Raw genomic sequence first — 104119 nt, 5'->3', positions numbered from 1 at the left:
GTTCCAAGCAGCACTGTGCTGCTGAAGGCTGCAGTGTTTGAACTCTGCAGCAGACAACCTGGAGGCGAGCCAGTGAGAGAAAGGGTGGAAGGGAGAAGGGCAGAGTTAGACAGAGTCAAGGAAAGAGTTTGTGTTGGGGCGGGCGGGTGGGGGAATTGCAGGAGGGAAAATAAAAAGCCAGCGAGTAAAGATAAACTGTAGTGACTGTAGTGACAGCCAGTAAGTGGTTTTGTCCTTCAGATCCTATCAAATAAAACTACTAGCATGTGCAGGTTTTGTTTTTTGGTGGAGGGGGGTGCATTCCACTTGATTTAGTGCCAGGCTTTACAAACAGTAACACATTTCGGGAGGAGGGGGTAGGAAACTAAGTGCATGCTTAACACTATATCCTCTTATACGATTTGAAGCCATTAATCATTTCTGCCTCATGATGTAATTTTGAAAAACAAGTCTTTTCTCAGTAACAGGTAGGCCAGGGTGCCCTATGGGATTGACTCATGAGCGGCTAGCCCATTGTTAGACCTTATATGGCTAATACCCTTATTGAATGGCTATAAAGCCATTCTTGCTGACAGGGAGTGGTTTCCAGCGTTACTGAATGGACCAGATGTCTGGCCACTGTGTGCTGGGAACTATTGCTAGTAATCAGGAATTATTTGCAGAGGCTGGTCAGATGTACAGACAGGTGACAGATTAAAGGAAAAACCCAAACCTTTGTTCCTAACAAGGGGTCAAAGTACAGTGACATGTACCTATGGCATGGGAGGGTTTTAATTAGAGGGAAATGCTGTAAATCAATAGAGAGATATTCCAAGTAGTCACCTTTTTTCTCTTTCTATCCTGCTAACAGCGGTCCCTTCCATGTGTCATGATCTTTGCAGGAAACCGATCTCAACCCGCTTGAACACCCAGTGATGCAGTTCAGTTCAGTTTTAGTTGTATGGCACCAAATCACAGCAGTGACTTCAAATTACTTTATATTATAAGATAAAGACCCTACAATAATAGAGAGAAAACTCCAACAATCAGCTCCCTGTGAACAAGCACTTGGCAATAGTGGGAGGGAAAAACTCCCCTTTAACAGGAAGAAACCTCCAGCACAACAAGGCTTTGGGAGGGGCGGCCATCTGCCACAACTGGTTGGGGGTGAGGCGAGGAAGACGGGACAAAAGATACGCTGTGAAAAAGAGACAGAGTAATAGTAACTAATGATTAAGTGCAAAGTGATGTATATGCATAGTGAGCAATAAGAGGTGAGTGAAGAAGAACCACTCGTTATATCAGCATATAAGCCTAGACTTAACTTACTGAGGGTTCGGAGTCATTGATCCAGCGCTAACTACTTGTTTTATCAAAAAGGAAAGTTTAAGCCTAAAGTTAAAGAAGCTGGCTCCACAGAAGAGAGGCCTGAAAGGTGAAGGCTCTGCCTCCCATTCTGGGAGAGAATTCACCAAAACACTATAGAAAAATGGTGCTCCATCCCTCCAGCAGAGAGCCACATACTGTGAGAATCAGTGCTAAGGAACAGTGAAGCTATTTCAGACACCTTGTTGAGATACTTGTTTTTCCCTTGAATTTTCTCCTCATAAGAAGATAAAATAAAATACATACATGCACAAAACGCACCCTTCCCCCCTGCTGTTTGACCATCCCTGCATGTCAACATACACAGTTGCATTCAGATGTTCTAACACGCTCTCCAAAGCAAACAGGTGCAGCGCCCGATGTGTACGTTGCTGACACGATGCAAAAACTCTTTTCACTACTGGCTTGACACACGGCTAACAGCCATTCTCTGCCATGAAAGGCAATCCTCTCACTTGGCACTGAAACAGCAGGTGCATTACAAATCCTCATCCATTAAAAATGGCGCCCGCGTCTTTCGGTTACACAGGTAAACATCGTCTCATATTTGTCACCCGCGGTTCACATCCCTCAAAGTCCTCGCACAACTTGCTTGAAAGCTGTTTTGTTTGAGAGCCTATGCCAGCTACCATAGGGCGAGACGCGGAGTACAGCTCGGAGAGATCACCAGTCTGTCGCAGGGCTAGCACATAGGATGTAAATGGCTGTCTCTTAAAGCGCTTTGGGTCCGCTTCTGTTGTTTAAACATGCTATAGGCTATAAATAGCATTTCCAATAAGGTAGTTTATTTAACACAATTCAGTGGGCTGCATACTGAACCTAGAGGATAGAACAAAGTATCCCTCCTATTGTACTGGTATCATTCCAGTACCAGTAGCAGCATTGGTATCCATACCATCAATATCTGGATCGATCCACCCACCTCTAAAGCTAACTGCTGTCAGTGGGAAGGAGCATTAACGTGTTGGGGGAAGCAATGTATTAATGAAGATGGAGGGCTGACTTGAGCTGATTTCCACTGAACTAAAGCGAACTTTGACCCCTGCAGTACAGTAATGAAAACTGCAGTATTATAAAAAGAAAACAAGCTCTGGGCTGGGCAGCGTTTGATAAGAAAGCAATACGTGAGGTAGTTACATATTCACAGAGCTGATAAGAAGAGGGGAGACGTAATATGTGCTAGTGCCCTGCAGTGGTTTGAGCATTGTGATTAATCTGAGCAACTAAATAAATAATAAAAAAAAATAATACCCCGGAGTTAACACGATACCCAACATCCATAATGCCAAAACATGCCTGCAACAAATACTGTATAGTGTTCCATGTTAAGCCTAGTGTTCATTTTAAAGCCTGCTTGGCTTACATCATGGAGCCTGGTTTCAAGTTTTATAGACCATTAAGTAACACCTCTTTAGTTCCAGTATGCCCAATCCTTATTAAAATCCAGCCCGTACATACCTTTGACCCGGAACGAGGCGCTCTGAGACCTGGGGGGCATTGAAAGTCACTTTATCAACCAATCAAACAGCTGATACTGCACATTAGATAAAGTGTAGCTATAGAAACCGGGGCAGGAGGCCAAAGTGGAAAGCTATTATGTTTTTGAAATATTTATGGCCCAACAGTGTACCATTGTGTCTAAAAAGGTCTTATTAGAGCAATTCCCCATTGACGTTCCTTAATAACGTGAGAGCTGAAAGCAGTTAAATGTCTGCGGCATTGACAAAAGTGCATAAAAGTCCACATTGTCCTGTTTGCCAAGTGTTTTTAAGGAGACGCAAAGTGAATTCGTACACCTCAGTGTACAGTCATCGCACATGGATCAGCTTAACTGGTTCTTGTGACCGATTCAGGCTTCTGTGCCGTCACCTCTGGCATTGCCTAATCTGCACAGTGACAAAAACCTCAATAGGGGAAAATAACAAAACAGAGTTCAATGAAAAGAATCCAGTACGATTCAGATTAGTTACTTTTTGTTTCGCAATTGTAGAGTGGGCTTGGCCGGCTCATTCTGAGGCTGCTCAGCGGCTCACAGGGCACGATCAACAGCACTTCTGTAAACAGCCCAGATGGAATCGGAAAGCACTCTGGGTCATCATTTCTTCCATATAAATGTGACAAATTCTGCTTATGCTTATAGTGTGACATTCGTCTCTAATAATAAGAAGAACTGGGAGAAAGGCAGGGGGTTGAGGCTGTTTAGGCACATTGGAGATTCTAGTACATTCCAGAGTTGTTCTTCAAATCTTTCTCCTCACACATCTCTGTCCACCCTCCTCCACCTTCTTCCCCGCCGTCTCCCACAGGGCCAGGGTAGAGACAGGTGGTCACTGGGAGACAGGAGAGCAGTCAGGCATAAGCAATCAGGCTATCAGATACTCCAATCCACACCAGCAGCAGCACAATGAGACCCGAGCATCATCTGACAGCAACAGACCCACTTACATATTACACATCTAAATGTGCACAGTGCACACACTCGCACACATGCATGAGCTGTAACACCTAACTATTAGACCCAAACACTCCATCCCTGACGCTGCATCTACTTATGCATAAAATTCGAAGTGATGAACACTTGCACAGCAGAAAGGAGGAACGCAGGATCAGTCTGGGGTAACCTTGTAACAGCCATTTAAAACAGCATGGCTATCAGCACACTAATAAAATATAAGTAATGCAATCAGAAATGAGAAAACTGCAGTAATAGAATAAATAGAAGCACAAACTGGGTCAGTGCTAGCTCATTTACAAGTAATCATTTTTCTTACTGGTAGCTAATTACTTATCAGAATTGTGTTATTGTGCTTCTCTGAAGACGTTGCCCATATGTATACACACTATGCAACAAGCTTGTCTGCTGTGCCTGTGGCACTGACTGAGATGTCTATGGATAAGATGCAGCGGCAGCGCAGACCATGGGAGTGACGCATTGCAGGTACAAACAAACCAATCAGAAAGCGCGATTTCTTTCGGCTACAGCTTGTGCCCCATCACGTAGTAGCAGAAAGTATTAATCCGCCGTTATGTAGACCGCAGGGGATACGCGGTGTGATTATAAATATCAGAGCCGAAACCTTCACAGCATTCATAGATGAATGTTTAACTTGTTTCTTGTTCTTACTGTATAGATATCGATTACGATTTTTAAAATAATAATAATTAGGGACCTGTAGAAGAGGCGAGTTGGCGGATTGATATTAAAAAAGAGGAGGAGTTTCGAATAGCCGTTAAAGGCGAGTCCAGTTGCCTCTGTGTCAGTGTGTTCATAGAGAGTGTTGAAAGCTTATTCGGCTTAGGGTTATTACGAATTTGTCGTGAACCAGCCACTACATCTACATCGAAATGGTAAGGGAAATAAGACTGGCTTTCATTTGCGGGTTGGATCCGTTCGTAAACCTCTAACCCGTTATTTTTTTTTCCGGTCGGAATGAACGGAAATAAAACGTAACTCAAAAATGCCTGCTGTAACTACCGCATTGCTAGCCGAGTAAACGTCTTCTTTACAGTAGATAGGCAAAACTAACCCGTCCGAGGAAGCTTCTGTTTAGTCTGAATGAGAGTATAACGTCTGTTGAGCACCGTTTACGCATTTACACTTAAAATGGTGCATGTGCGTCGAGTGTCCCAATAACGTTGCTTTTTATGGCAGTTCAGCTGCGTCCTAGCTAGTGTCCCGCCTAGTATCCTTTAACCGAGTAAGCTGTATTGTGACTATTTGCTAAACGCGGTATTACTTGCTGTATTAGTCACTCATTGTGCTGAACGTGTGTGGCGTTGTCTTGAGTTGATGAACCGGCATGTAATGGTAGCTAGCTAAGTGCGGCTCTGCCTAGCTAACGTTTACCGCCAAATTGTACAACATTAATTTTATACCGCAAATTTGGGGTCTTCGAAGATCGCTCCAATATTTCGCGCAATTGCCAATGGCGTGGCGATCTTTTTTTTTTTTTTTTTTTTCTTTCCTTCTTCTGTAGGACAAAGTGTTGGCTTACAGTCAAGAAAATGCCTTTGTGCAAATTTACTGGTAGTACTAAATATTGCTGTTGTAATAACATAATTTTCGTCAGCTGTAGCAGCTGTGCCAAAACGCGGCTGTAGATTTGAGAGAATCCACGTAAACCAGCATGGGGGGGTTAAGTGTAACGCGAGGCGTGTGTATATTTTTTATTTTTCTTGTCTGGCATACTAAAAGCTGTTTTTTGTTCGTGTATATTGCAGGCTGATCAACTTACAGAAGAGCAGATTGCTGGTAAGACATGGCTGCATTGATCTTCTACTTTTCCTCATAACTGCAAGTGGCCTACCTTATGGATCTTTGCATCCCATTGCAGTGGATTTATACTTTTGCCTTTTAAGGCGTTCCACAGAGCAGCCTGCTGGTCATAAAACTGGAATGAAAGAAACCGCTGTTGCTTACTGGCACTGGAGCGCTTAAGGACTCCCTCATGGAAAACTTTGCATTTTCATGGTTGCCATGTAATAAATGATGTAATCTGAAAGAGCTGTGCGTTCTGGCGAGCTGTTGGTGCTCACCTTTATATGCTTGCGTATGGTGTGAGGTACTTGCTCATGAAATGGGAGTGCTACAAGAACATTTGTGGTAGTATACTGGGCTTGGTGCGCTGGTATGCTACAATAAGGTGTTATGTAAATAATGCAGGCCTGTAAAGTCTATAAAGATGATTCATACGATTTAGTGGCTTCCTTATACCTTCCCGCATGACCTGCGGCTTGTCCCACGGAAATCGGTCCCTGTTGATATTCCCGCTGTGCACAGCAGGCCCTCTCTGTCAGAACAAAAAAGGGGTGTTGCCCTATGTGTTTGACCCTGGAAATGGCAGGGCAGGTTCATAGTTTTCCTGACACTGACAAGCTGCTGCACGCCACTACACATTTCCCGTTGGCCTCATCACGCTTGATGAGTGTGTCATTGTTCGTCATCCCTCAGGGCTCCACCAAAGCTGCATGGGGCTGTCATTTGTCGTTGATGTAGCACAACTTTGCCCTCTGCTGCTCCACCTCGCGGTCGGTGCTCTTGTTTAGCCAGAAACTTGTAGTTGGAACTCAAGAGGGTCTCATCAGTATCTCGGAGTTGATTTATATGGACATTTAATGATACAATTATGAGCTTGGTCTTAAAAGTGGGCTTTGACATGATGTTGTGGTGTCTTGCCAGTTGTTGCCAATTGCTTTACAGGTGTGGTTTTTGTTTTGTTTTTTCCCCTCACTAAAAAGCCAACTCTCTTTGTTGCAACTAGAATTCAAGGAGGCCTTCTCACTCTTTGACAAGGATGGAGATGGCACCATCACAACCAAAGAGCTGGGCACAGTCATGCGCTCTCTGGGCCAGAATCCCACAGAGGCAGAACTGCAGGACATGATCAATGAAGTGGATGCTGATGGTGAGAACTCGATCAAACCTCAAAGGCTTCCAGCAGTTTACAGTCACTGTGCTAGATGTCAGTAGCTCAAATGTGCTGCTTCTTAAAAACTTCTTTTCTTCAGGAAATGGAACGATAGACTTCCCAGAATTTCTTACCATGATGGCCAGGAAGATGAAGGACACAGACAGCGAGGAGGAGATCAGAGAAGCATTCCGTGTCTTTGACAAGGTAAATGCATCCAGCTGCTCTAGTGTACATATGCACTGTAGTTTGTAAGAAGGGGAGCTCACTGACTGACCTGATTTCTCAGGATGGGAATGGCTACATCAGTGCTGCTGAGCTGCGCCATGTGATGACAAACCTTGGTGAGAAGTTGACTGATGAAGAGGTGGATGAAATGATCAGAGAAGCAGACATTGATGGGGATGGACAGGTCAACTATGAAGGTTGGTATATAGTTCTCTATTAGTTGGGGGGGGGGGTTGTTGTTTTTGTTTGTGTGGGTTTTTTTTTTGGGAAAAATTTTGGGCTGACATTAAATGTATAATTTTTTTTTTTTTTTTTTTTTTCCCCCTCTTCAACCCTGCAGAGTTCGTACAAATGATGACGGCGAAGTGAAGGCCTTGTACAGATTTCGTATATAAATAATTTGCCTTTTTTCTTTGTGTAATTTATCTGTAAAATCTTAATAGCCCCTATTCATCCCTGCCCCTTCTGCTGTCCAAAGGAACTGCATGTAAACTGCATAGGCTCTTGTCCCCATGTCCCTTTCTTTTGCTGTCATGGTGTTTTGGAGTGACAGAACGGTCATACAACCAGATGCCGTGGAGGCCCCTGGAAGCTGGAGAACTTGGAATTTTCCTGTTATGTGCTCGGGGCCCCCTCCACGCATGGTGACATTGGAAACCTGTCAGCTGGTTGTCACTTGGCAACACTGTTGGCATGGAAACGATGTAGAGAAGTTGAAACTCTGCATGGACTACGGACAAAGTATATATGGAAATCTCAGCATTGCACTACTGCAAAAAAATGACACGGGTGTATCTCCTAGGTACTCGTACAAACTCTTTTTGTATCTGCTGTTCTATATACCAGAAAAATGACAAATTTTACCATGCTTTTTAATGTTTTACTCACTTTTTTTTTCTTTTCTTTTCTTTTCTTTTCTTTTTTTTTTTTTTTTTTTTTTAAATGACCACAGGTCAAATAATCCATTCCAAGTTGTATATTTTTTTTTTTTCCAATAAAATTTACAATCTACCCATATTTGAAAATTGTCTTGTTTTCGGTTATGGATTGTTGAGTTTGTATACCCTGTAATAATTCCCATTTTGTATTGAAGACAGGATGCTCCAGTTTTGATAGGTTTGGTTTTTTCTTTTTCTCTTCTTGTTGCTTGGAATACATGAGATGTTTACCAATTAAGTCCCCCTGTTAACCCCCCTCCCCACAGCACTGAGGAGCATCAGCCAATGCCTCTTAATGTTCAGAAAAGCTCACGTCAGATGTGCATTGTCATTAAAATAAAAGCACTGAGTGGGATCAAAGGCTTCTATTTTGAAGTACACACAATGGTACTCGAAATTAGATTAGCCTTGTACTGTCCAGCTCGCCCATCTGACTGCATAGGCCGTGTGTTAGAGCCAGCACAGCACCATGTAGGACCTGACTGCCTCATGTCTTGCGTGGCATTTGCCCCCAATCATAAGATGTGGGTGACTGAACATGTATCAGAAACCATGGTGTAAATAGGTGTACCTGTGTGGGACTCTTATTTTCTGTTTTATTTCTGATGAGTTTGTTACAGTAGCTTGCAGAGATACTAAGTTTGTTATTTTGATGAATGACAAAATAAAGCTCTATTGTGGACCTCTGTGCTGCCTCCCGTGTGAAATTTGTTTGCTGTTTTTTGCAGCCCATTTTGGGAGGGGGGATGCAATCACCGCACTTTGAAGATGTGCATCTGGCTTTTGCAGCGTTGCAGTAAATGTGATGTTGCATACAGCTAAGTTTATTGTTGTTGAATCCACTGGTGGTAGGGATCAAGGAATCACCTTGTAATTTGCATTTCTAATACAAATATCTGCACAAATCAAAATATGCAAATACATTTTAAAACAGTTTGCATACCTTAATGAGCTGCTGCAACTGGGTGACTGAAAGGAAACCTGTTCCAAACAGGAGCGCTGACAGGTTAAATGATAGGATGATCAGACGACCTATTCAAGTAGGGAATCCAAAGACTGACAGAAGATGCTGGGTGTTCTCAGCTGTCTAAAATTTGGATCAGGTCCCAATCTTTTATAATGAAGGTTATAAAAGTAACACATACAGGTAGATGGGAAAGTGTCAGGTCAGAAAACTAAGCTAAAAAACCCAAACGTACAATTTAATTTTTCATTACTAGGGATGATCTTGTTCTTGATTTTATTCCAACCATATCTATGACGAATCAAAATAATTTAACTGAGTTTGCTGGATGCATGTACCTGAAAGCCTGAATATTTAGTACAAGTATTTTTGTGTCATATGGTACTGAACAAATGTCTGGAACCGCTCCTTATATATTTGTATTTTACGTCCAATGATCCAGACTTGTACTTTTAATCTATGAAAAATGTCAAAGATATGTTTGACAGGCATAAAGTAGCTATTTTGCACCAACAAGCTGAAAACTTGTTGACAGTGTGAAGTGTGTCCTTGAAAAACTGAGAAACCTAGACAAGTCGGGGACGGAAGAAGTGGCAGCTTTCAAAATCAATAGCATGTGGAGAGGATCTGAAAGTCACTTCCTTAGGAAATAGAAACCCGGCAAAGACTTGACACAGACCTGAGACCTGTGTCTGGTGCTTTGGTTGATCCATCTATGTTTCACTGAGGCCTCATCAGAAATACCCTCAGTGGAGTGGGTGGCTGTCGGAAGATCATTCTCAAGGAAAGGTAACGGGGAAAAGGCTGCATCACCAAATTACACAATAACTAGACTGAAAATCAGAAGCAACAGGTCTCATGGAGTGATGAATCCAAATGTAGAATCTCTGGTTCAAATCATCATCAACATGTGTGGAAGATGTCAGGAGGAAGGTACAGCACTGAGTGTCTACAGTTAAACAACAAAGGTGGTCATATTGAATTTCAAGCTAATTAGAATTGTACAAAGTCTTTTTTTTTGCCTCATACATTGAATTTCTATTTAAATTTGCACCTATTTCTCATTTTCTCAGCAAAATATTAAGACTCGAGACTTTTGCACAGCACTGTACTGGTGATTTGTTCATTTGCTGTAAAAGTTGAATGAACATCCACCAAGTGTGGTGTTGTAGCTTTTATCATAATGCTGAACCGGATGAAACTTGTCTTATGTGTGAAGTTATGTGAAGGGTCTGACCTCCACCCCCCCGGGAGCAGTGCAGGCTGCAGTTGTTTGTGGCTTGGCCAATCATGCATACTCAGAGCTCCCTTGTGGAAGCACATTTAAACATTTAGAGCATTACAAAATGCACCGAGGTAACAGCTAGCACACAGAAAAGGTAACTGCACTACCCCCCGATCTGACTCTGCTTCGTCTCGTGTCATGTGCAGTGACACAAATGAGTGGGTTCTTGCTTTCACGCGGCACCAGCTGCAGTTCCAAGGCACAGAACGAAAAGGAACACCACGGCGATTTCAGGTGTGAATCGATCACACAAGAAACTCTGATCGTGTTAAAACCAATTATCACAAGACTTTTTTTTAAAAAAGAAAAAAAATTACCCTCACAGATGAAGTGTCATCGCAGCCTGCTTATAAAAAAAGTTGTTAATTACGCTGCACATGCGACACTAGGCTGAAGCTGTCTCCTGCATTCATGCCTTGTCCGAACTGGAGATGACTGTACATGAGGGAGTCAGGGTGAAGATGTGTGTATGTCTCCTAGTGCGCTGTGGTGTCACATGAGACTTCCTTGACAAGCAGCGGAAGCATGAATTCTTGGCTCCTTCCAGCCATGTGCTGCATGTAGCCTGGCAACCGGGCCGAGTGTAGCGCTTTCTGTTCCCAGAGTGAGATTTTCGCTTCAGCTGGCGGTCTTGAATTTTGCTGTACTGAAATAAAGAGGGAAGAAGAGTTCATCCTGGAGTACGATCTCAGGTGTGAGCGTTTGCACACACACACACACACACACACACACACACACACACACACACACACACACACACACAGTTTTCCTGCAGACAGTGATGAAGAAGAGATGCAGTCTTGCTTTGTTTTCTGTGTATTCTTATTAAATTGACAGTATTCCTCCATATATCACATGTTGAATATTGCCATCCCTATGATTATGGAAACTGGACAATGAAAGATGATGGATGGATGGATGGATGGGATGCAGACAGTGACAACCACATAACCACCTGCAGCACCTACAGCAACTCGGTGCTGACTCACCGATGTGTCTTACTCTCAGCCAAACTAGCCAATCTAAATTTAGCTCCCCTTGCGAGGCCAGCTTGTTGAAAAATTGATCGATAGTGGAGTTGCTGCTATAGTAACGATCCCTGTTTTAATGGTGGTCAGGTGTCACTGGATCTCCCACTAAGCAGATAGTGAACGACAGCGAGCGCGGCGCAGGACGATGAAACAAAGTCGCCTCTGAAGCCGGTGACATGTCCCGGAGTGGTCACAGGACAGATAAGGTGAGGCTTTATCTTTAAAACCCTCATAACTCTGTGTGTGGTTTCATGAGGACAAGGTGGGAGACGAATCAACACATCGTTGGCATAGCGATGTCATCATAGCAGAAGCAGTCTGGTGTGACCTGTGCCTCGTCCCTATCTGCAGGGTGATGACACGGTGGAGCTGTGTGGCCGGGGGAGCTGGTGGCTGGGAGCACTGAGAGTAGGTGTCGCACTGCTGTTTGGTTTCACGGACTCTCTGAAACCAAGTGTGTGCTTCAGCACAGCCCAAAACCCACATGCCACTTACATGCATGAGTAAAATGACACATCACAACGACAGGCATTAGAAAATAATGACATTAATATTAACCTTCAACTAATCAATGATTTCGATCATTCTGGTTGCTGGAAATTGAGTGAAATTGGCATCTTCAGTGGAATTCAACAGCTGTCTCTCATGAGGTCACCCATCCATGAACTTACTGCAGCATTGCTCTTGCATTGTTCCAAAATGTCAGACTTTGAACTGTTGTAAAATAGTTATGAAATTAAGAAACGTGGGTCAGAGATTCCCCATGCTCCCACTCTTCCAGGACACACCCATCCCGGGAACCTACCACGTCCGAGACTTCGTTGAGGAGGCTGACCTGAACCCTGTGAAAAAAACTTACGGCTTCAAAGGTGTGGGCAGAAAAACTCAGACCCTGGGTGTGCGTAAGGGGGATCTGCTGCTGCCTGGAGCGTATGAATATACAGACTCCACCCAGGAAGTCCTGATGCACCAGGCTTCCTACTCTTTCAAGAACTGCCCCCGACCCGACATTTTCACCCTTGGAATTAGAGACAAGGTAGCACTGAGACTCATTTACTGATCCTTTTTGAAAGTTTTCATAGTTTTTGCTTTCTAGTTTTGCTTTCACTTGAGACAGAAGCCATGTGTAACCAACCAGTTGCTGCTGAGTATGAAGCTTCTTTTCTTGAGTTAACAAAGGTTTACATTGTGGGTCAGGTACAGCCCAGTTCAATATTAGGTGGCTCCAGTAACTACCTACTAACCGGTAAAACAAGGTGCACCTCTAAATTGTTCCCCTTTCTTTTAGCGTGAAGAAGTTATACTTAACATTTAATCACTGAGATAGCTTAAATAACCCAGTATGATGTCAACAAATCAAGGTGGGGAGCTTCTTTACGACTATCAGTTTCTTAAAGGCATTAGTTTATACACAGCTTTCTAAAGGTCCTGCCACAGCATTTCAGTTTAGACTCTGAGACATTTTAACGCATCCTGTTGCGGATTTGCTGCTGTGTTTAGGATCATTGTCCTGTTGCATGACTCAGTTTGGGCCAATGTTGAGCTGTTGGACAGAGGGCCTCACATTTGACTGCAGAACACTCTACAGAGGAGTTCATGGCTGACTCAATGAGTACAAGGTTCCCAGGTCCCGTGGCTGCAAAACAAGCCCAAATAACCAGCCCTCCACCATTGTCCTTGACACTTGGTATCAGGTGTTTGTGCTGATATGTTCTGTGTGGATTTGCCAAACACAGCGCTGTCCACTACACTACAAAAACTCAAAATCTTACCAAATATATTTGTCTTATTTTCTAGTCAAAATTATCTCATTACACTTAAAAGAAGACACAATCAGCTACAGGGCAACATTTCAGTGAGTCGAAGGAACTTGTTTCAAACAGTGAATTTTGAAACTAGAGAAAAACTGGAGAAGTTTCACTGGTTTCATTGGCATTTTTTTTTTTACTTAAAACAAGACATATTAGCTTGACAACCCTTTGTTTTTTGCAGTTTCTCTGTGCATTGTACGGTCTGACCCTGAATTTGCAGTTAACACACACATGAATGCTCCAGACGAGCAAACTAGAAATGCTTGCGTTTGCTAATAATCAATCAATCAAATGCATCTGATTAGACATTAGACCACATTACCAGCCCCATTAAATCCAATAGAAACAGCAAGGCTTTACTTAGCTTTCCATAGCACTGCATGTAGTCCAGTGGAAACGTTTTCCTTCACATAGCTGAATTCACTTCGTGCCACACAGCACAAGAAAATATGATCAAACTAATCTGGCTCTTATGCAACTAAAAATAAATACAGCAAGTCAAGGTTATTGATGCGTGGAAGAGTAAATGGTTATTTGTTAAAACAATAAAAAAGAGAAAAATCTTTTATTTTACAGCCACATATACTAACAGTAAAGTTTAGCAGGTATAGATTTCAGGCCCTGGAGTCAAACCTGGGAACCTCCCCATAGAGACTGAAGTCATTATGAGCAGAAACTTTTGAATGATAGACTTCTGCTTTCACTAGCCTAGGGGTGTAATTTACTTCAGCAATATTTATTCACTGCTCCGTTGTGGAAGTCTGTTTGGATGTAACCAGCTATCATCCATACTTTACTTAAAGCACAATAGGTGCCCCCCTCAAAAAACAAAAACAAACTCAGGGTGATACTTTGGTGTATATATTAAAAAAAACATCTTTATCTTCTTATTCTCCTTCTGCCAGCACATAAACACTTCGCCATGTGACTACAATGTGACAGCGAGACCAGTGGAGAAGATTCCCTGCAAGTAAGCGCTCGACAAACAGCCACTCTTTAACTTTCAGATCACAGCGGCGCAGACAAGCCATGAATCATCCCTTGATCGCGAAATCCTTCCTCCTCATCCGGCTTTCTGGTTCCCTCTCTCACCTCCATGCAGCTCAAAGATGGAGGAGCAATCACCAGGTTGCTCTCTCCTTTCCTCTGCCGTCGATCACAAACTTCCTTATCCATTTCTTCTCTCACTTTTTCTCCTTATTGTTATTTGCTCTTTTGCCCCCTTCCTTCTCTTATCTCCTGTTCTCGCAGGCATGTGATGTTTCGCTCGACTGTGCAGCGGATCAGCTTTCTGCCTGTAAGTAGGATCTGATCGCCAGGACCAATTATTAACACCATTCAGTCTTTCCATTGTCCACAAAAAGTTTCCTTACAATACACTTTCAATAGGTTTTGATTACAAGCTATGACCTAATGTGCACAAGGCAGTTATGACAACCGCAAGGGTTGAAGAAAACCGATCCCAGGGCGCTCTGACTGTATCGTTTTCCCCCATTTGAAGGCCTGTTATGGCACTGCTCTGGTTGACCAGTCAGCTTTAGTTCAAATTGCAGCGTCGGTGCTGGTAGCCGATGGATATTTGAGCTGCGCTGGCAGCTGCTGAGTGTTGACAGAGAAGGAAAGGCGCTAAGAAATCCCGAGGGTGTTATTACTACAGAGCTGGGAGCAGTTTTCTGCCATCGCTGGTGTCAAAGCAACTCAGAGACAAGATTTTTTTGTCAAAGGTTAAGCAGCTGCATGTGGGAAACATTAGAATATCAAAGCTGAGGAGTCTTAATGGTATGTGATGAAGAAGTCGGTGTGAAATTTCTTTCCACTTGTAACTCAGAAAAACACGAATCTGACTTTCTTACATGGAGTATATTTATTTAATTTACTTATTTAGCTTGTTTTGACTTAATTTCTCCTTTCTGGTGAAATTTTGCGTCTCAGATTTATATGTTGTTCTTTTGATTTAACTGCACTACCTGAGATTTAAGCCTTGAGATTTAAACTCACCTGAATTCATTTAAAAATTGCACATATTCTGATGTGGATGTTCTCTATTGTTATCTGTTAATGTGGCCTATTGTACAGCTGGCAGTGGCATTCATTTAGGACCCCCAGAGGAAGAAATCTCATGTCTTTTCTAATCGGCTGAACATATTTGAGATCTACCCAGTGGATGGAGTTATTATTATTTTCCATTTGTACTTTTCCCATAAAGTAGTGATACCTTCAACTACACAACTGAAAACTGCAAAGTTCTATAAAACTTTCCTTAAGAAAATCTTTTAGAGATATTTCTTTCTTTTTTTGATTTCACCTAATCTTAGAAAGGTTTAAAACTTTAATGAATATCAAGGCACCGGTGGAAAAAGACGTCAAAGTTGAAAAGTTTCACAGACATTTGCAGAATATGCCAGGTACCTACGTCGCCCAGGAGAGCCTTTCTTACACACTGTACCGCAGCAGGAAAGTATGCCAAGTGCTTTGGCCCAAACACACATGCACAAGAGTTTCACAGCTGCCTGATGACTCCCATGAAATACACCTGCATTAGCACCTCTGTTAGCATGAGGCAGGCGTGCCGAGGTGCTGGCAGGCAGGGTACCGAGGATCAAGTGAGCTGGCAACTGGAATCAAATGGCATGTAATGGTAGTAGCCACTGCTGCAAGGAGAAGGGTAGAGGGGAAAAAAGCACTATCCTGTCTTCTTCTGTCAGAATCAAGGAGGGATGGAAAATAAAAGGCCCGTCCTGTGTTCAGGGACAGGACGACAGTCTTATGTCTGGGGAGGAGAGCGGAGGAGGGGTGATGCTATTTCTGCATGGCACGCCGCTGGTGATGACCAGTATGTGTGTTAGTGGGTAACGGGAAAGGAGAAGTGAAAGGCACAGAGAGGAAGAAGGACTGACCGAGTTCTGACAGAAACTAGCCTTGAATGTACCTGTGATGAAATGCGCTGATATTTATATAAGTGCTTGTCTTGTTGTAGCGACCACTCAAAGCTCTTTAGCCAAGACACGTGTGACTAATGCCATAAGTTCATACTGTGCTTTATTCCATACACTTTATCTCATATACACTCACCAGTTAACCTAACATGTCTTTAGAATGTGGGAAGAAGAGGAAACCCACACAAGTACAGGTAGGACATCCAAACGCCACGCAGAGAGGCTCCAGTCAGGGCTTGAACCAGTGACCGCGCTGCTAATCTGTGTACCACACATCTGCTGGCAAAGGTTAAAAAGTCAGGACTGAATTGATATATTGTATGTCTTAAATGTAAGACCTCGAAATAGAAGTGGTGTACATGGTTAGCACATCCTTCAGATCACTGAGTATCAGACTGGGACAACAACAGGTTTTCATGAGCAAACATCAAAGAGCCAAGGAATTAAAAATGATAGAGGACATGGTGTGCAATAGTAGTGCACCATGAACCTGTGAACTGTATATAAAAGATAGAAATGGCTGATATCAACCTTTAGTTGGTGAAGCTTCTTGTTCTGGAACATTTTGGCCATCTTGGTGCTACATCTTCATCTTCTATTTAGTCTTCGACAATTTTGCTCTAAGCTTGGTGGGTAAGCACCCTGGAGGTTAATCACAGAGCTAGACACATCAATATTTTCTTGCTATTTCCTTCAGAAAGATGGCCCTGCTCCATGCCACTACAACCCACAGACCAAACCAGCTAAAGCCATCACTTCCTGTTTCAAATCCACGTTGCCGCGGCTACACGGTGTGCACTCAGTGAGTCTTATTTACATTTCTTGTGTTTTTCTACATGCCGTAATTACTAATTTAAGACTTCGTATTTTACATTAGCTGCATTAGAACATTTTTATGTTATTAGGTGCTTTTTCAATTTGTTTCAATGATGATCATATTTTTACATGCTTTTAATGGAAATTCATCTGATTTTAAAGGGATTAGTTATTAAACGGGATTTAGATAACTCCTGTAAATAAAATATAACATCACAAGATTATGTAACAGATAAAGAAATCAAACACACACCGAATTTATTTAATGGGGCACGGATAACACGGACTGGAGACAGATTAAAAGAGAAAGCAGATGCAAAGCAAAACAATGAGTCTAGCAGGCGCGGACGATTCTAATTTTGCATAAGACTGCAGGAGGAAAAGTCCTAAATGACTTCAATAGAGGGTTGAGGCACAGATGGCAGGATATTTAGTCAATAGTGATCAACTGGTTAGTGTTTCAGTAAGGAAAGTGCCTAAAATAACAGCTGCATTTAGGAAATATGGCCGACAATTTAATGCATTGCACAGTTTTGGCTCGCAGGTATTCTCATTATTTGAAACATTGACCATATTTATTTATTGCATATAAGTATGGACCATTGTAACAGTATGCATAGAGCAGAATATAGAATAAAAGAGCAACTATTTCTATCAGATTGTTTCAGCAGAGTAGATGTAGTCTATAAATTATTACAGATACATTAGGGTTCAACCTGTAGTAACATCCATACATTACGATTCTCACAGACATGCCTTTTGTATTGCGGATCAATACAAAGTTGTTCTAATTTATAATCTATATACTGTGAACATTTCCATTCCGATGGAGTGCTCTCTTTCAGGAAGACAATGCCTCCGTCCATGGGCCGTAGAGTCTCACTGAACGATCTTATAAGAAAGCTAATGGTGTGAATTGTATGATTAGGCTTTCAGCTGAACACTCATGGGTAATTTTTAAATGGATGTGATAGAAACCGCTCTGCACCAAACACCAACTGAGGGGATATCTTCTGAATGAATGGCGTTCCCTTCTTCCTGTAGTGTTTGGAGTACTTGGATATTAAATACTGAGATGTGTTGAAGCTTAGACCCCATATTGCTTACACTTTGTTTGTTTCTTTGGTTGCAGTCTCCTGTTTGTTAGCAATCAAAGGTTACAGCATTTAGAATTATTTGAATTCATACTAGAAAGCTACAAACTGACAATATATTATAAATTGAAAAGTAATTACAGTTACTTGTGTATTTCACAGAACACTCCAGGACCGGGGGCCTATGATCCTTTCAGGAAGTCGTTTGCACAAAGATGTTAAGGAGCCGTCTTAATTTTCCATGATACAAGCATCCCTGCATTTAGTCATTGTTTCAACTTACAGAGTGAAGTCACATAATCCAGTGTTTTAAATATAAGATAAAAGTAAAATCATGGCTGCATGAAAGAGGGGAAACCTTTGGTCTTTTATTACTTGGAGCAACGTTTATCTGCATGTCAGTGAGGGATTTTGTGGTCTGCCAACAACATAATCAGCTACATTCGTCGTGCTCAAATTGCTTTAGTGACGCCGGCCAGGGAAGCAGAATGATCTTATCTACAACAAAGGGTACTTCATTCCACTTAACTACATGTTCCCGGTATTGCGCCCTCCCTTCATCTCTCTTCCCTCTCTCGCTCCTCTTTCCCTCTCTGTTGGCAGTCAGGCTGCCTTTGCCTTCCTACTATCTCTGCCCTGCGATGCACTCAGGAGGAGGAATGCTGCTCAGCCATGCGTCACATGCACATAGCTTAGTGTGGCATGCTGCACCCTCAGATAACACATTCGGTATTAGAGGCCAAGGCAGTGGCACACAATAAAACAGCTATTCTTATCGCTACCTACTCCACATACTCGCTCTTTCTTTCAACGAAACAAACAAGCTTGGGACACGGAGAGCGGCGCAGATAGGAATCGCCTCTAAGTGAACATAATGCTGTTGTAGATTACAATGCAATATGGGATAGGCACAGATATAACAAACAAGCTGTTACTGTTAGGAATCTGGACACTGTTATTTACCCAGACAGGACTTTTGCTGAGCATGCATGCACTGCTTTATTGTAGAGTTGTTGAGGGAACTGAGGTGTACTCAGCTCTTCGTCCCAGCCAGACTCTGTTAATGAGATCCCAGGGATTAAAGCCCACTTTATTAAGTATTTGAGTGTTGTGTTAAGTACAACCAGAGATGGGCAGTAACGCGTAATCTGATTACTTTTTTCAAGTAACGAGTAATGTAAGGGATTACTATTGCAAGAACGGTAATTAGATTACCGTTACTTTCCCGTAGGAACGCTGCGTTACTGCGTTACTAAAACCGTGATTTTTTTTGCGAGAATGTCTCATGACAGTGACGTAACCGAGTGCGACGTTTGTGACAACAGCTGTGTGCAGATCAACAGTGGATCATATATCAAGTGTGGGAGAGAGTATGAGCGTGCAGCGTTTAAAGCGTGGAAGTACTGACCTTACTTTGAGTTTGATTCCATAAAAAGTGACAAAAACATTAGCGTCCGTTGTGCGTGGGAAGAAAACTTCTTTTACAGCGAAAAGGACCCCTAAACTTCCAAGCAAGCACCGAGTGCGCAACGACGTAATGGGAAATTCACAGAGAGACTCGCGGATTCTTCAACTGACCGCCGCGGCACACCTGCATCAGGGTAAACCTCTGCCTACCCTACTCCTGCTTTACAGGTGAAAATAGAGCAACAGGACCGCTGAGTCTTTGATTTTATTTATTTTCTGCTGTGTTTCACTTACATCTATTTGAAAGAGTGAGTGTAAACACAAAAAAAATATTTTCTTTTATGTGCTGGAATGTGCAGAAAATAGGTTTAAACAAATTTCTTCCAGTCAGACAATGTTGCATATAATTAAATTTTTGCTTGATACATAAATTTAACGGATTTAAAGTTTTAAAAAGAGATGTTTCCATTTGATTACATTTTGACAGCTGGGATAGGCTCCAGCGCCCCCCGCGACCCTGAAAAGGATAAGCGGAAGCGAATGGATGGATGGATGGGGTTATGCAGAAAAAGTAGAATTGGGCTGAAAGATCTATTTCTTTATTACCTATTCAGTTTGTAAATCGTGTTTTTAAAAAGTAACCAAGTAACTAAGTAATTAATTACTTTTGAAAATAAGTAATCAGTAAAGTAACGGGATTACAGTAATTAGTTACTGATTAGTTTTTTCAAGTAACTTGACCAACACTGAGTCCAACGCATACAGTAATATTGTAAGGACGAAGAACAGTTACAGTGGGGCAAAAAAGTATTTAGTCAGCCACCGATTGTGCAAGTTCCCCCACTTAAAATGATGACAGAGATCAGTAATTTGTACCAGAGGTACACTTCAACTGTGAGAGACAGAATGTGAAAAAAAAATCCATGAATTCACATGGTAGGATTTGTAAAGAATTTATTCGTAAATCAGGGTGGAAAATAAGTATTTGGTCACCTCAAACAAGGAAAATCTCTGACTCTCACAGACCTGTAACGTCTTCTGTAAGAAGCTTTTCTGTCCCCCACTCGTTACCTGTATGAATGGCACCTGTTTGAACTCATCATCTGTATAAAAGACACCTGTCCACAGCCTCAAACAGTCAGACTCCAAACTCCGCCATGGCCAAGACCAAAGAGCTTTCGAAGGACACCAGGAAAAGTATTGTAGACCTGCACCAGACTGGGAAGAGTGAATCTACAATAGGCAAGCAGCTTGGTGTGAAAAAATCAACTGTGGGAGCAATCATCAGAAAATGGAAGACATACAAGACCACTGATAATCTCCCTCGATCTAGGGCTCCACGCAAGATCTCATCCCGTGGGGTCAAAATGATCATGAGAACGGTGAGCAAAGATCCCAGAACCACACGGGGGGACCTGGTGAATGACCTGCAGAGAGCTGGGACCAAAGTAACAAAGGTCACCATCAGTAACACACTACAACGGCAGGGAATCAAATCCCACAGTGCCAGACGTGTTCCGCTGCTGAAGCCAGTGCATGTCCAGGCCCGTCTGAAGTTTGCCAGAGAGCACATGGATGATACAGCAGAGGATTGGGAGAATGTCATGTGGTCAGATGAAACCAAAGTAGAACTTTTTGGTATAAACTCAACTCGTCGTGTTTGGAGGAAGAAGAATACTGAGTTGCATCCCAAGAACACCATACCTACTGTGAAGCATGGGGGTGGAAACATCATGCTATGGGGCTGTTTTTCTGCCGAGGGGACAGGACGACTGATCCGTGTTAAGGACAGAATGAATGGGGCCATGTATCGTGAGATTTTGAGCCAAAACCTCCTTCCATCAGTGAGGACTTTGAAGATGAAACGAGGCTGGGTCTTCCAACATGACAATGATCCAAAACACACCGCCCGGGCAACAAAGGAGTGGCTCCGTAAGAAGCATTTGAAAGTCCTGGAGTGGCCTTGCCAGTCTCCAGACCTCAACCCCATAGAAAATCTGTGGCGGGAGTTGAAAGTCCGTGTTGCTCGGCGACAGCCCCAAAACATCACTGCTCTCGAGAAGATCTGCATGGAGGAATGGGCCAAAATACCAGCTACTGTGTGTGCAAACCTGGTAAAGACCTATAGTAAACGTTTGACCTCTGTTATTGCCAACAAAGGTTATGTTACAAAGTATTGAGTTGTATTTTTGTTATTGACCAAATACTTATTTTCCACCCTGATTTACGAATAAATTCTTTACAAATCCTACCATGTGGATTCATGGATTATTTTTTCACATTCTGTCTCTCACAGTTGAAGTGTACCTCTGGTGCAAATTACTGACCTCTGTCATCATTTTAAGTGGGGGAACTTGCACAATCGGTGGCTGACTAAATACTTTTTTGCCCCACTGTATGTTAAAGCTGATTCACAGAAAAGAAAATCGGCCAGAATCTGTAAATTTCCCATCAAGTGTTTGAGCACCAGTAGCTACCTCACTTTAAAAAAAGCATACCCTAATCTCTTTGCTAGTTGAACACTGAAGCTGCACTCACCTATACTCTTCATATTCATGGGGGATCAAATGGATTTTTGTAATCACGCAATCGCATCTTCCTTCATCTGTGTGAAATATTTTAGGGCTTTTCAGCCCTTTGCTTCGTTCTTATGTGTAGGCCCAAACAGCAGACTTACAAGCTATTTATCTGGCTGATGTATTCACAGGGAAACTTTCAGCAGGTAAAAAGAGACTACGGAGAGTCATTGGAGACCAACTATACCAGCGGTCTCCAACCCCCGGGCCACGGACTGGTACCAGTGCATGAACCGTTTGGTACCGGGCCACGAGAGTTGAGGCTCGGGTGTGAAATGTATGGTTTTCAGGGTTTTTATTGTTTTTTTAAAAATAGTTTTTATCATTAACTCGGTTTCCCTGTGTCTTTTCCCGTGTATTATGAACAAATCTTTTTTTTTTTTTTGGGGGGGGGGGGTACCGGTACTGTTTTTATTTTGTTGTATTTATCCACAACACCTTATAGGCCAGTCCAAAATATTATCGGACATAAACGGGTCCGTAGCGCAAAAAAGGTTGGGGACCGCTGGTCCAGACAACTAGAGTTTCATAGGTATCCCTGTTTTTACCAACTGGTCACGGCAGATGGCTGATGCTGCCTGAGCCTCGATCTGCTGGAGGTTTCTTCCTGTTAAAAGGAAGTTTTTCCTTCCCACTGTCACTAAGTGCTTGCTCATAAGTGGTCGTGTACTTGTTGGGATTTCCTCTCTAATATTGTAGAGTCTTTATTTTACAATACAGAGCTCATTCAGGGAATTTGCTCTTTGCAAATAAAACTGAATTGAATTGAACTTACAATTTCAATTTAGTACAGCTGATTGTATCTAAGCGTTGCATTTACAGCTTATTGTTTTACCGAACGACCGAATGATTCTAGAAAAACACCCATTTAAATGCATCTTTCACTGCTGTAATCCATGAAGTGGGACTAATTCACTAGGTCTGGTTCAGTATGTTAAAATGGAGGATTTCCACAGTGATTTTTCACATTATCATTCCAAGCAGACAATAAACATCTGCGAGGTAACAAAAAACACCACTGACAATTCAGCCAGCTGCTGTGGAAGAGGTTACAAACTACTTCTGAGGCATCCGGCTGAATCTTTTATAATAATAATAATGGATTGGATTTATATAGCGCTTTTCTAGGCACCCAAAGCGCTTTACAATACCACTATTCACTCTCACATTCATACACTGGTGGAGGCAGCTACAGTTGTAGCCACAGCTGACCTGGGGCAGACTGACAGAAGCGAGGCTGCCATATCGCGCCATCGGCCCCTCTGGCCAACACCAGTAGGCAAGTAGGGTAAAGTGTCTTGCCCAAGGACACAATGACCAGGACAGAGAGCCCAGGGATCGAACCGGCAACCTTCCGGTTACAGATGCGATTCCCAACCCCCTGAGCCACGGTCTTGACATGACTATTTGGGACGGTGGTCATGGAAGTCTTGTGCAGCACTATCATAGCACATCTACTTAGATTAACAGTTAAAGCCCTCCCACACACACACACACACACACACACACACACACACTCTGTTTTCCTTCAGTTGCTGACACTTAAAAGCTTGATGAGGTTGAAGGGCCAGTCTCTTATTCCCCCTGTCATTATTCCAGAGACAAAAGAGGATACACTACCACTCAGAGTGGAAGGCAATCTTATTAACACGGGGCTTTGCATACACTCTCTGGAGAGCTGGATCTCCACAGTCAGCACTTGCAAGGAAGATACAGTAGGAGAGATATGTGTGCGTGTTTGTGTGTAACAAACAGCCAGAATGGCCTGCGGTCAAGGCACCAAGCCGCCAGTAATCTCTGACTCCGTCAACCCCTGGTGCCCTTCCTCCCTTCTCATCTAAATGATCTCCGCAGTACAGCACTGATCTCTGACATATGCCTCATACTGATGACTTAACACCCTCCACCTCCCACAGCCTGCCTTGACCACAGGCACGGCCAGGCACCCGCTCCTCTGTTGTCAATCAAGCTCACCCTCGTAGATGCACGGTGCATTAAAATAAACACTTGCACATCCATGCAATGCAGCGAATGCACACGCGCTTGTGATCTTTTGCTTTTTAAAAATGCGCTTTGCAAACTGATGCGCAAACCTGCGAGCACGTGCACACACACTCATTTCTTAAAGGCTCCGTGGGGAATCAACATAATCCAACATATCAATTTTTCTTAATCTATGATGAGTACAAACATCAAAGTAACACATTGTCCTTCTTTTTGTTTCTTACCTCTGCTAGTTTTTCATGTGGCGGCAAAGGTGTTTTAAGCATGATTTCAGTTGCGCTGGCACAGTGGAATTCTCTCATTTAATGGGTACAAGAACATCTGGTGCCAGGGTAAGTCGTACAAGCAGCCCAAACATTGACTCCTCTTTCTGGGAACAGCTTAATGAGATCCGGTCGCCATTCAGGAAGCAATGCAGCGCATCACTGAACGTCTGGAATAAATCTGTGTTTTTGGCAGCTTACAGCAAGATTTGACCGTGCTACTCAGCTCCACCGTTGGGCCAGAGTTGAGGATGTCAAATTAACAGCTAACACTAAACAACATGCTGAGAAAATGTGACCCAGCTTCGGAGCGATGACGAAGGCAGACCACTGGAATTTTCAAAGAATGTGAGGTTACTTAAAAATACTCTAATCCAGCACTGGTGTGGGACTTCTTATTGGTTTGTTAAGTCCCAGCTAAAGTTCTCCAAACAAATAAACCCTTGAACAGTGCAGCCATTGTTTTCACTGACATTGCGTTGAGTTAAAATGGCCCTGCAGTACTAGCTCCATCTTGCTCCATCTGTATAACACATCACCTTGAAACACCAGGAGTGGGGATAGACAAAGAGATTTGCAGGTTTATGTTCAGAGGGCTTCAGGCTCATTCACTTTCAACACTACAGCCCTACACTAAGGGTGACGACCAAGGAATTTAGCAGGCGGTCCGACACACTGGGAGGTTAACTAGGTATCCTTTCACCGCCCATCTCAAGCTGCTGACAGACACAAAGGAGGTACATTACACTTCTATTAAATGACATTTAAAAATTTAATCAGCTCCAATGAGCAACTGTTAGTGAACAAGGGGGTCATTGTATAAGTGGGTAATGGTGCTGGCGCTGGCGCACAGTGTGTGGAACGTGGACCAACAGCGCTGGAGGGCTATCAAGTTTTGGATCTGGCGATTGATGGAAGACAACAAACTGCTGGCCAGGCTGCTGTTTACTGTGGCGTTATTGGGCCTGCTTGCTTGAAAATTTCAGCCTCATAAAAATGAGTGCCAGAGCATGTCCAAAATATTAGGCTGGCAGCAGGGTGGCAACAATGTGAGAGTAATATAACACCTATTTTATATCAATAAGCAGGTATATCAGATATTCTAGTGTCTGGCAAAGGATTTTAGATGGTGCATGTAGATTCTTTCAGAGCTACAACTGACCTTATTCACACAGGAAGGTGGAGGGCTAAGTTAATAATACTAGAAAGGTTAGCAACTTGTATCCATAGCTAGCTAACAGTGTTGGCATCCGTCTATCAGCAGTGGCAAAAATGTCTTGTATACCAACCTGTAAACACTTTTTGTCAGGCTGTAACACTGGGAATTGTAACATAAGAGTCAGAATTGTGGAATGGCACTAAAGTAAATATAGCTCTGATATCTGTTTGTTAAATGTAAATTTAAGACTAGCATAGCTTAGTACAAAAATCTATTTTGCATTATTAAAAAAAATGGCATAAATTCCACAACTTTGGACTTTACACATTGTGTTAAATATCGACCTTTTGAAGTTACAGTAAACAGATTTACTTACCTTTAGAAAAAAAAATCCTTTTCCTCTATTAGCTTAAACTTTATGCTAGGTCAAGCTAACTGCCTACTAGCTAGTACAGTAAGTCTGCAGAAAGCACGCAGTCATGAGAAAAAATGTTAGATATGTTAGATGTCTTTTAAGACCTCACTAAGTCCAAAAAAGTGGACCACATCAGTCCAGCTCTGAGGTCTTTACACTGGCTGCCTGTCCGTCAGAGGATAGACTTTAAAGTTCTGATGCTGGCCTATAAAGCTCTGAATGGTTTAGGACCAAAATACATCAATGACCTCCTGACCCAGTATGAACCTTCCAGATCCCTCAGGTCATCTGGATCCGGTCTTTTATCAGTTCCCAGAGTCAGAACCAGACACGGAGAAGCTGCATTCAGCTTTTATGCTCCTTATATCTGGAACAAACTCCCAGAAAGCCTCAGATCAGCTGAAACACTCAGTTTATTTAAATCCAGGTTGAAGACTCACCTGTTCTCAGCTGCATTTGAATAAAGCACCAAATCCACACTTTAAGCTTAAATTTCAAAACTTACATTTAACTACTGATTTTATCTACTGTTCTGATTTTATCTGTTTTGATTTTATATACTGTTGTTTGTTTGTTTGTTAATTAGTTAGTTAGTTTGTTTGCTTGTTTTAATCAATTTTAAATCATGATTTTTATTTGTTTGTGTTTCTAATGTCTCTGTAAAGCACTTTGAATCACCTTGTTGTTGAATTGTGCTATACAAATAAACTTGCCTTGCCTTTTAGCCAACCTTTGAAAATGACACTTGTGGATTTTATGATGATACATTTTCATTATAGCCAAAAGTATATTGATTCAGGCAGATGCTAATTTGAAGCTATTAACAGCACCATAGTGTAACTCATAGTAAAACTACAGGCAAACATTTATTGAGGTTTTTTGTTAGTGTTTTTTAACTGAAAATTCATCTCAATCATCAAAACATTTTCATTTTTATTTTACAAATGATTTTTACAGCATTTTGAATACATTCTTATGTCAACGCGTGAACACTGAAAATGCTCGAACACATTTTCCCCTTGGGGATCAACTCCGACGCATCTGTCATTTTATTAATAAATGAGATTATGAAACCACATCTGATCCTTATAACCTCCATCACACCCCTCACCCATCCATGACTCCCCAGCCTTGTTTGGTCATCACAGTGATGGTTTACAGTTTCCTTGTTGGCGCCCCGCAGCAGCAGCACCGCCCAGCCCGTGCCCTCTATGTGCCCCTGCCGGGTTGGCATCCACGTTGATGACCTGAATACCACGCTTGCATAGAAACCTCCCCCAAAACGGTCACCGCGGTTCATGTACGTTTGTTTATCATGAGGTGTGGAGGGTGTGTTGCTCAGGTATGAAAGTGACACCAGAGTGATGTGCATGGGTGGCATCACAGTGACAGTGTAAGTATGAATGTGTGTACATGTGTGTGTATACTATATGTTTAAGCATATATACTTGTGCTGTACCTCAAAATGACTTCATCGCATGTCTCTCATTGTCAGAGTATGTGTGTATCTTTGTGCACCATGTAATACTTCACTCCTTCCCCTTGAGGATTAGACCATTCATCTCCCGAAGCCCCTGTGTAGGTGTCTCACACGGTGCTAATGAGGAGAGGACGGAACAAGGGAGAGTCGGTGAGTGAGGAGGGAGAGAGAGTAAAAATAGACTATTCCGATGGCAGAAAAGAGGCGATAGTGATAGATAATCTCCATGTCCAAAAATCGAAGTATTGATGAATGAGGGATTTTCATGCCAAGAGCGATCGGGGCGTGGGCGGTTCTTTTAAAAAAAAAAAAGAATACAGGGAAGGTAGAGATTGGTGCTTGCAACGCTGCAGGGAGGGAGAAGAACAGACGGCTTTTTTTTTCTCTAAAAGGAAAGCCAGGGACTCTTCCCATAACACAAATCAATTTACACCAGCCCGAGACATTGATTATAGCTGGTTCATTCCTCACATGGTAGCAGCAGACATCAAACAGACACTGTCAAACTTGTAAAACCACACGTCGTGCATCTGTGTGTATGTGTGTGTGTAGTGACTGTTTGTGTCTTCCCACTGTATATGTATGCTGTTCAGAGGACCAGATCTCTCTCCACTTCCCCAGTTACTCAAACAAGGGGATGGCTGCTAGGCAACGAAGCCACATCACATCACATCAGCCAAGCTGGGAGAGGGCAAGAGACATAGAGGGTTAGCGGGAGCGAGAGAGAGCAAGAGAGAGCAATAGAAAGAGGGAGGGAAAGGAGGAGGGAGTTTGGAGGCAGAAAACTGTGCTGGCAGTATTACATAAGCCAGCAGCCCAGTCCCACTGCTCACATTTATGTGGTTAGGCACTCGGAAGTGATGCCCATTAGTCACAAGTGACAAGGCAGGTGAAGATACAAAATCCAGCAGTGATTTTTAAAAGCCATTGTTGTTTATAATGGACGGCATTATGAACAGATGAGTCAAGCACCCCCCCACCCCCACCCCCCAAAACACACACACACACACCCATGCATATGTGCATGGATGAGGGCCTACTGTACCGTACAAACAGAAGATTGCTAACATCCCAGAGGGATCATTCAGAGGGAGCAGATACACATGTATTAAAATACATCATGTACACACATATAATGATGCCATATGGAATGACGTGTTCATGCTGGTTCTTTTGAAGATGAGCAGGAGGGAGTGTTTGTGCCTGCATAAAAAGCTACACCAGTCAAGGCCATCATCAAAAATACATCAAAGGTCCAAATAATAATGAAGTGGAGCTGCTGCTGTGATAAACAGCATGTACAATATCCACCTATCTGCACTGCCACATGTATCAGAACACAACAACATGCTTTTTATGTCAAGATGTAACTGGCACATCTCTGAATTTATGAACCCGGTGATTGCGATCATTAAAAATATCCCTCCATAGACTCCATAGGCGATTTACAACAGAACGCTACTTATGCTAAAATATTAACTTTCTATACAGCCGTTTTTTATATGCAAAGACCTAAAGCCCTCTCTTTCTTTATCCGCACAAACTGCATTAATACAATTGGTGGTGTTAGAAGCTAGCAATGTTCACATTGCTAGCTTCTAACACTATGGAGCTATTAAACTGATAATCCGGTTGTTCAGTGATGATGCGACGAATCCTACTTCCGGGCCTAAAGTAGTCTGCGTTTAATATGGCTTTTGTGTTGTTAACATGTTTAATGTTATGTATTTTCTTCTATTTGATCTCAAAAAGCTCCTAAAACAGTCAGTGATCCCTGTTGACCTCCCTCGGCTTTTATTACCACTAATCATTTATTTAAGCTCAGTTTTTAAACCTTAGGATGTAACTACAGCACAGCCCATGCAGCAGTATATGAATGACTAACCTCGTATTGTGGATGGATTATCTCAGTTGTTCTCCTGGCTGAAGTTTGGTCCTTTTACAGCATCCTGCCATGCGATTACATTTGTTCCTGACCACCGAGAACACTCACGTTAACTTTTATCGAGTGGGAAAAAAAGTTAGCTTGTTTATATTATGCTAACCTAGCTAAGTCGCTAGTGGTCACGTAGCACATCATTATATACCAGCTAGCCCAACTTCAGTAACCCTACAAACGTCACTGCTGTTTAGTTTTCTGTCTTCATTTATGCTGGAAGTGATAGCAGAGCTGTACGTTTTAATTTGTTTCCAAAACCCCGCAGTCAGGACATGCTATATTGTATTTAGATAGAAGCTAGCGAGCTAACTCCCTGCTAACTTCTAACTCCGTTAAATGTCATAAATTCCGTTTTCATGGATGCCTGGATGTTAAACTCAATTGTTACACCTGGTAGAGCAGAACGCTGATCATTTTATTAAAGATGAAAGACTTTAGACAGTTTTTCAACTCTCAGTAATGCCACAGTGATCGTTTGATATATGGACCTGCAGCGGAGTTTAGGCCCAGACACGGCTAGTGACGTCAGACTGAACAATTGGATTATCAAAGAAACAAAGAAAGTTGCTGAGATTAATTACTTTTTCAAGTTGAGGTAAAAGTGATTTGTTAAACGGTTTGTTCTTTAAAATATACTTGATGAAGGAATGGCTAAAATTTTGGAAAACAAACTTAGAGTTAGATGAGTAAATAAATACCACTCAAACCTCTGTCCCTTAAACCTGAAGTCACGCTTAAGAAAAATATGAAACACGAGGAGACAGCTCACCTAGTTCAGTCCAAAACAGCAAAATAAATAAAAATAAATATTTTTCAGAAAATGAAAACTTATATCTTCAATTTAGTGACCTGCAGCACACTGCAGCACACAGGGATGGAAGCACCCTTCCTGAGACTGGTTATGCTGGAGGTCTTTCTTTTTTTTTTTTTTTTTTGGTTAACTGGGAATTCTCCAGACCAAGTGCACTTACTTGGTCAACTTGGTTTTTTCTTTTGGTTGAAAAAAGTCTTACTTTTCCCACAATTGATAATTAACATAGTCCTGCAAAGCCCCAGTTGGCAAGTGGCTGCTGGAGGCTGCTGCACCAAAAACCTGATTGTCATCATTATCTTGTCCGGGTTGTTTGTAATTTGCATGAAAGACACAACTTTTACTTCGACTTCGGGCAGTCTCGATCTTCTGTTTGTGTTGAACTTTTCAGTTTCACTTCCACTCGGCAAGTGTTTGCAGACAAGTTTTCAAACTACAAACCTGACTGTGGCAACCTGGTAGCAACCAAATCAGTCAAATCAAGGTCTTCCATGCTGCATAATTTACCTCTTTGAAACAAATTAGATGCTTGCAACCACCAGCCACTTACAGCAACCACTTGCCAACTAGTTGGGGAAATAGATACTATTTTATTTTATTTTGTCTTCAAATATTGTAAATACATGAGTGATACCAGTCTGTTCTCCCCAACAGCAAGAAAACAGACCCAATACCCAAAACTAACTTTTGATTTAAAGCTCATGTTTCCATTGTCTTTTCGTCAGCTCATCATTAGATTTTAGCCAAAATCTTCACCCCAACCCAAACCTCCATGCTACTGCAAGGCCGTCATCTCAGAGCTCTCTGGGGATGACAGTGAAGGGACGGACGGGACTGGAGGCCTCCAACTCCAGGGCTGTCAAGAAGCAGTCGGGGGCCTGGTTGCAATCCCGAGACTGAAGAGCTTCACCCAGTCCACTCCACGCTTTGTGGGAGGTGCTGTGGATCTGAACCGCATCACGCAGAACCTTCTCGCCTAGGTGGACACGCCCAGTTTTCACCAGCAGACGGCCCTAAATGAACAGAATGATGGAGAGGTGCAGGAAAAAATTGTTTTACATTTACGTGCATTAATGTCACACTTCATAAGTTGTTTTCAAAACCTTAAAACTCTCTATGCACAGAAAGAAGTGTCCTGCTTAGAAAACAAAAACTGGATTTTTCTAAAACCTTTGGGGAAAAAAGTAACTAACGAGCAATGTTCCCTCTAATTTTTCACGTGTCTGAGCGAACACACAAACTCCCTGAGCGATCCCTTTGACCAATGTGAGCGACATCAGACGTGTGCACTTACATTTATGTTAGACTACTTTTAATTAACTGCTTTAGCCCACTTACAATAAAAATTAATAAATAAATCTTGTTCATGAACTGTGTAGTATGTTAACACTATTGGAAGTAAAAACACAACTTACTTTTTTTTTATAATTTTTTTTTTATAAAGCTCTGACTTGTATTATGAGTATGAGTCTGTGGTCTGGGAGAGAGTCTGTAACTCTCTGTCTGCAAAATACAGTATATGATGACCAATGTTGGGCAATTAATTATATAGTTACTTCTTCAAAAAAGTAACTCAGTTTGGCAAACAACAAAGTTTTTGCAGCTATTTTTCTAAATGCAGCCAAGGCGGTTTTTTAAAATAAACATTTCAAACTATTTACAGAACAATCAGCTGTTCTGCATCAAATCTGATGCCACACAAATTATTTGTGCCACTCCAAAACATAATTTCTGTCCACTATGAGATAAAGGAGAACAACAGCCTGATACCTGCAGGCCTGACAGCAGGAGATGTATCACTGCTGTAACACCTGTAACATTCAGCAGTCGCCTCGTTGTTCTGACACACACAACAAAACTATTGACTACACTACACACTGACTACACAAGATTTGTGCTAAACGTCTCAAATCTCTCACATCTCAAAACACCGCCGTCACTCCTAAAACTTCCCCCCGTTTCTTAACAACAAGATGCCACGTTGCCATACCATTTTTTGATTGGTCGACATGGTACTTTTTTGGACCAATAGGAAAGGCGGGGACGGGGGGGGGGGGGGGTGTTTTTGCTCACAGGCCTTTTTGCTTATAAAACGCCGTTTTTACCGTTTCTTCCCGCAGTAAATATAAACAACGACAGTATTCAGGAAGAAAACCAAACATTGCATATTTTTATCACAACTCTGGTTTTACGTGGCCTATCAACACAATTTAAAAACTGGTATAAAGTCCACACTTTTTCCGTCAGTTGTTCCGTCTGTCCTGCTCACATCTCCAATGGTTGTACACGTTGTCATTAACGTGGCTTCACTCCACATCAGCCACGCCGCTTTGCTAACTAAAACACCGGTGTCGGCACATAAGGACGCTGTCATAGCCTGTCAATGACGTTGATTGGCTGCGTATATACGCGTCGGCTGAACTATGGGATAAGGTGGCATTGTTCTAATCCCATATGGGAGCAGCCAGTCACTTACTGACTAACACTGCAAAACATGATTGTTGAAGTATTAATTTTAATTTCATTTCAGGTTAGTTTTTTTTTGTGCACAACGCAGATTTTCTGTGCGCAGAGACCGTGCCAACAGTGCGCAATTGCGCACGTGAGCAGCTTAGAGGGAACATTGCTAACGAGTAAACTTATTTACATTTTTATTTTAAGATAGCTGGGTTTGACACATTAAAACTGAATAATAATCACTTTCAAAAAGTTGGAGGATAAAAGATGACCTTTGGCATACTCTTCACAGAATGGAGATTTTACATTTAATTTTAGTACCTAGTTGCTCATATTATGTTTTTACTCAAAATGTCTACCATCAAAACGCTTTATGGCATGATAAGATCAAGCTAGCAGATGGTGGCTTTTTGCTAAAAACCCAAATCTTGGATTAGAATGCCTGCTGTCCTGCAGACGAGTCAGGATGACAAAAAACAAAAACGGAAACAAGAGTTGTATTCAGCTGGGATTGTACAGCTGAAGGGAGAAAATCCACAAATGATGAGATTAGGAGCGACCTTCTGCAGAAAGATGATGCAGTATGTTAGTGTGCACACAGTAACACGTGCACAAGCGCACACATACGCTGATGAAAACTGATAGTGGGCTTAGGGTTAGCGAGAGAGACGGCCTGAAGGGATCCTTTAAGTAGATGCGAGTTACTTGCTCTTCCTGCAGATGATTTGCCAACGCAGACTGTCACTTTTTGAATGACTTAACTGTGTTTTACTGGGTTTGGGTTTGTCATAACATAATTATCAATTAAAATATTTTCAGACGGAAATAATAAAAACTGTATTGTTTAGCATCTGTGTACCTTTTTTTTTTTTAGCACAAATGCATGCCCAACACCGATAATCGAAGTCCGTGAGAAATCTCAGAATTATTGCGGACTCATTTGAACCTCTTTATTATTATAACAACAGTCACATGTTCCCAGAATGCTGTGTAACTCTATCCAGCCATACTCTACAGCTTATCTCCATTTGGACGCAGACATTTTATTCACCCCAGCTACCTCTTCCAATTAATCCAGGGGAATACTGAGTCGTTCCCAAGCCAGTTGAGAGGTATATTTTCTCCAGCAAGTCATGGGTCTGCCTTGGGGCTTCCTCCTGGTAGGACATGCTCAGAACACCTCGCCTAGGAGGCATCCAGTAGACATCCTACTCATCCAAGTCGGCTGGCTCCTTTTGATGTGGAGGTGCAGCGGCTCTTAAAGGACCGAGCTCCTCACCCTATCTCTAAGAGATAGCCCAGCCACCCTTTGAAGGACACTCATCTCCACCACTACAATAACTATTAGACAAAAAATTTAAGTTTTTCCCCTTAAGCAGCATTAAAAAAAAAGGATCCTCACTGATGTGAAAGTTACCTGAAAAGGTTTAATTCATGAGTTATTAAGTATTACCGCTATAATGACATTGCTCTACCAAGTATGATTTTGCTAATCATCTCCCACGCTAAATGGTGCCTTATAAAAACTGCAAATTGTCTGAATGCATATGTGATAGATTTTGTAGGTAAAAGGTTACAGGGAAAGATAAAGGTTTACAATGCAGCTAGCATGTCACACTAGGAGTATTTGCTTACCACCACTGTTAGCCAGTGGCATCCCACGAGAGCTCATAACAGACCATTAAAATTTGCCATTGTAAAAGGAATCTTTCTCCTTTCATGTTAAAGAGTGGTCTGCATCAATCCTTGAAATAACTACTATCTTGTTGCCTATTGTCTCTGGAAGCAAAATTTAACTCCGTTTCACAATGGTCTCACCCACAGGCCGTATCCAGGTCCCAATAAAAGGAGACCGGCAGCCTTTTCTGGTTGTTTGCACATGCACAACGTGGATAAACGTCTGGTTTTTGGCAGGAAACTGATGCGAGACGAGCATGCTAGACAAGCTGCTGTTAGCTCTGCTTTCACTGTCGAGATCAGTTACCGTCTGGCCATTGTGTGGAAACCTCTGTGATTTATGAATCTAACAGATAAGTTTGTTCTTACTATCTACCTAGGCCAAAAGACTCCACCAACACTTTAACATTAACATAAATCACTTGCTTGACTGAATGTACAAGATCAAACCAGCTGTTTTGTTAATATACCACTTTCATTTTTCAGTAATCGTTTTAATCCACCTGTACACACTGATGGTTAACCATGTCACACAGTTTTCAAGTCTTTCAATTCAGCTGTAGTTTTTATTTTGTAAATATATTTAACATACTTTTTAAAAATCGAGGTCAAGCCACATACCACTGATGTTAGTCATGCTTACGTCTCACTACACACAAGAAGCTGTGCACTCCAAGTGAAACCACTGGTAAATGCATCCTCCACTGGTCTCTTGTAAGTTTTACTCATTACTAATATTATCAAAGCCTCAACAAAAGACTTTTTACCAAAAACACAGAGACCAGCTTATATCAGATTCACTGTTTCATGTATTCAGAACAATGTTATGGCCATTACTGGCAATCGCTGTCATTATCATCTTAAATGTCCCTTTTTTGCTTATTTACAGCTCCACGATTTTTGGACTCTACTACAGTAGCTTTGCATGATTCACTGTTGTGAATAATCCCTATTATTTAATACTGGGCGGTCATGTCGTTATGTAAAAATAAGGAAATATAACAATAATAAGGAAAAACTCTTTAAGCTTCACAAGTTCCAAACTTTGGCAAATTTTTAAGTTTACACAGATGGTACTAAATTGTCCAGAACATTCAAAGACATTGGTATGGTCCTGTACAGAACGTTATTTTCCCAAAAAGCTCATTTGCAGTGGGGGGTGACTATTACCTGAGGCTAGACCAGGAACTGTGGTAGGTATGCATGCACCCACTGGTTTTGCACTTCATGAACATACTCTATATACTATGTATACAGTATGTTCATAAACAATCCACGGTTTTCCTTTACAAAAAGCTGAGGAGAGGAAAGAATGAGCTATAGCTGGCACTTTTGGTAATCTGTAAGATCATTACCACTGATGTGCATATATTTAAAAAATGTATGTGCAAAAGAGAAGAACATTGTGGATGATAACTGTTGTCACCATGTTAAAGATCATACCACTGCTTAGGTTTTGTCGTTTTGTAGCACAGCTCCATGGGGAGTCTGACACAACACAACCTCATGCAACTGACCAACTGCCCAGAGTCAAATCTGCCTCACATATAAGCATCGTCTAAAGGCGCGCACACAAGCTCCAGTGTCACATGCATACTCAAGGTGACAACAGGGAACGAGTCTTGCACAATCATCCCTTGACTTACTCTATCTGTTACACACACACACAGGCACACACACAAACACACACACAAACACACATACTCTGAGATGGCCTGAGGTCAGACAGACGAGTCTTGTTATGCAGTCTCTGCTCACAAGCTTGAGATTAATTGGGCTGAAATTCACAAAGCTGTCTAGGGGCTCTGATCCAACTTTCAATAAGAGTGCACACTCTGCCTTCCTTCTTTCCTCTGCTCTCCTTTTTCTCACTTCTGCTGGGTGGAATACATGGAAAAACAACAAAACTGTTGGTACGGAGAAATGCAGGATGTGCACACAGGTCTCCAAGCTTGTAAAAGTGTGTACAAACGTGTGCATCAGTGCACACATGTGCAGGGATGTATGATACAGTCCTTGCTGCTGGTTTGGTCACTAGCTTCCACATCTCACTATCTGTGCCCTTGTCTCCAAACTCACATTGGCTACATTGTTCCAACATGTTTTTGGTATTAACAGTTGACTACTGGACTAACACACACACCAACAGTCTTAGCCTTCCACTGTAACCTATATCTTTTAGGCTGTTAACTATGGAAAAGTTGATGTTTATAGGTCAGTCAGCTTAACCGTACTGTACTTAATATACAGTACTGTGTTTTACAGGAAGCCATTTCCGTATTTAACTGACAGACATTGGGTTCCAGTAAATTTCAGTGTTTCTTGTAAAACACTGAAAAACTGTTTTTTCTTCTTTAAGTAAGATAAAAGGGCAGCTTGTGGAATGTGGTAAGCTCAGAATAACAGATGGGAAATGTCTAACTTAGGGGTATGAGGCGATTTAGAGGAAGTATGTTTCTAAGCTGCTTGTTGACAGTTTATCTGTGAAACCAAGGACACTCCTGTGTGGCGACTCTGGCTGCAGCAGGGAACAGTAGTTAGGGTGAATAGTCAATATGATTAATAAATATAGTGACAACATTAAGATCCAGACACAACATAATGCTGGATTTGCTTGTAAAAACCAGAAGCTGAATTTCCACTTTTGAGCAAATTGACCAATTGCATCCCATCGCTGTTGTTTTTTGAGGAAAATCATAACGATTATGAGCCCCATCCACTCAACATTTAGGACATATTATGCTGATGGTTTATAGTGCATTCATGGAGTAAATGAAATATGAACTTCAATTCCCCTCAAGTCAGAATAACAATATATAGGAAGAACGTAAGCCCAGTTAAATTCATGTATTGTCAGTAAAAAATGAACATGCAATCATTTAACTAAGGCTGTAGTAAGTAGTGTTCTCACTGCTGTAGCGAAACAGGCCTAGAAACAATGCAATCAGCTGGAAACCTCCGGTCTCTGGGGTAAAATGTATATTTACTGCAGCGGTAGTTCTGATAACAAGTCTGGTAAAGCCTTTATCTTCAAAACAGACGAGCACAGAAGGGGAAAGAACAACATTCACACTTAGGATACTGAGCCATCCAAAAAAGCACATGGATGTGATTCCAGGACCAGAAGGCCAAATCAAAACTAGAGCTTGCTAATTGACAGTTATTAGCAATTAGTTGGCTCCCCTCTTTTTCTAGTGAAGGAAACGATAACGTTTCTTGAGAACAAAACAGAATGTGACTGGCACAAACTCAAGAGATGATTAGCACCAGCATCTGGCTCACAACAGTGTTAGTTATGTCTCAGTCACAGTAGAATAAAAACAACAACCACCTGTGACAAGTAAGAAAATCAGTGTCTGAAATGTTTTCTTTCTGTGACTGATTGTAAACAGTTACAGTGACAAACTTACTGCACAGAGGTTGACCAGCAATGGAATAAATGACAAATGGTGACCACTGTGGATTAATAAGGTAATTGAACAGGTATTTTGATGGGAGGTAACTTGTTGCCAAATAATTGCAGTCTGACTCAGACTGACTGGAAACACATTTTTGAAATAATTGCTATTTCATTCATACATTTAGACAAATTGTCAACGCATTGGCATCAATCTGAGTTAATTGGAGACAATGAGTGCAACTCAGCTGTCATGCATCTCTTTGCTGGTTTCTGACTTTTTGCAAATCTCATATTTCACCCTGAAGTTAAATCACTGTCATTTTTCTTTTTTAAGTTTTAAAATTACGTTTAAATTCTGAATTTAAGTTTTAAATCTCTGAAGTCATAACCTATTAGATATGCAATTTCTGCCAATTTATCACAGTGAATCACTGTTTTATCCTAAACAGGTAACAGCTCTCATTTGATTGCAGACCGGTAGCAGACTGATAGTAGACTGGCATCATATTTTATCTTCATCTTGACACACCAAACATGCTTTGAAGATGCCAACTGGCTGCAATTATTTACAAACCTGGTCCCCATCTTTGAAGCAAGCATTACAAAGCCAACAAGATCACATGGCCATTGTACTTGCTCGCAGGGGTTTTGGTTGCACCGTAGTCTCCAACAACTATATTCCCCAGTGTGACTGTTCACTACTGACCAGACAAGATTTTAAGAAAGCATTTTGCAACATCTTCTTTGGCAATGAATGCACAGATATGAGACTGAAATTAATGTCCTTGGAAGGAAAGCAAATGCATGTTTATGAAACTACTAAACTGAGAAATAATTTTAGAGAAAGAAGAAGAGGACAGATTCTTGCTGAATTATTACAAGAAGAGAAATCCAGACACAGGACATCCACTAATCAAAGGGCCGACACTCCTGCTGTCCACTTGTCTGAGGAAAACACAGTGAAAAATGCTGACGGTTAAGCCATTGTTGCCCAGTGTCATTGGTGTGCATGTGTGTGTGTGTCTGTCTTTGGATCAAATTTGATTAGAAATTCAGCCAGTACAAATAATATATTGTGAGTGAGTGGGAGAGAGAACAAACAAATTCAAAAGCATTTCAATTGCCATCAAATGTTTCTGGCATTACGTGGAGAAAACTGGTATCTAATAGTTGGTCTTTAATTACTCCCAGCCATCTGTCTCCAGTTTTACCTAAAGCTGATCTCAGTGAGCTTGGCAGCACAGGTTTGTTTCTTTTCATGCCGTTTAAGCACAACCGAACTGAGCTGAGCCAAACTCTACGAGTGGGCACTGGTGTTTTCATCAGTCTTTCAAGCCAATTTTTTTAAGCAAACTTTTGAAATGCTTCAAACTACAAACAACATTTAATTAAGTGAACGTCCTTCGACTAGACTGCAGAGAAGGGGGAAAAAAAAGGCTTCCTGGATGTCGCAAACAAGCACAACCAACAGAGATTTGATTATAGAATTGATTAGCATTGGGGAAATGAGTTCTTGTTCTTTGGTGTCAGCATTATTATATTATTCATATTCCATACAGTACAAAGACAAAAAGAGGTTTTTGTAATACTCTAGCATATCAACTGCAGCTAAGCAGGCTCCCCGGAGATTTATTAAGAATAATATTCATTCGATAACTTCTTCATTACCAAAAACTTTTTCTGCCTCAATTGTCCGTAGTCATCGTAGTTTGCATACAAAGTACTTGGATACAACGCAGCCTAACTCTTAAGCCAAACATTGATTAAAAAGGTTTGTGAAGGCAGAATAATGGTCACATACTTAAAGGGCATAAACACAAAATCATTTTGGGATAAGATGATCATATGAATATTTTCACAGTTTTAAAAAAAGGAATAAAAAAATTAACGTCTTTGAGACAGCGGAGAGACAGATGAACTCTAAATTTGGATTTTCAATCTGCTGTTGTCAGCCGTGCCGCCTACAGAGCTGTGACTGTCCAGACAATCCAGGAAATTAGAAGTTAAGGTACAAGTGGCTATATAGACCTGATCTAGAGAGAATTAAATGATCCTACAGTTTGGTATAGCACTCAAAACCATCTGCTGATCTATACACATCAACTACACACGAACAAGTCATGGCATAATACCCTCGCATTCAACCAAGACGAGAGACTTTACTTGAACTTTTAATCAGTCAAGTCTGGACGGGCAGGTATGGGCACAGTGAGCCAAGATTATTGTATTTACTAGAGATGGCACGATACCACTTTTTTATGTCCGATACCGATATCATAAATTTGGATATCTGCCGATACCGATATGAATCCGATATAATGTTTTTTAATCAACAAAACTGTTTTTTTTAATATCTTGCTGCATTTTGTATAAGTTCATACTCAAGTTTAAAACAACAACTACACTAAAGCTATTCTGTTATACCTGTATGCAAAAAAAAATATTTCATAGTTCAGCAATACTGATCAATCTAATAAACTTAAACCTACACCATCCTCCCTATTCTGGTATTTTAAAGAGTACTTAGTGTAAATATTAAGCAACCTAACTAATAGGGTTCCAACTCCCAGCAACAACAAAAATAAATAAATAAAAAATAGGGAACCACCCCTCACGCTCCACCTCATGATGCTTAATCAACGTAATCAACCTTAATTTGATGCAGTGTGAAAAAAAATGCACAGAAATCAATTATTTTTCAAGAAATATTAAATAGATTCAACATCTTTCTTCAACAAAATTGCAGACTGCACAGATGGTACCTTCCCAAAGGAAAAAGTACTATAGCTTACTAGAGTATATATATTAGACTTAGTAGTCACTATATACAGTAATTGACTTCTATTCATTTTACATCAAATTAAAACTTTGGGTGTCAGATAATTATTTATTAAAAGCTAGACATTTTAAATGAGAATAAGAAAGAAAAGTATGTCTTTGTGCCCCCTTTTCCCTGTTAATGCCCTATCGGCCCCCCTGGCTAAACTTTGCTAGATCCGCCCCTGCACAGTTACCAGCCGTCAGCTACGTAGAAAAAGATCCTCGAGTAGAAAGTAAGATTAAATACATTCTAACAACAGCTGATCAAGCTTAAACGTGCTGCTGTTGTTCAGCCGCTGGTTTCCTCTTTCTGGTGCAAAGTGGGCCAAAAACAAACAAGAGAAACGGACTCGCGACAGAAAAGCCGATCAGCTGATCATTAAGCAGTTTCATGATTGAAGTAGCAGCAAGAAGAGGCAGTCGCTCCATATATCGCTTGTTAAGCTTAATGCAGGAATGCTTTACATTCAGAGATGGACTTACACACTTGCTTTACTTCTCTCGGGGATAACTTTGTCGGAGATGAAATGCCGGGTTGCTAGCGAAGCTCCAAATGCTATCCAGACCACCGACAGGTCCCGCATGCCACAGCCGCTCTATCACGTGATGCATACTGCTCCGACGTGCTAACGTTCTGAGGCGAGTTATGGCGTGTTGCAAGTTTTGTGAGGTGCTTTCGTGATATTTAATGGATCGGATTACATTTTTTATTTTTCTCCGATATCCAATCCAGTAATTTAGGTCAGTATCGGACCGATACCGATACGTAATATCGGATCAGTCCATCTCTAGTATTTACCTCTGCTATGTTGGCTTGACCTGTCTTTGACTGCTATTGGATTAATATTAAGTAGTGCTGTCAGCATTAATCTTGTTGAAATGACGTTAACGCCATAACTGCATCAACGCGGATAATCTCTGTTAGCGAGTTAACGCGTATCGCCCCGTGCATGGGGCTGCATGGCGCTAACGCGTTAACGAGCTAACTGCGTTAACGAGCTAACCGCGCTAAAGCGTTGACGCCGTGCAGCCCTCGCACGCGGCAATCCGCGTTAACGAGCTAACGGAGATTTGCCGCGATAATGCGGTTATGGCGTTAATATCATTTTAACTAGATTAACGCTGACAGCAGTAATATTAAGTTTACTGTTTCTTCCATTGACAGCTCAGTATTTTGGGAGGCAAGTTGAAGCAGCTTTTCGAGGTTGTTAGACGTACCGCCATTCTTCAGTGTTTATTTCATAGAGCAAAAGTAAAGCAGAAGAGGAGCTTTGAGTTGTGGAAACGTATGTTGATTGATGAGATGGTGAATGTAGTGTGTGCACCTATCATTAGAAAATATATTAATGCTGGTATGCAAGAGCTCTTAATGTTACCCTTAAAAAAACCAAACAAACAAACAGTAAATAAACACCAAGAACAATACGTGGAGAAATGAACCGAAGGCAGAGTCCAGATGTGTGGAGAACTATGACTTCAGTGAAATATGAAACTCTTTATACAGATCCCATCAGCTTGCTCAGAGTCATCCACCACTTGGCAAACCAACGTAGAATGAACATGTACAGCTTCAAACGTCCAAAACAGGGGGTGACATTGTGTTGCCAACTGCTGGCCAGCCATTATATCTCTTTATATTTTGAAGGCATTGGGTACTAAAGGGTTAGAAGGTATCTAGTCCCACTAGGACCTCCACAGTGGGTTCTTAACCCCCGGCTGTCTCGAGATACTTTAACCTTTAATACAACATACAGTGCGATAATTAGGGAACTTTTCAACGGCGATACCTGACAGAGGTGCAAATGTCTAGTTGGATCGGACGCAAGATGGTCTTTAACTTCCCAGCTCACTACAGTCTATTCGATGTGAGATTGTGCTGTTGTGCAAAAAGTGCGCCAATACTCTCCTAGAGGTGCTTCCTGCACCCTCTATCCAGGCACCTTCCTGTAGTGCAAAATCTGAGCTGGACTATTTTCTGTTGTGCTTTGAGTGTCTGACAGGACACTCAAGAAACTGTCAAAAGGCCCGATGCTCTTGTCAAAACCTAACAGTATAACTTATTTCACACAAGTATTCCTTGAACTGAGAACTGTAGAAAATATTCTGACTCAAGGTTGCCAAAAGGTTCATGTGTGTCATGATAATCTACATACCGACTGGCTGTGATTTTATATTCAGCATTCAAGTAGTTGAGCGGTAATATTCCTGTTCCTAGCTCTCAAACAGAAAGGGAATAAGCAAGTTTTGGTAGAGGTGTTCCTCAAAGTGTACAAAAGGCCTGCTGTCCCATCCTGATCTGTTTGGCATTGCTGGTTAATTTGGATGTCCAGGAGAATTTAGTACATAACACACACTCCTACCGAGATTAAAACATTTTAATTAATTACTTTCACTTTTGTTGGGGTGATATGACCACACAAATCTTCACGCACCTGGATGGCATGTTTGTGTGTGTTTGTTTGGGGAAAAAGCAGCACATACAGTGTGGCTACGGTTGACTCCTTCAAGTACATTCTCACCTTACAGCACATTACATCGCCTATATAAATATATACTGGAACAAAGACCGACGCACAAACTTGCACGAACACACGTACCGACTTGGAAAGAGGAAAAGAATGAAGGACAGAGTTGATACTGGAGTCTCAGAAGTAAGGAAAAGAAAGAAAGAGAGGAAGGAAAGAAGTGTGAGTGAGCAAGAACGAGCTAAACTGAGAACAATGAACAGAGAGGGGGGGGGGGGGGAAGGGGAAAAAAAGGAGAGGCGTCAAAGAAAAAGGAAAAAATAAGTGAGCCCAGATGAGCCATACATAGCAACGGAGGCACCAGCCAACTCCCAATCGTCTTTCTTTTTGCACCCCTCCCTGCATCCACCACCACCATCAACTCACCCACCCCATCTTCTCACTCTCTCACATACAGTCAGTCTCTCTCTCTCCCTCTCTCTCCATGGTTATCAGAGGTCGTGCTCAATAGAATAAATTTCCCTGGTTGCTAGGCAATCCCATAAAGCGGCGAGAACGAGCAAAGTGATATAAATAATGTATTTGCATTATCTAATCAGCTGACAACCACCCCCTCCCACACGCAGAGAGGAGAGAGAGTGCGAGCGAGTGAGACAGGCATGGGGGGGGCATTTGATAATTGGAACGCGATTAATTCATTGAGCGCAAAGCCTTCGTCCTTGAGAGTATGCATGCATATGTGAAGCTGTGTACGAATATGGGTTCGTTGGAGAGGGCCGAAAGTAAAGCGTGCGTTTGTGTGCGGCTGACTCAGAGCAGGCTCCACTACAGAGCAGGAGAGATGAGATGTGGAGGATGATGGGAGTGGGTCAGATTCATTGCATACCGCGCCGGAAGCAAGGCTGGGCCATGTTTCAGGATCAGCTAACTGTCAGAACACAAACACACACGCGCACATGCCACACATACGCACAAGTCGACCAAATGCTTACCATAATGAGGTTAACAGCACAAACAGACAAATGTGTAATAGCTACTCCCATGATAGACAAACGTAATGCATGCTCAGTTGTAGCCAGTGGACTGCAGCGATCGAGAAATTAAACTGAAAATCCTGGTCTCACACACACACACACACTTGCACACTTACAAACACCATACTATAGTCATATACTGGTTTCCCTCACTACCGCACCCTCCATCCATCCAAAAATACTCCAAAACCAGCAGCTGACCAGAGCAGTGAGTCACCGTCTGATGGCTTCGTTTCTTTCCCTCTCTTACAGAGAAACCATGTGGACACAGCTGATGCTAACATGAAGTGCAGTGAGTAAAGAAGTGTGCGGGTGAATAAGGGAAGATGGTAGCCACATTGCATGGGTTGGTGAGCTTCTGCATCGATTCCAGTAATGGGTTTCTCTTACTCACATTTCCCTTTCCCCGTCTAACATGGGTAGAGTGGAAAATCTACACGATGCTGTGTTATAAAGGACTCATGTCAAAGAAAATGTCTTAGAACTTTGAAAAACTTTGGTGGCTTTTGGATAATTCGGCTAATCAGACATAATCACCTTTCAATTCTGGTTTAATGCGCAGGCATGTGGATTGGGCCTGACGCTCTTAGCTAAATCTAACAGTATAACTTTTTTTCACAAAAGTATTCCTTGAAGAGGAAATGTGATTTCAAATGGAACATCAGACTCACAAAGCCTTGCTGTAGGATTCAATTAGGCAGGACAAGAACCCACCATGGAAACCTCACAGGCTGTTAGGAGACTTAGACCTTTCTCTGCTCCTGGTTCTGCTGGAGGTTTCTTCCTTTTTAAAAAAAGCTTTTCCTTCCCATTGTCTCCAAAGTGCTCGCTCACAGAGGGTCGTCTGATTATTTTCCCTGTATTATTGTAGGGTCTTTACCTTAAAATGTAAAGGCTCTTGGGGCAACTGTTGTTGTGATTTGGCTTTATATCTATAAAACTGAACTAAACTGAACTGTATCGAAGCTAACAGTTTAATGTCAGTGACTTTTGAAATGAAAATTATTCAGACAACGCCTGCAGCATTTCAAGAAGACTGCTGAATGGTGACACTAGCTTCTGAGCTTTGTCACACTTTTTAACTTAAAAAACAGACTATAGCTTACAAAATTAACATCATGTTGTTTTAAATAAGACGTGAAACTAGCAAGGAAGCATTTACTGAGAGGATAGATCGAGTCAGCAGCCGTTTTTCTGTTGACTTCTAAACATACACTGCTTCTTGCAATCCGATGAGTCTCCCCCAACTGGATGTAAGAAACATTACACGTTTAAGGTAGTTATGCACTGGCTTCACTCCTAAATCTGGAAGCAACGTATCTTTTACAGTTTATATGCAGCTTAAATGACTTTAAGAAAGGCCCCCGATCTTCTAGTGAAAGCAATGTACAGTGCAGTACACACTGAGCACGCATGATAAGCCCACGGAAACCACTTGTAAACAGGCTCCTAATGAAATTGCATTTCCACAATAAATATCAGATCACATTAACTGTTGAGCCACAGAAAGGTGACATCTTTAAAGTATAGTTACCATGAAAACATCTTAAGGACATTCATGGAAAGTACAGTAGGTACTTTTGCAGAATAATAACTGAGGTGTAAGAATATCTACCAAGAATATCTTAAGAATTCCCCTTAAGGCACAGCAGAAAATGGGCCACTGGCACACAAAATGTCCACAGCAGATACTGTGTAAAAATAAATGGATGAACGCAGAGCCGCACAGCACCACAGAGTAACTGTAGGCTCATTTCTGGCCGGCTGATGCAAGTCACAAATATGGGCGAAGCTCCAAATAAAATGTCCCACACATTGTCCCACAGGCTCCATAACAATGCAAGAATGCAGTTATTTACTGCAAGCCTCCATTAGCATGCCTAACATAGTATAGTCCATAAACTTTAGTGTTCTACAAGCAGAATTTTTGTATTTGGGTCAATTTGTGTCTATTACAATGTGTGCCTCTGTCCAAGTGTACACATATAGTTTACTTAAAAAAAGCAAGCCCAAGTAGTCCACATGTGCTCCAAATCCGTGGAGGAAGGCTGGCATACACAAACACAGTCATGCCTAAACACATGCACATGCGTACACGTACTCAAACACTCAGACTGAGAACACATCTGTCCTGTAAGAGACCCAGAGACGGACGCTGCCAGCTGGCTTTGTTTCAACTTCTCACCCCCTGGGATTGGTTCTCCCACAGGCCAAATATGGAAGAGAAGCGTACCTCTGTCTAACCCAGTGGGACTGCACTTCTACGCACACAGACACACGCACATGCATCCAAAAGTGCGCTGCAGGAGCAAAAGCACTAGCCTTATGTGGTCACAAGAAGGCTAAAGTGATATCAGCCAGCACATCTCCGGTCACTATGGAGACCGCAGTCATTGTGTGTGAGTGTGTGTGTGTGAGTGTCGAGTGCTGCGTTTGGATTTGAGGAATATCCCTCTCTGGTTCGTTCACTGTGACAACAGAGTCAGTTCAAAGGTCAGAAGAGCTGTGGTTAATCCTGTGGATCATCTGGAAGACAGACTGAGAGAGCGAGAGAGAAGCGAGGGAGTGGGTGGAAGTGGGCGAGAGAGGATCTTTACAGTGCGGCAGTGAGAGAGAAAGAGGATCTGCTGGGATGAAAGAAATGTGGGGGAGTGATCAGGAAAGAGAGAGTGAGTCTTTAAGCGCTATTTTTCATTTGCTGGTGATGGAGCGAAATTTGTTTGCTTCTATTTTCTGAAATTTCAGGTTTGCCTGCAACAAATTGGCACGTCTCAGAGGACGACAGCAACGCACTGCGATAAACAGGACTGAACCACTCAGAGTTCTGACAATGACACAGTACAGCACGCCACAGAGGAGAGAAAGACTACACGATTACAGTATGAACAGTATGAGGCAGTATAAGTGTACTATACTTATAACAGTGTAAGTACTATTAGAAGCACATGGCAAACTTTAAAAAATGCGCTTAAACAAGAAAATTCCAAATTAACTTGCAGTACAACTAAGTTTCTGAGGCTAATATAATCTACAGCCGTTTGAAACATGAGGGATTTGTTTTGCTTCTAAAAGAGCAAAGAAGCTACCATTGCTAATATTAGCAGCTAATAAGCATCTGTTACAATTATAGCCTTTATGATAAAGGCAACATCACCCACTGGTTTGCTGTCCTGCTGTGAAGCTTCAAGCTGTGCCTATGAGACCATAAACTCGTCAGAAAAGTGTTCTGAGGTCATAGATGAAGCTGAGGGCTGCTTTCACACAGATTCCTTCTTAGGTTTTGCAGACGCATAACCTTTAACCACGTGACGTTACTCTTCCACCATTTCTGACGTGTGACAATCAACTATTTAAGCTCAAATGAAAAGAAAAAGCCAGTCATACTGGCCTACAGACCAGCCCGTTGTCACTCCAGAGGCGAACGCAAAACCTTCTGCGTTTTTATGCTACACGCCTGGTTATGGATGAAATCCAGTAGAATGACTCTACTCGTTCCAGCCATGTATTCCAGCCCTGACCCTAACCTTATCCCTAACGTTAACCAGAACTTTAATGACATTAGATAGTGTTTTACAAAGCGATTTAAGTAAAATGAACAAGCATGTGTAGATTCATTCCAAACGGTTCTCATGTTTCCTCATTTTTCCGATCTCGTAATATAGGGACATGTTGGGTGCCCGGAAGCGTAACATATCGACGATTTGTCACCTAGCGTAAAATGTTACACTTTGGGAGTGAGAACATGTACAGACAGGTCCACGAGTATGTGGCAAGCACCCATCACAAGGGGAAAATTCCTTGAATGATTGCAAGTGGTTGCTGCAGGTTGATGGGAGTCGCTAGGAAGTCACATAATCATAGAGATGGAAAGTGTTCCTCCTGGCAACCATCTGTCACTAGGGAGAAATGTGTGTTCCTGCATGGGTTGGTGAAAACATCCTCGTTATTGCTTTGCTTGCTAACATAATGCAGTGGTTGTAGTTTGAATGGAAGCAAAGTCCTTGTCTACAAACACAGCTACTCTCCGAGCTCTAAGGAAACTGTGAAAAGTGCAAAACAAACAGGAAATGGAGACTGTTCACCAGTCGTGTTTAAGAAGTAAAACTCCTTAAACATGACTGTATCTGTGGAGCAAAACTTTTACTTTGAAAGTGAACCTTCTCCATTTCTGATTTGTGCCACACTTTTTTAAGTTGTACTACCACTCGCCTAGTAGTTTGCAAGATTTTGCAGACAAACGCCAACTGTAGCAATCTGTTAGCAACCAAAGCAATCACTGTAGGGTTTTTTGTTTTGTTTTTTTGGTGGAGCACCTTCTTTAAATCCGATTTCACCCAGTGAGAGCCAGCAACCTCTAGGAACCACTGCCAACCAGTCGGGCAAATGCACATTCTTCTCTATCAGCCAGTGATTGTACCACATCCAGCACGGCAGACAGCTCTCATGCAATGTGCAAATCGCACCCTGTGAGAAACCACAACAGAATCTGTCTTCATTTTTGCATTCAGAGCAGTCGCCGCCTGCTGGTTTGCAGGTTTAAAGTAAATCCGCAGCCGCTTCATTTTATGTACACTATACTGGCAAAAGTATTCACTGGTCTGCATTCACACACATATGAGCTTGAGTGACGTCACATTCATAATCTATAGAGTTTAAAATGATGTCGAAATGTGATATAACAGCTTAATCTGGGAAGGCTTTATTGAAGTTTTTGACCGTTCTCCCAGAAGCACATTGATGAGGTCAGCCAGTGGATGTGACTGGAAAACAAGAATTCAATGATTTGGAAGGGTGAGTGATTACTTTTGTTAATACAGTGTATAGGTTATAGTTTAATACAGTAACTGAATATAAAAGTGCTAAGAGCTCAAATTCATCTGTGTCTTGAGTGCTGTCTTTAGTTGTTTGATCAGATGGATTAAAATCTATATAATAACTCAAAAAATTGTTTAAATATCAAATTAAAAATGTGTGCGCACACTGCCATGTTGCTACTGTGTATATAACAAATTTCCCACGTGTGGGACTAATAAAGGTTATCTTATCTTATCTTATAAGAACATGTGACCACAGTGGGACATGGTTTAGTCTGACTGACAAAAGTCCCCTGAAATGTACTTTTATCTACACGTATTGCTGTTGTTGTTGCGAGGAAAGCCTTTTCCTACTCTCTGGGAGGCGTGTTTATGAAGGCTGAAGGCAGCTGATGCAATTTAATTGTGACGTAATTTAACTTGGTGAATTTGAGAAAACTTTTAACTTCATTAAACAGCCCTACACTGTCTGAGTCAGAGCGTGTGAGCTAATCCACAGCAAGTCCAAATGTAAAAGATCTCGCGTGAAGTACACTTTTATATAACTTTGCTCAGTCAACTAGAAGTACTGCAAATACTTCATTAATATAATATGTGTGTGTGTGTGTGTGTGTGTGTGTGTGTGTGTGTGTGTGTGTGTGTGTGTGTGTGTGTGTGTGTGTGTGTTTTTAGCAGACATCAAATAAGTGTTTGCACATGTTCCGCTTGCATATTACGTCAGTTTTGATTGAATTTTTAATTTACTAAATTATAGCATTTAAACATGTCACTGTAGCCAATCATGTGTTTGTGTGCATGTGTGTGAGAGAGGATACTGAACACCATGTTTGCATGTGTGACACTTGAAAGAGCAGAGCGTTACATAAGTTCTAACTTAATTTTGCAGCCTCTAAAGCATCCGCTATCTCTCACCGTGTGCACCAGTATCCGTTCTCCTGTAGGATGCATGGCCAGGGCCTCGTCATACAGGCCTTTGGCTTCGTCCAGGTGGCCCCGGAGCTCGGCCAGGCGGCCCCGCTGCAGCAGCACAGAGTGAGAGTTGGGGAAGAGCGAACTGGCCTCGGCTATACAGAACTGAGCCTCCTTAAGCCGACTGTCTGCCATGAACAGCTCTCCTGCAGGATGACACGGAGAGAGAAGTAAAGAAAGGAGGTGAAAAGGTCAAGAGAGGAAAAGAGGTGGAGGGGGGAAAGAAAAAGGACAGAATGACAGAGGAGGGAAAACAATAAAAGAAAGGAAGTGATGAAGCAAAGATGGAGAGCCAGAGAAAGAAAAAGAGGAGAATAAGAGTATTAATGCCCTGAGTAACCCTGTGACAGTAACTGTGATGAACTTTGCTGTGAGTTCAGCAGCATCATGTAAAAATAATATCTGTGCAGTGCTCAAATACTACACACAACCACACACACACACACAAACACACACGCAAACCATGAAAGTGAGAGTCGGAGCGATGTAGTGGCTGAAAGTCATGAAGCTGTTGCCTAATATGGCCATCACATATTAAAGCTGCCTGCCTCCTTTCTTTGCTGCTGGGAAGATGAGGACAAACCCCACACACAAATGTTTACACACACACACAAAGTCAGAATCACGCCCACAAGCACTTTACTCTCCAATAAGACCTCAAAAATAAGAGCTGACCACAGGACCTGCCCCCTCAGCTGGAGCAGACCAATGTGCGGACCGGATGCTTCAGCGAGACCTGTCAATCATTTACGTGAGAGGACATTGGGTCAACAGGCAGAGAAACCCTGAGAAGGAAACCCTTCAGCTCTAAAACACTGACAGCATTGTGCGCACGTGTTACAGAGAGGGCTGTTGTGCAAATACATCGAGAGAGCCGTCTGCTCCCGAGTGCAGAGAACCCATGTGTGTGTTTGGTAGCGGATGTTTTGTTTGTTTACCTGTGTCTCAGAGATGCACAGATGGGAAATACTTAGTGCACGCATGCTACCTCTGCGAGATGAGAAAACAAAAAAATGGAAGAAAAAAAACAAAAACCCTTTTCAGCTGCCTCAGGGTTCCTTTTCATGGCTTCATTTTGGGGAAAAAGGTTTCAGTGAGCGATTATGTAAGACTTTCTCCTGCTGCTCATAGGAAAAAACTGTTAGATCAGTGCCTGCATGCACAGAGAATATTTATATGTTTAGAGCTAAGTATGTGAGTCTCGCATACTGCTAAATGTATTCCTTTTAAAGAGCCGTGTGTGTGTGTGCGTTTTTCTGTTAGGCCAAAGAGAATGTAAGATAAGAAGAGGAAGTGACCGATGAGAAGAGGAATGCTATGAAAGAATGAAGGGGGGGGGGGATTGGTGTCCAGCCTTGAGCCAGGGGCCACACCCTTGGTTTCTCTCACACACACACTGCTCTCAGCAGATGAATAGCAGAGGCTCAGAGGTTACACATAGAAAATAACCTTCAGATTACACAAAGCCACGGGGGACGTGACCGCTTGGCTCCATTCAACCCCTCTTGTGTCGTAAAGCATCGAATACAGCAAAGGCATCTTCGCTGTGTGCATTTCCATTCTTGCCTCTCATGGCTCATCCACTCAAGCCAAGTGCAACAGATCCTCGGCCTTCATTTCCTGCTCATGCTCTGCTCTTTTATGTGAACTTCCTCAGGTAGGCTGAAGAAGGGTGGAGGCAACAGCAATGTGGATAACTGAGCATTGTCTCCTTAACAGAGCAGTGGCCAAATGTATTTAAGCACTGAGACACGTCAGTGTCAACTATTCAGCTATTTCATTTTAAACACCAACAAGCCTGCAAATAGATATTCTCTTCCAAAAATCTGCTATACTGTAACGCTGCGTTCTCCAGGGTTTCGCATGTAGCAAAATTAATATTCTCTGAGAATTTCAGTGACTGTTGTGCCCGAAACAAAAACGCACGCTCACAATGAACCGAACGCACAGTGTCTCACTCCCTTGAGCGACTGAAACTCATCTGAGCTGATAAACAGGTCAGCAAGGCGTTGGAAGACAGCGAGGCTGCACAGCTTTCATTCACTGCAACATCGCACATTCATTAAAAGGTGCCAGCGGAGATTGTATTTGTATTTACTGTAGGGTTACCTGGATTTCTTTGGTGAGGGCATCACTGACACATAGTCGAATGTTTCAATAGCTATTGAGGCAATTACTGTAAAGACACATTTGCATCTGGTGTCTGAGTGAGTTAACTCAGTTGCCATTTCCAGTTACTTCCTGTTTTATTTTGAAAAGTATGCCCTGTTGTGGTATCAGGTACTGGTACTGCTCTGTGACATCACCAGAAAGACCTACGCACAGTGCTTAGATAACTTCTTAGACTGCCACACACTGTATGATTTATGCCACAAGCTGCTCTAAATTAACAGAGCATCATGGACAATTATTTATAACACTACATTATGTGAACTACAACTCAAATGCTCCTTTTACAGTGTATAGTAGCATAAAGGAACTAAAATCTCCACACGTTCGACGTGGATGTGATCGCTCTCTGTTGTCAATATCATGTACAGAAAGCGAGGCAGATCTATGACATTGGTCGAAGTTCACTGAAAGGACTACCACAGAATTTTTTATGGTTGCCACAGGATGAAGACTACTTACTTTGAAGGTCCCCTAATATTTGCCTCAGCATGAAGTCAACAATGTAAGTTTTAGGTTTTCAATAACTATCAAACAGTTTACCAGTAATTTGCTTCAGTCATTCATTTTGCTTAAAAGCCCCTTTTCCATTAGTACCCACTCGGATTGACTCGGCACGGTTCACTACGGTTTAAGGGTGTTCCATTAGATAACAGTACCTGGTACCAGATACTAAAATAGTACCTGCTCGGCCGGGGTTATAAGCGATCTGAGCAGGTACTAAAATGTGACATCATCAGACTGCATGCCAACAATTGGCTGGTCGGGGAATCACTCAGTGAGCCATGAGAGCGTCTCCTTCACGAAAATCAAAACCACCAACAACGCCGTGGTCCCCGAGTCTGACGAAAAGCTACAGACCAACCAGCAGGTATACTGTTGCGTCGACATCCACCTTTGTTTAAGCGTTCGTGGATCATGCTAATTACGTCACGGGACGCTCGGACACATTACTATAACAACAACCACTCTCATTGGGTGAGTAGGTACTAATGGAAAAGGGGCTTTAGTGACTCGAGTCACAATCTTTTTGCAATCTTTTTACATGAACTGCAGACTGGCTTTAGTGCTTACTGATAAACATTAGCATGCCAGTATACTGAACCAGCAGTGTGAACAAGGTAATCTATCAGCTAACGTGTTAGCATGGTGTTTTAGCAGACGGGTGCTGCTCATGAAAACACTGTCATGCTTTGCTGAGCTGTGGCCTCGTTGTCTACTTCATAGCTTTTATTTAAAAAAAACTGGATGACTAAAATGGTTTCTTACTGTTGGGCTTCAGATCACTAGGATAAAACATTGAATCTGATTCATTTGTCCAGCAAAGTTAATGCAAGCTTTGTCTTTATTTCATTTTTAGTTCACCAGTAAGTTAAAGCTCATGGACCCCAACATGGTTTCACGATATGGGCTGACCTTGTATCTCGGATGAGGATGAAAAGAGGTTCAAATCCCAAAAGATCCCAACCACAATAATTCCTGAAATATCATTTTCATTCAAGTGTGCGCTCTCATACCAGCCTGCAGCCAAATGCGTTCCAGGATGGTCCAAATATAGGTGGGCCCATGGCGACGGGTAGAGCTGAGGTCTGACACCTCGGACAGAGCCGCTTCAAGACGGGATAGTGCAACTGACGAAGGACTCTGTGAACCTGAAGCAGGATCATAGGTAAGAAATGGGAGCTGTTAGTGCTGCAAATGTTTCCTCATCTTGCACATTAAACCAACTAAACACTAAAGTGGTGATTTACAACCTGAACAATGAATATGCATATGTTAGCATTGATGAGAAGCAGACAGAAACTGTGTTTTCTTCCGTAGAGAAAAAAAAGTAAAATATTTCAAAGCCAGTAACTATAATGTCCTGAATCCCTGAACACTAAATGTGCAGGTTGCAGATCCTGCTCTAAACACAGGTGTGAGTCACATCATTGATATTTAAACAGCACATCTGGTTTCCGGAACTGGGTTGCAGACAAGCAAACAGGGCTTTTAATCCAGAATAGGTCAAAAGCTGGGGGATTTAGACTGACCTACAAATTCACCTTTCTCACTGCTATTTACCCAAAGCCATAGAGAGAGCAGGATGTGTTTAACTTAAACTAATCAATTCGGCATGTTGCAATCCAAATATGCACAGTGACATGTCGTTTCTAAAAGATTTGAGCAAGCGAGAGAACAGACCAGTGGAGGTGTCCTGGAAGTCAGGCAGGATGAGGTGGATGGAGGGTTTCCTGCCGCTGGGGCTGACCTCTGTCCTCTCAGGCATCGGTATACTGCTGCTGTCATCTGTCTCGCTGTAACACATCAGAGAGGACATTCACATGTACTGTTTTTGTTTTTATCTGTGAGATTCCACCTGTGACTGAAATTAAAGATCAAGTCCATCTTAAATAAATTGGCTTTAATACACATAATTTGTGTATTACAGCTCGCTTGCTAATAATGAAAAGGAAAAGCAAAGGTGTGCGATAGCCAGGTCCTCCTTCTGCTTTTAGCATTTTGCTATGCTAAAGGTTATGCTAAAGCTAAAAAGTATCAATGACTCACTTTTAACATGAAGGCAGCATAAAGGAAAAATAAGTCAGGAAATGGTCAACAGATAGATAGATAGATAGATAGATAGATAGATAGATAGATAGATAGATAGATATTCTTAAACATTTTGAAATGGCTAGGCTAGCTTAAATTACATTGTTCTGAAAAGTATTTGTCCATTTTTAAAAATACATATTTGTACAACATTTTTCCTTAATAAATGCAGTCTCAAAAATTGCACATTAAAGTTTATTAGCTTCCTCAGTTCTTTCCTCCTGCATCTTTTCTCTGTATCAAGTTAGAAGGAGAGGTCAAAGAAAAAAGCCAATGAAACATGAGCTAGCGAGCTAACTGTGTAGTAGAGCTGGGCGATAGAACGATAACGATATGTATTGCGAAATAAATTTTTCTCGATAGAAAAATTAAACTATTGTGATAGGCCTCACTGCTCTTGTCCTCTTAAAAAAAAGAAAAAAAAAAAGAACAGCCAATCCAAATCAAGTAGCGCAGAGCCGAACCAATCACAGCCGCAGCGTCACGTCACGTGACTTGTTACGTACAGCACAAGTGCCAAGCCGCACATGTGTATTTGTTTGGGAAGCAGCCAGCCGCCGTGCCGCCTGGGTAATGGAGGAAATGAGTGCGCCGACTAGAGAAAATCAACCGAGAGCGTGACTGAAGGTTACCGAAGAGAAAACAGATGATGGTTCCAATGCTGGAGAGATTGTCGAATGGAAGAGCCATAGAAGCTCCGTAGTGTGAAGGTATTTCGGCTATTTCAAGTCAAACAGAGTAGCGCGCACTGTAAATTGTGCTGAAAGCAAGTCTGGAAATACAATAAACCGGTGCATGCTCAGTCTCTGACTGGAAGCGTTAATTCGTCATTCGGCTTTTGTCAGACTAAAGTAACTGTTAAAACTGTTTGAAAAGCTCAGCTATACAACAAGGAGAGATTGAGAATTTCCTTTTAGTTCTCAGTTTATTTGATATTGACAAAAGTTAGTCAATTTACTAAGATTTATTTTTAGAATTAATAATTTCTAAGTGGAATTGACAATTTAGTCTGTTTCGTTTGTTCTATTTTGAAACTTAAACGCTTTAGTGGCTGCCTTTTGTGTAGTTTGCAATATTTGCCTTTATTTATCTGAAAAAGTCTCATGTTCCTTAAGTACATCTACTCTGTTCAACTTATTATGGGAAATAAATATTTAAATCAAAACAAGCTGCTGATTATTTCACATTTTACTTGTGAGCAACGGCACATTTAAATCTTACAAATATAGTTATTTGGCTTATATCGTGATAGATATCGTTATCGCCTGAAATGAAAAAAACATATCGTGATATGAAAAAATCTCATATCGCCCAGCTCTACTGTGTAGCAACACTAATGCATGCTTCCATGCAGAGGTTCACAGTGTAACCAGTGTGATGTCGAGCATTATACTTGTTACTGTAGCAGAAACTGCACTTCCTGAAGTTCCAGCATGCCATTTATTCAAGAACCACTTGACTGAGCCATTAGTGAAGCCTCAGCTTTGTGGATGCATAGTAAATGCACAACATTCAGGGGGAAAAGATATTTGAAACCTTATTTCTGGAAAAAGTCATAAAATGTGAAGCCGTTTTTAATCAGATTCAAGTGGTGAGTCAGTAGATGTAGTTTTTTAAAACCTGGAGTTATTAAAATGAGCTTTATTCTAATTTAAATAGAGATTTCAAAAAAATACCTACTGGTGTTACCCACACACGTCTACAAGGAGTTTAGTGTGGAAGCTATGCCTGAGAGTCAGTCATCAGCTACTTTGAGTCATTGAAGTGGCCCTCTCCAATGTACTGGATGCAATGATTATCACCTGATGTGAGGTATGGACCATCTAAATTATTTTTTCTTGTGTTCTGGTCAGTGAAATTCTAATGTGTCAACATTTAGTATTTATTATTAGGTATAATTTTGTTTGTGTAATACATAAATAGAGTCTATGGAGGTACCTGGCTTAGCAAACTAGCTAGCATTAGCTGATGCTTTAACTTAGTGCACCACTTTTTGTCCAAATGTTGGTCAGGCGAGCACGAGACAGTCGTTGGTATCAATTCCTTCATGCTCCAGGAGCTGCCTGCATACTCTCGTCACATGAGTCCAGGAATTGCTGTGCACCAAAAGAAACACAGGACCCACCATACCAGAATTTTAACCCAATACCTAATGGCAGTCAGGGTGCTGATGCCTACCCTGTAAGGCCTGTGTGTCTCTCCTCAGATACGCTTCTACAGACCTTCACTGACCCACCACCAAGAGAGAGCTCTTGAGCAATGGCATGAAGGAGCTAAAACTGATTGAGAACCCCTTCTGCTGCCAAACTGACCAGATCAATATCCCAGATGTTTAACTGACTTCATGCTAAACTCTGATTAAGAAATGGTCAAAGAGTATATTTGTTGTTCATCCTCCTAGCTCCTTCAGGAACTATGTGAAAATAAAGAGTTAGATGGGAAATTTTTACAAAGAAAATACAAATTCCATGCAAATTTTTGTCTGTAATCGTTCTACCAGCCTTCATTTATAAATAAATATAATATTTGCATTTGTTTTTTTTTATATTTGTATTTTTGTATTGGTTTTGGTAGTGCCTTTAGTGTTCAGTTATTATGAAGGGTAATAATGAGCTTTGCTGTATGTCAGTTCTGGTATTCAAAACATGAAAAAGGTCAACATCTCAAAAGCACTCAGGTCACAGGTAGAACATTATATCAGAAAAAGCATTAATGCGTGAACACACACACACACTGAATAACACCGTAGCAGAGACAGCCGCCCCCTCCCAGCCTCATCGTGCACAACAGCACAGAAACTATTTGAGCTAAACGGTAATGCACGTTTTGCAGCGCACGATAAACAAAGTAGCGCCAATGCTTATCTCTCTTGTGCATGCTCACCTGGAGCGGCTGACATCATAGCGGCTCTGCCAGTGCTGCAACATCTCCTCACAGGTATGCAGGGCTGCAGCCGGGCCGAGCAGCACCTCTTCAAGCTTTACCTTTGTGAACAGCAAACTGGAACAAGAAAAAGCCACAATGCATTTTTGTTTAAATTTGAACTGTTTTGTTTTGTTTTTATAACCAGAACATCTGTTCATATAAGATTAACTAATATGCACATTAATCTGTAAACTGAGTGCATGAGATTGAAAGCCTTGAACAGTTCTTATTGTTACATAAAAGATTGGAGGGGATGTAAAAGCTACCAGCTATTATCCCCTGCAACAGACTTTAACCTTATTTGGTTACAAGAGTTAGAAAACACATCACAAGACATAAATTTGCATGCAAGCATGTGTGTTTGTGCTAGTGCAGTACCTGGGAGCTTAGAGCCCATAAACATATTGCATGTAGAATAATGCACATATGGATCAACAGAAGCAGAGACAGTAAAGATAGTCATCAACAACAACCTTTAAGAGTTGTGTGTGTGTTGAGAGGCTGATGAGAGGAGGCTGTAGAGTGTTTCCGCTCGGCCCTTTTAGTTGAAGACAACTGGTTAAGTGATGTGGGAGTCTCTGATGTGAAAGTCTGTATGTCTGTGTGTTTGTGTGTGTGTGTGTGTTTGTGTGTGTTTGCCGTTGTGTGTGTGTAGTAATTGCCAGAAGGGGCTCTCAGAGGATGGGGTCTGTCATGGGCATCACTCATCCATGAGTGTGAGGAGGGAGAGAGGGAAAGAGGCAGAGAGACTATGGTGTTTGCAACATCTGACGCCAAGCTGTCCACTGCCTCTGTTGAAGGCTCCTCCAATTATTCTGTGCTCTCCTGTCAAGGGGGAGGGAGGGAGTCTGGAGGGGGGAGGCGGTGGGATGAAGAAGAGGTGGATGAAGTGATGGAGGGAAGGTGAGGATCAATGGCTGAGCGAAAGGAGTTCGTGTCAGGGGAGAAAACTCTTGTTGAAATGCGCCTCGTTACTGACTCACGGGTCGGTGCACGGCTGGGAGAAGGGAGTGTGTGCGGAGGGTGTGAAGCAATGATGGAGGGATTTTTGAAAAGAAAAAAATGTACGAGTGTGGGAGGAACGGGGTTGGATTTGCTGACATGCAGATGACAAGTGCTGCCGAGGGACGCTGAGTTAAGGATACGCCTGCCAGTAGGAGTCCACCAGAGTGTGTACGTGTGGTTGTGTGCATCTCTCTAGACTCCCCGTTACCGGTGTGACAAAGCGTTTAGAAGCTTTGTGATGATGTAAACCCATCTAAGTGTTAAGATGTGACAAAGTGTGTGTGTGTGGGTGTATCTCACGTGAACAAAGAACCGTGTAACCTGAAAGTTTGTAATTATTTTCTAATAAAGCTGCTGAGTTTCAAATGAGCATGTAAAACTTATATTGTGTAATGTTTGTACAACAAATAATATAAATTTCATACTCATTCACAGATAAATTACAGTAATCTTGCTTTTTTCTTCCAGTCAGTTTCAATTTGTCATTAATGAAACCCACTCCTTCATGGTAATTTCAAAATAAGAGCTTGCAAAGAAATAAATTTGCAAGTTTCTTCTGAAACTGAAAGAAAACTGGAGTTCATAGGAGGCCATTAATATGGTTAATGGAGCTACATAACTAAAAAAGTGCTTTGAAATCAGCAAAGATACCCTGTTGTTCTGAATCCCTTGTTTAATTTAATGAAGTTCAAGTTATTGTATATTGTGCACACTCACTGATCACTCTCTAATCAGCCAAAGGTGATTTAAGTGTTGGTGCCAGACGGGCAGGTCTGAGTATTTCAGGAACTGCTGATCTGTTTGGATTTTCCCGCATAACCATCTCTAAGCTTTGCAGGGAATGGTGAAAATGCCTTGTTGATACCAGAGATCCAAGGGAAGATTGGCCAGAGTGCTTCAACCTAATAGGATGGAAACAGGGGCTCAAACAACCAATCGCCACAACCAAGGCATCCATCTCTGAACACACAAGAGATGAAACCTTAAAGCAGACAAGCTACAGCAGCAGAAGACCACAGCGGGTACCTCTCCTGTCAGCTGAGGCTACAATATACATGGGCTCACCTAAACTGGACCACAGAGGACTGGAAAATGTTGCTCTGTTGCAACATTATGATGGTAGCGTCACAATTTGGCCTAAACAACATGAAAACATGGATACAATATAATCCAATGAACGATAAAACTATAAAACTAAAAAGAAATGTCTCTTGCTGCTTTAATATCCTGCATCTTTTAGAATATTCAAAGGACTGGCTCACCTCAATATAACGCTTTTCCATTGTACTGAAGCGCCTAAAGTGCTTTATACAACATGTGTCATTAACCCAAGAATTTTCCCCTATATTTAAGTGTTTTCTCTGATGATTTCATCAGGAGCAACTCAGAGTTCAGTATCTTCTTCAGGAATACTTTGGCATGCAGACTAGAACAACCAGGAATTAAACCAACAACCCTCAAACTAGTAGATACCCTGCTCCACCTCTGGAGCCATAGCCACCCACAACAACAAACATCTTCAAGAAGATGGTTGTCATTTTCTATCAACTAAATCTTATTTGTAGAGCTTCAAGTGTTCCTCTGCATAAACACTATGAGTTCAGCTCTTGAGTTCCCACTATATGTGAGCCTTTTGCAGACATTGTTAGGTGCAATGTTGCATCAAAAAAATATTTTTGGGAGACAGCGGATGGTGAATTACACGCCTCGCTCCCCTCATGCAATATGGCAAACACACCATCCCGATTTGCTGGTCTATTTAATTGTAAATTTCCCATATTTCCCGCTGATATGTCAATGCTGCCACTACTGCCCTGCATTGCTGCTTGCTCTTTCAACCCATCCACCACCCCGGCATCTACCTGTAGGCTTCATGGCTAGATTAGACCATCATCATTCCCTAGATGCCAGTTTCTAACTATATTCTGATACTGTAACAAATAATCAAACGCGAGTTTTCGGACCTCTGGAAAGTGTTGAAAGGCTTTTGAATAATGTTTGTAGTGCTAAATTTCACTAGGCTGCACTACTTTTGATAAAAACTGGAGCTAAAATGATGGGAAAAGCTCAATTAATTTCATTACTTGCATCTTTTATGTACAAATATTGTCATCATTTACTAGTTAATTCCAATATCTTTTACTTGTTGGTAAAAGTAAAAGCAGCTGGAATATACTTTCAGATTAAAAGCTTAAAAAGGGATGTGTTTTGCCCTTTCGGTTAGTGAAAGGCTTCAGTAGCATCAAACATGATGAACGTCATCTGAAAAACAGCAAAGTGAAGCAAACTGTTACAACGGAAAGGTTGAAAAAGACTTATGTTTGCATTCAAGACATTTTTATTCTTGTAGCAATCAGAAAACAGGAACATCGGCATATGAAATTGGTAAAATTAGGAAAAGATGTCACCGTCACTGATATAGGGCTTCTAATATGGCATATTAGAAGGTATAAAAATAAAAAAAACAAGTTTGTTGAAAATATAGCACAGTAAAGTCATATATTCATTCTACAGCGTGTTTTTGCACGATTAATTCACTGTGAACATAAAAAAGAAATATCAACTGATCTAAGTCATCCAAGGATAGAGCCTTTTCCTCTATTACAATCAGTGCTCTCCCTCACAGCTCCACAACAGACAGATTTCATCAAGATTACAACATTCAAAACTGCACATGAAATTACAAAGGCTGTCATTTCCAGCCTCCTGGGAGTGAGCCTGGTGTGTGCAGAGTGGAGTGTTTGAGGATGCATAGCAGTGAGTAGTGTAGCTCAGAGTAAGAGCTCAGTGGTGGCTGGCTAAGAGCGGTGAGCACCAGCGTAAACTCCATATAAAAATAGCTAATAATGTTCCTTAGAAAAAGTGGTACATGTGCAGTATTACTCATTTTGCACTCCCACAGATCAGAGTGCGGATACTCTACAGGCAGATGGGTGCACGCACACACACAGAAAAGTGCACGTGTGCGTCACACTCGAGTATATAATGAGTATACAGTTATACAGTATGCACATCCATAGAGAATAACACGCAAGACCCATGCTTGCTCAGAGCACATAGTAATCCAGGCCTGCATGTGCAGGCTAACACATGCTTGTGCAGAATCACACACACACACATGTAGCAGTACACGCTCCTGCTGCAACATCCCGTTAGATGAATGCAGAATCAAAGGCTGGGATTAATCATTCTCTTTAGTACAAACTGTGAGACCACAATCACTGTCTCTACTCCTCTCTCTCCCTCTCATACACACACATGCACACATGCAACCCTCCCCCTCGTCCCTGTATTGCCTCAGCTCTCTCAATCTGTAGCAGAATCCCATTTCACATTGAAATGCATGCCTCTTTACTGAGTGATTAAAATTTCAAAGAAAAGGGAGAAATGGAGACTGAAAGATAAAAAAAAAAGAGAGACAAGAAAAGGAAGAGAAAGAAAGGAGATAGGATGAGACGGAGAGACAGAAGACGGCAGAAGCCGGGGGTAGAGGATGTGGGAGAAAAAGGAGGAAGGAGAAATTGTGTATGCTACAGTGAGCTGACAGTTTGCTGTGGTGCAGAGAGGCAGTGGCAAACAAGAATCACACACATGCATGCACACATGCAGTGACACACAAACATGCGTGAGCAAGATTACGATCTCAAACACACGGTCGCATCCTCTTCGCCCCCTCCACAGCAGACAAGTACACACACAAAACACACACATGCACGACTGTCGCGGAATGCGAGCTTTGATCTCAGATGCTCGCTCACGTTTTCAAAGCAAATGATATTCAATGAGCTCGTTACTGAGAAAACACATCCTTTCACACCAAGTCTTTTGGATCTTTTATTCTCTGACTTTGAGGTCTGAAAATGGGCCTCAGTCCAGATGGTCCAGAATGTTCTAGGATGGATTTAGGACCATGTTTCTGTTTGCAGTGGCTGGTTGCATTGCATTGCAAGTTCAGTGATACAGTGTTTGCAAAAGGCCGTCATAATATTTGACTATTCCTCTCTGTCTGCATGACAGTATGGAAACAAGCATACTCTGTAGGTTCAGGTGGAGACATTGATGCATTACTATATAAATTTGAGATTTAACACTGGTGTGCCTATGAAAAACCTTAGATGGCTCAGTCAGTGAGCTAAAAAGCTGCTGCCACACAGTCACACAACAGTGTCATCTGCATAGAAATTTAGTTAATTTTTTAGGAAAAGCTATTCTTGCCTGTACATATCCACACAACTCAATAACACCACCAGGTTACAACTTGCTAGCTATATAGCTAGCACTGAAACTAAATTTATCTGGCTTTCCTCACTAATTTATTATGTAAAGGCTGGCTGGCTAAGGGTGAGAAAGAAAGTGAAAAGAAGGAAAAGGGGAATTACAAGGTTGTCATTATTTCATAGATTCAATTTTGAATAGTTAAAATGAACCGATTGAGGCAGATACTAGCAGCTAGCAACTAGCATTTTGAGTTGCACTTCTGGTGACTCTTCTTTTGGTCTCCACCTACTTCATCATAAGCTGCCAAAATGCTCCACTTCATCTGACTGGCTTCACATACATCACTTAAAAAAACCTAAAAACAGTTACTGCAAATAAAAATAGGATAAGAAAGAGGATATCAAGAAGCTAATCAGCTGCTAGCTGCTGCTGCTAAAACAGCTGCTAAGAGAGCAGCTGAGGGAGATGCAGAAGGGAACACACTGACACCAGTGTTGCCAACTCCTCAGTAAGGAAAATTGCTATTGGTTGTCCTAAAAGTCGCTAGAAGTCGCTAAATGATGTCATCGCCTAATTTGCATAATTGGTCATGCTAATCTAATTGTAACCTATGTTGTTGGAGAGAGAAATAACATCGTGGAAGAGACATAAAGTGAGTAAAAAACGTCCTAAATGCATTTAGAGTTTATTTAGAACTACAAATTAAATTTCTTTTAGCAATTGTTGTTTTTTTAATGTCACAATTCCAACCCTGCTCCTTTACCCGGGCTTGGACCGGCAAAAGTGACCCGAAATAGGCACTCTGGTGGAGTTACTTTGTGTGTGTTTATAAGTAGTTTTAAACCTTGTGATCCACAAAACAGCATAAGAGTAAAAGAAGAACTGACTGCATTACAGCTTGTTGATACGCACTTTCACGTCTTTTTTTAGCGACTTTTTTTAGAAGAAAAGTCACTCAGGGGTCTGAAAACTAGCTAAATATAGCGACAAAGTCGCCAAGTTGGCAACACTGACTGACACTAGAAAATCTTTCAGTATAAAGCTAATGCAAAAAAAAAATATTCACCAGTGCCCTGCTCATAACTTTATCTTTGTAATCCAACTTAGACCAGCTATCACTTTAGCTATAATGTTTTTAATGCTATTATGCACTTCATGATTATTGATTGGCTAATAGTTTGGGCTTAAGCAACTAGAGCCAGCCTATTCACATCGCTACTGTGTGCCTCTCTCTCCACTAATCTGATGGCTTAGTTTCAATGTGTTACTGACTTGACAGTAAATTATTATTACAGGTAATAACAAATAATACATCTGGCAAACCTCGATTAATGGTTCATTTGTTCCTTTCAGGAAACTACCAACAAAAAGATATGTTTCCTTCTTTCTTTCCTTTTTTTCTGACTCAGTGTCTTGGTAGTGATCTGTAACAACAGTTTGGAAACAACAACGATGCTGCCTGCTCTATCCATATGACCTCATGGTTACCGGGGCGATGGGGATTCCTGGCGCAGAGAGTGATGTGATTGGCTGAGCCCGGAAAAGAGCTCTTAAATGGGTCAAAGCAGTCAAGTGTCTCTGCGAAGGAGGTGTGTGTGTCTAAGAGTGTGTGATTGTGCATCGAGACAGTGGGAGAACGCATGCGAGCTACCGACTGTACCTACAGCACAGATCGGTAAATCAGTTCTGTAATCAACAGTGTCTTTCCTGGATTTTCCCACTCTGTGTTTTTCTCCTTCTGTCAGGCTCTCGTGTCCTTCCTTCCTTTCGCTGTTTGATCAGTTTTGTTGTTTTTTTTCTTGTCTGCATTTCCTCTCCCTCCTGATCTATGGATGCACCCCATCTGTCTGCTCTGCGACCATGGAGGCCAACACTGACCCCAAATGGCTGTACTCTGTAATGCTTGACTGGGCTTTGAGATAGAAAGAAAACACATCAGAAAGATGATGCAACATGCTTCCAAATTATTGTTAGTGTGAAATAATTGGCCTTGATAGTTAATGTTGTCAGTGTCAGATACAATAGAGCTTTTCCCACTGCTAATGAGCATGTTTTTTTTTTTTTTTAGATGTTTTTGTGCCGGATGACTAGAATTATGTGAGTGAAATACTGTTAGGAAAGAAACTAGAGCTATGGGCTCATGCTGCAACCAACCTGCTTCAAATCAAACCGGATTCTAATTAAAAATCGTTCTTATCACTTTCTCATACTTATGATCTTGCGTACTTTGCCTACTACAATACTTTATCTATTAACTCTGGTATACTTTAAAAGTCTTGGTCGAATATGATTCTGCACAAAGGTGAAGAAATGGTTAGTAATACCAGCCCTGAAGCCAAAGGTCAAAGGTTCAAGCCCTTAAACCTGCAACATGTCCTTTCACATCACTACTTTCCTCCATGCCCAAAATGAGTTCACTTTAATTGTCAAAGTGTGTGTGCTTAGCGTAGCGGACAGGTGGGTTTATGTGTTAGGATGTCTTAGCTCAGCCAGGACAGCAGTGCTTAGGTCTGGGTCAGAGCTGCAGTGTTAAAAGGGTAAGGGTGTATGAGGGGCATCGGTACCGCAATGCAGACTTCCACTCTGGCACGTCTAAATAAGGCTTCAAGTGTGTGTGTGTGTGTGTGTGTGTGGTGTGTGCTTGGCCTTTTGTGTAGCGGAGCAGACACCCTATCCCTACGGAGAGGACTGGTGTTAGGATAGAACCTGGCTGCACCGCTCTCTGGAGCTCTCTTACACACACACTTAAAAAACAATCTACAAAGTGTTAGAAGTGCAGCGATCGATTGAATTATCCTCAGTCCACCAACATTTTCTGTTGCGTACGTGTGTGCATGTGTGTGTGTGGGATGGCATAGTAGGTTTTACTTGAAGTTGTCAGGGTGCTGGCCGAGGGCCAAAGTAAGGGTGTCCAGAGCATGACGGTGGTGTTTCTGGGCACTGAGCAGCAGGGTGAGCAGGTGGAGGGAGTGTAAGTCATCCCCACAGAGAGATAAAGCTGCCTGAAGGGGCTCCATAGCTGCTGATACCTGCCAGATAAACACCAAATTTGTCAAAAAGAAAAAGAAAAAAAGCAAGTTTGTCAAAAAAAAACAAAAAAATATGCTTCAGTATTGATTCCATTGGCTTGCTTTTACCTGGCGTACGATGGCCAGCTGCAGAGCCAGGTACATGGCAATCTGCGCATCCTGAGGGTCCAGTGAATGAGCTCTGTAGAGGGAAGACAAATAGCTCAGTGAGGGTGGACTGTTGAACTGTGTGGCTCGCTTGCGTGGCTGAAACACGTGATAGAGAATGAAACAAGCCTGACTTACTTTTTCAAAGCATTTAGTGCCTTTTTGTTGAAGTCGTTTCGGTCTGTGGTCAGAGAAGCTGCAGGAAAAATGGGAAATTTACAATTTCAGATAAAAATAAAAGCTGATGATGGACTACGGTTCAAACAAGTTAAAACAAGAGTTGGAATCAGGGGCAGTTATATGAAGGCCTGTGTCTTGACAAGTAGCTTAGACAGTCCATCATTGTTGATGTTGACTAAACTATTTCCTATTAGCCAGAAATGAGACCTACCGTATTTTTCGGACTAATAAAGCGCACTTAAAATCCTTTAATTTTCTCAAAATCGACAATGCGCCTTATAATCCGGTGCACCGCATGTATGAATTCTGGTTGTGCTTACTGGCCTTGAACCAATTTTATGTGGTACACGGCGCTCAAAAATCTGTTTTAGTCAAATAATGTTTTAGTACGACTTTGGTAAGCTACGAAGCCGCACCGCCTGATGGCTTGCCGGAGCATTACGGCTGCCGTAGTCAGGAGCCTCGAGGAGTAATCTGGGTCCAAAACTCCGTCATATTCAGGTCCCAAAGTCAAACAAACACTGCGGTACACTGAGAGTTAAAAACTGTCTAATTTCTTTCATCTTTAATAAAATGATCAGCGTTGCTGCTTAACCAGGTGTAACAATTAAGTTTAACATCCAGGCATCCATGAAACCGGAAATTCTGAAATTTTACGGAGTTAGCAGAAAGTTAGCTCGCTATTTTTTACCTTAATATAATATACCATGTTCTGACTGAGAGATTTCTGAAACATTAAAACTTACAGCTCTGCTATCACAATAAAAGTTAACGTGGCAGGATGCTGTAAACAGATCAAACTTCAGTCGGGAGAACAAATGAGATAATCCATCCACAATACGAGGTTAGTCATTAATATACTGCAGCAACATGGGAATAGAGCAGCTGTGAGATAATTCTACATTAATGGATCAATGGTACAGAAGAGGAGGAAGCAAGAAGAATGAGTTGAGTAAAGTTTGACTTATCTGACTGTTTTGTTTCGCTTAATGCGCCTTATAATCCGGTTCGCCTTATGGTCAGAAAAATACGGTAAATTGTGTCCTATGGAACAGCTCAAATTCATCGCAAGGTTTTCTAGCTAGCTGCCTTCACCTACACTTCACCTACAGGAAATAAACTTGTTTCAGAGAGTGGATGAACTGACAGGTTTTATAAAGGTCCAGTCTAATATAAGGCAAACATGAATTATTGAATCAGGCAATGCTACTCTCACAGACCCAGAATAAAAAGTCCCATAGACAGTAAGATCTAGTTAACACTTGTCGACTAAGCTATTTCCTGCTGGCAGTGGACACAATTTAAACTGTGTCCATTGGAAATCAAGTGAACCCAACATCAGCCCTGAACTCATTACAAGGTTCTGTAGCTGGCTGCCTTCTTCTTTGCATGACCACAAACTGCTGCTTTTCTCAGGGAATTCCAAACAAATGACCAGTGGTATTGTTTTTATTTTGGATAGGATGTTCTCCATATATTTCTTCAGATTGTGTGGTTAGATTTACCATCAGAGGCCTGCAGACTGCAGCAGAGTCCCAGAGCCAGGTAGGCTTTAGGCAGAAATTCTCCTGCTTCCTCCCCCATAGACACCACACTCTGGGACAGAGCCTCTGCCTCCTTGATCTGCATACACACATAAACACATTAACCTCTGAAGGATGTTAGCTGGGATGAATATGCGGCAGAGGGACGAGGAAAAACACCCAAGTTGAATCAATTTTTGGTGAAACAATAAGCTACATGGAGATTGGGCTGTTCAAAGCATCGCGCAGAACTGTCTCTTTGTCCTCGATCTCTTTGCGTAATCCCCAGCTGACTCTGTGATGTGGAGATCAGTGCTCTGTACCATCTGTTACAGTCGACTCAGTCGACTTCTTGTTCTTTTTGGGGCTTTTGTGGCTCTTTGAGACTCTGATTGCGAAGCTGGGATCAATCACATGCCTCCCTCATGGGTGAGCATGATGGATAAGACTGATAAAACTCATAAAAAAAATTAAAAAAAAATCTATATTTGCTGTGTGAATTGTGAGGTACTGTAAAGTGAGCTGAAAACTTTGCCAGTCTGTCCAGCAAAATGTGTCTGCGATGCAGTGGGGAGGGACGTGAGTTTAGTGCGAGGACAGTCCGGACAGATTTGCTTGAAGGACAGCGCAGAGTTTGCTGAAGGACACACACGCTCGCCCACACACACAGCAGTAGACTGCAGGCGGTGTGTGGCTGAGCCGAGCCGAGGTGCTCTGAGCTGAGGAAAAAGTGTGTCACTCCGTGTGAGGTATGGCTGGTGGCGGGCGGGCAGGTGGGTAGATGGGCGTGGGTGGAGGTGGGGGGGGGTAATGCCTTTGACAGCACACCAGTGCAACAGCAAGCAAACTGCTCTGACACCCCCCCCCCCTCCGCTTCATGTCCTCCTCCTCCCTTCATCCTCCTCCTCTGTTCTCTCTCCCTTCCTCTGAATCCAGCCCTCGCTCTTTTAAAGCCTGCGCACAATAGACCAGCCATTTACACGCGGACCCTGTCTGTGCATGTTTTAGGCAGATTATGATTTTGTTTTGTTTTTTCTCCTCCCCTTGAACAGTGTGGAGAAAGAACACGTCGCCATTGTCTGTGGAAAACCTTGAATCTGCAAAAAACTGCTCTTCAGGAATTTAGAAAAGCAGCTTTACGTGCAAGATCGAGAGTCCCACAGTTCATGGTGATGTCACTGGTTTGGGGGATTTCAGATATGTCTACAAGAAACCTACGAAAAACCACAGAAAAGAGCAAAAAATGTTAAAATACGTAACGTTGTTGGCTGCAGTAAATATCAGCCCAGACTGTCCAGTGGAGCTGATGGTGGATAACAGTGGCACATTTATGTAATGCCACACTGCACTACGACCATAGTGTCCCATTGTGATTACGGCTGTAAGCTCCTTAGTGTTTCCAGCCTGCCATGATCTCCAGCCACTGACAGATGTGCTCTCTCCATTTGCCTCTGTTAGCTCCACTTTCTCTCTCCAACTCCCTCTCTCCCTCTACACTAAATAACACTGTTGATGTTATTTTCTCTTTCCTGCTGAGATCATGCACTGAAGGAGTATCCAAGCAGGCCCGGGATTCACAGTAGTAGTGTGTAACTGCCTGACTGACCCCAGCATTAATCCCAAATATCAGGGGTCTCGAACTCCAGGCCTCGAGGGGCCGGTGTCCTGCAGTTTTAGATCTCACCCTGGGTCAACACACCTGAATCAAATGATTAGTTCATTAACAGGCCTTCAAGACATGTTGAGGAGGTAACTTAGCCATTTAAATCTGCTGTGTTGGATCAAGGACACATCTAAAACCTGCAGGCCACCGGCCCTCGAGGTCTGGAGTTCGAGACCCCTGCCAAATATTAAGGACCCGGTGATGTCGTCTTACAACTTTTGATCAGCACATTAGATGCACTATGCAATTCTGTGACTCGATTTTATGTTATATTCTTGTAAGTACTAGCCAAAGCTGACCATGTGCAAGAAAACTGCTTCCATGGGAATTAAGAAGGTAAGCAGCAGCCAGGTGGTGCTAATCAAATGCACCTGATGAACTAATCATCAGCAAGTATGAGCATCTCTTAACACAAAGCTAAATGTTCCCAAGAGGGAAAGAAACTGCAAAAATCCCAGCAGCTACATCTCAGACTCTACAGACCTCAGCCAGCATGTTAAATGTTAAAATTCATGACAGTACAATTAGAAAAAGACTGAAGAAGTATGGCTAGTTGGAAGGTCTGCCAATTGGGTCGAGTGATGTTTTTGTGACAAAGCTAGAGCTCTGCAGCAAAAAAACTAACCACAAAAAGTCATTTTATCCCAATAATCTTAGTTTTATAATTGTTTAAAAAGCAAAGCTGTTCTGTTTTCCAACTACTTAAATCTTTTAGTAGCACTAAACCATGGGCTGTTTCAAGCATCTGACTGAGGGTGTAAAAATGTTTTTAACTGACACCCACAAAGCAGTGGAAAACTATAAAATGATATCAAATGGCTTCCAGCTTGTAATTCCCACTTTCCAAAATGGCATTAAGAAACGTCAGTTAAGGACAACTGTGAAAAGAAAGGCAAGCTCTGGAAGAACAAATTTACATGGCTGCTGGGTAGAAAGGCAACGTAAAACCCCCATATGACTGCAAATTAGCTAAAAGAAGGTTTAACTGACATGAGCGTGGTAGTGCACCATTTCACAACGCAGCTCTGACGCACAAACAAGAAACGCAAGCTCAAGTTTTCCGACTAGTCCCTACAGATTCCGGATGTGAACATCAGTAAAAATTTGGGAGGAGATCTTAAAAAGGCTGTGGTTGCAAGTCAGGCTCAAAATGTCATGATCCTGGGCCATGTTGGCCCAGTATTCTTAGTTCTCATGTGTCTTTGTATTCAGTTCCCTGTTTAGGCTCTGTTTCCTGAGTTGCCCTGTTGTGTTGTTCCCTGAGTGCTTTCCCTTTGTGACTCTCACCCCCTGTGTGCCCCTCTGTGTATTCATGAGCCCTCGTCCCCTTTCGTGTTTATTCCGTGTCTCCCCTGCCCGTTATGTTGGTGTTCTACTCGTGCTCTCTCTCCTCCTGTCTGAACCTCTGTACTTCCTGTTTCACCTCTCCCGTCAGTGTTGTGTTCACTCCTGCCATGTCTCGTGATTATTATCAGTGTCACCTGTGTTCCCCGTGTGCTCCCACTCCGCTTGTTAACCCTTGGTGTATTTATGTCTGCGTCTCCCTCAGTTCTGTGTCGCGTTCTCCCTCATGCTGCGTGGATTTCCCTGTGTTCCTTGGTGAGCTTTATGTTAGTTTTTCCCCAGTCTAGTTTTGTATCGCCTATCATCTTCTGTTAAGCAATAAAGCTGCCTTTTGAGTTCATCCCTTGAGTCCGTGAGTTTTTGCGATTGGGTCCTCATCCTGCCTGCCACACAGCCGTATCATGACACAAAATCTCTCTCTAAATACGTGTGAACTTGATCTTCCATTTCTGAAGTTTAAAATAAAGCAACGGTACACTAAGATTTGTTTCCTGCACGTTGTTTCATTTTAAAACTAATGAACTACGTCATTTGCTTGTGGCGTCCCACACTTTTGCATACTGTTTTGCAGGCTGGTTGTGTGACAAGCCTTTTACGCTGTCAGCATCTCTGTCAGTTATGAGCGTTCACATTATCAAGAAATAACACTCAATCACGCTAGCTGCTCCTTGCCTTGAGCTAAATGCTAATACCAGACTGCTAATATAGTTACCGTGACAGTGCTGACATGCAGATGTTACCAGATGTAAATGTTAAGCTTTGAGGGCAGATGCAGGGGTGCGTGCATGACTTCATTGAAAAGAGCTAATTAGTATGTATCAATGTAATTGCTAAATCCGTTTTAAGAAGAAGAGACGTGAAAGTCGTTGTCATGTGGCAAACAGGGCTGCTTCATTATGGCAAAAATAATAATCACAGTTATTTTGGTGAATATAGAAACCTTGATTTTTAAGATCTCCACCGTGTTGACATGTGATATGAGGTGTTGTTGGCCAAACGTGGCGCTGTGTATCATGGCTAAACATGATCTAGACCAGGGATGTCCAACTCCAGTCCCACAGAGCTACTGTCCTGCAGCTTTTAGATGCATCTTTGTTCTGTCACACCTGAATCAAATGAATAGCTTGTTACCAGGCCTTTTCCTAACTTGATGGCATGCTGAAGAGGTAATCCAATCATTTGATTCAGCTGTGTTGGAGTAAAGATACATCTAAAAGCTGCAGGACAGTATTTCTCTAGGATTGGAGTTGGACACTTCTGTTCCAGACGTTGTGTGGTTTGTCCAGATGCAACACAAAGCTGAGCAGTGCTGCCATGTCTTTCTCACTTCCAAGCAAGCCATACTTTTTCAATCTTTTTCCAATTTTACTCATGAACTTTAACATTGTAACTGTAGAGTTTATGATGTTTATGGTTGAAATTTCTCTGCAGATTCCTCCTTGGTATTGAGCTAACACACACCTGAATGGTCAAAACCATCAATTGCTGCTAATTACCCTTTTAATTCCTATGGGTCCAATATGGTTGTACTTGGTTTTTCACTTAGTTTGCTGCTTTTGAATTTTGCATTGGTTTTGATAATCAAATAATAGCATTGTGTATGTCATGTTTTACTTTTATTACCATGTGTAGATGTGATTTGCAAAACAAAAAGTTCAAAAAGTAGGACCGAAATGAGAGAACAGTCAATGTAACAATAAATCAGTCATACTTTGTGTTTCATTAATGCAAATTTCTTTTGATGTTTATATTGGAAATCCTGGACACAGGATGTATGAGGATATATTTGCTATTCTGCATCTCTGTGTCACTTCTTTATAGTTAATGGCATAATTTCCAGCACACTGCAAAACAGACAAGGAAAACAGCTCCACCTACAGAAATGTGTATATAGTAAATTTACACCACAACATGTGTGCCTGGGAAATTTAGTCCAAACATCGCAGCGAAAGTCAAACAACTTAAACATTTTTTAAAAATTATGATTATATAACTGGCAAGTCTTACAGATCTGCCCCTAAAAGTACATGTCATGCCAACAAAGGAAATCATCAGCATTCTAATCAAAGCATTTTTCAACCATTTTTTTTTTAAGTTCTCTTTCCTTTATTTAAGCATTGAATAGATTTTTCTATCAACTGATCAGAAGCATAGACATCTGTTAAGTAAAGTACAGGCTCTTGGTAAATGCATTGAGGAAATCAATGACTGGTTGTGCCACAATTTTCTCCAGCTAAACAAAAACAAAACTGAGGTAATAGTCTTTGGTGCCAAAGAAAAACGATTACAGGTCACCAGAGAACTTCAATCTATACACCTAAAAACCACAAACCAGGTGAGATATTTGGGTGTAGTGATGGATGCAGACCTAAACTTAGAAAAACACATTAAGACAATAACAAAGTCAGCTTACTATCACCTCAAGAATATTTCAAGGATAAAAGATCTGATGTCTCAACAGGACCTGGAAAAACTAGTCCATGCATTCATCTTTAGTAGGCTTGATTACTGTAACAGCATCTTTACAGGTCTACCTAAAAAATCAGTCAGACAACTACAGCTCATTCAGAACTCTGCTGCTCGAGTCCTCACTAAGACCAAAAAAGTGGACCACATCAGTCCAGCTCTGAGGTCTTTACACTGGCTGCCTGTCCGTCAGAGGATAGACTTTAAAGTTCTGATGCTGGTCTATAAAGCTCTGAATGGTTTAGGACCAAAATACATCAGTGACCTCCTGACCCAGTATGAACCTTCCAGATCCCTCAGGTCATCTGGATCCGGTTTTTTATCAGTTCCCAGAGTCAGAACCAGACACGGAGAAGCTGCATTCAGCTTTTATGCTCCTTATATCTGAAACAAACTCCCAGAAAGCCTCAGATCAGCTGAAACACTCAGTTTATTTAAATCCAGGTTGAAGACTCACCTGTTCTCAGCTGCATTTAAATAAAGCACCAAATCCACACTTTTAAGCTTAAATTTCAAAACTTATATTTTAACTACTGATTTTATCTACTGTTCTGATTTTATCTGTTTTGATTTTATATACTGTTTTTTTTTTGTTTGTTTTTTAAATAAATTTTAAATCGTGCTTTTTATTTGTTTTTGTTTTTAATGTCTCTGTAAAGCACTTTGAATCACCTTGTTGTTGAATTGTGCTATATATATATATAAACTTGCCTTGCCTAAAGCTCTTTGCCTGAATGAGCTGCAGACCAATCATGCTTCCGCAAGTAGCAGCTGCAAAAAGCCAAATTAGCCAGAAATTATTTGAAAGTATTTAAGTTGAAGTTTTTCCCCCTTTTTTGCAAGTAGATGTTACGTGTGTAATTACCCAATGCAGCTGATCAATGCAGACTTTAGCAGCCAACAAGGGCAACGAAGGGTCTTTTGGTCTCATCCTGGCACACTCTTTAAATACAGATACAGCACCAACCCCCTGAAACGCACACACACATACACGGAAATGTCAATGACAAATTGTGATTAATGAGCAAACAGCAGCCACTTATCATTCAGCCACAGATGACATGGATCGCTTTTGAGCGACTGTATCAAACATACATTAACTGTCCTCACACAGCCCTAATAGACCCATTTAGACACATGGTCACTTAATACATGTAGGTCAATCATTAATGGACCACGTGCACGTGCACATGCGTGAGCACATGTGCGCGTGCACGCCCGCGGGCCCTAAATAGAAGCAGATCTGACAACACTGAGGCGGTCCCTCTCCTTCTAGGGAGCAGCCTATTTCTAGATCTCACCATTGATCTGCTGTCACTTTATCATGCAATCCACATCAATTTTTCTGTCACACGCATGGCTCTGTGCGCACACACACGCAGACACAGACACTTAGAGACTGAAAGAGCACTGTGAGGTATTCTGAGGACTCCCATTTAAAAAATGTGCCTTTTTAAGATTACATTTCATTACCATGAATACCTAGATAGATAGAATAGATAGAAGATAGCTATCTCCTTTGGGTGTGATGTGGTGTTTGATTTAAACGGAGAAATGAGCTCACTTTCCGGGCGGCCATGAGTGACAGGCCCAACTGGTGCCACAGGTGAAACTCGTTGAATGAAAACTTCATGGCTCGTTCCAGACACTGCGAGGAGAAAAACAAATACACAAACATGTTTAAGTTATGAAACTTTGTACAAGTAGAGTGCGCCGATAAGAGTGGATGGTTCGGTGTGGACATTAAGCTTTTTGTTTTCCTTTACAGTCACAAAGCTGAATGGCCAGTGTTCGTAGTCACATTCCTCTCGCTCAAAATCGATTGTCAGTCAGCGCTCACCACCCACTCTGTGCTGTTTCAGTACATAATGATGTGAGTGATGTGTGTGTGGACAAGCACAGGATGGCGTGGAGCGCCGCTCATTCAGATGTTGTCAGTCATGCAGAAGCGAGCTACATCAAGAAAAAAGGTCTGCCAAGTAGTAGGATTAAAAAATGTGCACTTATTAGAAAGGTTGCACACAAAGTAACATGCAGACAAAGATGCCATGCTGAATAGAGCAAAGGCACACAATACCAACCTCTGTAGGATTTAATTGAATAAGAGAGTGTGGAATATGTAGCTAATTGTAGTCGTGAATGGGCTCTGTATTTTCTAACATGAACTGAAGCGTGTAAGAAATGTAATGGTTCACTGCAGGTCTTTATGAAGCTATATGAAGCTGCAACTGTCTCTGCTGCTACTGGCAGTATTGCTGACCCTTGTTAACCCAGCTAAATCAGGCCCCAAACCATTACAAATCCCTACTTAACCTCTGTTTAGAAGGGTTAATATATAGAGCTCGAAGTAAGCTTCAGCCAAATTGTAATAACAGAGGTTAAAAGATACAAGTGCGTTAAGTCTCCTACTGTACAGTACTTTGAGCTGCACCATATATAACTGTTGTATCAACTGGACTAAATGCTTACAGTTTTGCACTATTAACAAACAATGGAATGACAATTAGCCCTGTGATAGACGTGTCAGCTGAGACATATGTGTTTAAGAAAATTGATGGAATTAATTTAATTAGATATTATTAATTGATAACTTTTTCTAAAAACTGGTTCAAGAACCACCTATGAACAGTGTTTGCAAGGATGCCACTTGTTTTAAGGATATAGTAAGTAATTTTCTGAATTATGTAACGGAAAAAAAATAAAATTGTGTTCATTCATTAGTGTGAAATTATGTCTTCCAACAGCAACTTCCAACCACTTACGTAACTACACCTTATAAATATCACAAATAGCTTTTAAATCTTTTAAACTATAATGACCATCTAATAAATGCACAGCTATGTTTTCATCATCGTTTTCTCATTATGTCTTCCTCCACTTCCACTTCATCCTCTTCCTCCTCACTTCAACCCACCACATGAAATTCACCTTATGCCTGAAGTCAGGGAACATGCAAAAACATTACTATTTATTCCCGATATCGTTGCAGTTACTCCTAGATATTGTCAGGCTGGCTAAACAAGAAACAACAGTTGGTTAAAAGCTAACAATATGCAGGCTAATATTAGGCTTGAGTATCCTAAAAATCGCTTGATTACATTCCCACATCGTATGAGTTTATTTACTAAACATCACTAAGAGTCCAACAATGTTCAATTAACTTCAAAGAAAGTTTCACTAACAGCGGCTAACAACAGCTAAAACAGCAGCTAAAACAGTGGCTAACAGCGGCTAAAACAGCAGCTAACAGCAGCTAAAACAGCGGCTAAAACAGCAGCTCTTACTGACAGAAAAGTTCAGGATATCCTCAGTAACTCTCTTTAGCATCGCTGTCATCAGACAGTCATATTTAAAAGTGGGATAAACAGCGGTCTAACAACAGACACTCACTATAGATGAATGATGACTAAAGTTGTTTGGATTACAGCAACCACCAGAATTATGCACTTGAACTGGGAGGGGTAAGAAAACCGAATTCAGCTGACTGCAGTCTTCAAGCTTCTATCGGTGAGATTTTACATGGTGTACCTTTAAAGAGTGCACAAGTAGGCAGGTGGGGGGTGGGAGGTTTAAATTATACAACATTGATTCTGGAAACTACAGTTCATGTTTGGTTTCATAATCAGGCCAAAACTACATGACTGGGTTAATGACAATGTTTGGGTGGGTTAAGGTAAAATTTGACAAGCTGACTATCACATAGAGACACCTTACAGGTGAGAAACCAGCTGTGTCGACTAAAGGGCAGCATTTGAAGCCCTGAGACTGACCAAACATCTATCCATCTGTCCATCCAGACATCCTGTTAACTAGAGAGATGGACCCTATCCCAGCTGACTTTGGGTGAGAGGGTGGGGTACTCCCAGGTCACTAGTCCATCCCAGTGGGTATAATTCATAAAATGATTATTTCCTGTTTGAAAAACTGACATAAATAAACATAAATTATGACATCACCAGTGATTAGTGTGAATTATTAATTACTAGAGTTTAAATTTTAAAAATAAAATTTACTAAAGTTTAATTAAGTTTATTAGCAATAGTCCTTTTAAAGTTTTTCAGTCAGGTGCTTATGTTATAATGAAAGTGTTTCTGCTACTACTCACAGTGGACATTAGGAGACATAACAGTGCTGTAAGCAGGAAAAACACGTTAGACCTTATATAAAACTAAGATGGAGCTGCGGCACATACTTGACAGATTAAAGGGATATCATTCAGTTTCACTTGCTGGGCCCACGTCTTCATTTGAGGTTTGATAGCGTTTTAGTAGATAAAGGTGAATGGCTTGGGCATGAATTGAGCTGCGGTTTGGGGAAGGCCTTGAAGGGGACTGGCCGCGGCTCCCGGGCCTGGCAGATCCTCGTGTACTAAATATAAGTGAAGAAGTTAAAGAATTAAAAGGGGAGTGAGGGAGGGGCATGTAAACAAGAACGAACAGCTTGTAGAACTGGGGGAACCTATATAGATGAGAACCGGAAGGAGCATGTTTGGGGGCGTGGTCCCGCTTCTGAAATTCAGATACTTTATTTCCAATTATTTAGTACAACATTTGCCTTTTTTCCTCTCCTCCACAGCTCAAGACTGAAATACTGTTTGGAGACAAAGAGCAAAGAGTGGAACTTTTCAACTCAGGTTACTAAGTTACTGTCACGATCTGCGGGAGCAGACTGTGTGAGCTGTGAATTGTGGACCCAAATGCAGATACAAAGGGAGGCGGAGCTTGACTTAAGTTTCAAACGGAAAACAAGCCTTTATCATGGCTGATTACAAGAAGGCAAAACAAAGCAACAAGGACAGTAGCGAAACTAAACTAGAACGTAAACTGGGAAAACGAAAAACTATGAAAACTGTGACTCAACTCTAAGAACTATGAGAAGACGTGAGGGAGGTAACACAGACGACCTGGCAAAGACAGAATGAAAACACACAGACTAAATACACACAGGAGGTAATCAGGGGAAGTGGAAACATATGGAGAAACAGCTGACAAAAATGAACATCATGACGCCACAGGGAAAAGTAGCACTAAGCACGATGAACATATAAACAAGACTTTCAAAGTAAAACAGGAAACATGATGGGACACAGACATGACACGAACTTGATAACATGAGCCACGCAGAAACACACGAAGGGCGAAGGGGACTTAAACACAGGGGATGAAGACACAAGGGGAATCTGATGATAACTATAACAAGGCAACGTAGGCAAAATAGACATGAGCACATAAACAATGAATATCAAAATATAAGAAAATGAAAAAACACAGGGTTACGACCCAGGACTGTGACAGTTTGTGCTTCAGACAAACATTCTGTGCACAAAATGAGAACCGTGACCTTTGACTCTGACTTCCACTGACAGGAAGGGTATTGAACTGAACTGGAATGCGTACAAGAGTAAACTACCTCTAGAGATTTATGTTTTTTAAATGCATCAGTGGTAAGATAAAATCTTTACAGTATATGAATAAGAGATAACGTTTATATTCCTTAGTATTACTACTTTGATAGACAAGTCTTTGGAATAGGTTGCTTATTTTCCTTTTCCTTGAATATGAAGGGAAAGCATAACAATAATATGAATTCCTGGTATGAAATTAAAACATGATTTCTTACCACAGAGACACCATGGACTGACTGATGCTACAGTAAGGATGCAATCAGTCTTATTCACGACGTCAAAGAGGGAATGTATTGACTGGCTGACACCTGATTTTAAATAAATGGCCCATGCAGGCCTCATACATCAGCAAATTGATCCACTGGTGTAGGTGGAACTACCTCAGCGTGTGTGGTCTCCCATATGCTATATATGAATCAGTGAGACTTGTGGACAAACCTAATTTGAGACAACCCCGCTAACCTCCGCCTCTTAAACTTCCCACATCTGGGTAGAAAGTCACACTGGGGGGGGGGGACAGTTTAAACAAAAAATGAGAAAATGGAGGAGGAATTCAAAGCCAGAAGAAGAACTAGAAAAGAACAGGCAGTGTGGGGGATGGTGAGAGATGAAGAAAAGACTGAGAGGCAGTGAGAGAAAAAGACACATAATCCCTGTGCTCCAAGTGATAAGGACATTCATTAAAAAGTTTGGCAAAGGCAAAGCTCTCACTAACACATCTCATCTCTCCCTCTTTTGCTCGCCTCCCCTTAGACCTCCAGCATAGTGTGCGTCTGCATGCGTGCGTGTGTCAGAACACCTCAGAGAGCATGGCGTACTGCCCCCTCCTGACCATGCCGATGGTGAGCAGGTCATAGACTGAGGTGGCGTCCTGCAGACTGGTCTTGCGAGCCTCAGCCTGATCCGGCAGACGACTGATCACCGCGTCACCGCTGGCCTGGATAAAGAGAGACGCGGGATGAGGAAGATGAGGAAGCAAGGAAAGGTGGATGTGTGTGTGCGTGTTTACATATCTTTGTGGGGACCAAAACTGGAATTTTGTGTCCCCACAAATATATGAAAACGAATGTGTGCGTGTGTGTGTGTTGTGGTTTGTGTGTGTGTGTGAGAGCATCTCACCATGGATTCTGTGATGAGTAGCAGCAAAATGGCCTCCTCCACCACGTCCTGAGGACAGAAGCAACTGCCAGGACACAGAAAGCAGGAAATAGTACCAAGAATGGGAATTTTATCCCTCTCTCACTCACACACACACACACATCCAGAAGTACACTGGTGTGAGTGTCACGTTTCTGTCTCACCTGTGGAGCTGTAACATAATACAGACCACCCTGGATATATCACTATACAGTAGTATCTCAGATGTCTCTCGCTCTCTCTCTCTCTCTCAAACACACACTCTTTGGGTCTTACACTTGTCCTTCTATTCATCACTTTCTTTGCCCCTCTCATCAACTCCGTGTCCTTTTAAAGGACACGTTTACCAGACACCACAGAGGCCTTTTCAGGAGGCAACTGATAACAAAAGCCACGAACAATGCCGAAGCACAGCCTGTTTCTCCTGTTCCTCCTCTCTCCTTCAAATCTCAGACATGGATTTAGATCTTCACTTATGATAGTGTGGGCTAGCTTAGTCATGTTGCGGTGACTAAGTATGGCTTGCAGGGCCCGAGCAACAAGCGCAGGATTCCTTTGCAAAGAGGGCAGAAACTAGACAACTATGTGGTGATCATTGTTGTGTGCTGTTGCACATAACCAGTTTGTCCTGTCGGGGCTGGCCAAGGGTTTCTTCTGCCTTCTGCCGTTACGCTACGCTGACATGTTATGTTATATAAGCACTATGTTCAAAGAACCGCCCTATAGCACAGATAAAACAGCAGCCTGCTTTCTGGTGTCAGAAATGAACTAATGAATGAACTGAAGTCTGGCTTCGCTCTGAGCCCTTTAACCTCCTCTAAAGCAGGTTTTCAGCCAGTGTTAATTAAGCCTGGGATGTGATGACCTCTAGTGGCATTCTAGTGGTTTCTCCAGGACAGAGCTGAACCACAGGCGCAGTGAAAACCACCCGAATCAGCTTCAGACATCACAGACGACCTGAAAGACCGTGTGATTTGTTTTGTTTCTCCAGACAAAACCTGTTTAAAAGTTCAACCTTCAGCTAAACTATTGACAAGTAATAGTTCTTCTTTAACTCCGATGCTTATGTTTTGTTACAAATCAGGTTAATTTTGTTAGGAAACAAAAAAAGCAAATTTATCTCACAATCTATAAAGAATATAGACCGTCCCTCCCAGCCCCAGAAAAGAGAAAATAGAGCAGCCTCTGGGAAAGTAACAAAGGAGGGAACCCATGACTGATGGACATGTTGTGTTTACAGAAGAGACAAAAATAGCAAAATCCCATCACAGGCATCACATTATTAAGAACAATATTGTTTTTTGGGGGCCATCTTAATGGTGTCTCTAATAGACTGGCAGCCAGCCCAGCATGTACCCCACCTCCCTCCAAATGACAGCTGGGATAGACTCCAGCCCTCCCAGATCCTGAAATTGGATCAGTGGTTAAGAAAATGGATGGAAGGGAAATTCATCTTAGTGTTGCTAAGTCAGTGGACATGGGAGTTAATGTAGGTTGTCATGCAGCAGGTCAACACTCGGGTCAAACTGCTGTAAGCACCAAGGTCTTAACAGGAGGGTAATTTAGACAAAAGAGATACTCGTGGGCTCAAAGTACTAAAGCGACACTCCTTAGTGAGATAATCTTTGTCCACTATTGTCAGCTGATACGGTGAAGTAACTAACACCATCATAGCAGTCATGTATAGCTTTATAAGCTAAATACTTAGCATGACTCAAGTAATTGCATTTAGCACGATTAGACTAGAGCAGACTGAAACAGAAAACCAAAAATACTGAAATGAAAACAAAAAAAACAGAGAGTGTACAAACCATTCTGTGCTGTAGCGATGTGGTGGTTTAACAGTGGGGTAGATGGCGTCTTTGGAGGCGGCGGCTCCTTCTCTGTGAAGCCAGGCTGAGGGTGGGGGGCCCAGCGGGGGCCAGTAGCTGTCCTCGCTCACAGAGCTCAGCAACACTTTTGCTAGTTTTCTCGCTGCAGACTAGGATGGAGCCACATGCAGATGCTGTATTAGTGCAGGTGTGGAATACTGATACTTTGAGTCCTGTATTTATGCTGTTTTTCAGCTTTCATGGTTTAACTTTGTATGATTCTCAGTTCTCAATCTTTATTCATCTCAAGCAGCCAGGATACGATAAATAAGTCTGTCTGAAACAAACTATTTTAACTCCCTTCCCCCTCCTGTTAAGTGCGCTTTCTCCTGATTGGCTGCCCCTCGCAAAGGCTTCTTAACCACAGTTTGTAACTGAATTGATTGTATTTTAGGAGCTCCGCTCTCACTGGCATCATACAGATTCAAGAACAGTCCTGAACTTTCAGTTTACAGGGATTACTCATATCTGACTATATGTGATCATGTTTAATATGATCATCCACTCACCGCTGTAACAGTTTATACACATGACAGAAAAATGCAGAATCTGTCCACTTGAAAATTTGAATGATAATAATAATAAGAATAGAAATAACTTTCTTTTTTTTTTACTGATCGTTTTACAGAAAACATTCCCGTATAAAGATGTGTTTTCAGTGTTTTTCTCTAAAGCCAAAACACTGGACTTCATCAGATTTGGTGCAGAGTTGGAACAGTCCCAAAGAAAGAAAATATTACATTTGAATGTGGACAGGTCACTGGCTTTGGTGGAAGGCGCGTTCGCCTACAGTCTCTCTAGATTACAAATTGTGCTGAACCAATCACCTGCACATCATATGGCAGCAGGTCAGTTAGTACTTGTTCTTGTGTTATTATGTATGTGTATGTATAATATTACACATACAAACTGCATGAAAGCTGGTGAAAGCATACGACTGGTGTCGAGTAAATGGACTTGAAGTATGTCACAATGGTTAAGTATTAGAATACAGTGCAGTGTGTGTGTGTGTGTGTGTGTGTGTGTGTGTGTGTGTGTGTGTGTGTGTGTGTGTGTGTGTGTGTGTGAGAGGTGGCCCACCTTTCTGAAGTTCTGAGACCCTCGTGACTCCACCACCCTCAGCACTCTACGCAGCTGGTGAGCACCCTGTGCAAGATGACTAACACACACACACACACACACACACACACAGTAAGCATATATCAGTGTGACATGTAGGTGTGAAAGTGTAACATTAAACAAAAATAAATGTGCAGAAGAAGAAGAAGTTAGGCGATCTAGTATCACAGTGTTACAGAGATAAAGTCCTGCAGGACGTTTGTTGCCATGTAATCAAAGCAAAAGTTTTTCTTTGACTGAGACAACACACTCGAACTCTTCTTTACTCACAGCGACCTCATTTATGGGCAGTGGATGAATGAGTAAGACATAATATTATACTTTCTACAGAGATGGTGTTCCTATGTGACCATTCAAACGCACCTTGCTTTTCTATGTCTAAGAGCAACACTGCCACCTATTGATCACGAGTAAAAATGCATCTGTGGTGCACTAAGGTCAAGTGGTGCTGGAAAGCTTAGGCTTGATTTCTTCTTCTCCTCTTCACTTTAACACAAGCTAAACGACAGAGCACACAGCTCTCTGCTCCGCAGAGCGAGTCTTGTGATCAAAGGAGGAATCAGCAATAAAACTCTGCAGTGCACAAAACAAGAATCCAATCTGCAGCTACACATGTAACAAATTCTATTTAATAATTATGTAAATATAATCAGAACAAAATTGAAATCATCTGACTTGTACTCTTATCAAAGACGTTGGAATTATACTGTCACATGTGAGCATGTGTTAAGATGTTTGCTGGTCTATTTTTTGCTTTTGAAAAATAATATGGTTGTTATGGTTGCTACCCTCACCCCCTATGCAGCAGACAAAGGTAAGCACTCTGTAATGCAGCCTGCAGGAAGTAGCCCAGTTCAATATCACTGGGTGAGTGAAGTAAAATGGTTTTGGCTGACTTGATGTGGGGTGTTGTTACAACCTGAAAACACAGAGATAAAACAGACAAGATTATCAACCCCCTATGAAATTTAAAGTTTCTGTCAAAAGATTATTACAACAACTCAGTAAACAGTAAAATGGAGTAAAATGCCAAACCAAACACAACCATAACAGGGTCACACACGCTCATGCTCTCACACGGGCATAAAAAGCCCACCTTATCGAGCTCCTGCAGGTAGGACAGAGCTGCGTCACAGGCCCTGAGGTAACAGGACAGGGACTCCTCCTCTCTCTCAGAAAGACGAACACGGGACACGGCAGACAGCGTCTGGTGATCCAGAGACAGACCTGAAACGCACGGAGAGAGACCGTGGCTTTTTTTACGAGCACCTGCTCTCAGCGACTAACTAAGCAAACAAACTAACAAAAGCTACCATTAAAAATGTAACTGCTTTAGTTTTCAGCTGGTCAGGTTAAGCTGAAAATGTAATACAGGAGCTGTGGGTGACTGGAAGAGGTCAGTTTACCTGATAAAATCATTAGTATTACTAATAACAACATTTCAAACAGGGTTTTTCGAAATGTGGCAGCTAGGGGTAAATGTTGTGACGTATATGTGAAATACGGAGGCTGAGCCTCACAAAATAGACTGAAAGTGGCGATAATCAAACTTTACTGCTTCAACTGTTTGTCCATTCATCGTTACTCGGTCTGCACTTGCAATGCTCAGTTGCTCTGACAGACTTCACCGAGATAGATCTGAAAATACAAGTAAGTTTAGTCTGTTAAAATGAGACTCGGATGTGCGTTGGACAGCTCTGACAATATTTACTAGTCCCAGAGGATGAATCCTGATCTTAGATGATCCCATGACTTTTCCTCGAGCATCGCTCAAGGTTAGTATTTGTGATTTCAAGTGAAGTATCTCAGCAGTTCTTGGATGGAAAATTGGTACAAATGTTAGCGTCTCCTTCAGGATGAGCATCTAATAACTATGGTTATCCTGTCTGCATGGCCATTTTCAGTTATACAAACGAAGGCATCACCTTTAGGGCTTTGATTGTCTTCCTGTGGAGGGTTAGGGCTAGTTCCTTTCTGCATTTCTATGCTCATGAACATCCTTCCTGCCTACATTTTCCCCTAATCCCCCTTAGTCAGTTGTGGTAGATGGCTGGTTCACCCAGAGGTTTCTTCCTTTCTTCCATTTGGTTTTGTGGAGGGGCTTTCACCTTAAAATTTAAAGCTTTGTGCTGTATACATAAAAATTGAACTGAACACTGTCCTTTTGTTTTTGTTTGTTTGTTTTTTCTACTTATAATTGCATTTCTGATGCACAAGTACAGAAGCGGCCGTTAACAGGCTGGTGCTGTCCAGATGATGTCTGCTAGTGCACTTATTTGTACAAACAAGTGGGAGGGGGGGGGGGACTTCTCGAGACCGCAGGAGGCCTGTGACGGGCAGCAGTCTCAAGCCAGACGCCAAGCTAAATCAAATAAGGAGACGTCATCATCCAAGTATTCACATCTGACTTCATTTCCAAAGCAACCCTGGGAAAAGTGCAGGAAGGAGACAAGCAGCTCCCGGAGGATCTGATCTACGTTAAAAGTGTTTGCAAAGACAATCCTTCAGTGGGCTTCAAAGCAATCAAAAGAAATCTGACAGTTATTGCAACAAATTCTCTCCAGTTTGATGAGCGTGAGGTCACATCCGATCATCAGGAAACAGGGAGTGTAGCCGCGTAATGATGATGATTATGATGAGTGAAACAAGATTATCCAGGCCTCCAGTGTAATGTTCTGTGAATGTGATCTGTGACCTTTAATGATGCTGGTATTCAGTGAGTCACATTAGAGCAAAAAAAAAAAAAAAAAAACACTTAAGGCTGTATCTGACTGGAAAGAGCATATTTTTAAAATGACTCCAAAATAAAAAGTGATGGAGGGGGAGGGGGGCGTTCATGTTTGGGCTTGAGACAGCTTGTGATTGTGACTAACTGTAAATCCTCCCTTCACGTATGACTCATGATTGTTGTGCTTTTAAAAGAAGCATCTGTAGAAAAACGTGTCAAGACAAAGACCAGAGGTGGGAAATCAGCTTCCAGACGAGCTTTACGTTGTTAGCTTATTCCCAATCTGCTCCCTCGAGGTGTCTGCGGGACAGAACAGCGATGCATAGAAAGAAAATGCACCGCTTCATCAGGATCTTTAAAGTTAAAACACAATAGTAGCTCCGTGCCCAATCAAGCTGATGTTTTCCAGTCGTGCAACGTTTGAATCCACAGTCTGGCCCGTTGCCTCCCTTCCATTTCCACTTCCAAACCCCATAAAAGGTCATTGTGATTTTAAGGCTGTAACAGCTCCTATCAGAGGGATTAGTTAAGGGATCATTAAGGAAATGTATGACGAGAGTAGTTCAACCTTGCTGCTGGTGTTTTTCAAGGAAACCTGCCAGTTCTTAGAGCTGCTTTTGCTTACTGAAGGTGCAGGCTGACAAGCAGGAGATGTGCTGTAAATGTAAACTGTGCAGCGGTGTAGCAGACATCCAGAAGCCATACTGAAACACTGTCAGCTGTGTTATGAAGTGCATTATATTTCATGTAGATAGGGTTAGAGTGAGACCACTGCACATTGGTGGAACGTCCTGAAAACATTGAGATTGCAATATATAATGTATGCTTTCCACCTCGCAAGTATTCTTTAAAACCACCACGGGTCTGTCTCAGCACTCATACCTGGCAGTATTAACAAGCAGTCAAATTTCTCCTGCGTGACATTTTTATACTAACTGTGCCTCCAAGGATTTTAGAGGTTTATGGAGCTCACTGGGACAGGCTTCATTAATAAGGACATATCGTCACTCTTTCACACAAAGACTGTGGGCACAGCCAGGCTCCAGTGACACTTACAATCAGTTGGCATTAAAATCACACATTCAGGAGTGGAGAGAGGAGTTCCTGGAGTTAGTGGAGCGTTAAAGTGTAGAGTCTACTGTTTGTAAGAGGAAAAAGTTTTAATGGCTTCTGTCAGGTATATTTTTAAGTAATGATCCTGTTTCTAAATTAAAAGAAATGTTATTGCTGCTGAGTGCGAAAAAATCAATTAAGGTCTAAAGAGATTTTATTATTATTACGTGTCCTTGGTAGCTAGCGGTCTTCTGCTGTCGGTGCGCTGCTGCCACCAGCTGTCAGTCAGTGACATAGTGTAGAACCAGTAGCACGGCTGCAGTTAGCGGTACACGCTGATCGGCCACAAGTCAAAATCACAGGAAGGTGAGGTGAATCACATGCACTCGCTGTCGCCTTACAGTGAAATGCATTGGGAAACCTCGTGTCCTTGGGTTCATATGCATCGTTACTTAGACACATACCTAAATGCTTTTGAGGGGCATCTGCAGAATGAAGTGGAACACACCTGAGCTACCTGCCCTGTAACCCCCCTCATCCCAAAGGAGCTACTGCCAACGTCCTTTAAAATTAAATAAAAATGATCAGGAAAACCTCCAGTCCTGGTCCAAACTAAGCTAGTTTCTCCCCCATGACATTTCCCACGAGCCCTCCTGCTTCCTGCTGTCCCCTCGTTGTCCTCTGGTGCTGGTGAGTGCGCCGTGTTGTCAGTGATTTTGCTTTTTCATCGACCTTTCAGCCTTGCAGCTTAAAAACAGCCACTACCGTGTGAGTACGAAGATTAAAGCTCACTCCTCTTAACTTAAATGCATTCAAGACACTGTAGGATTTTCTTTCTCTTTGGTGTACCTGCAAAAAAGTGGATGTGCAAATCTCTTTCTTAATGCTGCCCATTGCAACGACTGTCGATCATGGCAGCTTAAAGAAACAAAGTCACACAGTAGACAGCCATACAGGACAGGAAGTGCAGAAAGATTATGTAACCAACTATATTCAGTTAAAACTGAGCAGAGAGCATGCGCAGAAAACTACACACTCCCTACTGCACATGCAACAGATTGGATTCTCTGCAGTGTTTATCTTTGTTTTCTCTTCAAAATTAGTTTTTCTTTTCTTTGCTATCAAGAACCAACCAATTAAACTCTTAGAAATAGGAAAGAAAAACATTTTTTACCTTTAATCACGAACGCCTCAGCCAGCAGGCGGAGGTGGTAGGTCGGCTGGTCATCCTGCGTCAGCTCCTCCAGCCCCACCCTGGCACACATTCCCTGGGCGTCCCGGTAGCGTCCCTGCACGTAGTGCACTTTGGCCATCAGCAGCAGAGCCTCGTTCAAGTACCGGGGCTGCAGGACAGCAATATAAAGAAATGCTGAATAGGAAGAAGCCACGGAAAAGGATGGAATTTATAGAAGCTGTCGGTGCTCTGTGAAACAATGGCTTTAGGGCTTTGTTTGATTAAATGAAGGAAGTCGTTTTTTAAAAAGCAGAGCAAAGTCTAAAACTCAGATGTCAGAAGTAAGTTAGATGAGACTAACTGTTAGACGGCCTCGGCTAAGGATGGTATTGAGGAGTCTTTTGGCCTTGCACAGTTTGGGCTGGGTTTTGTCCACCAAAGGTTTGGACCTGCGTAGCAGATCCATGTTTTCCAGCACGCACTCCTCCAGCAGCGCCTCTGCCATCAGCAGCGTCCCGTAATCATCTAAAGGAGGGGGCGGCATCAAAAAGGTTCACAGTGAGCGGAGTATGCTGAAGGTCTGAGCTAAAGGTCACAGGTCATTTGTATCTGTAGCCAAAGCAAACCTCCCTCAGTCCATTCAAAACAGCAATTCCCAGGGAGAGCAGTTTAAACATGCCTGAGTCCTTAAGTCTGTTTAGAAACTACAGTTTCCATTTCTCCTAATATTTTTCCTAAAGAACTTTAATCTCGGTATCAGCAGATAAACACTCCCATCCACCTACAGCGATTTAAAGTTTACATGTGTAGTAAAACAACCCGCTTCAGATGGAGCCTTGCACTCAGTTACAGTCCAGTAGTAAACCTCAGTGTCTGTGTACACACACACACTCGATTAAAGCTTTCCTGTTTGGCTTTTTCACCGTGCGTATGTGTGTTTACCACTGCCAGCTCTGTGCGCAGTGTTTATGCCCTGATATACTTGACATATTTGCAAGTTTGGTTTATCAGCACAGTCAAGGCTGAAAATATCTGCGAGGGGAAGGTGGGGGCTAAACACCAGGACGTGTCTCAGCCCGTGGCCACATTAGGAGCAATGTAATAACTGCACCGTCAAGTTGGAGCCTAGACTTTGGCAAGAATCGGTGTTGTAAGGACTGAGATAAAAAAACAAAAACATTCTGGTTTCACTTCAAGACTTATCAAGTAGAAAGATCAAATTTACTCTGTAGTTTGCTCACACTCAGTTCTCTTGAATATCATCATTGCTCTGATTATCTGATTTTCTCTATTTTCATTTTAGGAGCAGCCTTATCATTTCCTACTAATCACCTCCCCTTTAGTCAACAATTTCCTTGGATTTCAATAAACATTTGAACCTCCTGTGAATAGGATCAAAGCGTTTCTTGCTATTACTGATGAGCTTTACTTTGTTTGAAGCGTGAGTAATAATGCTGGTTTCAATATTTTCATAGTAGCACATGGATCTCTTTATGAAAGAGGTCACTCATAGTGATAAACACAAAGAAAGTTTGCTTTTTTAGTTCTAATTCCCGGATGTTTTCAACCCATTGCTTGTTCTTTTATGAAAAACTCACAGCATTGATTTGGTCTCTTCTGTTCCTACTTTGTCCCTGTCAGACATCTCCCTCTGGGAGCCAGCATTCTTTCTTGTTTTTATTTTATTTATTTATTTATTTTTGCTAAAAAAAATTTAAAAAAAAGGAAAAAAGAAGCTCATTCAAGATTGTTTGAAACACTGAAGTTACTAAATTACTTTTTTCATTGTGTTTTAGTGGAGGTAGTTGCAAATTATCAAACACTACTGGTTAGCTAAAGGTTAGCCCTATAGCTAGATATGCTAATATATGAAGATTATAAACTCAGGGTTTGCAGGGAGATAAAGTACAGCAACTAGCTATCCAGTTAGTTAATGTTAACATTAAGTGGAGGTAGTTGCAAATTTTCAAACACTACTGGTTAGCTGATGGTTAGCCCTGTAACCAGATATGCTAATAATATGCTAAGAGTGATTTAAGGCAGATAAAGTATAGCAACTAGCTAGCTAGTCAGTTAAAGTAGTAGAGCATTTGGTTGCTTAGTAGCCAAATAACCCCTTTAGAAGTCAGTGCAGACCAAAATGGAGTAACAGATAGCACGCACTGCACTAACATTAAGGTGGACAGAAACACCACTCTAAATGTTTGCTAAGATGTTAGCTGTGCAGGCGTGCCTTCCACTCTGGTATGTCTGAAAGCCACCTGTTTTGTAAAATAACTTGTGTTCCTCTAAGCTAAACCTCTGTGGGTAAACAGCTTTCTAATTTGACCTGAGTACACACTTTCCAGCTTAGTTTATAACATCCAACATCCCTTTCCTCATTACACCCAGAATTTTTAAACCAAAACTGTAATGGTGAAAATGCTAATATTGAGGATTCAAAATGAGACTTCAGAAGCCTCACGTCCATGATTTTCTAACACTGGAAAATAACTCAAAATGTTAGAAATATTCCAGTGTTAGAAAATCAGCACTGCTCAGTGTTAGCCATTGTTAATCTTCAAAACTGACTAGGTTACTTTTAAACATATAACACTGTCAAAAGTGTTAATTTAACACTCAACAGTGTTGTATTTAACACTCAGAGGTGTGGACCCATTTAGACACTCTCTAGTGTTAATTTAACACTGGAGATTTTGCTGTGAATTAACGAAACCAGACACTGTGTTACTATGAGGTCTGTTTTAGTAGCTGAAGAACACAATTTTTTTTGATTAAGGAAGAAATTGACATTTTTAAATTGAGATTGAAACATTAGATTAGTTAGAAGCAACATTTCAATGCTCTAATATGAAATAATTTCAGATGTACACAGATGAATATAATGCTACACTACAACTTTCTGGTAAAATGGAGACACCTTGTGGTGAAAGCTTTTATTACATTTATAAAGGGTTTTTACAAAAAGTAGCTTTAAGGATACGTGCGATACCTGTGGGGAATAAAATGAATGGTCACATAATGTTTTTTAAATTCACAAATAAAAATGAATAAATAAATACATTTACTACACAGTAGAATATACTGTACTTCCCGTATTTTACTAAAAGCTCCAAATCTTCGTCTGCCTTACACACCTTATCCAAGTAGCTATCCTAAAAGATCTGCTGTTTTTAAGTAGCGCATTACCCCCATCTGTCCTTTCTGTTTGAGTGAGATAAAATCAGACTGTTACATCTTCCTCACAACATCACCTACAGCAAACTCCCCAAAGAAAAACATTTGAAACTTGAAAGCAGAGTACACCACCTATTACTGCTTTTTTACAGTTTTACAGTTGGTTGGAAGTTTAACAGCTTATTGCTTTACTTGAAACAAAGTTCCTCTATCTCTAATCTAAAAAGAAAAACCGTTCCACACACAGTTCCTGACAGATCAGCTACAGTGTGAGTCATGCATGCTCACAGAAATACCACATTAATTTAACACATGAGCGCGTGTGCGAGCAAGGAGAAACTGCTGGTCTGCACTATCAGCCAGGACCTCAGCCCATATTTACTCTGCTAAGGTGAGGGTTGGAGGCAGGTGCATTAGTGAGCTACCAAATGAATGCTTTATGAGGCACAGAAACAATATGCGTGTTTGCATTTCTTTGAGCACGTGTACAGTGTCAAGTGATTTCAAGGGCAGAGGCAGGCAGCTAATAACCTGTTGGAAAAATCTTGTTTTGCATGCAGGCAATACTGCTCATCTTGCACGCAGAAGGCCACTCAGTTCCTTTAATTATTTATATACCCTTTCAGTGTGTCTACTGTAAAGTTTCATTGAGGCCATCCTACTGCCCTGTGTGACCCTCTCTGCACATCACATTTATTGCTGTAATATCAACGCTTGAATAGATTTGCTTAGAAAAACTTCAACAAGCAGAAGCCAGTGTTGAGAGATCAAGGTCCAACCTGTGCGCAAAAAACACTGCAAAAAATGTCCATGCTTGATCAACACTCAGTGAGTGTTTTGTGCAAATCATTAGAACTAAAGCTCGTGGATATTGCTATAAATCCTCAGTACTTTTAATTGTTTAAGAGAATTTCTTACCGCTTCTCCCCTGGAAGCAGCTTCCCGAAACTTAAAAAACTTTTTCTTTTTTTCCTTTTTTTTACAGTGTACAGATCAATGAACAGTTAAAAAACAGCCAGGAAGTGACAACAGCCACCTGAACTTAAAAAAAAAACCCAGGTGCATACCACCATCAACTCACCGTCTTCGTGGATCCGCGCAGCCTGCATCTGCTCAACTATCGCCGGCATCTTGTCCCACTGGCACTCGGCCCGGTAGCGCTCCAGCTCCGCTTCCAGCCGGGCCTGAGTGAAAGAAATCCGGGATGCCATCGCCGCTCTGTCCCGATGGTGACTGTACTCCCCGGACACGATGGGAGTAACTGCAGACTAGGACCAGGAGAAATAAATGTGTAATCACAGAGTGCGGAGGGAGACTGGTGGAGGGTGGGGTGTGGGTTATTACGGGCACAGAAAGTCAACAGCAGCAAAGTCCAGAGAAATACATGCAGGCGTTAACATGGGTTTAATTGCTGTTACATTACACATCTGTAGGAAGCCCCAAGAACCCGCACACTCTGTTTGTGCAGGAACTATTGCTCGTGTTTATTATAACATTCACATTCCTGCTTTTCTGTCTAAAGCTTTTCCCCCTTCAACTTCAAATGAGTGTGGCATTTGGAGAGGACTTGATCTGTAGCTGTTTGAAGGGAAGGAAGTCCTCTTAAAACCCATGCCCCTAATCTCTTGCCGTCAACACTTTAACTGGATCAGGTAGAGCTTAAGAAACAGCAATGCAAAGAATGCTGCAGCAAAGTGGGCAACCCAGCCGAGGCAGGATATACAGTACAGACACATATTGTGGGTTGTTTTTTTTTTAAATAAATGAGTGAAAAACAAAATCTGTTGTAAATCTTTGGTTCACTGACGCTGGATCAGTACATCTGACAGCTATTGCGCTGTGAGGTGTAATTGCGCTTTATCAAGCTCAAGCTCAGGAATGTGATGTAAAATATAATTCAACTAAATGGGGGACGCTGGGGGGAATCACACAGTGAGCATTTACCCATGAAACCACAGCACAGGGTGCACATACAGAGGAAACGAGGGTCACTGACTACTCAGGATCTATCAGCTACTTTATGACATTAAAATAAAACCTCAAGCCTCCTGAACAGAGACTTAGCTGCTTCATTTTCTCTCTGGAAAGTTGACATTTGCTTGACATAAACGACGCTCGTCCCTCTTGTCGTGTCCACCACCCTGTGCCGTGCGGTGCTGACAGACCTCACAGCTGAGCGGCCACGCCCCCTGCTGACGTAGAGAACGTCTCAACTCAAAGTGACCCGATAAGATAGGTCCGCCACCAGGGGCGTGGCTTCGTTTGAGCATACAAAAAGGGGGCTCTTTAAGTGGAGGTGTGTATGTGTGTGTTCATGGATATTTAGAACTTTATGGTAGGAATACTTTTACATATGTAAATATCTGGGACATATCATTGGATTCTCCAGGCCTCTCTGAACCCCGGTGGGAATTTTCGCCAACCCCAAATTCTAGAGTGGCTCCGTGGTTTGGTGGGTCACACAATTTGATGTGAAGTTTGCTGGTTCTATTCAAGGAAGAGACAGACAAAGAAAAGCCCAACATCAGAGGGTCACAAGCTAGTGTATACTCCTTCAGCTGGTGTTGTGCCAAAAAAGAGAGTGTGTTTTTTATGGGTAACGTATTTTATTATGTTGGTAAAAAAGACTGTAGTCAACAGGATTTATGGAGGGGTTATATATGGAGAGGAAAGAAATGACATGTTTTGCTGGTATCTTTATGATCCAGCCTTATTGTAATTACATTATATTCAATCTAGTGCTTTTTGGCCACTTAAAATATCTCTTGAGAGCTATTACATTATATTTGTTGCAATTTCTGCTGCCCTCTTGGCCATATTCCTCTTTAGAAAATACATTTTTAATGTTGATGTGTCTTTTTAGCTGGATAAAGCAATAGTATATAAAACTCACTTTGCCAAAAACTGATTGCTGCTTTTACCTTCTGGTAGGAAAAGTTGCTTGTGGTTTAAAATGACTTTATATGATTCTTGACATAACCCTATTTGACAGGTTATCGGTCATTTATAAGAGTTTAAATACTGGAAATCACTTTTTTCTTGGCACAACACCAGTCCTTAGCTGGCAAAGGTTGTGTCAGGAAGTGAAACAATGTGGATCTTTTTCCCGTGGTGACCCCTGCATGCTCATAGCACAACAGGAGAGGAATTGACGCTGTGCTGCTATTGGCTGAGATCACAAATGCTGTGTGGGATGGGAATAATTAGGTTGGCCTCAAAAGATTCACTGGTTCCATAAACTTGTCATTAAGCATATTCATATTTGAGATGTGAAAAACACCCAACATTAGAGAAAATATGCCTGCCTCTGTGACAGGAAATCTTTACTGAGATTTTTCTTTTAAATCCATCTATCGTTTAATGTTTTATTAGGGAAGACAACACTGACACATACAGTCTTGTGGGGGGGGGAGTACATTCTTACTGATTCTGAGGAACTAAAGAGATTCAAGACTAAACTGGAGATGTTTGGCCAAAAGCAAACACAGGATAAGAGCACAAACACCTCATAGTGTCATGCACAGTGGTGACGGTTTGGATCAAAGTCCAGATTGAAACTTAATTGAAAGGCTGTGCTGGGACCTTGGGAGAGCTGTGCATAAACGAATGCAACCAAAGACCAATGAACCAAATTCTTGATGCATGTTCAATCATCCAGGTAAATCCCAAAAGGTTGGAACTGACCTCACAGCTCTTCGTTCATTCAGTGGTCTGGTTTTAGTCATTGTGCAAATATAAGATTGGGGAAACCTGCAGTCAGCTGAGACTGAAGAAGTCACTTGGATGAGTGACGAAACGTATCTCCCACTGAAAACGCTACGTCCAGATGAACACAATCAACTTTTTGGGGCCAAAATTCCTCCACGATGACGAGAGAGGCTTGTAAAGTCATACAAAAACTAAAAGTTTACAAAAAACCTTCAAGTTATTACCGCTAAAGGTGATTCAACAGCATGTCTGTCGCATGAATTCGTAAATTCTGTCAAATGATCAAAACGCTAGTTCGTGAAAACGGAAAGCACTAGAAATATATAAAATTATTCTATACGGAATATTCTACAAGGTTTAGTTTGAGCTTATTAATGTATAGCAATTGTACACGAATCTTACTGTAACCCACAACAAAATAATAAAACTAATTTTAGCTTTAGACAGAGAAAGACGAAGAATTCAGAATAACGTGGAGGGAATCATCTTGACCCAGTTGAGCGCTCTCGGATAGCTGCAGCCAATCACAATGAGCTGTCGTGTCAAAGTGAAGCTACGGAAAGCCGCTCAGTCCGAGAAAGCTCGGATTGATCATTAAAGCAGCAAACTACGCACAACTGCACAACTGTTCGCGGATACAGGTGAAGATAGAAATTATTTAAACGTAAGTACATATACATCTTTTTTATTTCTTTACCAGTTACACCAAGTCATGACCCATGAAATTATGTTATTTCAGCGTAGCCCTGAGATGCAGCTTGTTGCTGTATTTATCTTATAATGGCTCTCAAGCTAACGGTCATACATCCCTCTTTTAATGTGGCTGTTTAACTGAGTTAGCATAGCAGTGTAATCTCACAGTTTACTGCAGAAACATCCCTATTAGTGCGGTCCATGCACTGTGTGTGTCTGTGGTGTTTTTTGTTAAAATAAACACATGGTGCTTATTTGTAGCACCTTGCTGTTGTCTTATAGAGCCAGATATCAAACTTATAAAACAGGTGTGAATGTAGTTTGATCAGGAGAAACATGTTAATCGGTAAGAAGGACATTCAAATGTGTTGCTGGATGTAAGTGAGGTGCTAAACTGAGGACATTTGAGTAGTAAGAAGGTGATGTCCAACATAGATATTCAGGAGCTGTGTTCCTGAACTTGCTGACTCTCAGTCTTTGCCTTTCCGCAGCAGAATGAGGAGCAGCAGGTGTAGTGTGCAGTGGGGGGGTATGCTCCTCTTTATGTCCTGCTGTTTTCTGTGCGCTCACGCTCAGATGAACCCAGACCACCACCATCAGCAGCAGATCGTAGAAAGTGCAGCCAGCCAACATCGCCTGGATAGAAACATGGTTCAAGACAAAGAGTGAGTGGCATGGCCGTGCACGACTCAGGACGAGGTGAACTTTGGGTTCTGTCTAATCAGTAGCTGTGTTTGTTTGTTGTTCCTCTGGTGGCAGCCACATCATGGAGCATTTAGAGGGCGTCATAGACAAACCAGAGAAAGACATGACGCCCCAGGAGCTCCAGCTGCACTATTTCAAAATGCACGATTACGATGGGAACAACCTGCTGGACGGGCTGGAGCTTGCAACAGCAATCTCACATGTACACAGAGAGGTGAGAATTCATGTGTGAGCACGTTTTTTTTGTCATAGTTGGCATTAAAAGGATACATAACGGTTACTTTCCCACTTCCTCATACCCTTCTTATTGTGGGATGGGACTGAGACATTTAAATGCTTTGTGTTTCAGAAAGTTGGGACAGGGGCATGTTTACCCATCTTTTAGCAGCACTCTGTAAATGTTAGCTTTGCTCTAGTGTTTTTTTTCTTTTATATAGAATATCAGCATGTCTGCAGTTCAGGGTCTCTTCTCATCATAATATTTTTAAAATTTGTTTCATAACGCACCAGATGTTTCAGTGGGTGACAGGTCAGTACTGCAGGCGGTCTTTAAGCTCCAGGACTTCTTTATATGGGAGTCATGCTGTTGGAATATTTGCACAGTGTGTTAGGAATTGTCTTGCACAAATAAGGTATTCTCACCAAAGGCACAACTTGCCACCAAGTTGCAATACACACAAAGGTCACAGCTAATCAGTACAGATTTTTGGCCTTGTCCCTTGTGCACCGAGACTTCTCTGAATCTTTTATTGACACTGTCTCCCATTAAGCCCGTTACTAGCTTTAATTAGCTGGTAGGTTTTGAGCCTCATCTTTGTTATCCTGCTAACTTTTTAAATGTTCAGGAAGGTGTCAGGAAGTGTGTGTGGGACAAAATCGGTGACAATGCGGATCCATCACCCCTTAGGAAACAAAGAATTCATGCAACGTGACACCAAAGCGATTAAAAAACAGTTTTGTTAGCTGACACGTTTTCTGCTCCTTTATTTCTGTGGCTGTGATTAAAAATATTGTTGTGACACATTTTTCGCCTCACGATTCCTGCGCACAGAAAGGTCCAATCGTTTTCGCTGCTCTGCTCGTCTCTGTTTAGGAGAGAGGAGAGAGCAGCCAGCCAATGAAAGAGGAGGAACTCATTGCTCTCATCGATGACGTTCTGAAGGACGATGACAAAAACAATGACGGCTACATAGATTACGCAGAGTTCGCCAAATCGCTGGAGTAGAGCGTCTTTCTGTTGCTTCCCGTCCACGAAGACAGCGAGGAATCAGCAGAGAGGCTGGAGGGTGAGCGTACCTGCAGCCAAAACTGAGAAGCCGCACAACTTTTTAGAGGACCGTCTTTGATTTCTTTCTTACAGATTATCGGTCAGGAGTATCGATCGTTCGTGAAACTTCTGACGGATGATTTTTCCAAGCTGAATCAGCAGTAATCTGATAAATGACAAAAAGGGTGGAACACAGGATGCCCTTTGTTTCAGTCTGGTGGAGTCTTCCACTTCATTAGGACCTTTTTTGTGTGTGTGTGTGTGTGTGTGTAGATGCCATTTCAAAGGGCCAGTTCACCTAAATTGGTATTTTTCTAGTTAATCCTTAGCAGTATACTTTCAGATCTGAATCCCCTGTTTTTTGGAGCTGCATATGTGCAGGTGGGGAGTTTTAAGGCGGCCTCATTCACACACAAGCCCTGAACGACTGGAGGAGCAGTACTCCGAGTGTGTGGATTAAAAAAACAAAGGAACAGGAAGTGATTAAGGTACAACAAGCAGGTGGTTAACTGAGGCCTGGTTAACCCCCTGTAACTTCCGGTTTCCACAGTGAAGCTTGGACTTCACTATATTCTAAATACTGTATTCTAAGCAAAGCTGCCTTTGATTTTGGGTGAACTGATCCTTGACATGTACAAAAGCTTGGGTAGAGTGTTTTCTTTTAGTGGTGCTACACTTTGATTCTCTCTGGCAGCACAACAGTCTGTAAATAGAGTGTCCTCACATTAAAGGGGACCTGTTCTACTCATTTCCAGTTCTATATTTTTATTCTGGGACTTTCGAGAGTAGCTTTGTGTTATTCAGAGTTCAGAATATGCCTTATTGATCTTTGATTGGCCACTGCACAACCACATTAAGGATATCTGTTCTCATCGACATCATACTGAAAATAAAAAAAGGTAAGTGGAGCGTTTAGATCAATCTGAAACCTGAGCTTTACTTTAATATACAGCCAAGAACATCCAACACTGTAAAAGTGTATTTATATGACATGATGGGTCCCCTTTATGTGAAGTAGTTCTGCTTCAGACGGACACACTCATTTACAAGCACACTCATGCTGAACACAGCGGGCCAAATGGTTCCTCCTGTCAATCTGTTTAATTTGCTGTTTGTGTGAGGATGGTTCCCATGACAACAGAAAGTGACCTTGACTTGATCACAGTCCGTATGTTTGATGTGAAGCCCGAGGCTGCAGGTTACAGTAGCAGAAATACTGTCTGTGTTTCAGTTGTGACACCTTCCCGATTAAAACGACAAAAAAAATGAGCCGGCGTGATAATCGCAGAGTCAGCAGGAGCTCGACGCACACCTGTCCTCGCAGAGTGAATGTAAAGCAGCGGCGTGTTGCAGATTCTTCATCACTGGATAAGCTAGACTAAACGCACACTGCCGTTAGTTTTTAAAGCGGACTCTGTTTTACGGGCCTTCAGGAAAGGACTTGAACACAACACATTTGCTTCAGACTTTAGCTGCCTTTAAAACAGACGTGAGTATAATATGTCAGGTTAGGTCTGTTCAATTCATCTGTGATTTCTTCTGAAGTAGTTTTATTTTTTTGCCACACGTTGATGACTTCTCTATATTTTTGCCATCTAGTATTAACTCTTCAGTCAACTCAGGTTTTTCTGAGTGCAAATATTTAAAAAGCATAACAGATGCGACTGTGTTGTCTCTGTAATGTGAAATATTAAAAGAAGACTGTATTCTGCACACCTTTTTCATGTAGTGCTGTCTGTGTTATTTGTTGTTGGTCACGTTTGGAAAAAGAAGATACGATAGAAGGATCGCCCTCTGCTGACCACTAGAAAGAATGCAGCTTGAAAGTGTTGTGCATTGGCTTCAATTATCAGATCCAGAAGGTATGTCCACAGTTTCTATGTAGGACATAATTATAATTATATCAGGACATAAAACTATTTATATAGACATACTGCGGGAACTCCACCTCCTTTAAGGGGACAACAAGTACGTCTTCATATCCTAAATAAATATTACATTTCATGTCAAAGCTGCAGGGGCAGCGAGGCTATTAAGGATTTGTGCGTGCGTGTCTGTGTGTGTGTACACACACACATGTTTAGACATCTTTGTGAGGACAAAAAATTGGCATGCTACTATACTTGTGGGGACAAAGTGCCCATCCACATGAGTTTGAAAACATTTTTTAGGCTCAAAATGTGGTTTTAGTGTTAAAGTTAGGTTATGGTTAGGTTTAGGCTGAGGGTTAGGGTTAGGCATTCATTTTTGATGGTTGGGGTAAGCGGCTGGGGCAGGGGTGGGCAACTCCAGGCCTCGAGGGCCGGTGTCCTGCAGGTTTTAGATCTCACCCTGGGTCAGCACACCTGAAACACATGACTAGTTTGTGACCAGGCCTCTGGAGAACTACAAGACATGTTATGGGGGTAATTTAGCCATTTGAATCAGCTGTGTTGGATCAAGGACACATCTAAAACCTGCAGGACACCGGCCCTCGAGGCCTGAAGTTGCCCACCCCTGGTCTAGGGAAAGCATTATGCCAATGAGATATTCTCACAGGGGTCTCAAACTCCAGTCCTCGAGGGCCGGTGTCCTGCAACTTTTCCATGTGTCCCTGTTGCAACACCTGAATAAAATTAGTAAGTCATTAGCAAGAGTATAGAACTTGACTGCATGCTGAAGTGGCAACCACTAACTCTACTTAAGTAAAATGAGGTAAATGTAAGTGTTTGGAAAAATGTACTTCTAAAAGTACTTTTATTGCACCATGTTCATTCACTCATGAGCTGCTGTAACATGAATCAAATGGCTGAACTGGCACCTAAGCATGCAGGCAAGTTCTATAGTGTCTTGCTAATGAATTGTATTCATGTGTGTTGCAACAGGGACACATGGAAAAACAGAATGCAGTGATTTGCAAATCTCATGAACCATCATTGTTGCATTCACCATAGTTTTAAACTCCATCCATCCTCTTCCACTTATCCCAGCTGTCACAGGGAGAGAAGCAGGACAAATCGCCAGTCTATCACAAGGCTAACACAGAAACAGACAACCATTTACACCTATGGGTAATTTAGAATCACCTAACCCCACTAACTGTGTGTATTTAAACTGTGGGAAGAAGCCAGATTACCTGAATTTGTCAAATTCAAACAGGGATTTGAAAATCATTGCATTCTGTTTCTATTTACATTTCATTTAACATCCCAACTTTAGATTGTAGTAATGTTACCTGTAGGTGTATTAGGGAACTATGAAAGCCATGACATGAAGCTGAAAGGTTTATAAAATTAAAAACAAATTCTAGTGTGTGCTCCTTGAGCTAACCTTTTTTTGCAAAGTAAAAAAAAAAGTATCCTTAATGTTCAAAGAACCTTTTATTGCATTTCTATAAATCCAGTAGACATCAGTCGTTTCCAGCCAAGGGACTGGGGAAGCTCGGGTGTGGCTAAGAAGATACATTTTATTTTACAGACTAGCTGGAAAATTCAGCAGTGAGAGAGCAAACAGGATGTGTGTAACTGTGAAGATGAAAAAGAGGCTTCTTAGTATTCTGTGTGGAAACATCTGGTGCTTCTTAGCTCCAGTGAGAGGTGGGATCCAGAGGAGGCATGGAGGTGAGCGAGAACATGGGCGAGGTGAGGTTGCTCCTCAGCGAGCCGTACCAGTCATCATGCTGCCGCTGGGAGGTTGGCTGAGTGGAAGCGCCGGGACATGGGCACTGGCTACCTGGCCCCGGGTGGCGGGTGTATGCCCCTGAGGGCAACATGGAAGAGAGGCGAGGGATGTGGGGCAGGGGCTGGGGGTAGTACTGCCGAGACATGCCGGACGGCTGGATGTGCACGCCTCCCAGAAGCGCCCTGTGGCCTGGCATCACTCCCACTGGGAGAACCTTCTGCGAGGCCCTCTCCTGCTTACGCTGTTTGGCTCTCCTGTTCTGAAACCACACCTGCTGAGACAAGGATGGGTTAGTCGAGGCTTTTACATACAAAGCATGGTGGGTTCAGCAACAAATAGGGCCACCACTGAATTAGACTGAACCAAATCAGGATCATTGATCAGACTGTTGCACGCAGCATTCCTGCAACACAACTTTGGGACAAAAATCTGAAGCATTCATCCAACAATGATACGCCACAGAGGTCAGGGTCCCTTATATTTGTAACTGTCCCAGGTCCTCCCAAAGCAAAAGGTATCAGTGATTTGTTACTGATTTAGTGAGATACAGAATGAACAAAAAGAGCTGAACTAGAGGTGGGTTGCAAAGTGGCTTGCAGATGTAGACCAGCTCTTTTGTTGAACTGTTTTATTAGCAGTTTTGAGCATTTGTGCCTAAAACACCCCGCCCTGTTTCTTTTTTTTGGAGTTGCACACCCCAACTCCTAAAAAGCCACAGTTGTCAGAGAGCTCCAACATGAAGACCATCCCACCTGTATGCGAGCCTCATTGAGTTTAGTGATTCGAGCCAGCTCCTCTCTGTAGTAGATGTCAGGATACTGATTTTGTCCAAACGCCACTTCCAGCTGCTCCAGCTGTTTGTGGCTGAAGGTGGTGCGGTGGCGTCTTCTGGCTGGGGAGGGGTATGCTCTGCTCCGTCTATTGAATCCTACAGCCACAGAGGTCTCGCACAATGTCCCCTTCCTCACCGACTCTCCTATATCTGTTTTCAGGGGCGAGAAAAGAAAAGGGGAAGGGGTTGTGTGGATCCTTTTTTTTTGTTTTTTTGTTTTTTAGGGAAAAATTTCCCAGGTCTTATTTCTTCACTTCCTCAACATGACACAAGAAATGCGGCCTTAACTGAAAAAGCAGCAATTCACCAATGACTGTCTCAAAAAAAGGAGGGATTACCCGACTTTCTGGTTCCCACTGGCATCAGGCAACCTGAGAGCCAGAGAGCTTTAGCTGGCAAACACAAGCTCGTGAGAAACAGACACCAGAAACTGGAGGATTTGTCCAAGATTATTACCACAATCACCAGCAAAGGGACTCATCTCCTTAAAATGAGTCGACTTGGTCTGCTGGTATCAGATGACATTATAAAACAGCTGGATGTCGAATGGCAGAGGCAATTATTATGATTACATGAGCAAACTTGGTAACTTGCGGGGGGGGATTGTGTCAGGAAGGGCAACCAGCGGGTGGAAAAAATTTGCCAAATCAAACATGCGGAGCTGCCCCGCTGTGAAAATCAGAGAAGCTGAAAGTAGGGAGGTTTTATATAACAGTTTATTTTTCTAAAGCTTTAAACTTTTATATCGTGTGTTCATCACTTTCCAACACTACTATACTCTGTTTATTAAAGAGTACGAGAACAACAAAGCATCGCAGCTGATTAAATAATCTATCAATGGTAAACATAGAAAATACTGCCTTAAAAGCTAAGAAGGTGATCCAAAGGTTGCAAAGTAAACCAAATCTGCAGGATGACAGTATAATAAAGGGAATTAACATAACACCACTTCTTTACATAAAGTGGTTTTGCTAACTCTTTATAACAAAGCTGACAATATACAATGTGCGACTCGTGTGTCAATAAAATTAGAACTAATTTAATGTAGATGCTGTGGAAGAACACAAGAACGGGGTCATTAGGATGTTGTTTGACTCACCTGCACTGGAGCTGACTGTAGTCATGTCGGAGTAAAGATCCGTGCTGTCCTGGTGGATCCTCACACTCTCTCCCGCTACCTTCACCTGGGCCATCACTTCACTTCTGATCCCCCCTCACACAGACGCAGCTAAACTTAAAGTCACATGTCCCACCCATCTGTTTTACCTTCACCTGTGTTGGTGGGCCGGTTGAGTGAAAGGCACCGTATGTTTCTGCTGGTCCAGCACAGAAACCAACAGTTGTGTTCTAGTAGCTTCATGCTCATCTACAGTTTTGCAGTGCACCATTGCAAAGACTTGAATATATGCAAAGAAAGTTGAATGTAAAGAATGCACATTTCAGTAGAAAGCGGCAAGAAATGTATCATATGTAGAGAGGATATAAAATAAAAACTTGAATATATGGATAAAATTGTCAACATATGCAAAAGAACATGAATATATGGGATGAAAGTTGAGTATTTAGAATAACAACTTGACTACATGACAAGACATTAAGTCTTTAGCAAAAAAGTTGAACATATAAAATTAAAAACCTTTAATATACAGAATGAAAGTTTAATATTTGGAATGAAATATCAATATATACAAAAAACCCTGTATATATACAAAAATTACAAAAATTTTCAGTTTTCTTCCCCTTATGGGAAGAAAACTGAAAATATGTGAAAGATGAATATATACATCCAAATCTGGGAAGTAATGTAAAATCCAAACTTCAAATATGTTGAATGAAAGATGAACATGTGGAATAAAAACTTGAATATATGCAAAAAAAATCTAATAAAAGCTGAAAATATAGAAAAGTGTATATGTAAAAAAAAATGTTAAAGCTATATGAAATAAATATACTGAGTGAAAGTTGAACATGTGGAATAAAAACTTGAACATGTGGGCTAAAGAGGATATTCTTTGCTCTATGTGACCACCAGGTGGCACTGTTCTGTCAGGTTGAGGCAAAGATTGAACATGAATTATAAACATTTTTTCATATGGATTTATGTGGTGCCTGTAGGGGGGTGGGGGACTGGGGATCCTCCATAAACCCAACCCCTCCGTGGTCACCTCCAGCCTTCGGTTCACTGTCTCCCGACTGAAAGAGCACCCCGTCAGCTGGATTAACTCAGCTGAACTCCAGCGTAACCTCCCGGGACCCTCAGCTGCTCTCAGAAATTCCCATGATGCTAAACTGAGTCCAGGCCCAGTGTAGAGGAATGGCCCTGATACCAGGAAGAGACCCACTAATGTCCCACTCAGCACTGAGTCATGACAGGGCAGCAAGAAGACAGCTCACATAGTTGGAGAGCAGCAGCTGGCTTTTTATCAGCGCGAGACGGCCATTCATCACGCGCTATATTTGTTGAACAATGCTATTTGTTTGTACATGTGCTCCGTATATACATATCCACTGTTAAGTAGCTTATGCAAGAGGCCCTATTAGACTACACGTTTACATTAGGAGTACATTCTAAGCAGGCCCTCTCCTTGTGTAATATTATAAGATGCCATTTGGCCTGAGCCATACGTGCAATTCCCAAGAACCAATAAATCAAAAGTTCAAATGCTGGACTCTACATGTGTGTGATCCAGCAGATCGTAGTCCTGCCTGGGACCAGGATCCCTGCCAGGAAAGTCTAACAGACAACGTAGAGTGATTGAATGGC

General features: G+C 41.8%; 5 protein-coding genes across 7 annotated transcripts; 3 read left to right on the top strand and 2 right to left on the bottom strand.

Annotated features, from left to right (window-relative positions):
* The first annotated feature begins 4581 nt into the window (after positions 1-4581).
* calm2a (calmodulin 2a (phosphorylase kinase, delta)) lies at positions 4582-8627 on the top strand. Its single transcript, XM_085478390.1, has 6 exons — positions 4582-4713; positions 5587-5617; positions 6627-6770; positions 6874-6980; positions 7063-7198; positions 7342-8627. The coding sequence occupies exons 1-6, from the start codon at positions 4711-4713 to the stop codon at positions 7368-7370; spliced, it is 450 nt and encodes a 149-aa protein (XP_085334516.1). The 5' UTR covers positions 4582-4710; the 3' UTR covers positions 7371-8627.
* A 2175-nt stretch (positions 8628-10802) lies between these two features.
* stpg4 (sperm-tail PG-rich repeat containing 4) lies at positions 10803-18224 on the top strand. Its single transcript, XM_085476754.1, has 8 exons — positions 10803-10880; positions 11307-11425; positions 11571-11627; positions 12001-12255; positions 13936-14000; positions 14282-14327; positions 16664-16768; positions 18039-18224. Exons 2-8 carry the CDS (start codon positions 11396-11398, stop codon positions 18096-18098), a joined length of 618 nt encoding a protein of 205 aa, XP_085332880.1. The 5' UTR covers positions 10803-10880; positions 11307-11395; the 3' UTR covers positions 18099-18224.
* A 9956-nt stretch (positions 18225-28180) lies between these two features.
* Positions 28181-91835, bottom strand: ttc7a (tetratricopeptide repeat domain 7A). 2 transcript variants are annotated; one of them, XM_085478388.1, is made up of 20 exons: positions 91572-91835; positions 87675-87838; positions 87314-87482; positions 83455-83585; positions 83153-83277; positions 82320-82398; positions 81180-81349; positions 79351-79414; positions 79031-79168; positions 74392-74475; positions 73693-73797; positions 67337-67454; positions 65790-65847; positions 65613-65685; positions 65344-65504; positions 57211-57327; positions 53920-54032; positions 53253-53387; positions 49510-49712; positions 28181-30943 (listed from the first exon to the last, which is right to left on the bottom strand). In XM_085478388.1, the coding sequence occupies exons 1-20, from the start codon at positions 91699-91701 to the stop codon at positions 30725-30727; spliced, it is 2556 nt and encodes an 851-aa protein (XP_085334514.1). In that variant the 5' UTR covers positions 91702-91835; the 3' UTR covers positions 28181-30724. The 2 variants fall into 2 exon arrangements, with proteins under 2 accessions (XP_085334514.1, XP_085334515.1); XM_085478389.1 differs by lacking the exon at positions 73693-73797.
* A 2917-nt stretch (positions 91836-94752) lies between these two features.
* On the top strand, positions 94753-98576 carry mcfd2 (multiple coagulation factor deficiency 2, ER cargo receptor complex subunit). 2 transcript variants are annotated; one of them, XM_085478387.1, is made up of 4 exons: positions 94753-94862; positions 95386-95556; positions 95651-95810; positions 96690-98576. In XM_085478387.1, the coding sequence occupies exons 2-4, from the start codon at positions 95387-95389 to the stop codon at positions 96819-96821; spliced, it is 462 nt and encodes a 153-aa protein (XP_085334513.1). In that variant the 5' UTR covers positions 94753-94862; position 95386; the 3' UTR covers positions 96822-98576. The 2 variants fall into 2 exon arrangements, with proteins under 2 accessions (XP_085334513.1, XP_085334512.1); XM_085478386.1 differs by having other exon boundaries at positions 95383-95556.
* A 1631-nt stretch (positions 98577-100207) lies between these two features.
* Positions 100208-102549, bottom strand: prop1 (PROP paired-like homeobox 1). The gene is made up of 3 exons (XM_085476753.1): positions 102455-102549; positions 101276-101505; positions 100208-100794 (listed from the first exon to the last, which is right to left on the bottom strand). The coding sequence occupies exons 1-3, from the start codon at positions 102546-102548 to the stop codon at positions 100423-100425; spliced, it is 696 nt and encodes a 231-aa protein (XP_085332879.1). The 5' UTR covers position 102549; the 3' UTR covers positions 100208-100422.
* Positions 102550-104119: the final 1570 nt, after the last annotated feature.

The sequence above is a fragment of the Copadichromis virginalis genome, linkage group LG13, assembly GCF_057382275.1.
Source record: "Copadichromis virginalis isolate Kocher_CV1m ecotype Utaka linkage group LG13, C_Virginalis_male_GT1.1, whole genome shotgun sequence".
NCBI lineage: Eukaryota > Metazoa > Chordata > Actinopteri > Cichliformes > Cichlidae > Copadichromis > Copadichromis virginalis.
Note: the sequence above shows the minus strand (reverse complement) of the source record. Positions and strands in the feature narration are given on the sequence as shown.

Bases quoted from the DNA above. Each gene is read 5' to 3' on its own strand.
- ttc7a (XM_085478388.1), bottom strand. From the start codon at position 91,701: ATGGCATCCCGGATTTCTTTCACTCAGGCCCGGCTGGAAGCGGAGCTG. The intron at 65,686-65,789 runs GTAAGTCAGGCT...TTCCCTCTACAG, and splicing joins GCACTAAATGCTTTGAAAAA to AGCTCATTCACTGGACCCTC. The intron at 53,388-53,919 runs GTCTGTTCTCTC...ATCCTGCTTCAG, and splicing joins CTTCCAGGACACCTCCACTG to GTTCACAGAGTCCTTCGTCA.
- calm2a (XM_085478390.1), top strand. The intron at 6,981-7,062 runs GTAAATGCATCC...CTGATTTCTCAG, and splicing joins CATTCCGTGTCTTTGACAAG to GATGGGAATGGCTACATCAG. The intron at 7,199-7,341 runs GTTGGTATATAG...TCAACCCTGCAG, and splicing joins TGGACAGGTCAACTATGAAG to AGTTCGTACAAATGATGACG.
- prop1 (XM_085476753.1), bottom strand. From the start codon at position 102,548: ATGGCCCAGGTGAAGGTAGCGGGAGAGAGTGTGAGGATCCACCAGGAC. The intron at 101,506-102,454 runs GTGAGTCAAACA...CCCTGAAAACAG, and splicing joins TACAGTCAGCTCCAGTGCAG to ATATAGGAGAGTCGGTGAGG. The intron at 100,795-101,275 runs GTGGGATGGTCT...TTGTCTCAGCAG, and splicing joins TCAATGAGGCTCGCATACAG to GTGTGGTTTCAGAACAGGAG.
- mcfd2 (XM_085478387.1), top strand. From the start codon at position 95,387: ATGAGGAGCAGCAGGTGTAGTGTGCAGTGGGGGGGTATGCTCCTCTTT. The intron at 95,557-95,650 runs GTGAGTGGCATG...CTCTGGTGGCAG, and splicing joins AACATGGTTCAAGACAAAGA to CCACATCATGGAGCATTTAG. The intron at 95,811-96,689 runs GTGAGAATTCAT...GTCTCTGTTTAG, and splicing joins TCTCACATGTACACAGAGAG to GAGAGAGGAGAGAGCAGCCA.
- stpg4 (XM_085476754.1), top strand. From the start codon at position 11,396: ATGTCCCGGAGTGGTCACAGGACAGATAAG. The intron at 12,256-13,935 runs GTAGCACTGAGA...TCCTTCTGCCAG, and splicing joins CCCTTGGAATTAGAGACAAG to CACATAAACACTTCGCCATG. The intron at 16,769-18,038 runs GTGAGTCTTATT...TGTATTTCACAG, and splicing joins GGCTACACGGTGTGCACTCA to AACACTCCAGGACCGGGGGC.